Source organism: Mixophyes fleayi, chromosome 3, assembly GCF_038048845.1.
Source record: "Mixophyes fleayi isolate aMixFle1 chromosome 3, aMixFle1.hap1, whole genome shotgun sequence".
NCBI lineage: Eukaryota > Metazoa > Chordata > Amphibia > Anura > Limnodynastidae > Mixophyes > Mixophyes fleayi.
In genome coordinates this window covers 308914129-309058307 of record NC_134404.1, presented here as the reverse complement: position 1 = coordinate 309058307, position 144179 = coordinate 308914129, and the positions used below count along the sequence as shown (strand labels likewise).

General features: G+C 41.2%; 1 protein-coding gene across 4 annotated transcripts; it reads left to right on the top strand.

The window, feature by feature from the left end:
- The first annotated feature begins 47775 nt into the window (after positions 1-47775).
- Positions 47776-133282, top strand: LOC142144781 (serine palmitoyltransferase 3-like). 4 transcript variants are annotated; one of them, XM_075203960.1, is made up of 13 exons: positions 47776-47869; positions 101383-101498; positions 107907-108095; positions 109461-109615; positions 111942-112090; positions 115077-115201; positions 117095-117188; positions 119333-119438; positions 122667-122886; positions 125863-125989; positions 127979-128114; positions 129975-130104; positions 132970-133282. In XM_075203960.1, exons 3-13 carry the CDS (start codon positions 107982-107984, stop codon positions 133081-133083), a joined length of 1470 nt encoding a protein of 489 aa, XP_075060061.1. In that variant the 5' UTR covers positions 47776-47869; positions 101383-101498; positions 107907-107981; the 3' UTR covers positions 133084-133282. The 4 variants fall into 4 exon arrangements, with proteins under 4 accessions (XP_075060061.1, XP_075060062.1, XP_075060060.1 ...); XM_075203959.1 differs by lacking the exons at positions 47776-47869; positions 101383-101498 and adding exons at positions 102163-102373; positions 132250-132328 and having other exon boundaries at positions 132970-133060; XM_075203961.1 differs by lacking the exon at positions 101383-101498.
- The last annotated feature ends 10897 nt before the right edge of the window (positions 133283-144179 follow it).

The window sequence follows — 144179 nt, the reverse complement described above, 5'->3', positions numbered from 1 at the left end:
TCTCCATCACAATGTGTCCGTTCCATATCAAACTGTGCCCCTTCTACATCACACTGTGCCCCTTCTCCGTCATACTGAGCCCCTTCTGTATTGCACTGTGCTCTTCTCCATCACACTGTGCCCCTTATGTATCACACTGTGCTCTACTCCATCACACTGTGTCCCTTCTCCATCACACTGTGCCCCTTCTCGTCACACGGTGCCCCTTCTCCATCACACTGTGCCCCTTCTGTATTGCACTGTGCTCTTCTCCATCACACTGTGCCCCTTCTCCATCAAACTGTGCCCATTGCCCCCTTCTGTATCACACTGTGCCCCCTTTTGTATCACACTGTGCCCACTTCTGTACCATACTGTGCCCCCTTCTGTATCACACTGTGCCCCCTTCCCGGGCTGCCAAGAGGAATTCAGGGCCCCGGTACAATAAATTCATGGTGCCCCCCTCATAGTCGAGTATGGTAAAAAAAATTGCGGCGACGCAAAAATTTTCAGAGGTGTGGTCATGCATTTGGGGGTGCGGCAAATGCACCATTGGGGCGTGGCTAACACATCAAAATCACTTGGCTCTCAATTCACCCGAGCGTCACATATGTCCAAGCACTCCTGACTTTCAGGACATCTAGCACCAAAATGTAGTATAGAAAAAATGTAGTGTGTACACAAAGAGTTCAGTCTTGGCCTCCACCTTACATTGGGCACAACACTCACCAAAAATTGACATTGTCCCTACTAGAATCACAACATTTCACATACTGTCCTGCTCTCACCTGTTCTTCTCACTTTTACCACCTGTTGCTGCATGTTTCTCTAGTTGCGGCTTGTCTGGATCCTGGAATGCTGGGGGCCCTATTTGGAAAAAAAGAGCTACATTTAGATAATTCCAAACAACCCTGGCATTAAATCAATACCATCCACGATTAATAATTAGGCCTTCCTCCAGTTCCAATATTACAATAATGTGCCCCTTCATCATCACCATGCCTTATGATCACACTGCGCCCTCCATGCTGCTTTTGCCCCCTTCATCTGGCTCCCCTTCATCACACTATACTATGCTGCTCCCCCCCTTTTTCAATCCCACTGTGCCATGCCTCCCCCCTTTTTTACCCCACTGTGCCATGCTGTCCACCATTTTTTAACCCCACTGTGCCATGCTGACCCCTGTTTATTAACCCCACTGTGCCATGCTGCCCCATTTTTTTAACCCCTCTGTGCTCCCCCTCATTTTTTAACCCCTCTGACATGCTGCCCCCCCCCCCTGTTTTTTAACCCCTTTGTGCTCCCCCTCATTTTTTAACCCCTCTGACATGCTGCTTTTCCGTTTTTTAACCCCTCTGTGCTCCCCCTCATTTTTTAACCCCTTTGTCATGCTGCTTCCCTGTTTTTAACCCCTCTGACATGCTGCTTCCCCGTTTTTAACCCCTCTGACATGCTGCTTCCCCGTTTTTTAACCCTTCTATGCCCCCCTCATTTTTTAACCCCTCTGACATGCTGCTTTTCCGTTTTTTAACCCCTCTGTGCTCCCCCTCATTTTTTAACCCCTTTGTCATGCTGCTTCCCCGTTTTTAACCCCTCTGACATGCTGCTTCCCCGTTTTTAACCCCTCTGACATGCTGCTTCCCCGTTTTTTAACCCCTTCAAGCCCCCCTCATTTTTTAACCCCTCTGACATGCTGCTTTTCCATTTTTTAACCCCTTTGTGCCCCCCCTTCATTTTTTAACCCCTCTGTGCCCCCCTCATTTTCCTCCCTTCACTTACCTTTTCTCCTTTCTTGGTCTTCTCTGCTGCTCTGTGCTCCATTGCTCCAGACTGACTGAATGCTGGGCATGACATGATGACATCACACCCGGCATTCAGACAGTCTGAATAGAGCACAGAGCAGCAGAGAGGAGGGATGCCGGCTCCGCGATCAGGTGAGTATGTTTTTTCTTTTTTTAAACTTGCCTGCTCCCCCCCACCAACGACCGAGCATCTCCACCCCCCCCCCCCCCCGCCGCAAAAAAAAAAAAAGAAAAGAAAAGGAAAAAAAAAAGTTTTACATTTTTTTTTAGTCCATTGCACAGTGGCTCAAAAGAATCTTTTCAAACTGTGCAGTAGAAAATGTGCATTTTGCAAATGACTTCTAGGGAAGACAGGCATTTTGAGAATGCTTTCTCAAAATTATTAGAAAGAAGGGATATATTTGAGGCAACCTGTGGAGGCAGCTGTGTTGTGGGCTCAACCAATATTCATGAGACAGCAGTCTATAAATTCACGAAAGTACTTATACTCTCGTGAATATTGGTTCAGTTTTAAAAATAGCTGACTCCTATGTATGTAGACAATAGGCCCACTTTAATGCACTAAGCTGAAGCAACAAAACTAGTAACGCATGGAAATTAAAGTGAGCTGATTGGTTGCTATAGGCAACATCTCCACTTTTCCAAACCCGCAGTTTAGTAAATCTAGCCCACAATCTGGTATTGAGACTTTTTGAATGTAATGTTTGCATAATTAAGATTCAATGACATTATCCTCTTAGATCAAGCAGAATACTCACATTGCCCCCTATACCAGATGCTCAGTGGGCATGCATCTCATATCAAATGTCCATACTTCTAGAAGTGATGGGCACCAAGCTTGTCTAATCTCTGATCCAAAAAAATGCTAGACCAATGGTTGGCCATTCTTTTCTTAAAAGGAAAGAACGTTTTGGCCACATATACCATGCCACATGCACATTTAATGATATAGATAACTCTATTTAATATTGATTTTCAAGACTGTGGATGTGTCACGGTTCTTACGATGAGACTCGGCAGATGTAGCGACGCCAAGGGATTCGAACAGTTTAGCACTACTCCAACAGGGCGCGGAGTCTAACGAGGAGACGGTGTTCACCAGGAACCGCCGCAAAGCGGTATGGGCTTAGCTGCGTCTACCTCGCAGGTCGCGGTCCCTACTAGAGCACTGTACGGAAGTCCCAGAGAGACTACAGGCAGTAGTACCGTAGTAAGAGTGGTAAATATAATAAGTAATGGCAATGAAGATGATGCAGTTCAGGTGTAACTCTGCATACCACTATGTGGTGTTTAGGTTCAGGAGAATGAGCGTCAGCTCTGAAGACAAATGTAGAGAAGTTGTCTGGAGATAAGTGTCAGCTCTGCAGGCCACTATGTGGCGGAGAGTCCAGTAGAATGAGCGTCAGCTCTGTAGACCCCTATGTGGTGGAGAGTCCAGTATAATGAGCGTTAGCTCTGTAGACAAATGTAGAGAAGTTGTCTGGAGATAAGTGTCAGCTCTGCAGGCCACTATGTGGCGGAGAGTCCAGTAGAATGAGCGTTAGCTCTGTAGACCCCTATGTGGTGGAGAGTCCAGTATAATGAGCGTTAGCTCTGTAGACCACTATGTGGTATAAAGTTCAGTAGAATGAGCGTCAGCTCTGAAGACAAAAGTAGAGAAGATGTCCGGAGATGAGTGTCAGCTCTGCAGGCCACTATGTGGCGGAGAGTCCAGTAGAATGAGCGTTAGCTCTGCAGACCACTATGTGGTGGAGAGTCCAGTAGAATGAGCGTTAGCTCTGTAGACCACTATGTGGTGTAGAGTTCAGTAGAATGAGCGTCAGCTCTGCAGACAAATGTAGAGACGATGTCCGGAGATGAGCGTCAGCTCTGCAGACTAGGATGGAAGAAAATAGCTGGAAGATAACAGGAAGCCACTTCTATCACCAGGAGGTGACTCAACGAACAGGCACTGTAGGTAAGGAGGAAGTGCCTTTTAAACTAAGCGCCATTAGAATCCACCAATGAGAGGAGAACAGAGGTTTTAAAGAAGCCGTCAGGTCTGCGCATGCGCAGAGCCGAATCCAAGATGGCGCCGCCCAGGACGGAACGGAGCGCCAGAGCCAGGTAAGTCTGCTGGGTGTCGGGTGCGCTGCCCGCACACCCGGCGTGTGATAGGATGGTTAAAAAAAAAAAAAAAAACAATAAAATTTTCTATAATCATATTATTACAGATTGTGAATCCATCTGTCCTAATACAACCAGGCAAAGGTGTATAGGTCAAGATTTCCTTATGTTTAGCAACTGAGTAATTGCACACCAAATTATCCTTGAGATTATTAAGGCCTCTTTTATAACCAAATTATGCTATTTATTAATGTTCTCTCCTCACTATAACTTCCCTTTGGCCTGAATATAATCAGACAGACAGCATATCCACTCCTACTTTAATGTTGATTATTCACTAGTTAAGAACATTATAATTCAAGTGGTAATACTGTAACGCAGAAATTATGGAATACATTTACAACAGATGCAATGTAATGCAAACATGGAAAACATAACAAAAGTGGATAACTAAGGAGCAATCTTACCATCGATTCTGTGCTAAGGGGAGAAATATACTGCACCTCTTACTTCTTAGCATGTAATATCTAAAATGGAGACCTCCTGAAATTACCCATGGTGCACTGAAAACATTTAACAATTTAAGCTAATACCAGACTGGCCACTAGGTGGATTTTACTCAGAATACATGCATATGTAAATATAAAAATGCTGAAGGCATAACACTCCCTGCCTGGTATCAACTGATGCCACCACTTAATTCTCCGAAGGCAACAATAAGATCAGTTCAGATACTGGTCTAAAACACAACTTAGTCTCTCCGCGCTTGTAGATCTTGAACTCAACCTTACATACCTTTCCATCCTTGCTTGGAAATGTTTTAGTGACAAGACTCAAAGGCCACTCATTGCACTGTGATTGGTAATCTCTGGCGAGCACAACATCGCCAGGTTTTAAGTTAGGTTTAGCAACATGCCACTTGTTCCTCGGTTGCAAGGTAGTAATTTATTGTCTCTTCCACCTGTCCCAGAAGGTGTTTGCAAGACTTTGTACTTGCCTTCATTGACATTTATATAAGTCTTTGATGTTGAACTCTCCGAGAGGAGCATGGATAGTCACAGTTTTATGGGTAAGAAGAGTGGCAGGAGTAAGCAGTAATGGATCTTCTGGGTCATAAGAAACTGAAGTCTGAAGTGTAGCATTTTTTAGGACGCTGGGCCTGATTCATTAAGGATCTTAACTTGAGAAACTTCTTATTTCAGTCTCCTGGACAAAACCATGTTACAATGCAAGGGGTGCAAATTACTATTTTGTTTTGCACATAAGGTAAATACTGACTGTTTATTCATGTAGCACACAAATACTTGATAGCTTATTTATACACTGAAATTTAAAGTTGATATTTGTGTGCTACATGAAAAAACAGTGAGTATTTAACTTATGTGCAAAACAGAATACTAATTTGCACCCCTTCCATTGTAACATGGTTTTGTCCAGGAGACTGAAATAAGAAGTTTCTCAAGTTAAGATCCTTAATGAATCAGGCCCGCTGTCTTTAAGAATAGGTTTTCCACTGGTAATGCAGTCAATCTCTCTAGTATAGGCTTGACGTTGCACAACACGGATAATGAGGTTCTTGAATTGTTGTTTCTCAGTTACTATGTAAGTATTTTGACAGTGATGCCAACACTTACATCCATTTGCATTTACAGGTTGTTATGACTGCCTTTGTTTTGTATCTGGCAGCAGTACCTATAATCCATCAGAGGTGCTGCTGCTGTCCTGCTCCTGAACTCTGAAACATGCCTGAAGGAGTTAATCTCCTTGTCTGATGCTAATTAGAACTGCACCTGTTGCACTGCTTTAAGTACCTGCCTCTAGCTGTGCTCTGAGCAGTTCATCCATTTGTTCCTGGCTGCTGCTAACCTGCTCCTGTGCTATTTGGTATATACCTGCTGGACTGAACTTCTGTGTATGACCCCTGCCTGTACCTTGGACCTTGCCTGCTTGCCTGAGACCCCGAATCATTTGCCTGTACCTTGGACCACGCTGTTTTGCCTGTTGCCCTGACCTTTTGGACAGACTTCTGGACCTCGCCTATTTGCTTGATCTCTGCCTGGCTATTTGGATTTGTTTGTCTGGTCTCTATTTGATCCCTGGACTCTGTCTGCTTTCCTGGACAGCCTTGTGCCTTCTGGACTGGGGTAAACTTATTATACTTGTTCCTGCCATTTTACTATACAGTCTCTTTTGGAACCTGTTATCCGTGAATTTGAGTTATCTTTGTTAATATATTTACCTGAATAAAGACACTTTGCCTTACACTTCCGTTGCACTTTGTGAATGCACTGGGATTCATAACACAGGTGTAGCATTTTTAAATGACCGAACTATGTGGGTTAGGCAAGTAATAGCTCTGACAAGTGATTTCCGAGTTGAGAATCTTTGAAATCTGTGAGGCTCCAATTGACCATCTGAAATCGTAGTATGAATTGAAGCCACTTGTGTATGGATTTCGACATCTGAGTCTGCATCTATTAGCTCAAATGTGTTGCTTTCTGAAATGTTCCAATCTGCTTTGTAGAAGAATTCAGGTTCTGTGAGTCATGAAGTGTATTTAAGAAGACTGGCTGTGACAGCTCTTGTATCGTGGTCTGCAACATTGTGAACGGTAGATAAATAGTGTCACTGTTTTGAATTGGTGAATCTCCTAATCCATAACACTTGATTGCTGATGTAAACATGAAACCGTCTGGTCTCATTGTAAATGTAGCCTAACACTACTTTACTGTCTGTGTAGAATTCTGCTTCTTCAAGCTCAATAGGCAACTCAGATGCGATGAGCTCAGCCAATTCAACAGCTAATACCGCAGCACAAAGTTCCAGTCTGGGTGCAGTGTGCTTTCCTTGTGGTGCTAACATTACTTTGTCCATAATAAATCCAATATGACATTGTCCTTTTATGTCCACGGTTTTAAGTTATGCAACAGCTGCTATTGCTTTTTGTCAGGATGAGAGCATAAATCTGATATGATGAAGTAGAATATTAAATGCCAGGGTCCAAGCAGCATGACACAGTGTGAAGGGGGGTAAAAGCAGCATGGCAGTGTGAAGGGGGGTAAAAACACCATGGCACAGTGTGAAGGAAGTTAAAAGCAGCATTGCACAAAACACTTTCTTATAACATAATCTAGTTTTATTGTTCTTCTTTGAATATTAAATGCATGAAATATTAAACTACCTTTCCATATATCTTTTTATATACTTAAACGGTCATTAGGGAAGAGAACCGGTTGTTAATTTATTTGAATCCCACCACTGAGTAACCCGATTGTAAGCATCAGGTCCCTTTTAAATTGTGTCCGGCCAATCAAATGCTCTTATTATTTGATTAAAGGTGTTTTTTCTTTAATTGCATACATGAAAATGTTAGCATACAATGGCTCCATATGACTTACTGAGATCTATTATATCATAGCAGTGCCAAAACAATGCAGGCAATAAGATAATTCAACTTTGTCAAAATTCACTGTCAATATCAGTTTTTTTATATAATATAAATGTATTATATGTCTTTATTTAACTGTTGGCAATCTGCTGGTTTGGTATATACTGTATATCACTAACTAATTTCCCCCATCTGTTTTATACATTGTGCAGGGAGAATGATGGGGGAGGAAGATGGAGGGAGGGATAGCGCTTCTAAACCTCTAGACATGCCCATAACTCCTTCATGACCCAGCCACACTCTCAATGGTAGTGAGCAAATACATAGTGGAGGCATACATGATTTTTTACCAACAGGGATGGGGGGGGGGGAACCCTGAGTAGGTGCTTAGTTGAGGTTCCATATACATATACAGTATACAGTACTTAAAGTGTAAGTCTAGAAGTGGTAGTATGGAAATTTAGAAGTAGCAGTAGAAAAATGTAAGTGAATGGAATTTGTCAGTTTTACAATAAAGTTAATAGGAGAATTGGCGGTAAGGCTTATCCTCATTAGCCCACTTCGACCACTAGATATATATGGTTTAGGCAGGTATGGAATAAATGCTGCAAAATAAGAATTCAAAAATAAGCTTTCATAAATAGAAGTGTTAACAATTTATTTTTTATCAATTAACACAATGCAAAGTAAATGAACAGAAGATAAATCTAAATCAAATCAATATTTGGTGTGACCACCCTTTGTCTTCAAAACAGCATCAATGCCTCAATTCTTCTAGGTACACTTGCACACGGTTTTTGAAGGAACTCAGCAGGGAGGTTGTTCCAAACATCTTGGAGAACTAACCACATATCTTCTGTCAAGGTAGACTTGCTCCAATCTTCTGTCTCTTCATGTAATCCCAGACAGACTCAATGATGCAAAGATCAGTGCTCTGTGGGGGCCATATCATCACTTCCAGGTCTCCTTGTGACTCCTTCTCTTTATAATGAATATAGTTCTTAATGACATTGGCTGTATGTTTGGGGTCGTTGTCCTGCTGCAGAATTAATTTGGAGACAATCAGACGCCTCCCTGATAGTATTGCATGATGGATAAGTACCTACCTGTATTTCTCAGCATTGAGGGCACCATTAATCCTGACCCAATCCCAAATCCTAAACTCTATTTGCTGAAATTCAGCCCTGAACTTGCAAGGAACATCCACCATGCTTCACTGTTACCTGCAGACGCTTATTATTGTATCGCTCTTCTAAAACTGTGTGCAAGTGTACTTAGAAGAATTGAAGCATCATTTTTCAATATATCAGCTTGGAGACATGGAATGTGTGAAAAATGAGAGGAGACAGGCAAGGGAGACACAATACACAAAAGGTGGTGTTTTATGCATTAAAACTTTGGGAACTGTGATTAGCACCTTCCCCATCCATCCATAGGAACTTTACATGGCATAGTGCAGGCGCGGGCTGGGATGCTGCAGGCAGGGGGGCACACAGGCGGCCGCATCTCATTACAGGGGATGCGGCCGCGTCAATGATGACGCGGCCGCATCCTCTGTCATGAAAAAAATCAGAAGAAATTGCATCGGGGGGCGGCCGGCCGGCCTACCCCCCCCGGCCCTAAAAGCGCAAAATCTGAGCCCCCTCGCCCAGCCCGCCCCTGGCATAGTGTATAGTCAGTTTTGGTAGGTACCGTAGCAAACATATACAATATCGACTGGAAAATATATAAATTAAACAGATTTCATTCACACACGTAGAAACATTTGTAAGAGGATATTTCCAACAATAACTCCTAAACATTTCCGTAATCACACTTTTGTGAAGCCTGTTTATAGAAAATATACATTTGTGTGTATTTATATTATCCACTTCAGGAATGTGTTTTATTTATATTGTTTTTGCAGCATATTTCATCATCTTTTCAGTATTGTATTCAAGTCTCAGAGAAATGTTACCAGATACCGGTAAGAATAGACTACATGTTTGTTATATCTATTTCTTATTTTGTTTTTCTTTAAAAAACATTGTAATGCAAAAATGATTTATTTTTAACTAAGTGTTTGTTCTTCATGCTTAGTAACATGCCCACTAATGGTATTAGTCCCACTGGAGACCAGGTATAATTTTGCATTTTATCTTTTTCAGATCACTTAACATGACAGCTGTCAGTCATTTGTAAGTACAATTATACAGAGAGAGGAATAAGGGCTTCTAAGAAGAGTAATGTATCGCCTTTTTATGAAATCTGTTTTAAAGTAGGGTATATATTCCCCTTAATATTCAAAGAGCCACTGATCAATAAACAAGGGGTATCATGAATCACTCCAATAGTAAACTAGCTTAACAATTAGAAGCTCTAAATAAGGTTAGAATACAGGATGCATAAGATGCATTCAGAGGACAATTTTAGGAGGATTTCACACAGGCGATTTTCCTCTAGAGCTCTGTTGGACGCTGCTGCCAACAGTGGTTTATACCAGTGGACAAAACACTATTGGAAAATGCATCTCTATCAAAATCAATGGTATAGTATCTTGGCAGATGGGACATAGTCACTGATTTGCAGTTTTTTTGTTTTTTTTTTACTTTGCATTGGAAACTGCAAAATCACCCTCAGAATGCTTATATTTGAGAGGAAAAAAACCTCACTCATAAAGTGATCACGAGAATATACTTATATATTTTTTAGGCATCCCAGTGCCCATGAAACTACATATAGACAGAGCACTGCTTGTTAGGTGAAAGAGTTAAACAGTTGTTCACTATTATAGGCATTAGTAATATTACTTACCTAGAGCAGATTTAGACAAGGCAGGACAGGTGATGTCCTTTTACTCAAGAGGATTGGCCTTGTGGTTTAAAGCTAGTGGTATGTGATAAATGCCATATATGATTGGACAGGAGCAATGGTCATCCAATCAGATACCACATTAATACTACACCTCCAATACAAGTTCATTGACATCCTAGGATGGATTCATTCCACTACTGCCGACAAGCCTCTCCTCTGCTTGGTGTCAAATGCAGCATGTCCATGACTCAGACCAGGTAATGTGAGGTTCTAAGGTGGGGTAATAAGTGGGTACAACAGTCACTGAAGTGCTATATGGTGAAATAAAAGAGAGGTCTTCTCCAATAAGGAGAGTCATATGGAAAGATAGAATAACAGAAGGTGTGTTTAATGCCATTCCACTGATACATATTTCAAAACAATAGTATACATAAGATATAGTTAAAAACTAACAATACCTTTATACCAATGCCAAATATTTTGGGGGTGTATCCCTGTAGTAGATGAAACCAGGCTGTTGTTGTTTGAATAGATATAGAATAATAATACTTTATTATATTTTATGCTGACATTCTCCATCATTTGAAGTAGACATTCATCTTCCAAAGTGTATGTCCATCATAACAGAGCAAGCAATGCATGGCAATTTAATCTAAACTAATTACTGTACTTGTTCTTATATTTAAAATATTAATTGCTGTAATTAATGCATATTTCACCCTTCTAGTAAGCATGGTTATTAGCTAATCGCTCTATGATTTTTATGTCTTAGGTCCATTTATTATTAGTTCTCAGAAGAGACTGTACAAGAGCTAAGAAATTAGGTCAGTTCACACCTTCCCTTTGACAGGTCTGAGTGAACAGAGCTAAAAAATAATTGACATTTGACTAGCTTCTCTGAACTGTCAGAGGCATCAGTTATATTAAATACAACCCCCCACTGCTAAGAGCAACTAATTCTAGAGAAGTGTGATATCTGCTAGTATTGCTCATAGCACAGATGCTCATATTTTATTTACTTCTTCAGAAGTTTGTTAATGAAGAAAAAAGTGCGAGTCGAGAATAGAGATCATGTCATTCCAGAGCCTAGATGAATCAGAGTTGAATGAAGCACTGAAGGCTGTAGCTGTAAAACACATTTCCATTTTCACACCGTGATTCTGATGCTTTTGACAATGTGGGCTTTTAGAGGCTTTGAGGCGAAACGTGTGACGCTGATTGTCAGAAAACACCCCAGGGAATCAAAGCCGTTATTGTCTGATCTTCTCCCCTGCATAAGCAAACATCTGATAGTGGTTTAACCCCTGCAGATCAGCAGCAGGGTAGAGTGGGTTAATCAGTGCACTTTTTTAAACAATATGAAGTTTGTAAAAAGGCGCAGGTTAAACAGGCTAGCAGGGTTCAAGAAATAAAACACAGCAGACATAGTAAGTCTGCACTAGCAAAGAAAAATGGTCTACTCAGTAACGAATACATAACGCAAAAGGGGAATTCAGTTGACTGCGTTGTTTGTGAGAATAACGCGGCCTGCGCATTATTACCGTTAGTACGGTAATTTTAATGCAGACTTGCGAGCAAAAATCAGCATTGAAGTTACCGTACTAACGGTTATAATACAAACTATTACTGTAGTAATGTTAATAATGCACAAGCAGCGTTATTCTCACGAACAACACAGTCAATTGAATTCCCCCCAAAATGTATGGCTGACAAAAAGGGGAGTTTAATACAAATAGTATAATCAAATGCTTACGACCTCAGAGGAAGAGGAAAAAAGAACTAGACATACAATTCCTTTTGTATTAAATTCCTGCAGCAATGCCCTCTGCCCAGAAAAAGATCTGTGCCACTTGCAGCTGGTTCAGAATGCAACATCCAGGATGTCAACTAACCAGCCACGTTCCTGCCACATAACACCTGGGGGTATCAAGCTGAGAGTTTTCCAGCGGGTTTGAAAAGTAGAGATGTTGCCTATAGCAACCAATCAGATTCTAGCTATTATTTTGTAGAATGTACTAAATAAATGATAGCTAGAATCTGATTGGTTTTTCAAACCCGCCAGAAAACTCTCAGCTTGATACATTTACCCCTTGTTCTCCATTCCCTTCATTGGCTGCCTGTAAAATGGCAAATTAGCTTTTTCTTCTGTACAAAGGGGAGGGCTAGCAAATTTTAGCCTGGGGGTCAAGACTTGACTCAGCAGCCTGTTAGGAACATTTTAAAGGGGAATAAATGCATGTGGCCCAGTGACCCAGCCCAAGGTAGCAGACTATGGGACTAACACTTTTGATCATAGGAGGTGGTTGTTTTCCTGCCACAGAAGACATCCTGCCAGTAGTACCATTGAGGGACACCTCAGTTAGCATTACGAAAATGATTGATAACCATAAGTAATCGCTTGCTTTCAGCTGCACAGCATACGTAAATACAATCTCAAACATCTTACGTTCTGTCAAGGTATGAATCCTATTTATTTTATTTTAGTTATAGTGGCCCTTTAATGAGAGTAATGTTCATGTTTATTGTGAGCAGCATGGTGGCTCAGTGGTTAGCACTTCTGCCTCACAGCACTAGGGCCATGAATTTGATTCCCAAACATGGCATAAACTGGGTGGTGTTTGTATGTTCTCCCCGTGTTTGCGTGGGTTTCCTCCGGGTGCTCCAGTTTCCTCCCACATTCCAAAAACATATTAGTAGGTTAATTGGCCGCTATCAAATCAACCCAAGTCTGTCTGTGTGTGCATGTTAGGGAATTCAGACTGTAAGCTCCAATGGGGCAGGGACAGCGCTGCGGAATTAGTAGCGCTATATAAATAGATGATGATGATAATGTTTACGCACCTGAGCTTCCAAAATAGCATTTATATCTGGAAGTCAGGGTGGAATGGTTATCGGTGAATAGGGAGCAGAAAAAGGGCATGGATAGTTTCCCCCTGGACTAAGCAATTATAATTTGATGTTCCATCTGCTTCCATAGTTATTGTCACCAGGACCAACATTTATTTATTAATATACAGCAAAATATTAATTAGGGAACATTTCTATTTCTTATTAAACAGTGACTATTTATCACACTTTGCCCCACTGCCACAGATAAGGTGGAAGGTGACTTCTGCTTAACTCCTAATAAAATACCATGTTATTGTTACTTAAATGTTGCATGTATCTAAAAACCTGGTTATGGGTGCCATACTGACAATCAGTTTAACAGCCAAATACATTATAAATATCTATTACCAGCTATTACAATAATGTTGCCATTCAGCAAGTGAAGCATGAAATACAAAATTGCTTCTCCCCACAAAACACTTTCAATTTTGCATTCATTATGTTGAACAACATATGAGAACATGTTTATTTTTAGATCAGCTTGTATTTAATCCATACATTGTATTTGGTGTACTTATTAAATACATAGTGTTATGTTATCAACTATGATAGTTTTCCATTACTGTTACCTGTTTAATAATGTAAATTAGATTGTAGTATTAGAATGTAGTACTGGACCAACAATTTACAAAAAAGACATGGTTAGCTACTACTAATTATCACTAATGAGTTTTGTTTTTTATTGGGGGGGGTCCAATTCTATGAAATTCTTAACATATAAAAGACAATTGTTGTGTAATTATGACAAAATTATGCTGTGTGATTATATGTACAATTTTATTTCTGTTAACACATTTTTGAATATTTACACGTTCTTCAGTTTCTTAATAACACAGGAATGCTTTATCTTTCTATTTGTCAGTAACTATAACAATTTAACAATGTGGAATTAATATGCTTACTAGATTTGCAAGTATTATTTTAGCATTAAAGGGGTTGTCCACGTTTGGGCAACCCAACATTAATTTAACCTTTCCCCCTTACCAATATATAACAATTAGGCAGCCCCCCTCCAGAATCCCCCCTGTTTGTGAAGCTTGCCAGTCAGATAGCTTCACATTGCTTATTACGCTGCAGATTTCCTTATATTTTGCATATCACACAAAGTAGATGATTCGTGTTTAGACGTACGTCCATTTGTGTTGTGTATTTTGCGTGAAATAGCTCTGCGCATGCTCAGGTACGGACCCTACCTCAATGAACGCAATGCAATTCATCACCAAACACGAATGATACTTAGAGACAATAGGCGCTGTCCCTCAATACATGGACAGACCTAATACTGTAGAGCAGAGTAGCTATATCAGATGCAAAAAATCAAGAAACACTATTAAAATCGTTAATTCCGACATCAATGGAAATGCAATAATAATGGGTACTTCACAGTAAATTCACTCAAACCAAATGTGAACAAATGCCAAAGATCAATATAAAAAGGCAATGGCTGAATCTAGTCCCATATTCCACAATGTATATAGAGATCAATATTGTTCTGTTTGGGTGGTTCCTAGAAGTCTCGCTCCAAAATGCTCCCAACAGAGAAAGGAGAGAAAGGACAAGATAGTGTAACACACTCAATGGATAGTCTCACCTCCATGTGCACTAAAACACCTCATATGCACAAGTGTGATTGCTCTGTATTCTCACATGAGATTAGTGTCACAGGATCTTCTGCCCACTCCAAAAGATCACTTAGAAAATGGTTACAGCATTATATGGGAAAGTAGAAGACAGAATGGGAAGGAAGCAGATTTATAAGTTGTTTTATTAAAAATTATTAATAATGCATAGCAGTCAACTTTAAAATGAACTATTTTGTAAAAATATTATCATTTTAATATATATATATATATATATATATATATATATATATATATATATATATACAAAGTATAAAACAAAAAGCAGAAGCGCTTAACATAGTGTAATATGTAATATAAAATTGTGAATTTTTGTATAATGTAGTGAGTCACTGCGTACCGAACGATAATGACAAATCGGCTTATCTGATGTATAAAGTCAATTCCAGAAAAAGAAAATTTCTTTCAAGTTTTTTCAAGTTAGTAGACATCTGGATCCATATTGGAAACTGCAAAGCTCCACACAAATAGAAGTCAATAGTGTAATATGGCCTTCACAAGCAGGGCCCCCTTCAGAAAAAATCGGGCCCAGTACGGGCCCCCGTGCCACCCGGGCCCCCCCCCCCCATGAGCGCCCCCCCATGAGCAACACAGACTTACCTGGGGCCCGCCGCTGGTCTCCGCTATTCTGTCTTCAGCCTGGCTGTCACCGTGACAGCCAGGCACCAGGATCCGATCGCAGGGGTGGAGGAATCATTCCCCCTGCGATCATGTGATCTGTCACAGGCAGAGCACATGATCGCAGGGGGAATGAATCCTCCACCCCTGCGATCGGATCCTGGTGCCTGGCTGTCACGGTGACAGCCAGGCTGAAGACAGCATAACGGAGACCAGCGGCGGGCCCCAGGTAAGTCTGTGCTAAGCTGTTGTACCGGGCCCCATGGTGAGCCCGGGCCCGGTACAACAGTACCCCCCGTACCCCCCTGATGGCGGCCCTGTTCACAAGTATTAGATATAATCTCTATATCAATCTGCATCCCATTGTCACGGTTTGGTATTCTGGACTCTTCAATCCGCCCAACAGATGTTACCCCTAGCAGGGCGCGGAGTCTAACGGTCGAACGGTTTTTACCAGCGGTCACCGCAAGGTGACTTGGACTCAGCGGCGTTTGCCCGCAGGTCGTGGTCCCTACCACGGGTGTTAGACGGGGTCCCCGGGGAGTGATAGTAACAGGTGTAATGTAGGCACACTGGTAAAGTAGTAGTTCTACACCCAGAGGGCAAATAGACCACAGATGCAGGATAAAAGTACAATCAGCAATTTAATGATGACTGGATGATAAACAGGAGAGTTTCAGTATATTGACACTAGGAACGTAGTACAAGGTGAGCAGTGCCACCGGCAATATCGTATAAATGAATACAATAGAGATATAATCGATATATTCAAATGTGGCAATAGCATGAACAGTCCAGCAACAAAGCAAAGATGGTAATGCAGCAGGCATATGGAACTACAATAAGGCAGCACAACATCGGAGTTATAAGTAACAGTCCAGGCAGCAATGTAGTCACAGGAGATACAGCAAGGGTAAGATACCATGTTATGCCTTAATATGCTTAGATGAATAGGAACAGTTCAGCCAGCAGGAGGAGATAAGAACAAGCAGCTAGATGATACGACCTGTAATGCCACTGAGCCACAGAGGCAAATGTGGAGTAGATGAAGCTTGAGTAAAGCAATCCGGAGCGGTGACATGATAGGGTCAGATGTAACTTGAGCAGCACGACCCGTGTAGCAGCAGCACAAAGAAGACAAGTGTAGCTTAGGGAATCCAGCCCGTGGAACAGCAATACAACAGAGGCAGGGGCAGCTTGAGCGGTATAGCCCGTGGAACAGCAACACAGCGGAGACAGGTGTAGCTTGAGCAGTATAGCCCGTGGAACAGCAACACAGCGGAGACAGGTGCAGCTTGAGCAGTATAGCCTTTGAAACACCAACACAGTGGAGGCAGATGCAGCTCGAGCAGTATAGCCCTTGAAACAGCAACACACCAGAGTCAGGTGAAGCTTGAGCGGTATAGCCAGTGGAACAGCAACAAAGCGGAGACAGGTGCAGCTTGAGCAGTATAGCCAGTGGAACAGCAACACAGTGGAGACAGGTGCAGCTTGAGCAGTATAGCCCTTGAAACAGCAACACAGTGGAGACAGGTGCAGCTTGAACAGTATAGCCCTTGAAACAGCAACAAAGGAGAGGCAGGTAAAGCTTGAGCGGTATAGCCTGTGGAACAGCAACACAACGGAGACAGGTGCAGCTTGAGCAGTATAGCCCTTGAAACAGCAACACAGTGGAGACAGGTGCAGCTTAAACAGTATAGCCCTTGAAACAGCAACAAAGGAGAGGCAGGTGAAGCTTGAGCGGTATAGCCTGTGGAACAGCAACACATTGGAGACAGGTGCAGCTTGAGCAGTATAGCCAGTGGAACAGCAACACAGTGGAGACAGGTGCAGCTTGAGCAGTATAGCCAGTGGAACAGCAAACACAGCGGAGACAGTTGCAGCTTGAGCAGTATAGCCCTTGAAACAGCAACACAGCAGAGACAGGTGCAGCTTGAGCAGTATAGCCAGTGGAACAGCAACACAGTGGAGACAGTTGCAGCTTGAGCAGTATAACCCTTGAAGCAGCAACACAGCACAGGCACTGACGATCCAGGTGAGAGCACACAGAATAGGTAGGAACCTAATCAGACAGGTAACTTGATCATCAGGCGCAGAGGAAAGGGAGGAAGTGCCTTTTCGAGTTCAGAGCCAGAACCAGAAACCAATAGGAATCTTGCCAAAAGCAGACAGGTACTCAGTCTGCACATGTGCAGATCAGGACTAAAGGTTTGAGGTCTGCTTAATGAGGCACAGGTGAATGTCTTAGTCTCTGTTTATGGAAGCCGAATAAGTGCCGTGTGACACCCATATACGTCTATTTGGATCATTGTATGTCAATAAATAAAACCGCTAGTATAAAACAATATATTTTAATATAAAAAAAACTTCATAAATTTAAATGACTGTACATTAAAAAAAATGTATCAAAGCTTATCTGAAGTCCCATACAGCAATACAGCAATGTTGTCCCAGGTGGTATCCAAACTGTGCAGGAATAAGATTCCGCACCAACATGCCAGAGCTGTCCCAAGCAGGTAAGTGTTCCCCAAAGCGTTTCATCAACTTCCTCAGGTGGTATACTTAACAACCAGAAACTAGAAATTTATATAATCCACGAAGCAGGCATACCCGTCAATGCAGCATCACCAGCGATCTTAGTGCGGGCATCCGTATATGTGACTTCCACCCTTTTGTGTGATCACTTCCGCCTCCATCCGTAGCATTATTTCCACCCACATTTACAGATAGAATTTAATACAGTTCCAACATAAAACCTCTTCACATATCACATTCCTATCTTCTGGGCCATGCCAAGACTTTGATCTTACTTCTCTGAAGCCATTCCTTGGTTGACATGGATGTGTGCTTTGGATTGTTATTATCTTGTAAAGTGAAATTTCTCTTCATCTTCATTCTTCTGACAGAGGCCATCAGGTCTTGTGCCAAAATATTTTGATATTTGGAGCTATTTATTATGCCCTCTATCCTGACTAGCTGAAAAGAAGCAACCCCAAAGCTTAATGCTACCACCACCATGCTCCACAGTAGATATTATTTTCTCTGGCTGATGAGCTGTGTTGTCTTTGTGCCAAATGTATCTTTAAGATTTAAGGCCAAAAATTCATGTTGGGTCCCATGAGGCCATGAGACAATTTCCCAGATGGTTCGAGGTGATTGAATGTATATTATTTATTGTTTCAAAATTAAACGTGCAAAAAGGTCTGACATGATTTATCTATTTTACTAAAGCTTTTCAAGACAATGTAAAGCAGGTTAACAAGGTTCTATTTGAAAACATCAGCAGAATACAAGTTGTTAAGGATAACTGGGAGAGGTTTGACCATGACTTTGAGACGCCTTCCACTTGGATTTCAGGAAAAGAAAAGGAACAAAGTGACCTAGAATTATCCAAGACTTTACCGGAGCGTCAAGTCACAAGAGGTTAGTAATGTTCTTCAAAAGGTGCAACAGACCATGAAGGCTACCAACCAGCCTCTGCAGCAGTTGCAGGGGCCAGAAACTCAACCACATCAGGAAGCTGGAGGAGTTCCTGTCCTTGTCTATTGCTCTGCTGAAAGTGGTGCAGAGCAAGGGTGTTGGAGCAAAAAAGTGTTGAGTACACCCCGCCAGCCTCTAGTTCCGCAACGACGACCTCCAGTGGACTCTGGTAAGACTGTTTCAGGGGAAAAGGGTGCTGGGCGGTGGAATGAACTGAAATATACAGAGACTGTAGGCTCAGCACCTAAAGATTGGCCAGTTATGCTAAGAAGGTTCTGGCCTCGTAAGAACTATGGTAGAAATGTGGTTACCTGTTTTAGATGTGGTGGCTTAGGCCATATTGCTGTTAATTGGTCACGTGACTTTTAATTTGTGCAAGGTGATAAGTCTTATGTAAATCGCAGAATGTCTTTATATGCCCAGCTAGCCTGTAAACACACAGTACATTACATTCAAGTGTACGCAGTACACCGTAAAACGTAATCAATCATACATTTTAGTACAATACAAGGCATAAAGTACAAGATATGACATCCTACACTATACATCAGGTACTGCAGTAACCATGCAAATGTAAATGACATAACATATTTAAACAAACAATGGATTTGAGGGGGCGGTAGGTGAGAGGGGTAGGGTGCGGAGATCACAAGCCCGAAGCTTTATTGAGACAGACACAAATATAGGGAAGGGTGCATAAATTAAGACATTCAGCAAAACTTCAAACAGTAATGGGGGAATGGGTTGGAGGGGGTAAAGGTGGGAGAGACACAAGCCCAAGGGCTAGATTTACTAAGCTGCGGGTTTGAAAAAGTGGGGATGTTGCCTATGGCAACCAATCAGATTCTAGCTTTCATTTATTTAGTACCTTCTACAAAATGATAGCTAGAATCTGATTGGTTGCTATAGGCAACATCCCCACTTTTTCAAACCCGCAGCTTATTAAATCTAGCCCCAAGGCTTTATTGATGAAACAGACACATAGGGGGAGAAGGAGAAGAGGGAGACAAAAAAATAATCATCTTCCTCATGACTGTCAATGGTGTTATAGTTATGGTGTTGTACCTCCTACTGAAGTAGGAAATATTGTTGAACCTGTTAACTGTATGCCTCTTGGCAAAATAAGCAATGATGTTGTTACCTTAGAGCATTTAAAAGATCCCACCCTAAGAAGGTCAGAATGGACCTATCAGGAGAGGTTTATTAAGCCATGAAAAGCTAGGGCAGCTCTGGCAGCTACCCCAGTAGCCGCTATCTATGTGAGTCCAAAAGGAACTGTAGCCAGTGCCCGTCCATATCTTGAGTCGTTGGTGAGAAATGGAGGAGTGCGTAGGGCTTACGAGTGTTCCACCCGTGGGTTGAAACTGGGGAGGGGGATATGTGAAAGGGTCACTTGTTTGAATGGCAGGTAGATTGATTTGTATAGGAAGGAGATTCCAAAAGAGTGTTCGGCTTCAGGAAAAGCTGGTAAGGGTCCTTGGTGTTATGTATGGTGAGAGCAGGGTGGGTTCCAACATAAGGCCCAGTCCGTGTCTTTTGGTCTGCCAGTCTCTAAGCAGACTGATCAGGAGTTGCACCTGTGTGGTGCCTGTTAAAATACAGCTAGAATGTGCAATCAATCTCTCAGACCTGGGGAGGAGGTTAGTTGCCTCTTGAGAGACTCTGCTGTGGTGAGCAATAATACATGTTTGCTTTGTGTGGGACATAAGGTCCTTCACCCTCGTGAAATGTGTAATGAGTGCCAGACAGGCAACGTTTTTATTTATGGTTTGATTACTTTGATTATGCTAATAAAACTGGTTGAGGCCAATCAAAACGAAAAACCTGCATTCAAGTAAGTTATTGCTGCTGTTTGTGGCCAGGAGATGTTACCTATTCCCCTTACAAGTTCACAAGATATGTATATATATATATATATATATATATATATATATATATATAATCTCACCATCATCATCAGCTATTTATATAGCACTACTAATTCCACAGCGCTGTACAGAGAACTCACTCACATTGGTCCCTGCCCCATTGGAGCTTACAGTCTAAATTTCCTAACATACACACACACACACACACACACACAGACAGAGAGAGACTAGGGTCATTTTGGTGCAGCCAATTTACCTACCAGTATGTTTTTGAAATGTGGGAGGAAACCTGAGCACCCAGAGGAAACCCACGCAAGCATGGGGAGAACATACAAACTCCACACAGACAAGGCCACATTCGGGAATCGAACTCATGACCCCAGTGCTGTGAGGCAGAAGTGCTAACCACTCAGCCACCGTGCTGCCCATATATGTATAATTACATGCATATACATACATGTGTATACATATATACATATATATATCTGTCTGTCTATCTACTACCTCAATGAATTCCAGATTTTTTATTGTGTTGATCTTCTACTGAATTGTTGAATGCTAAATTCTGTGTATATTTACTGCTCTCTCTAAAGCAGAATGGGATGATGAATATAAATGATTTACTGTTGATGCTTTGCAACTGTTACAAAATAAAATGTGAATGATTCTCTGCCCTAACACTTCTATAACTTATTTTGCTGATTAATTAAATTAATAGGCGTCATTCCCGTCACGGACAGTGATACATTACATGTGTCAAAATCAGCACTAAACAATAATTTAAGGCATTAATCTAGGAACAGGAACATAAATATATCAGCTCTTCAATAGTTTCTCACCAGTTTATTTTCCCATTTAATTTGGCTAATCAAGACAAGTAAAATTTATTGCATATTTTAAATTTGTCTATGCGTTTCAGTTTTGTATTTAATTATTTTTAGTTTATGGTTGTAACAGTGTGATCACTAAATGATCAGATAGATGATGACAATGGGACAAACAACTTTGAATGCATCCAATGATTTAGTTATTAGATTATCCTGCCACAAGGAGCCAATCATCCCACTTAGGGCTAGATTACTAAACTGCGGGTTTGGAAAAGTGGAGATGTTGCCTATAGCAACCAATCAGATTCTATCTTTCATTTATTTAGTGCATTCTACAAAATGACAGCTAGAATATGATTGGTTGCTATAGGCAACATCTCCACTTTTTCAAACCCACAGTTTAGTAAATATACCCCTAAGTCTTTTTAGTCTATTTTGGCATGTGCAATTTGGTGACCAATCAGTCTGTTATCATTATGTGAGTAGACCTAACACTTGTATTGTGTGTAAAAATGATCAGATTAAAATAGATTGGATTATTTGAGGGCACGTCCATATATCTGGTCTGTAAGTGGTTGCTTTAAGCATGTGTATACACCTTGGCTAAATTGTCTGATTTAACATCCATATCCAATACTGCTGACACCTTTTACAGACACCCAAAAGATCCTGCCAATACTTTTTTCCTCCATCCCTGTTCCAACATACACTTTGATAAGAGAGCAGTATGCATAGCACTGGTGTCTCTCCAAAGAGATCAATGATATCTACGTGAACATCCATCTCTTCTCCGTTTACCTGTTCTAAACAGATTTAAATAACACTTGAGTGCACAAGCTTTAACCACACATTGATAAATCCACTAGAAAGAATGAAAATCACTGAGGAATGTGGCACAAAATCAGTGTTGGCAACTAGTTCCTAGTGAATTGATTGGCTACCTGTTATGATTCCTAGCATGAACTCCAGGGAAAATGGAACTGTTTGAATAAAAACAAAGTATGTTTATTTCAGCAGATACACATAGAAAACCAATTGGTGCAGAGAACCTGTGAACACCAACTCAGTATAAGCAATGGTGTGTTTCAAACATATGAAATAGCAAGGTTAGTCCATAATAACATCAGTTCCAGGATATTAATGGTTACAGTACAAGTATAAGGTATCAGGTCAACCAGGTTTGAGCCACTAATGAAGAGAGTGGTTAATGTTTTAGTCTATAGCAACACAGATTCAAGGTTGGGTGTAATACCAGTTGAGACCTGTGTGGAGATGGCGCTGGAGAGCAACACAGTACAAGCAGAGGCCAGGCCAAGCTGCAAATCTGGATGGTGGAACACAGTGAGCACAGGTTAAGTCCAATGAAGCAGACAGAAGACACCATGACCCTGAGGCTGGGAAGTGGAATCGCAGACAAAAGACAAAGTCAAATACCAGGCAAAGGGTCAATCCAGGCATGATATGGCTAGTCGGGGTCACAGTCAAAGGGTCAATCCAGGGGCAGCAATCAAGGATGGTCAGGTCACAGGAAGAGGTCAAACCATAGTAACAAAGTAGGTAATTCATAAGGATAATAGCCAATCAGCAGCAGCCAGGAACAAACAATAAACTGCAAGGAACACTGACTGAGGCAGTAATAAAAAGCAATAGAACAGGTGCAGGCACTAATCAGGGAAGGAGGTAACTCCTGCAGGTGAGGTGGAATATTCAAAAGGTGAAACAGCAGCACCACTGGTGGTAAAGAGCTACTGCAAGCCAAAAACCAACTAATGACAGTCCTAACACTACCTTTGTAAGAAAATTAGTTCATCCCCCAAAATGACTACATTCACTGTTCATAGACAATAGGAACACTTCAGTTTTCATGGAGAAGTAATACTAAATGTTGAAGAGTGGTATTGGCCCAGAGCCAGCATAATAATTGACAGCACAAATACATGAGAATCCTGGTTTGTTTGTAAATTTACAATACTAAGGACATTATTACGAGCAAATACCAATAGCTGGAACCACTGCCCCCTGTCAGTGAGTAGCTGTAATCACCAGTAAGCAGTTAAAAGAAAACTCCAGAGATGATGAAAACAAAAAGTGTGTTATACCCCATTCATACTGCACCAAAATCCCGGGTTTTTGCCGGGGCGAGCTCAAACGACCCGGGTCTTGGTGCAGTATGAATGGTACAAGTCAAAAATCCCGGGTCTAAAAACCCGGGTCTTCAACCCGGGATTTATCGAGGGGTAATTCCCGGGTCGGACCCGGGTTGCCTGCACTATGAATGGTGCAACCCGGGTTTTTCAACCAGGGTTGCACAGAAAACAAGCTGATTGGCTGTCTGCCTGTCTCTGGAGGATGATGTCATCGGTGGGAGCCCGTGGAAGATTCGAGAAGGAGTTTAGGAGAAATGGTGGATGGTGGAGTGCAGATCAAGCTGAAGCAGAATCACAGTTTGTTGGAGAAAACCAGTCACCTTTCAATGACATCACCATTTTTCAGCCAATGAAAACTGCTCTGGTGATGACTCCCACAAATTGCCAGGGCACAGACTTGTGCAGTATGAATGGGGTTAACCCGGGAAATTCCGTGTCCGAGGTGCAGTATGAATGGTGTTTCTGAGCTGGGACGCTCCGAGCCCCGGCAAAAACCCGGCTTGAAAAACCCGGGATATTGCCGGGGCGGCAGTATGAAAGCGGTATTAGAGGCACAGGACAGGAACATTAGAGACTCTCATGACAGATAGAGTAATTATTAAATGTACTACGACTGTTATTATTTTGTTATTAATTAAATGTATAAAATAAAATCATGAGAGACTTTGTCATATTATAGCTTTCACTTTTGTACCCTGAGATAAAACCAATAATGAATAGCATTGTAGCTCTACAATCAAGAAAATTCAGCCAGATAGACAATATAATGCAATTAAGTGGTTGCTGTATAATTGCATTACACTGTGGATGTTAAATTACATATACATATATAATCATATTAACTGTACAGCAATATCCTTACATGAATCATCAAAAAGCCATTTATGTAGGCTCCACAGATACATCTAGAGTTAATATCAATTTACCGATACTGATTAATGAGGCCAGTCAATCACAAACAAATGAAGAGAGTTGTTACCAGGAGCAACAATGGAAGTCTCTGAGAAGCTTCACTGTTGCTAATTTTTTTTCATACACACCTCCTGTAGTTTGTAAGTAAAGATTAATGTATGATCCTTTTCCCAAAACACTTTGGTTCCTGCCCAAGTGTTTCCAATACAATGTTGCTGACTGTTGTTACTTGCATATGTTGCGCAGAAACACATGTAATCAGTTTTAAACATATACTGCCACTATGGATTATGATAGAGCTTTTATTACACTGAAACTACCTTTGAAACTGATTGCAAGTCTCGACATGGTTTTCAATTCAAGTGTTTTTATGGAGTGGGATTGGTTATGGTCCATTTCGTAGGGTAAGAAACACCCCCTCGTTGTACTCCATTGTAGAAAATCTCAATAATCTTGTTTTTGCACCAAACGAGAAGCAGTCTATCTAACTCCTCCTACTGGGTGATAAAAAACACTGCTTTCTCGACCCTGCCGAATCAAGCACTGGTAGAAAACTAGGCACACCAGTGAAAATCGAGACACATGACGTCACAAACATTTTGTGTATTGTAAACGAATCTTAAGAGGGCTCTGCTGAAAAATGAAAAATGTTGAAGTAGGACACAAAAAATTGTATTTACAGTTTTATACTTGTTGCAGAATATGCTTTTGTTCCAAATCAATGTAAAGATACACCCATCATGGTACAGTATATTTTTAATATTGCATACTTATTATTCTTGTAAATATAGCAAAAAGATTTTCTTCTATAATACAAGCAAACCGTTAACCACACTAATGACTTAGAATACATAATTATATGAATGAATGGCAACACAGAAGAGCAGGTGAGTTTAGACAGATCTATAGAAAAAAGAGATACTGTTGAAATCACATCAACTTTATACTGAAAGAAATACATTAGCTGAACCCAGTGTGTAAAATATTATATCAGACATACAGATATATGCTGCAATTTATAGTTAAAGAACTGCACTTGGAAGTGAGATAGTCATATGGAGAGTTTGCTCAATTATGTCATGTTCCCACTTAGGGAGCTCAAATTTTTGAAGCAACTGTGACAGCATGAGAAAGGAGTGGGCGCAGAACGGATCTGTATGATCCGTGACCACATGCTGCATGCAGACTGCTCCTGGTCCTTACATTCCCAAATGGGTGGGTTTCGGGGGAACCAGCTACCCCCTCTAGGTGTGCGCCTGAGTCACGGTGGCACTCCGCCACGTTGTAACATCCGTAATGTTGGGTACCTTAGTACCCAGAAATATGCACATTGCGGCTAATTGAATTCCCCAGTGAGTGTCATGTATGAGCAAAAACTATAAGTCAGACTTCTCTAGGTGTATTTCTGATTACTAATAAGCTGCCCTGCAGTACAAATTAGATGGGAACTAAATGAGAACATCTTCAGTTACTTTTAAATGCATCTACATTTTTAGATTTAAGGCCTCATTTTGAGCACCACTTACCTCCAACCTCCAAACTTCCCCCTGCTCACATAGTTTCCAGGGTTTGCAAATGTTGCTTGTATATATTTTATATAACCCAACCTCATATAACAGTTTCCAATTGGAGCAGACTAGATGAGGTGCACACTAGAGGTCACATTTACTGACATTTAATAGAAAATATAGCAGAGTATAGGAGATAAAGTTATAAAGCAAATAAAAATGATGAATTTGAGGCTAGAGGTTGGAAGGATTATGTAACACAGTTAATGTCACTTTAAAAGATTAGCTTTCAGGCTATGACTCATGAACCACAAAATAAGTAAATGTTTTACTATAAAGTGAATGGGCCATTTTAAGGAAGATTAAATTGATAGCTTATTCAAAATATATCTGAGCGCTGTTTGGGAGATAAAGATATTTTGCGGTGTCATAAAGTTTAAACACCTCTGTCAAATTTCTGAATAGTACGTCTTAAAACGCCACTGAGACTCAGAGCAGAAATAAATCCGTTTCAGTACATTTAATCGAAACACAATGTATAAAGTTCAAGGGTTTATATCAAGTGTTATTGTTGTTCTGTTTAACTTTCTGTTACTTTCAATCTCAAATCTTGTGCAAGTCGCTGCTTACATAAACCACAGTCTCAAATCAAAGCAGGAATACTTGCAGGGCACAAATTTTGTTCCATGTCAGTATGCTGAGACATTAATGGAAGAGATTATTTATAACGGATAAGTGAAACAGTCATCCAAATGTACGTTTATGTTAGAGATGGTCACTGACCCCCGTGTTTTGGTTTTGTATTCGGTTTTGGATCTGGATTACCTTCGTGTTTTGGTTTTGGTTTTGGTTTTGCAAAACCGCCCTTGCGTGTTTTGGTTTTGATTTTGGTTTTGTTTTGCTATTTTTTAAAAAAATACATTTTTTTTGGTCTAAAATAACCTAATTTAGTGCTCCACCAGTTTCTTAGATAAGTGAGGTAATTCTAAAGCTAATAAATTATGTAAAACCGGTTTAATCCCCGGTAGGCCGTCCTTAATGCGAACACTTGTCTGCAAATTATACAGACAAACCTGGTTGTCTACCTCCTCCATCTTTGATTATTGGCAATGTAGCTATCGTCTTTGGGTGTATCTTACACCCTCCACTTGTAGTTGAATACTAAAAAAGCAGCCTGCACAGACTGTGGAACTAGAAAGTAAAATTAAATGGACCACGGTAGTTTTGGTGGCTATCTATGCCCCCCCCCCCCGCCCTCCACTTGTAGTTGAATATAAAAAAAGCAGCCTGCACAGACTGTGGAACTAGAAAGTAAAATTAAATGGACCACAGTAGTTTGGTGGCTATCTATGCCCCCCGTGCCCTCCACTTGTAGTTAAATATAAAAAAAGCAGCCTGCACAGACTGTGGAACTAGAAAGTAAAATTAAATGGACCACAGTAGTTTGGTGGCTATCTATGCTCCCCCCCCCCCCCGTGCCCTCCACTTGTAGTTGAATATAAAAAAAGCAGCCTGCACAGACTGTGGAACTAGAAATTCGAATATACAAAGAAATGGACAAAGGCAGTTTGGTATCTGTCTGCATCAGACCGCCCCCTCCCATCCACTTGTAGTAAAATAGAAAAAAAAGCAGCCTGCATAGACTGTAGAACTAGAAATTTAAATATACAAAGAAATGGACAAAGGCAGTTTGGTATCTGTCTGCATCATAATCATCAACATCCTCATTAGCGCCCTCGTCACCTCCACAAATCTCCCCCTCATCCTCTTCTATTTCCAAAGTGTCATCCTCACTTGGTGTATCACCGGCTACACTCGGGCTGTTCAGGCACACATCAGCAGAACTGCTGAAAGGGCCCTTCTTTATGGGTACACTAACAGAATGCTCACGATTAGACATCCCACTGTTGGATGGACTCTCCACAGGGATTGGTGTCATTTCTGATTCAGAGCAAACATTAACCTCTAATGCCTTACTGTGATCTTGCAGCTCGGCTTTGACGCGTTACAGTAGTTCTGCCACTAATAGCCAAAGGTGAAGGCATCATTCTCTCTTTGCCACTGCGTGTGTAGAATGGCATGTTGGCAATTTTGTTTTTATTGGCACTTAACTTTTGCTCAGTAACACTTCTTTTTCGCTTCAACACAGTAAAAATTTTTGGGGTTTTGGTTTTTTGGACTGATTTCGAAACACTGTGTAGTTTGACATCGCCTTGCCCAGATGACGTACTGGGAACACTAACATCAGGACTGGTGACAGAACCTGGTTGCTCATTCTGATCATATGTAGACTGCTTTAAATCCATTCTGAGCGCAAAGCACTTGTAGTGGTAAAAATTATTTGGTAAGATACTGCTGACAAATATGACTTTTGACAGCCAGAAATATTTATGCACAATTATGGGGGACACCCCAAAAGCACTGGGGAGTGCTAAAAATTATTTGGTAGATACTGCTGACAAATATGACTTTTGACAGCCAGAAATATTTATGCACAATTATGGGGGACACCCCAAAAGCACTGAGGTGTGCTAAAAATTATTTGGTAGATACTGCTGACAGATATGACTTTTGACAGCCAGAAATATTTATGCACAATTAGGGGGGACACCCCAAAAGCACTGGGGAGTGCTAAAAATGATTTGGTAGATACTGCTGACAGATATGACTTTTGACAGCCAGAAATAATTATGCACAATTAGGGGGGACACCCCAAAAGCACTGGGGAGTGCTAAAAATTAGTTGGTAGATACTGCTGACAGATAGTAATTTTGACAGCCAGAAATATTTATGGACAATTATGGGGGACACCCCAAAAGCACTGGGGAGTGCCAAATATTAAAAAAATAAAATAAACCTTTATCCTCCTCTCTTCTCTAGCGATTTTTGTTACAGCAATTGGAATAAGAATATTGTATTCTCTGTCCCTGCTCTAATCAGCCTGTGACTACACCCTGCTCTCTCCCTCTGTCAAATGGCGATGGATTGCTGTGGAGGCGTGTATTTATAATCTTGAAGTATTGCGAGAACCGAGCCACGAGATCCGACGATGTCACGATGACATTCGGCCTCGATTTGTATTCGGAGCGGGCTACTCAGCTCGGTACTCGGATACCGAAAGTTCGGGTGGGTTCGGTTCTCGGGGAACCGGACCCGCCTATCTCTAGTTTATGTGCAACTAAAATAATTGGACAAATACTCACTAGTTCCTAAATTATTACAGCCCACAATATTGATTTCTTCAGATGACAGGTGACAAGTACACTTTAGTTATTGCAAATTATCTTTTTAAGATGATATTCACTGGAGTTTATAGTCTTTTTATGGTATACTATGTGTGGCACTTTTGTTTTATGTTGTAGGATTTGTGCAATTGCAAATAAGTGCTATGACCAAGAAGCTGCCTACTGTATGTACATTATTGAATTATTTGTTCACTTGGTTGTTTAATAACCTTAACACTTGACCTGTTAACACCCATCACCTATATTGCTTAGTATAACTCTACATATGCATATATACTTTATATATTAGACAGTGATTCCAAATAGATCCAACTAAAAATGAAAATTAAAAATCGAGTATCGTAAAAATGTGTGTAAATATAAATACTACTAGTTAGAACCTGGATTACTCTGGTGGCTTCAGATTTGTACACACATGAGCTGGAAGGGTCCTCTCAACACTTACCAAACATGGAGTACTCCCCTCTATTCATTAGGTGTATATATATATATATATATATATATATATATATATATATATATATATATAGATAGATATATATATGTATATATATATAATATAAATGCTTAGTGGAGTGTGTTAGTCTGTCTGTGTGTGGAAAAAATAAAACCAAGCTGCAGCGCCACCTGCTGGGCGGAGTAATACACTGACCTACTAAATTCTTAGTGTGTGTGGGAAAAAAATTCAGAAAGGGCTGAAATTTGGTATACTAAGATGTTTTTAATTTGTTAATTTAATTTGTTAATTGTTAAAAGTGTTTATAAAGATTTAAAAAAAATATATATATATTTCTTGAAGGAGAAGTGACAGTTGGGAGTGGTTGGTGGTTGCCGGTGGTGACAGTGGGGAGTGGTTGGTGGTTGCCGGGGGCGACAGAGCGCGAGGAGTGTGATACTCAGGACCGCTGAGAGAGATCCCTGTGTCTGGATAGACATCTGGATAGATGTGGCGATGAAAATGAAGGATGAGGTGATGGAGAAAAATAATGAGGTGGTGACATGTGGACAAAACCACGCTAAAAAAGGGCGCTTGCGTCGGGAAGTAACGCTCTTCCCCTGAGGAGGCCTAGGCTATGGCCCAAATGCATGACAAGAACCTTTTTAACACCTTAAGTAGCTTGATTTGACTAGAATGCATGAGTATCATGCACGGGTTAACTTGTGTATATATATATATATATATATATATATATATAAAATCATATATATATATAGTCATTTATAAATAAAAAGTACTGAAATATTATGCAGTGCTTTACACTGCGGGGGATCAAGATACAAATGCCCTATGTACAAACACATGAAGCAGAAGGTGAAGATGGCCCTGACCGGATAAGATAAACAGTGTAGGGAACATTTAATACATAAAGTAGATAAATAACAGTGGTAATTGTTGGTGAGGGAAGTATTTGTGGCTACTGAAAGACAACAGCATAATCAGCAGCCAATATTAAACCAACTATTGGCGACTGGAATTTATGTGCATATGGTTTGTGCGGTACGGTTGGAATGAGTAGAGACAGTAGTCGGTGGAGACATGAAAGATGAACTACCGATGATAGATATTTGTCAGCTGCTGACAACCAGGTTATCCTTCTCTACTTTTATTAATCATCCTTCCTACTTGTTTTGGGTTTGGAAAATGCTTCCGCTTTCATGCTGCATAAGTCTTCGATTTAGGTGGTGGGTTAATGGAACTACTGCCTAGAGCAGTGGTTCCCAAACTTTTGCAATTCGCGGCACCCTTAGAGTCTCCATAATTTTTTCAAGGCACCCCTCCAAAATAATTACCGAGCAGTCCCGTTTTATAAGTAGTTGGGTCAAAAAAACTTAATAAGTATTTAGGTCAGGACAGAAATACTTATTTAGTTGTATGCAAAAATACTACACATAAATCTAAGGGGAAAAAACATTTGTATATATTTTTTTTCAATTATATTTCTGTGAAAGAATAATTTACAGCTCACACTGTGCCCCCTTCATCCACACCTCACTCTGTGCCCCCCTTCATCCACACCTTCCTCTGTGCCCTCCTTCCTCCACCTATCTCACTCTGTGCCCTCTTTCCTCCACATATCTCACTCTGTGCCCTCCTTCCTCTTCATTCATCTCACTCTGTGCCCTCCTTCCTCTCCATTCATCTCACTCTGTACCCTCCTTCCTCTCCATTCATCTCACTCTGTGCCCTCCTCTCTCTCCATTCATCTCACTCTGTGCCCTCCTTTCTCTCCATTCATCTCACTCTGTGCCCTCCTTCCACTACATTCATCTCACTCTGTGCCCTCCTGCCTCTCCATTTATCTCACTCTGTGCCCTCCTTCCTCTCCATTTATCTCACTCTATGCCCTCCTGCCTCTCCATTCATCTCACTCTGTGCCCTCCTTCCTCTCCATTCATCTGACTCTGTGCCCTCCTTCCTCTCCATTCATCTCACTCTGTGCCCTCCTTCCTCTCCATTCATCTCACTCTGTGCCCTCCTTCCTCTCCATTTATCTCACTCTGTGCCCTCCTTCCTCTCCATTCATCTCACTCTGTGCCCTCCTTCCTCTCCATTCATCTCACTCTGTGCCCTCCTTCCTCTCCATTCATCTCACTCTGTGCCCTTCTTCCACTACATTCATCTCACTCTGTGCCCTCCTGCCTCTCCATTTATCTCACTCTGTGCCCTCCTTCCTCTCCATTCATCTCACTCTGTGCCCTCCTGCCTCTCCATTCATCTCACTCTGTGCCCTCCTGCCTCTCCATTCATCTCACTCTGTGCCCTCCTTCCTCTCCATTCATCTCACTCTGTGCCCTCCTGCCTCTCCATTCATCTCACTCTGTGCCCTCCTTTCTCTCCATTCATCTCACTCTGTGCCCTCCTTCCTCTACATTCATCTCACTCTGTGCCCTCCTTCCACTACATTCATCTCACTCTGTGCCCTCCTGCCTCTCCATTTATCTCACTCTGTGCCCTCCTTCCTCTCCATTCATCTCACTCTGTGCCCTCCTGCCTCTCCATTCATCTCACTCTGTGCCCTCCTGCCTCTCCATTCATCTCACTCTGTGCCCTCCTTCCTCTCCATTCATCTCACTCTGTGCCCTCCTGCCTCTCCATTCATCTCACTCTGTGCCCTCCTGCCTCTACATTCATCTCATTCCGTGCCCTCCTGCCTCTCCATTCATCTCACTCTGTGCCCTCTTTCCTCTCCATTCATCTCACTCCGTGCCCTCCTGCCTCTCCATTCATCTCACTCTGTGCCCTCCTGACACTCCATTCATCTCACTCTGTGCCCTCCTGCCACTCCATTCATCCCTATGTGCGCTCTCTGCAATTCGGGGGCCAGGAAGAGGAAAAAAAACAACAAAAATATTCTTACCAATCCGAGGCGCCCAGGACCAAGTATCCACCTCTCTCCTGCCGATTGACACTGAATGTCGGGCGTGATGATGTCAAGCCCGACGTTTAATGAGAAGCCAGGAGGGAGGATGCTGGGTACAGAAGGAAAAGGGAGACTATTCAGATACAATTACAATCTTCTCATTTACCGCTTCATTAGCGACGACAGAGCAGCGGATCCCACGACGTAGCAGTTACATCGGCATTTGAAGATGCTATAATCCCATAGATGTAGAGATCTATTGGTCCTGTCAGTGATCTTGGGATTCAAACTCCCAACTGACTGACTGGAGCAGCTTTTGGTCCTTATATCATGATCATTACATCATAATGTCCTGGTCTCCATGGGAACTCTGTCACCTTCTATGATGTCATCATTGGCTCTAACCTCAGGTTACTAATAAGGGATGAAAATATAAGCCATAGATGGTGGAGAGTGTAAGCCTAAAAGATAAACATAAAATCACATTCATGACAGAGCTAGATCAGGTCTATGAATGGATGGGAGGTTTGTGCCCCCCATGACTTTTTCTTGATGTGTTGCCCCTTCCCCTAGATTGGTCTCAGAGATTCAAGGCCCAAATCTTAAATTTCCACCACCCTCCATATGTATAAATACTATAAATTATCTATTCTGCCTGTAGTAACAATGCTCTTGTTCCTCCACCCAAGTAAAATGATAATCTCAATCCTATTAAAATTACAGTTTTCAGCCTGTTAGAATTACAATCTCATCCTATTAGAATTACATTCTCCATCCTATTAGAATGACAGTCTCCGTCCTATTAGAATTACAATCTCATCCCATTAGAATTACAGTCTCCACCTTTTAAGAATTACAGTCTCATCTTATTACAATTACAGTCTCCACCCTATTCCATTTTAGAAGATTCAGCAAGTATACCCCTTGGCGGTTCTGTAGCTGATGCAAAGTAACATTGATAAGTTGTTCCCTTTTTTAGAAAGTTGATATACAAGGTGATACTTATATTTACTATTTTTTTGTGATGACTGATTCTGTTAAACTACCCACCAGGCGACACTTCCTGCAGTGTCTCACATTTGTGTAGTTCGGGGGTTCCATGGCAGAGAACTGTTAACTATAAGTATTATAATGTGAAGGACACTGTGTTTGTAGCATAAACCAAGATTGCAACAAAAACAAAGTGCATAGGGGAACGAGGTTAGGATTAGCTATTAAAGTTTCCAAATGATCCTTTTGTTGGCTGGAAGCTTAAGTGGGCCGCTCTAATATGTTTGATATAATTATAGATGAGAAAATGTTAATATCAGAATAATTATGTATCCTCAGCAGAATGGTGGCACATTGGTTAGCATTGCTGACTCAAAATGCTAAGGTAATGGGTTCAATTCCGACCTGGACCCTTTCTGTGCAGAATTTTTATGTTTGCGTGGGTGTCCTCCTGGTGCTCCAGTTTCCTTCCACATTCCAAAGACATACTGGTAGATTAATTGGTTTCTGACAAAATAAACCCTAGCGTGTTTCCGATTGCGATTGGTAAGGAATATAGAGTGTAAGCTCCACTGATGTGAATGATTACAAATCCTTTGCAAAACACTGTGTAATATGTATGCACTATATGGACAAAGTACTTTTCTAGCCCTTTAGTGTTACCTAGAACCTCGGGGCACAATTTGGGACAGTGTCCCATTATTTGGGGGTAACGTTACCCTGTGTTTATAATATATTCATGATGCAAGTGTGGCGTGCCTTGTAATAATGTATTAATGTATACACTCATGTTAATTCTAGCCTATACATGTGTGTGATTGCTCTGAATACTATGGGGCATGTTGTGGAAACTATGTGTGGTTTATCTTGTAGGGACTGTTGTGGCTGTTTACATTGTTATTGTTATGTTGCAAGGTGGATTATAGGTAATTATTGGAAGGGTCCTGGTCACATGACCTGAAAAGGCTGCAGTATCCCTCACCACTTAGACCGGAAGTCCCAATCAGCTGGAACATGAATCTCAGGGAAAAAGCATGTCAGGGGTTAACCTGGTAGTTGCCTAGCCCTTATCAGAACCCAGATCCTCAGTTAGCTTGAATAGGTCTCTATTGTTCTGGGTTCTGACCAGCTAGACAGCGCGGAGTCACAATAGCAGGGGGCCTGCGTGTGTGTGTGTGTGTATGTGTTTGAGAAAGGTCAGCCCTGTAAGACCCTTATGACAGCTGTCAATCGCTGAAGGGTGATATATCTGAGCCCACCCATGAGCTATTTCCTGGAATGTGACTGTTTTTAAAAGACAGCCCTGGGACAGGGGACTGGGAAACAATGTGCAGAAGTTGTTTTGTTGGAAAGTCCATGGTTGGAGTTTTTGGCTCCTGCTGAAATAGTACTCACTTTCTCAGCACATCATCTCGTGAGTCTGATAGCTTGGTCTGCCTGCTAGAGCAGGGGACTTTTGTATCGGATTCCTACCACACTGCTAGATTGAAGAAAATTAGGCCAAACATGGACTCAAGTATCTAGGAGTAAAGGTGACTGCAGTCCTCTGGACTAGAGGGTGTGTGTTAATCCCACTTGTCATTTGTTTAAAGTGTATTTTTATTCTTATGCATTGTTTAATAATAAAAGAATGTTGTACTTAATGACTGCTTTGCCTTAGTGGTTCATGAACCGTAGAAGGTACTGGGTATCCTGCCATGGTATAGTAATGCACCCCTCGGTGGCAAGCCAGCCAGAAGTGGGTATACATTGGATAAATAAACTTGGTATATTCCCAATTATATCTTCACACAGTTATTTGAAGTATAACTATTTCTATGATGTAGAGATTGGACACCTATACTGCATGTGAACAGATGCTCTGTAACCTCTTTACTTTGTTGTTTTGGGATGGATGAGGGTAAATGGCAGCTCTGGATGACCTTAAAATAATACAATCAATAGGATAGAAATCTTTATACATAGTAGTTGCTTCTCCCCTTCAATTTCTGTGATCTTGGAACTTCCACATCTGGGCCTTATATGTAATTGGACGTAAATTATTTTTCTTGCGTAAAATATGCATTTCCATAATGCGCATGTTCACCATAGATGATTACTTCAATGGGGAGGGCTGGCAGTGACCTAGCCCAAGGTAGTCCACTATGGGACCGGCCTGGGCGGAAGGTGCCCCCTTTCCCCCAGCCCAGACTGCCCCTGCTTACGTCCATATGCAGATTTGGGTGCATCTTCCAGTTACGACTCTTTAGACTCCTGTCTGGAATTTCTGTGCAGCTACTGGCGGTGTAATATGGTTGGAATAAGAAGATGCAGCAGAAGGCACAGAAACGAAACATGAACCATTCAATGTAGTAATCTAAAAACAGGACCCATAATTTTACCGTGTACCATAACTGAGCCTCCTTCCTCTGCTGCTTCTAGGGGAGGCTATAATTAGGTTTAATTTGAATTTAGCACTCTTGTTGGGTGGTATTTAATGGAATTAGACATTTTTCCTTAAGTGCGCGAGGAATTTAATTGTATACAGTGATTTAGTACAGGTATATTGGTTGCTACTCTGTGTTCAACAGTCTGTGAATTCTATTGTTCATTTTGGTATTTGGTTGTGTTGTTTTGTTATTGTTCACACCCATTAATTTGTACTTTAGCTCCGCTGGTCTATGTGGTTTTACTAGATAAGTCCCAACACAATCCTTATGTATTTGTTATGTATGTTATGCACAACATTTTATCTAAATACATATTACTGTTATTAATTAGCCAATGTTTCTAGGTGCGGGATTACCCATAGTATGACCAATGTAACTGCACTGTGGCCAAGAGGCTGAGAAATCACCAATCACATTACATTATGCTAAGCTACAGGTATGGGATCTATGATCCAACATACATGGGACTTTATGCTTTCTGAGTTAGGGTTTTACTATTTTTGAATCACATTATCTTACATCTACGGAAATAGAAATAGAAATGACTCCAGTCTTTCCAGTTACTATCCCTGGCTTTCCTTTCCTCATTACATTATTAGCCGTGCTCCTCACAGTAACTGAAGACACTTTTTGTGATTATGTCTGTGCGTATGAGATTATCACCAAATAGTAGCAATTATTTATACTCTTCCTTTCTGATTTTCAGAATGATCTAGTTAATGGTTTTCCAGGTAAAATATCTGTATTTATAATGATAACTAGGCCTCATGTGACCCTTCCTGCCATTCTTATCTCCATCTGATATTTCACAGAATCATCCACTTTTCCGGAATTCCTAACATGAGATCGCACCAAGGAGTATTGTGACATGGGGGCGGCTCATGTCCTGCTGATCCACTGATTGGTTATAAACAAACCTACTCCGTATATCAGCTGGCAGTCTGTATATGTGGTGTCCAGGGCCTCCAATACGATTCCAGGGCCCCATTGGGTGTGCATCTTATGGGCACCCCCTAGACTTGGCTTATAGGGGATGACCACGCAGATCAGTTGAAAAACCATTGGTTCTCTCAGTCACTCTCCTCCATCCACAATCTGACTCTGATGGGGCTGCAGATGAAACCAGAGTCCCTTCTGTCCCCACCTAATCGCCACCTCCCCTGGTGGACCTACATTGATCAATCAGTTACCTAGTTTCTAATGTGATATTTATGTGTAGCACCAGCACTAGGACCTGGTGGAGAACAGCAGAGAGAACATCTTTGTGACCTCCACAAAACCACCCTCGTCTATATGTAACCTGGTTGACCTCCGTTATATATGAACAGTGCCACAAATACTTTATTCTGATTACTTTATATGGTCACCATGTTAGATATTGGTTGGCCGATGACTGGCTGTGAGTATTATTCATACGCTGTTGTTAACATAGCTTCACAATTGTCCATTTAAGGCTTGTTTGTTATAATGTGTAGCCAACCCTTTATGATACATTCCATTTCCCCACCATCTTTCCTACCCCTGAAATTAAACCATAGTGGTTTACAAACGTATACCCATTGTCTGCGTATAGTGTTATGAAGTGCAGTCATCTGCGTCAATCCCTGGTATAAAGATCCTTGCCCTCCTTCCGCAAGTCACTGTGAGGACTCAGGTACAGGCACCGCACAAGGAGAGAGGGTGACAATTCCTTGTATACACTATTTATCAAAACCCCTCAGAGAACCAGTGGGTGCAGTTTATTTTAAGCAAGAATCACACAGAATTAATTTTGAAATATTTTTTTATTTAACAATATGCAGAGATGCAATTGAAATATTGCGGACGTTTTATTTATTAACCAACACTGCCAGCGCCCAGGCAACCCCAAATATCTAGGTGCAGTCAATTTAACCAATTCACCAGTATTTCTGTAATAATAGCCATTATTCTGCTCATGTTTGGGGCTCCCAGGGATCTGGTTTCAGAGTTACTGATCTATAGATCCAGAGGAAGGTGAAGAAAACCCCCGGAGACATTTAATTTTTCTCAGAGGGGAAAAAAATTCCTTCCTAACTCCACGTATGGCAATCGATTTTCATCCTGGATCACATGTATATAACTGCATATTGCTGTATATCCTTGTAGAGACAGCTTAAGTGGGAGGGAGCCCTGCTCGTAGGAGCTTACAATCTAATGAGATGAATCTTGCCCATGAGGGGTCACAGTTTGATTCATCTATACAGAAGGGGGAAGGGAGCCAGGGCTGCCATCAGGGTGGTACAGCCAGTACAGCTGTAAGGGGCCTCTCTGTTTGTCTGGGCCCCCTGGACTGTCTGGGCCTCTTAGTTTGACAGACCCGCCCCATTGCCCTAGCAATGCGGTGACGTCATCACTGTGATCAGGAGCTGCAACATTGCTTCAAGAGGGTAAATAAATCGGGCATTTATTATGATAGGGAAGGGGAGAGGGGAACATTTACTATGATTGGGTGGGGCAGAGGGACACATTTACTGTGCTTGGGGGGAGCAGGGAACATTTACTGTGATTGGGTTGGAGAGGGGAACATTTACTGTGATTGGGTTGGAGAGGGGAACATTACTGTGATTGGGGGGTAGAGGGGTACATTTACTGTGACTGAGGGGGAGGGAAACATTTACTGTGATTGTCAGGAGCAGGGAATATTTCTAGTGATGGGGGAGAGGGGAACATTTATGGAGGGGCGGTGGGGCAGGGGGGGCGGAGGGGCCCTGCCAGATTAATCAGTACTTGGCTCCACAGTTTCTGATGGCAGCCCTGCTCATAGGAGCTTACAATCTAATTAGATGAATCTTGCCCGCTAGGGCTTACACTGTGATTCCTCTATACAGGAGGGGAAGGGAGACTATTCAGATACAATTACAATCTTCTCATTTACCGCTTCATTAGCGACGACAGAGCAGCGGATCCCACGAAGTAGCAGTTACATCAGCATTTGAAGATGTGATAATCCCATAGATGTAGAGATCCATTGGTCCTGTCAATGATCTGGGGATTCAACCTCCCAACTGACTGACTGGAGCAGCTTCTGGTCCTTATATCATGATCATTATATCACAATGTCCTGGTCTCCATGGGAACTCTGTCACCTTCTATGATGTCATCATTGGCTCTGACCTCAGGTTACTAATAAGGGATGAAAATATAAACCAGAGATGGTGGAGAGTGTAAGACTAAAATATAAACATAAAATCACAATCATGACAGGGCTAGATCAGGGTTATGACTTGGCGGAAGGTTTGTGCCCCCCGTGACTTTTCCTTGATATCTTTCCCTAGATTGGTCTCAGAGATTCAAGGCCCAAATCTTAAATCTCCACCACCTTCCATATGTATGAATACTATAAATTATCTATTCTGGATGTACTAACAATGCTCTTGTTCCTCCACCCAAATAAAATGCCAGTGTCAATCCTATTAAAACTACAGTATCAATCCTACTAGTATTAAAGTCTCCATCCTGTTAGAATGACAGTCTCCATACTATTAGAATTACAGCCTCCATCTTATTAGAATGGCAGTCTCCTTCCTATAAGAACTACTATCTCCATCCTATTAGAATTACAGTTTCTACCTTATTAGAATTAGTCTCCATCATATTAGAATGACAGTCTCCACCCTATTAGTATTACATCCTCCATCCTATTACAATTCTAATAAGTCTATAAATTAAATGGAATTAATTTAGGAGAATCTATAATGGAAAAGGATTTGGGAGTGCTCGTAGACAGTAGACTTGGCAATAGTGCTCAATGTCAATCAGCAGCTGCAAGTTCAAATAAAGTATTGGCCTGCATAAAAAGGGGTATATATGCAAGGGAAGACCGTGTATTTTTGCCACTGTATAAATCGTTGGCAAGACCTCATCTTGAATATGCAGTACAGTCCTGGGCACCACTCTATAAAAAAGATAATTTGGAACTATAAAGGGTTCAGAGAAGGGAGGCAAAATTGATAACGGGTATGAAGTCATTAAGTTATGAGGAAAGGTTAGCCAGTTTAGGCATGTTTACTTTAGAGAAGAGGCGTCTAAGGGGAGATATGATTACTATGTACAAATACATTAAGGGTCAATACAGAGAACTTTCATGGGAACTTTTACCCCAAGGACTATACACAGGACACGCGGTCACCCCCTAAGATTAGAGGAGAGTGATTTTCACAACCAGCAAATGAAGGGGTTCTTTACAGTAAGGGCAGTCAAGATATGGAATTCATTGCCAGGGAAGGTTGTTATGGCAGATTCAATAGATATGTTTAAGAAAGAGTTAGACAATTTTTTTGCGGAAAAGTGTGTCCAGGAATATGACCGTTAACTACAGTGAAGGATAATAGGGATATAGTGTAAAAACAGGACTGCAATATTGGGTCTGGGGGGATTTTCACAATTGAAACAGATTGGCCGTTGCTTACTCTGGATCCATTTCAAATATAAGTGAGAGATCAAAGGAGATCCAAAAAAGGTTGAACTTGATGGACTGGTGCCTTTTTTCAGCCTCATCAACTATGTTACTATGTTACCAGAATGACAGTCTCCATCGTATAAGAACTACTGTCTCCATCCTTTTAGAATTACAGTTTCCACCTTATTAGAATTAGTCTCCACCTTATTAGAATTACAGTCTCCATCCTATCAGAACTACTGTCTCCATCCTATTAGGACTACAGTCTCCATCCTATGAGAATTAAAAGTCTCCATCCTATTAGAATTACAGTTTTCAGCCTGCTACAATTGCAGTCTCATCCTATTAGAATTACAGTCTCATCTTATTACAATTACAGTCTCCACCCTATTCAATTTTAGAAGATTCAGCAAATATACCCCTTGTTGGTTCTGTAGCTGATACAAAGTAACATTGATAAGTTGTTCCCTTTTTTAGCAGGTTGATATACAAGGTGATACTCATATTTACTATTTTTTTGTGATGACTGATTCTGTTAAACTGCCCACCAGGCGACACTTCCTGCAGTGTCGTACATTCATGTAGTCCGGAGGGGAGATCCAAACTGTTGGCAAGGATGATCTTATGTATTCAGGTATGATGGACAGGGTCAGCTGATGACTGCACAGGACACCTCACTTGGGCCCCATACTTAATACCATACTCCTCATCTTTTTCTTGTCTTTTTCCTATTTTTAGCAGAGCCTGAGATTTCCATTTTGGGATTATCCTGGGACTCCAGCATTTCTGTAGCTTAGCAGCCAGTGCTATGCACACAACACGGAGTGTGAGCTCTCTGCTTGCGGACTAGAGATGTTTGGAACCGATTATCAAAGGGGGAATAGATGAGGGAATGGGGGGCTGCCAGAGCTTGTTTGTGCTAGCCATACGTTGCTGTAGAGGGCTGGGTGGCTGTGTTTGATGGCAGAGATCTGCTAACTATAAGCAGGGTCGGTGCAAGGTCTGTAAGCACCCTAGGCAAAGTTTCAGCCAACCCCCCTCCCAATACTCTGGTTGTCTAAAATATATATAAATAAATATATTAGTATTTGGTTCAAGGTGAAGTGTAAAGTAAGTATCAACTCTTACCTTCTCCTGGCTGACAAGGCTGCAGTCCAGATGCACTGATGCTTTCAACACTGTCCAAGCTCCACTTCTGCCCGATGCCAAGTTACTGCAGTAACAGCTGTAATTTATTTAAAATTACTTGCTGATAGGCACAGAAATGAACCATTCACTGTAGATATCTTAAACAGGAAACATAATTGTCCTTTACCGTGTATCGTAACTGAGCCTCCTTCCTCTGCTGCTTCTAGAGGAGACTATAATTAGGTATAATTTGAATCTAGCACTCTTATTGGGTGGTATTTAATGGAATTAGGTATTTTTTCCTAAGTGCGCAAGGAATTTAATTTTGTACAGTGATTTAGTACAGCTATATTGGCTGCTACCGTGTGTTCAACAGTCTGTTAATCCTTTTGTTAATTTTGGTATTTGGTTGTGTTGTTTTGTTATTATTGATTCAGTGTTCACACCCATTAAATTATACTTTAGCTCTGCTGGTCTATGTGGTTTTAATAGAAAAGTCCCAACACAATACTTATGTATTTATGTATTTTGTGTACAAGGGGAGAGAGGGGAAATAAGAGCAGAGCTCCTCTCTGTATTACTCTCCACTCATGTAACGTTCATTTTCAAGAGTTTCCCTCCACAAGTATTATGCTCTCTGGATAAATAGACAGATAGAGGTAGTTTCACGCTGTTATATATTCTAAGTAGGGTAATAATATTGCATAAATAAACACAACTGGGCGCTAATTCGACCTATATAGTGAATACCAGCAGCTTTAGAATGGGCTCCAGTCCCATAAACAGATATACAAACAGCAGAGTAATAAAGCGCTAGGTATAACTCACATTGAACATTTATTAACAATATTATGCACAATTAAAAACACAATAGTTTATGGCCATAAACAACCCCACAGGTCAACATAAATGTATAAGCATACAATGCATAAATCTGTTGGCAACAGATGCATATAAGTAGATTATCGATAGAAATGACAGCGCTGGTGGATAGAAACAATCTTAACACATTATAAACACCTCCATGTTTTCAATATAGTGTGTAGAGGAGGTGATGTGTTAATTGCAGCATAAATGTTTAAGAGGGCAAGCACCTCACGATGTATATACGATCCTTTGATGTTTTATCGGCTCCAATCCAGCCAATTAGATGATATCATAAAGTTCAACAAAAGTTTTGCTGCTGCAAGATAGTGACAATTTACTGTGTGTAAAGAATTTCTTTGCTAATATGTTAGCGTGCTTCGCTAATCATATATAGATATTAACACCAATACATATGCATGCCTAAGTAGCTGTATTCAGGGAATCCATATGAAGTTCAAATCACACCTGTTTCAAAGCATGACTCTGTCTGTCATGCAGTAGAAAAAGACAGTGTAGCGTCCCGTAAAAATTGTATAAAATAAGCACAGTACCTTGCGGCGTTGTCTCTCTGTTAGGAGGAGTACCTTGTACTGGATGTTCAGCACAGACTTTTGCCGGCTTTCATAATCAGCATCTAGCTGATACTCCTTAACGATGTGATCCAAATAGATTAACTCACATGTAAATCTGTTGCATCCTCCTCCAAGCGCTACTGATCAAAAACCCCCGGGGTTGTTAAATGCCAAAGTTTGGAAAGCATATATTCTCCAAAGTATCAATAGTAAACTGCTTATAATATTGCACTGTAAGTAGAGATTTTCTGCTCGAGACAAACTAAATTTAGCGGTCAAACACCGCTGTCAGCTTAGCTACTTCCGGGTGTGACGTCACTTAACCTGACGTCAACGTGACGTACGTCATAAGTATTTATGTATTTGTTATGAATGTTGCTCACAACATTTTATCTAAATATATATTACTGTTATTAATTATCCAATGTTTCTAGGCGTGGGATTACCCATAGTATGACCAGTGTAACTACACTGTAGCCAAGAGGCTGAGAAATCACCAATCACCATTAGATTATGCTAAGTTACAGGTATGGGATCTATGATCCAACATACATGGGACTTTATGCTTTCTGAATTAGGGTTTTACTATTTTTGAATCACATTACCTTACATCTACAGATGTAAACAGAAGAGCTTCATTGCTAATTGTCATTGCTGAAATAAAAATAATAGGGCTGGTAGTCTTGGTCTAAATCTGCAGTCACATTATACTGTGTGATATAGCGCACACACAAACAGGAGAGCTCAATTGCTCCACTGCTGATTGTCATTGCTGAAATAGAAATAATAGGGCTGGCAGTCTTGATCTAAATCTGCAGTCACATTGTACTGTGCTATATAGGTCACACACAAACATAAGAGCTTCATTGCTAATTGTCATTGCTGAAATAGAAATAATAGGGCTGGCAGTCTTGGTCTAAATCTGCAGTCACATTATACTGTGCGATATAGCGCACACACAAACAGGAGAGCTCAATTGCTCCATTGCTAATTGTCATTGCTGAAATAAAAATAATACGGCTGGCAGTCTTGGTCTAAATCTGCAGTCACATTGTACTGTGCTATATAGCTCACACACAAACAGAAGAGCTTCATTGCTAATTGTCATTGCTGAAATAGAAATAATAGGGCTGGCAGTCTTGGTCTAAATCTGCAGTCACATTATACTGTGCGATATAGCGCACACACAAACAGGAGAGCTCAATTGCTCCATTGCTAATTGTCATTGCTGAAATAAAAATAATACGGCTGGCAGTCTTGGTCTAAATCTGCAGTCACATTGTACTGTGCTATATAGCTCACACACAAACAGAAGAGCTCCATTGCTAATTGTCATTGCTGAAATAGAAATAATAGTGCTAGCAGTCTTGGTCTAAATCTGCAGTCACATTATACTGTGCGATATAGCGCACACACAAACAGGAGAGCTCAATTGCTCCACTGCTAATTGTCATTGCTGAAATAAAAATAATAGGGCTGGCAGTCTTGGTCTAAATCTGCAGTCACATTGTACTGTGCTATATAGCTCACACACAAACAGAAGAGCTTCATTGCAAATGGTCATAGCTGAAATAGAAATAATAGGGCTGGCAGCCTTGGTCTAAAGCTGCAGTCACATTGTACTGTGTTATCAAAATGGATTCACAGCAGTACACAGCAGACCAGGAGCACCAAGCAGCTGCTGTCACAAGTCATGATGATTGTAATCCCTCTACGTCATCTGCTAAAGCCTATGTTAAAGTACATAGTGTTTTTAAGCCAGGGAAACAAAAATGTAAAAAAAACATCTGTTACCTTGGTCAAGAAAAAAAGACCTGTAATCCAGGCAAAGTTATCTGCAGAAAAGAAAAAAAAAATTGCCAACATGCCATTCTACACACGCAGTGGCAAGGAAAGAATGAGGCCTTCACCTTTCTCTCTGAGTGCTGCTTCTGCAACTGTCACTTAGGCATCTTCTTGTAAGGTCAGTCATGACCAAGCCAAGACCTTGTCATGCTGACTCAAAAAGTGGTGCCCAAATACTTTTACGTGTAAAAGTTGAGCTGGAAAAAAACAGCAAGGTATTAGAGGAAAATGTATGTTCAGATTCAAAAATGATACAAATCCCTGAGGAGAGTCTATCCATGAGTGCTATGTGTAAACCTGACCTTTCTGGTAGTGTACCCATAAAGAAGGCCCCTTTCAGCATGTATGTATATATATATATATATATATATATATATATATATATATATATATATATACACACACACACACTAAAAGGATCCTTAAATTTAAATACAGAAATGAGGATTGCTGAAGTATAAGATTAAAACAATAACAGAATAAGATAATGAATTAGATTTGGTTTAATAGAAACATCATGTCTGCTGAAACTGGAATGTATTGTATGTAAGCATTTTATGTACTTTATACTAGATCTCAAAGTTATCTGTAAAATATTTTGTACCTTTCTATCTGTTTTGTATGTTTACATAACTGAGAAAAAGACAAATGGATGATATGTTTATATAGATAATGCAGTATAGTGAAGTAAATGATAGGTTGATATTTATTTAGTGATTAAAACATAATGGTGAGCAATCGGACATGGAGGTCAATAGATGTGTAATACTTTGGTGGTATAAAACGTGGTCAAACAAAGGAATTGCGTAAGTTGCTCTTATGGATTTTCAGTTTGGATGCGTAAGCATAGCAACTGGGATTCCTTGCTTACAGTTGGCATGGTACAAGGCAAATGTTTAAAAAAGTTGTGTATAATAATGCCTCTAAAATTCACCTGAGATGTCACGGTTTCGTGTTATTCGACGTAACTAAAATAGTGAAAAAGTCGCAAATTTAGTTATTAATAAGATCAAAGGCATTGTATCATTATTTTGGTGAAACAAACAGGACCCTATAATGCTTTTTTGTCCACTGCCAAGATGGCCATTATTAATGTCTTTATCCCTCTGGAGACTCTTATATCCTACAGTAGAATGCCTAATATGGCCCATTCTGGCATGAGAAGCAAATAATTGTCAAATTCTTCTGTTGCAAATCTCCCCACACAGATCCAGAAGCTCCAAATGACCATGAGCAATGGTACAAATCAACCAAAGGTTCTTGGAATTTGGGTCAGTTCAAGTTATATGAGAGTCCAAAAAATGTAGCTTCTGTGGGGTGAGAGATATCCCCTATGAAAAATATTTAAAAACACCTCCACATATGTGGATGCAGAAAGTATTTTGGTTGAGGACCATAGTCTAACCGGGAAAAGGATCTCAACAATCTCTTTGCCTAATGCTGGGCATGTAAAAGGCTAGACCATTTGGGCCAATCATTTGAAACTTGTCTATAACTTGTAAATATCTAAAGGGTTTCTTTGAACTTGTATCTAGTAATTGACCCACTGATCTCAGATCTCTTGCTTCCCATTAAGGTGAAACATTGGGCTGTGTAGCCATTCAAAAAATCAGGGTTGCCTATGAATGGTAAATGTATAGATTTATGTGGATTCAACTTATATTTACACCTTAAAATATGCAAAATCTTGCAAACTGGCACAGAGAGGTGGTTTGAATTCCTGTGTTGTTCTTTAGAACAACGTGGGATGCGCATCATTTTTTTGCTCGCAGCTCTGTCATCGTTGAAATTACCATAGTAACAGTAATAGTGTGCCTGCATTGTTCTAAAGGACAACGCGGGGAATTGAATCCCCCCCTCCCCCCCAAGAGCGGGTTATCTAACATATAAGAAGGTATTTCCTGATCATGGACATGTAAAATAGCTGTAAGGTTTAGGTTTGTGAGAAAGTTTTTCTCTAGCCTAGTGTTTGCATATTCTGTAGCCAGTATCTTAGATATTTTAACTGTGCTGCGTTGCTATAGAGCACAATGTTTGGAGATTGATACCCCCATTTTTTTTTATTGCTGTAACTTAAACAAGCTAACTTGGGGACAGTTATGAGAAAGATTTTATTTGACCAGCTCAAATAGATAGATAGATAAATATGTACATATATAGATAAACATACTTTCACTTAGAATGTAAGCTGACTAATGAGCAGGGTCCTTCATACCCTTTTTACTAAACTGCGGCTTTGAAGAAGTGGAGATGTTGCCTGTAGCAACCAATCAGATTCTAGCTTTCATTTATTTAATGCATTCTAGAAAATGAAACCTAGAATATGATTGGTTGCTATAGACAACATCTCCACTTTTTCAAACCCGCTGTTTAGTAAATCTAGTCCTTTGTGTTCATGTCTGCATCTATTCTGTCTGCCCTGTATGTCCCTGTTTTATTTATGTTCTGTTTTCTCTACTGTACAGCACTGCGGAGCACTGTGGCGCCTTACAAATGTATGATAATAAAAGTAATAAATAAATAGATAAATAGATGGATATATCCTGCTTTGGAAAGGTCTACATATTACGTTGCCAGTGAAATCAACGAATGTTCAGTTCTAGAAATGGTTAGGCCCGGCGCTTCTATTAGGCAGCATTAGGCAGCTGCCTAGGGCACCGGGACCTGGAGGGCGCTGCAGACAAGCTTTTTTAAATGAAAAAAGGTTTACAATAGACTTTCTTTATTGTTTTGCAGTGGCCGGCAGCTTTTTCAATGTGCCGGCAGTGTCTCTCACGGACAGATTGTCAGATATGTCAGTCTGTGAGTGAGAGACACTGCCGACACATTGAAACAGCTGCCAGATGATGCAAAACAATGATCACACTGTCTGTCAGTGACAGTGTGTATAAAGTTATTTGTAGGACCCGCCCCCTGCCCTTCCAGGAGGATGTGCTCCGCTCCATTCCCCCTCTGAGAAGATGGTGAGGAGCGGCCATTGCTGAGCTGACAGAGTGAGTTCCCTGCATCTACTGCTGACTGCTGTGCTGACCATCCAGGAGGGAAGAAAAATAGGTAAGTAAATGTTATATGGTAAGTAAAAAATTTTTTTTCAAAATTAGGAATTAGGGTGCTCCATCCAGGAGCAAAAACTGAGGGAGTGTAGTGGGAAAGTAAAAGCTATTGGGGGGCATGAAAATTTATAATGATTATTTTTTGGTATTGTATGTTTTGTTTTTTTGTATTTATGTATTCTCCCCTGTCCCTCTCATCTACCCCCCCTGTGCCACCTTCTCCCCTGTCCCCCTTATCTACCCCTCGTGTCACCTTCTCACCTGTCCCTCTCATCCACCCCCCAATGCCACCTTCTCCCCTGTCCCTCTCATCTACCCCCCCACGTATCACCTTCTCCCCTGTCCCTCTCATCTACCCCCCCACGTATCACCTTCTCCCCTGTCCCTCTCATCTACCCCCCCCTGTGTTACCTTCTCCCCTGTCCCTCTCATCCACCCCCCCATGCCACCTTCTACCCTGTCCTCTCATCTACCCCCTTCTTGTGCCACCTTCTTCTCTGTCCCTCTCATCTACCCACCTCCTTATGCCGCCTTCTTCCCTGTCCCTCTCATCTACCCCCCATTATGCCACCTTCTTCCCTGTCCCTCTCATCTACCCCCACCTTGCGCAATCTTCTCCCCTGATATTCTCATCTAACCTCCTGCAAAATCTTCTCCCCTATTCCTCGTACTTGTCATCCTGCAGCCCGCTTCCAGCACTGGGTATATATGTGTTTAAAAGTCCAAATTTATATAGTGTATATCGTGTAATATACAGGAAATAGAAAATTTGTAATTTTCGTATTCATAAGATATGATTCCTATTTTTCTCCACAAAGTTAGCTTCTACTGCTGTACAAAAAATACAGGTGAGAGAAATTGGTATAGGTTACACCTGTATTTTTAAGGCTACCAGCTACACAGAAATACAAAAGAATGATGTTGCTAAAAATAGAAGTCATAGCTTAAATTATAATATATATTATTATATCAGCAAGTTACAGCTGTTACTGCAGTAACTTGCCAGCGGGCAGAAGTGGAGCTTGGACAGTGTTGAAAGCATCAGGCATCTGGACTGAAGCCTTTCCCATACCTGCCTACTCTCCCGGAATTCCCGGGAGGCTCCCGAATTTCGGGGAGTCCTCACGGACTCCCGGAAGATTAGGCAAAACTCACGAAATTTGGCGAAATTCACGGCAGTGAATGGAGGGGACGGGGCTTATTGGTGCAATTAAGCCCCGCCCCCTCCATTCAATGTCGTGAATTTCGGCTTTCCTATAGTGGGGGTTGGGGCTATGGTGACGCGAAATGTCACCACGCCCCCCTCCTAGCCCATGTCACATGACTTCTACCCCGGGGGAGAAATCTTAAAAGGGGGCATGTATGGCCTTGCCAGCCAGGAGAAGGTAAGAGTTGTTATTTACTTTACACTCCACCTTGAACCAACTACTGATATACTTATCTATATATATTTCAGACAGCCAGAGTATTGGGGGGTTGGCTACAACTTTGCCTAGGGTGCCTAGAGACCTTGCACCAGCCCTGACTACTGGGAGCCTGTAGATTCACCACCCATATTTTTAGACCCTTCTGTTATCTTTCATAGGACAAAACCAACTAATATATTTTTTAAATGCTTAATTAACCAATTCTATATCAGAAAATGAATCATCATTAATAGAATGTGCATTAGAACATGTAGAAATTTTGCTGCAAGAAAATATTCAATGTTTCTTGTATAAAATAAGAAAACATTAAGTAAAATCTAGTGTCAAGTATGAAACTGGATTTGAATAGTACAAGATATAATGACAATAGCATAATACAGCAGCAGCACCATCTAGTGTTATATAATTGTGGAATTCATTCGTTCTGCTTTCTTGAAATAAAATTTCAAGAGAGAACACATCCAACAAAATTCAAAGATTATTTGCAGCAGTAGCCTATGTCTCAACTGTACAATTATCCCCTTGTACAACTCAAAGAAATATACACTATTGACATTGTAATATAATATATTCTCATTATCATACCACACATACTTTAGGCTACAACCTTTGATACAGTGGCAGAACTACCATTGGTGCAGCAGGTGCAGTGCACCTGGGCCCATGAAGATAATGGGGCCCACTGCATGGCAGATGCAGAGGGCCAGGGGCCCCGGTTCCCTTCTCCCCGTCTCCCTGCACCGGGGCCCACAGCTCGCTAGTTCCAGCTTTGCTTTTGATAATATATCATAATATTATAATTGTCATATGATATGTTAACTGTTTCAAGATTCCTCACTTAGAAAGTGTCCAAATGACGATACTTTATATATTTTGCGTTCAATGCCCAGAAACAAACCATATGCCAGAGAACACAGGGTATGCATTTCATCTTCGAAAACAAATGAAAATTTAGACAGGCTACGATTTCAGATTTCAATGGCGTATGCATGTAGTCAGTGTACAGTAAGGGTGTGTCTAGCTGGAGCGCACACAGCAGCATCCAATTCAGGCTTTGGGCATCTCTAATTACTATTTACGTGTTTTTCAGTCATATCACTTGCCCCAATACAGGTCAGGTGTAAGTGCTGAGTGATAGTGATGATGGTCACGTATGCATGATACAACATCTGTTTGCAATCAAGAGCAACTGTAAAAATGCATTTTACGCACAGGAGACATTAATAACATTATGATGAATGTATGTCATGAGGGGGTGAACATTTTTTCATTAATGACTATATTATTAACATGTGATAATAATTGTATTTTTTTTCCTGTGTGCTCTCCTGGGATTTCATATTCCACATATGTATTGTATGAATCTAGTATTCAACAAGAGACATTGATTCAGATCCGCTTGTAGTTGAATACAGACGTGCATATGCACAATTTACACATGTTTTGCGTTCTTTGATGAATCAGGCACAATATGTTTGTTATGATGTCTTCTTTATTTACGACACATAATTCTTATATTAGTTATGAATTGTACAGTTTGTTTGGTTTCTTAATAAAATAATGAATGCTCTACGAGTATCCATATTACATGTTTACTGGCAATGACCACAAGAGGTCACTAGTTGCTCAGATTTCATTTTGTAAGTATAGCACAGTCTTATAACATTGGTACTACATCTTGCTTGAGTATCATAAAATAGAATTTTATCAATATATCAAGACAGCAATATGCAAGCATGCACTGCATTTTGTTTTGGTTGTTTGATCTAGTGGATACAAAAACAAAATCATGTAAAAGGTAGGGGGGATGTCTTACTGTTTTGAGTAAAAGTTTACACTTTTTAATGTGCAAATAAATGATTACATTACTAACACAAGATTGTGCAGTTTATCTTAGATAACACTCTGCCCCAGCAACTTCAGTCCGGGAAATCATGCCACCGCATGGTGAAGTAGTGACAGGCTCTATTTATTAAAATGTAGTGAAAATCGCTAATCGTCCTAATCTACCAATAAAATAAACAGCTGAGCTATACTCAGCTGTCTTGGCGGTACTTAGCTGGAGCCACTTACCACATTGCTGAACCAGTCTCATTGGATCTGCTCATACAGGACCCGGCTAGCTCATGCGCAGTGGTTTACCAACTAGTCAATTCATGCATGCACAGTGGTTCACTGGCTAGCCTGTTCCCACATCAGTAGACTTGGGCTTTCTGATACACATTAAAAAAAAAATTGTTAAAAATAGATTTCAATTTCAAAATAAATAAATAAATACTAGTTCTAAAGTATTCAGAAAGTAATAAAAGGCTTTATTTAAATAATAAATAATTCAATTTTATTCTGCAGTAACAGAATAAGTATTGCGGGGGTACTTATACCCTTGCGATCCTTGTTAAGTAGGCTTCCTCTTGCCTTGCACAGGGAAGCTTTCACTGGCAAGATTCAGCGAATATTAACACGATAAGGCTTCCGCCGGCTATAGTACTTCTATCCCCCTTAATAACCCCTTAATGTATAGGCCCTATAACACCAGCATTTGCTGGAGATGGGCCACTTTGCCATTTAAGAAATAGAGCCCTTTGTCCAATCACAGGCCCCATTTATGCCTTAAACAGATTATGAGAGTGGGAGGACATCAAGTAAATTTTTTTCCGTGTCCACTAAATTTATCCAATATCACAAATTTGATCACACTATTTAAATGCTAGAAATGCACCTGGATATGCACTTCCCATATAAAGTGTGCCTTGATGGGGTAAAACACATTACATTAAAAGTATAGGCCTCAAGGCCTTGTTTCCTTCACCGCTAAGAACATTTATTAAATAAGTGCTTTTGAGCTGCCTGTATATCAGGGAACACCCCGTAAGTGTGCCCTCTCCAACCTTTAAATCTTAGCTTTACAACAAAGTACACCAGTTTGATGAGCAAGATGGCAGCTCTTATAGAGAAGCTCCCATAGGCCAAGAGTTGTTGGGCTGAGTGAGGATATTCTTGTAAGAATAATAAAATGAGCTAAAGGCAGTGGTGGATTGTCCTATCAGGGGACTAAGGTTGCAGTGTACTGGAGCTACAAGTCCTGACATTTCCGGCTGGATCATAGTGGTATAATAGCCGATCATGCCTGCTACAGAGGTGATAAGGGGTGACGGCACAAACCAATAAGAAGCTGCTTGTCAGGAATTGAATTTTGCACCGGTGCAAAACTAGCAATCTTCAGGCCTCGTCCTATATTTTTAATGGGTTCCAGGCCACACAGAAGAATTGGCAGCTTCACCATGTGTATGTATCAGATTTGTGGGAGATTAATACTGTCTCTTAGGAGAGTGATGTTATTGCTTTACTCGAGCCTGTTAATCACTAACCTGTCATGAAGCTGGTAAAATACAAAACCTAGTTATCTGATTTAATTGATATCCTGGAAATGTTTGTTTCCCTGTTTTTAGAAGTCAGCATGTAGAATCTTAACTACCTCCTAAATTAGGCCACACCCCTGATCATACATACAAAGCCCCAACCTGAAAATACTGCATCCATTCCTAAACATATCATACTGCCTATCCAGTATGCCATGTCCATTTAAGCACCCGAAATTGTGACTGTCCTATGAAAATTGCCAAGTGGGTGTTATGGCCACCAGTGCATCATAAACTTGTAGAACTAGTGGAAGAGGTCTTCACCTATAGCAGCCACCTTTCCTATAGAGACTGGTTACGCTCACAGGTACTCAGATGTCCCCAGGTCTTATACTCAGTGTAGTACAAGTTTATGGTCACACAGCAGCACACAGGAGTGGGAGGTAATAACACAGAGTTAGGGACAGGCCAGAGGTCTGCAGTCCGAAACTTAGTTGATAATGTCTGACTGGCCTAAACTGAGAACAGGCGGGAAGGTCAGATACAAGCAGGGTCAGGGCCACAAGCAATAATTCAAGTCCAGTAAACAGGCTGTCACGGGCACTAGGAGTCTTTACCCAGGGATCACCAGATGGTAGGCTTACCAGAGCAATGTAGATGGTAATCGAATACTCTGGTAGCTAGGTGATCACGGAACATGAAATGATGGCCGATGAGATGCTCAGGAAAGTCTATGACTAGCAACACTGGTAATAATGAGGTAATAATACACAAGGAACTGTATGGACAAGGACACGTGAATATAGTCAGTGGTCTGCGATAGCAAGTTGTACCACTGCTATAGTGAGGAGGAATGTCCAACAGAAACAAGGAGGTGGTGAGAGTCAGCGGTCTGCGGGTAGCAAGTTGTACCGCTGTCTGAGTGAAGGAATGGAATCCAAGTGGAGGTATCCAGGTAGTCAGTGGTCTGCGGTAGCAAGTTGTACCACTGCTATGTGAGAGGAGGATGGAACAGGTGATACCGGAAACAGGGATCAGTGGTCTGACATCAGCAAGTTGTACCACTGAATATATATGTGAGGAGGTGCACGGGGGAAGACTGCAACACAGGATATACACAGGCACCTTATACACGATCACAGTAATATGCACAATATAGATATATATATATATAAATGACTGAGCAGGTCTGCAATCTAGAAAGTCTCTTGAAGTAGTCCAGCACAATGATAACACAGTCAATGATGGCAATAGACTCAGCGGATAGCAGACTCCAGAGAGAACCAAACACAGTCCAGCAAGATATGCAATACACAGCACAGTCAATGAGAAGTATGCATACCGTGGTTCAGCAGTAGCAGTCAGATGGGATAGCAGCGGTACCTGAGCGGCTAGAGGCCGACTGGATAGAAAGTCCCTGGACAGGTGACGCAGAGGTCTAGCAGGTGCAGCGCACAGGTGAGTAGACCAACAGGGACACGAATCCACAGGAGTCAGCAACACGTGGAACTGGACTCATAGGAGACCCAGGAGAATGGAGATGATCCAGCAGAGGGTAGTAGATGAGATACAAATCCAATGCTGACAGGAGGGTAGAGACCAGTGGAACACGTGAAGGCGTGGAGAGTGGATCAGCAGGAGATGGACGATAGCGCTGACCACAGCAGCAGGGCTCAGCGGCACACGGAGGTAACCAGTAGCAACCACAGGAACCAACAGCGATGGGAAACAGGAGTGCAGCGCAGGGCAGGAGCTGTAGATCACGAAGTGTAGCAGATGGTCATGAAAGCGGCAGTCTCGAGGAAGTCACAGCAAAGATGAGATGAGACTGTAGTGCACGGAGGCAGCGGATAGTAATCAGCTGGCAGTCACGATGTTGGACACAGGCGAGTTGCAAGCAGGAGACTGTAGTGCACGGAGGCAGCGGATAGTAGCAGCTGGCAGTCACGATGATGAACACAGGCGAGTTGCAAGCAGGAGACTGTAGTGCACGGAGGCAGCGGATAGTAGTCAGCTGGCAGTCACGATGATGAACACAGGCGAGTTGCAAGCAGGAGACTGTAGTGCACGGAGGCAGCGGATAGTATTCAGCTGGCAGTCACGATGATGAACACAGGCGAGCTGCAAGCAGGAGACTGTAGTGCACGGAGGCAGCGGATAGTAATCAGCAAACAGACTTGATGAGAAGCAGGTGAGTGAAGTAAAAGCTGGAGTGCACGGAGGCAGCGGATAGCAATGAGCAAACAGTCACATAGATGTAAAATAACGTAGAAGTGGTTTAGAAGACTGTAGTGCACGGAGGCAGCGGATAGGAATCAGCAAACAGTCATGATGATACAGTTGATGGTAGAAGTGGTATGGAACCACAGTAGTAGAAGTGGTTTGGAAACCACAAGAATCAGCAGCGCTGAATACACGAGTAATACAGGAACACCTTCAGAGACTCATGAAGAATGAGACTCCAAGATCAGGCAACGTGGTGTTGACCACAGGTGCTTAATATAGGGAGTGTTGCCTGATCTGCCAATTGAGTTAAAGGGGTATACACTGAAGTATAGAAAAGGGCTGCGCATGCGCAGACCCTCAGGATGGTGGACGGCCACGGTTCCTAAATGTCCGGGAAGAGGCACTCACGGTCCGGTGAGTGACAGTACCCCCCCTTTTAAAGGTGGGCACAGAACGCCTGGAACCGGGCTTGTCTGGATTTTTGGAGTAAAACTTCTTCAAAAGGGCAGGAGCATTAAGATCTTCAGCTTTGATCCAAGAGCGCTCCTCAGGACCAAAGCCCTTCCAATGAACGAGGAAGTGGAGGACTCCTCGCGAAATTTTTGCATCTAGTACCTCGGTAATCTCAAAATCCTCCTCCTGATGAACTTGAACTGGCTGCGGAGCTGAGGGAGGAGTTGAGAAACGGTTGATAATAAGAGGTTTGAGCAAGGATACATGGAAGGCATTAGAAATCCGAAGACTCTTAGGAAGAAGGAGTTTCACACATACTGGATTGATAACTTGAATGATCCTATATGGACCAATAAAACGAGGGGCGAATTTCATGGATGGAACCTTCAAACGAATATTTTTTGTGGATAACCAGACACGATCTCCAATTTTTAGTGGTGGAATAGCCCGCCTCTTCTTATCAGCGAAAGATTTATATTTGACAGATGTCTTCTTTAAACAGGTTCTGACCTGAGACCAGATATTTTTAAAAGTCTGACAAACAGTTTCCACCGCAGGAACTTGGGTGGGCGGGAGGGCAGGAAATTCCGGAAAAGACGGATGGTGACCGTAGACCACAAAAAATGGAGTTTTGGATGATGACTCATGGTACATGTTGTTATGGGCGAACTCAGCCCAAGGGAGTAACTCTACCCAGTTGTCTTGATTGGCTGATGAAAATATCCTTATAAAAGTCTCAAGATCTTGATTGACACGTTCGGTTTGTCCATTGGATTGCGGATGGTAAGAAGATGAGAGTGCTAATCGTATGCCCAAGGTTTTACAAAGGGCTCGCCAGAATCTGGACACGAATTGTACTCCTCTATCAGACACAATCTCAGATGGACATCCATGGATACGGAAGATCTCTTTAATGAAATGTTCAGCCAGAATAGACGAGGAAGGCAAACCAGACAGAGGGATGAAATGAGCCATCTTCGAAAATCTGTCCACTACCACCCAAATAGTGTTATGGTTCTTACTAGGTGGTAAGTCAGTAACGAAATCCATACTAATATGGGTCCATGGTTTGGACGGAATGGGTAGTGGTCGCAGCAACCCTGCTGGGGTTCTGCGAGAGGATTTGAATTGCGAACATAATTCACAGGAAGCAATGAACTCTTTGACGTCTCTCCTCATTGAAGGCCACCAGTAACTTCGAGAGAGGATCTCAAAAGTCTTGTGTTCACCGGCGTGTCCAGAAAAGCGAGAGGCATGGAACCACGAAAGGATTTTCCTCCTTAGTATAGGAGGCACAAGGGTCTTCCCAAATGGTAGCGTTCTGGTGGATGAAGCAGCCAGTGAGATACATTTGGGGTCTAGAATGGTATGGTTGGAAACCTCTTCTATATCAGAGGACGTAACAAAGGCTCTAGATAAGGCATCAGCTTTTTTGTTCTTGGCAGCTGGTTTGAAGGTAATTATTAATTCAAAACGGGAAAAGAAAAGAGACCATCTTGCTTGACGAGGGTTCAAGCATTGGGCAGACTGGAGATATGACAAGTTCTTATGATCCGTGAAGATCGTCACCGGATGACGAGCTCCCTCCAACAAGTATCTCCATTCCTCTAGTGCGACTTTGATAGCCAGTAATTCCTTGTCCCCGATGGTATAATTTTTCTCTGCGGGTAGGAGACCCCGAGAATAGAAGGCACAAGGGTGGAATTTTTGCTGTTCCGAGCGTTGGGAGAGAATAGCTCCTAAGCCCACATTAGAGGCATCTACTTCTAGGAAGAAGGGGAGTGTCACATCAGGCTGTCGAAGGATTGGAGCCGAAGAGAAGGACTCTTTTAATGTTTGAAAGGCTTGAATAGCCTCAGTTGACCATTGCTTAGGATTAGCCCCTTTTCGAGTCAGGGCCACAATAGGAGATGCAATGGAAGAAAAGTCTTGAATGAAGCGTCTATAGTAATTGGCAAAACCTAAAAAACGCTGGATCGCACGAAGAGTAGTTGGCTGGGGCCAATGTAGTACAGCATTTACTTTGTCAGGATCCATCTTCAGGCCAACTCCGGAAACTATATACCCCAAGAATGGAATCTGGGGTAATTCGAATGAACATTTTTCTAATTTACAGAACAATGAATTTTTCCGTAGCCTGGAGAGGACTTCTGCCACATGTTGGTGGTGAGAGGGCAGGTCCTGTGAAAAAATCAATATGTCGTCCAGGTAGACGACGACACATACATATAATAAGTCCCGAAAAATCTCATTGATGAAGCCCTGAAAAACAGCGGGGGCATTACATAGCCCGAAAGGCATTACCAGATATTCGTAATGCCCGTCTCTGGTGTTAAACGCTGTCTTCCATTCGTCACCGGAACGAATTCTGATTAAATTGTAGGCACCACGAAGATCCAACTTAGTAAAAATACGGGCTCCCTTGATGCGGTCAAATAGCTCAGTGATCAACGGAATGGGATACCGATTCTTAATAGTAATGGCATTGAGTCCACGAAAATCTATACAAGGGCGTAATGATCCATCCTTCTTTTTGACAAAGAAGAACCCAGCTCCAGCGGGCGAGGTGGAAGGTCGGATGAACCCACGCTGGAGGTTCTCCCGTATATATTCAGATGTAACTTGAGTTTCAGGTAACGAGAGTGGATAGACCCGGCCCCTGGGAGGAGTCTTGCCAGGAAGAAGGTCAATCGGACAATCCCAAGAACGATGAGGAGGAAGACGTTCAGACTGAGCTTTATCAAAAACATCGGTAAATGAAGCATATTGAGGAGGGAGTCCTGGTGAAATAGCTGAGATGGAAGCTTGCTGTACCTTGAGAGGAATGACTTGGGAAAGGCAATGATGGTGACATTCAGACCCCCAAGACGTGACTTGAGGGGTGCGCCAGTCAATCTGGGGAGAGTGACACTGAAGCCATGGAAGGCCTAGGACAATCGGACTTGTCGTAACAGGAAGAATTAAAAACGATATCTCTTCATGATGCAGAGCACCAATCTGAAGGGTTACTGGAGACGTACTCTGGGTGATGAGACCGTTGATGAGACGTGATCCATCGATAGCCGTCACAGTAATGGGAGTTTTTAAGGTAATCACTGGTAGAGACCATTGATTTACTAACGATTTGGAAATAAAATTTCCTGCTGCTCCGGAATCAATCAATGCCTGTGACTCAAAGGTTTTGGTAGCAAAGGAAATAGTCACATCAAAAGCGCAGACTTTAGATTTCATAGACGATGGAGAGGACTCCAGGGACCCTAACTTCACCTCTCCAGAACTAGTTAGGGCCTGGCATTTCCCGATCTCTTAGGGCAGGAGCTGAGGACATGAGTGGAATCAGCACAATAGATACAGAGTCTATTCTTGACTCTTCGTTTCCTCTCCTCAGAAGATAACTTGGAACGTCCTATCTCCATGGGAATCACAGCGGGTGACACTGGACGAAATTGAGGGTTAGAGCGAAGAGGTGCTTTAGCAGAAGTCGTTTTCTCAGCCTCTCTTTCACGAAATCTCATATCAACACGATGGCATAGAGAGATCAAATCTTCAAGTGACGAAGGAAGCTCTTGGGTAGTCAGTGCATCTTTAATTTTATCGGAAAGCCCCTGCCAGAAGGCGGCAACTAGGGCTTCAGTGTTCCACTGAAGTTCAGAGGCTAAGATCCTAAATTGAATGATGTACTGGCCTACAGTATGAGATCCTTGTCGCAGACGGAGGATGCTGGAAGCAGCGGAGGTCACACGACCTGGTTCATCGAACACACTTCGGAATGTAGAAATGAATTTGGCACTATCTTGTAATATTGGATCGTTCCTCTCCCACAGAGGAGAGGCCCAAGCCAGGGCTTGTCCTGAAAACAAAGAGATAAGATAGGCCACTCTGGAACGATGGGTAGAAAAATTTTGAGGTTGGAGCTCAAAATGGACTGAACATTGGTTAAGGAAACCCCTACAAGTTTTGGGGTCTCCATCGTACTTTGACGGAGTAGGCAGGTGAAGCGTGGAAGCTGTAGACACCTGGGATGGCAATAGGGAAACGGAGGAAAGCACAGGAGCTTCAGTAGTAGCTGTCACAGTCTGTCCAGATGTTCCTTGGGAGATTAATGACTGATAACACTGAAGTAGCAGCTGTTGGCGGGCATCCTGTTGCTCCACACGGCTAACCAGATGTTGCAGCATCTCTTTGGCGGTAGGTTCCACATCTGGGTCTGTCATGGCCTGATCTTACTGTCACGGGCACTAGGAGTCTTTACCCAGGGATCACCAGATGGTAGGCTTACCAGAGCAATGTAGATGGTAATCGAATACTCTGGTAGCTAGGTGATCACGGAACATGAAATGATGGCCGATGAGATGCTCAGGAAAGTCTATGACTAGCAACACTGGTAATAATGAGGTAATAATACACAAGGAACTGTATGGACAAGGACACGTGAATATAGTCAGTGGTCTGCGATAGCAAGTTGTACCACTGCTATAGTGAGGAGGAATGTCCAACAGAAACAAGGAGGTGGTGAGAGTCAGCGGTCTGCGGGTAGCAAGTTGTACCGCTGTCTGAGTGAAGGAATGGAATCCAAGTGGAGGTATCCAGGTAGTCAGTGGTCTGCGGTAGCAAGTTGTACCACTGCTATGTGAGAGGAGGATGGAACAGGTGATACCGGAAACAGGGATCAGTGGTCTGACATCAGCAAGTTGTACCACTGAATATATATGTGAGGAGGTGCACGGGGGAAGACTGCAACACAGGATATACACAGGCACCTTATACACGATCACAGTAATATGCACAATATAGATATATATATATATAAATGACTGAGCAGGTCTGCAATCTAGAAAGTCTCTTGAAGTAGTCCAGCACAATGATAACACAGTCAATGATGGCAATAGACTCAGCGGATAGCAGACTCCAGAGAGAACCAAACACAGTCCAGCAAGATATGCAATACACAGCACAGTCAATGAGAAGTATGCATACCGTGGTTCAGCAGTAGCAGTCAGATGGGATAGCAGCGGTACCTGAGCGGCTAGAGGCCGACTGGATAGAAAGTCCCTGGACAGGTGACGCAGAGGTCTAGCAGGTGCAGCGCACAGGTGAGTAGACCAACAGGGACACGAATCCACAGGAGTCAGCAACACGTGGAACTGGACTCATAGGAGACCCAGGAGAATGGAGATGATCCAGCAGAGGGTAGTAGATGAGATACAAATCCAATGCTGACAGGAGGGTAGAGACCAGTGGAACACGTGAAGGCGTGGAGAGTGGATCAGCAGGAGATGGACGATAGCGCTGACCACAGCAGCAGGGCTCAGCGGCACACGGAGGTAACCAGTAGCAACCACAGGAACCAACAGCGATGGGAAACAGGAGTGCAGCGCAGGGCAGGAGCTGTAGATCACGAAGTGTAGCAGATGGTCATGAAAGCGGCAGTCTCGAGGAAGTCACAGCAAAGATGAGATGAGACTGTAGTGCACGGAGGCAGCGGATAGTAATCAGCTGGCAGTCACGATGTTGGACACAGGCGAGTTGCAAGCAGGAGACTGTAGTGCACGGAGGCAGCGGATAGTAGCAGCTGGCAGTCACGATGATGAACACAGGCGAGTTGCAAGCAGGAGACTGTAGTGCACGGAGGCAGCGGATAGTAGTCAGCTGGCAGTCACGATGATGAACACAGGCGAGTTGCAAGCAGGAGACTGTAGTGCACGGAGGCAGCGGATAGTATTCAGCTGGCAGTCACGATGATGAACACAGGCGAGCTGCAAGCAGGAGACTGTAGTGCACGGAGGCAGCGGATAGTAATCAGCAAACAGACTTGATGAGAAGCAGGTGAGTGAAGTAAAAGCTGGAGTGCACGGAGGCAGCGGATAGCAATGAGCAAACAGTCACATAGATGTAAAATAACGTAGAAGTGGTTTAGAAGACTGTAGTGCACGGAGGCAGCGGATAGGAATCAGCAAACAGTCATGATGATACAGTTGATGGTAGAAGTGGTATGGAACCACAGTAGTAGAAGTGGTTTGGAAACCACAAGAATCAGCAGCGCTGAATACACGAGTAATACAGGAACACCTTCAGAGACTCATGAGGAATGAGACTCCAAGATCAGGCAACGTGGTGTTGACCACAGGTGCTTAATATAGGGAGTGTTGCCTGATCTGCCAATTGAGTTAAAGGGGTATACACTGAAGTATAGAAAAGGGCTGCGCATGCGCAGACCCTCAGGATGGTGGACGGCCACGGTTCCTAAATGTCCGGGAAGAGGCACTCACGGTCCGGTGAGTGACACAGGCAGATAGTGAGGGCAAAAAGCAGTGATTCAAATCCAGGTAACAGGCAGAAGGTCAAGGTAACAAGCGACAATTCAGGTCCAGATAACAGGCAGAGGGTCAGGGCAACAAGCAGATATCAAGATCCAGGAGACAGGCAGAGGTCATACACAGAAATCAATCCAAAAGGCTTTCACCAAATACAGCACAGGAGCAGGTCAGCTAACTGGAAACAGGACGCTATAACGGGCAGGGAGGCTAAGCACAGAGACTGACCAATGGGGCACGGAGAAATCCAGCTTGGGGCAATCAGCCTCAGGGGCTGACTAATTAATGATGAAATCCCTAACTAGTTGCGCACGCACTTGGCTTCCCCTAATGCCGGGACGTGGCGCTACAGACCAGAGTGTCCCGATCGCTGCCTAGGCAACGGTCGGCCGAAAACAGGAAGTGACGTACCGGTCATCATGGAGACGGCCGGGGCGCATCCTGTGGGCATGGAGAGTCGTGACGGCTTGAGATACCGCCGCAGCTCACTGTCACAGTGTGCAGATTTATATTAATATGAATAAACAGATGGAGTGCATATGCTTCAGATAAATGGCATGCTCCGGATTTAGAATATGCAGAGCTAGCTCTAACAATTCTCATAGCTTTGTATCTCAGTGCCACAAGAACAGAGGCACCTACTGCAATCTACGCACTTGGAAAAGGCTGCCATATAAGGTAATTTGTCTAAATGAACTCTACATGTACAAGGCTAACAAATCCAAATATGCCTCTACTGAATACTAAAGCATATATGAGCAGGTGCTAATTTCTATTATGTGTAGCATTGTGATGAGGGCTATGTAAAACACATGTAAACACGTCTAACTGGCTGGGGCACTTTATATGGTAACTCTGTAGCTGACTGAGCTTCTGTTAGGTGAGAGAGAGTAGGACAACAAATTAGTTCCACAGTGTCTCCCTCTAAAGAGGCCTCTGGAGTCTCACAGCAGTGCTTCCTTTTCAGAAATACCTTTACACCCAATATATAAACATAGTAACTTAACAGCATAAGCAATGGCAACTAGCATAAAGCGAAGTCCAACTATATAACAAAAATAAGCAAACACAACACCACTACACAATCTTTATTGATACCAATAGAGAGAAGACATAAGCTTGAATTGCATTAAGATAGTCCATTTCAGGAGGAAAATGAACTCCACTGCTTTTACAATGTATAAATGTCCTGGAACACCTCAGGAATATAGACTGTCTTCCAAGAAGCCTGTGGAAGCTTACAAATAGTGTTCTGAAGGAAGTAGTCAATCTTACCTTCAGCTCTACTTATCACATGCCCCTACCTCAGAATATTTAAAATTCTATAATCGGGACGCAACCAATCCGGAAGATTGGTGAAGTTGTCACATGACGTGAGGGATGTCCCAATTGTTGTGACCATGCCCTAGGAAGTATCTCACCTCCCCTTCCCATAAAAAGACCTTGAATTGCCATACATGCCAAAGACACCCATCTCTGGGGGAACCTCCCAACTTAGTACCATCAGTGGAATAGAGGGACAGTCTTCTCCACATGCCAAAGAAATTATATATATATATATATATATATATATATATATATATATATATATATATCAATATCTTCTACAAGATTATCAGCAACCAGCCATGATTACTGAATACGTTTCTGAAAATAAATGCATTGTAATTGCAATTCTGTGGACTTCACTTACAAGTATATTTTGGTTTTTGCATCTGTGCTCATTGGTGGTCTGTTTAGTGCTCATCAAAGTGTACCCTACCTTCCACGCTCAGGATATCCTCCATGAACTAGAAGTGTGCCTAGCTGTGTGGAAAAGCAGAAAAATATGAAGAGGTGCAGAGTGCAAAATAAAAACAAACCAAGAGGCATTGTGGACATTCTTATAATTGCACCAGGCTGCAGGGCTCAATGCATGGTATGCCTACAGAGCATGTCCCGTCAGACTGGAATCGTGGACCCTGTGCCTCCTCGATACTATGTACACCCCACCCATCATGGATTCAAACACCTGAAGATGGGCCACAATCTCATTCAACATCTTATTAATTGAGAATGTCCCTGTATCACAGACGAGGCACCAATCTGGTGTTGCATCCTCCAGAGCAGCTGGACATGGGAGGGGCTGATAACTGTACAGATAACCCCAGTGCATACTCCATATTGCTTGCCCTTTCTGTTGCAGCAGTGGCTGATTCTAGCGCCACCAGGAGCTTTGTTAGCAGTGAGACAGGGTCAGTGGGATCCTTGCGCCTAGATACATGTGGCTAGCTACATCTACTCAAAAAGGCAGATGTGCCACCTCCTCTTAGTCATTGCCACCCCCTACATCCTCGAGCTCTCAGTCCCACTCCATTAGGTGGCTAATTTGTCTCCTTTGTATCGCCGCTATCATATCATATTCCACAGTTCCTCAAGGCTTCTCTTTTCAACGCACCTATTTGCCTACTGTCCCATAATGTCCGGGAGACTTTCTATTAGGGAAGACCTCCTAGTCACATGGAAGAGCAAGAATTTCTGCCAGAGTGCACCTACCTGCCCTAAGGTAACCATTTCAGCAAACTCCTAGTGCCTCATGTAGAGATGAACACATCTGTGTCCAAAATGTTCATGAGAAATGTGCGCCGCGATAATGGCACATTTTACTGGGTTTATTCTGAGTTGCAAGTATCTTAATTTAGGTGCAATTCAGCATAGTGTGTTCAATGCGTCTGCATGGCGATGTGTTTAATTATTTAAGAGTATTTTAATGCAGCCGGAAGAATAAAACATAAACAGAAAATATTATAATAAAATTTATCACAGTTCTAATGTAATGCCCTCTGATTTATAATGGATATATAACAATGATACTGCACATCTGTTGGTGGTGCACTTTGCAGAACTTGATGTTATTCACTATACTTGTTATATCGAAGTGAATTATGGTAATATACATCTCAGTAATATCTTATTCCAGCTCCCAATCTTATCCAGTTATACCCAAGTGTATCAGAAAGAAGATTTCTGGCATGTAATGTCAGTCATTTAACCTTGGGGCTAAATCTGTGCTTTGATCCAATTGAATCCGGACTCCAACTGTATGCACGCTTAATTGGTATGACAGCACCTCAGTCTCTTAATGACTCTTATCTTAGTCTTAACTACACCTTATATTGTTTTCAATATTAATATAATGGTGAGGGTCAATGTTAGGACCCTTCCGTTATCTTGTATGTAGCTGCTGTTCTGCCCTTGAGCATTCCACCTTGCCTGCAGGAGTTAATCTCCTTCCATGATTAGTGCCGGCACCTGCTCCACTGCTTTATATCCCTGCCTTAGTCAGTGTTCCTTGCAGTTCATTGTTTGTTTCTGGCTGCTTCTTCTGGTCTACTATCCTTGTGAATACCTGCTCCAGTTTGTTACTTTGGTTTGACCTCTGCCTGTGGTCTGACCATCCTTGATTGTAGCCTGGATTGACCCTTACATGTGCTCACTGTGTTCCAGCATCCAGATTTGCAGCTTGATCTGGCCTCTGCTTGTATGGTGTTGCTCTCCAGTGCCATCTCCACACAGGCAACAACTGGCATTACATCCAACCTTGAATCAGTGTTGCTATAGACTGCTTCTGTGACTCAAACATGGTTGACCTGTTACCTTGTACTGCGGTTAACCCTTCATATATTGGAACTGTTGTTGATATGAACTTACTTGCAATTTCTGATGTCTGCAACATATTGCTTGACCTGAGATGCTGTTTACAGATTCCCTGCTTCCTTGTATATTTGCATTAGTAAACATACTTTGTTTTATTCAAAAACTTCTTCCTCAACCTGAGTTCCTGCTAGGGATCATAGCAGTCAACAATACTCTGAATGTTTTGTCAGGGATGTCAGAAATTAAATCACAAATGGAACCTGAGATCTAAGAAAAGTGTAGAATTCTTTATTACACCTGGAAACATGCAAACATTGAAAATGGTTCAGAGTCTGTTGGCTAGAGTGGTGTAAATTATGGGTAACAGAGTGTCAGGAACTTGGGATAGTACACGGGTAGCAGAGAGTCAGAAAGTCAGGTTTGCACTCAGTAGCAGGGTATCAGAAACTCATGATTGCACATGAGTAGCAGAGTGTCAGAATCTCAGGATAATACACTGGTAGCAAGGTGTCAGGAATGCAGGATTTCACATGGGTAGCAGAGAGTTACGGACACAGAATTGTACTTAGGTAGCAGGGTGTGAGGAATTCACAATTTCACATGGGTAGCAGAGTATTAGGGAAACAGGATTGTACTCCGGTAACAGGGTGTCAGGAATTCACAATTCAACATGGGTAACAGGAGCTCAGGATAGCACACAGTAGCAGTGTGTCAGGAACTCAAGAATGCACTCAGGTAGCAAAGCATCAGGAGCACACGGATAGCAGGACCAGCAACCCAGGGTTGCAGAAACAAAATAGCAGGACCAGTATCTCAGAATAGCAGAAATAGGGTAGCAGAGACTCAGAGTTTCAGGATCAGGTGCTCAGGATGGCGGGATCAGGGTCAGGACCGAATCAGAGGAACAACAGAATTGTGACAGCTTGAGCTCACAAATGATCTGACCCTGATTGTGGGTCATAGCAGAATTTTAAAGGCCAGGCAACAGGTGCAGTTCGTTAACTGTTGGGAAATGCATCAGTGGTTGATTAACTGTTGCATTGAGGAAACAGCAGAAATCCAGAATACAGAAGCACCTCTGGTCGGAATATGATATTACACCTACAAAGTCCACATTCAACAGGGACCAGAGCTTCAAACCCTGACAGCACCCCTCACTTTCCATAGCAAATTTTAGGCATCATAATGCAGCATTTTAGTCCTCAGGCCTAAAGACTAGGTCAGCTAGAAGTTAGACAGCTGAAAATTGATACAGACCTTGGGCAGGGCAGTGATCTCTGAGTCCTTAGGTGAGGCAGTCATCTCTGAGACCTCGGGCATGGCATTTTTCTCAGTGACCTTGGGCATGGCAATCTTCTTAGAGACCTCAGATAGGGAAGTTATCTCAAATCTCTGGCAAGACAGTTGTCTCAGTGATCTCAGGCAGGGCAGCAGGGATAGGAGACTCTTCAACACCTGTAAATGCGCCTCTACTTCTAAATACTGACATGTCCTCACAAAAGAGGCTTGATCCCTTGTACCATGAATTGTAGTTCTCGATCTAGAGTCTCAAGATCTAGAGTCTCCCTCTGGAATCATGGCTTCACATACTTGTGACACTGTGCTGGTATATAGGCAGCAATAATTTTGTGGAGCACTCGCTCTTCTCCTTCCCTTGTTGCTGCCACAGAGAGTGTAATGGCAGCTCTGCAAATGCATTTATGCTCTGCCATCGCATCAGTCTGGAACAGATAAGGCAGTGGGGGTTACAGAGCCTTTACTTGCTGAGACATATGTTGACTAAGGGAGGCCCCGCTAAAACAGGTTCTCACCATATAGTCACCCACTAGCAGTGATCTCCACCAAGTAGTTATCCACTACACCAGATCAAGTGCTGCGCCTTATATTGCAGAACAGTGTAGAAACAGGATTACCTGTGCCAGAGTGAGATTATTGTAATGAGAGAAAGGGGTGGAGGTGGGGTGGAGGTGGCTTAATATTATGGATGTTCCTTGCCATGCTGAGAGATACACATTTTCCACTTCATAATAGACTTCAGTTTTGCACAAGCTCAGAGTTGGCGGTCTTCATGTCTTGTCCTATACTTATTAAGGGACCTGTTTTGCACCTCTATGTTGGATCTCAGCAGAGATGCTCATTTCCAGATGCAAGCTGGGCAATATAGTAAAAAGATTTACGCAACTGACACATGTAATAAAGGCAGCTGAAATGTCCCCTCACTGTAATGATTAATTAATGAATAACCAAGCCATAAATGAGGCTAAACTGAGCAGTAATTTAAGTGAAATAGGAGAATAACAAACTAAAGGGCGTTAGTGATCAAAAGACACAGCCATAATCTACACAGCAGCTCTAACCAATAGGGGATCTGGACTGGTGCACTGGAACCAGATAGAGATAAATACAAGTTGTTTTAATGGATATATCAATTTAGAAATACAAGATAAAAATTTAAAATTCAAAAATTTAATGTTAGAAAGAGGTCATAATACTGGTATAAAATTATCACAAACAAATATATATATATATAGGGATATAAAGTCCATCCAATGTTACTTGTTATTAGATGTAAAGGGATAGTTCTTCAAACAATTTCAATATAGATGAAGACATAGGTCTTGTTGGATATTTGTTAATAAGGTCAAGTAGTTTGATCTACATAGTCCTGAAAAATGTCTGGTGATATTTACACCCAAATATCTGATTGAGTGAGGGTGCCACTGGAAAGTGTAGGATGTTTGGAGAGCTTTTCGGTTGGTGCGTGGGATATGAAGTGATAGCGCTTCGGATTTGGAGTCATTGATTCTATAGCAGGATAGCTTGCCAAAGTGTGGTCATTCTAACATTAGGCTCGGGAGAGAAACGACCGGGTTTGTCAGTGTTAATAAGACATCGTCTGCGAAGAGGGAAATTTTGTAATGGTCAGATCCCAAGGAGATGCCTGTTGTATCTGGGTTAAGGCATATTTTGGCTGCCAAGGGTTCAATGCATAAGGCAAACAAGAGTGGGGATAACGGACATCCTTGTCTCATGCCGCTGTGTAATTGGATGTGACTGGAGACCTGGCCGTTGGTCATGACCCGCAAGGTGGGGTTAGTGTATAGGGCTGTATATATAATTTCCCAGAGCGCTCCAAAAATATCACAGCAGCCCAGATTTCATCAATAGGATAACCACCCTCCTAGAAACCAACAATACACAAAAGAGATGAAACAATAGGCGCTATATAAGAGTCTTATAAATAATCCCAAATAAACTTCAAAAGTCCATAAAATAGACGAATAAATAAAATTTTCCTTCTGATTCCTCTTCTCCTCTCCTTTTACTTTTCCATTCTCTTCAAATAGGAATACCAGTAGGGAGAAAAAGAACACAATAATGGTGAAGTATGTCTAAATAGGGTTATATAGAGCCCAAAGCATATAACCTCACCAAGTGGGGGGAAAAAGGAGAACACCCCAATTCTTATAAGTGTATTTGTAGCATAAATAAAATCAATCACCAGAGGTTCCTACTAGAAATGGGCGGGCTCGGTTCCCCGAGATCCGAACCCACCCGAACTTCGACTATCCGAGTACCGAGCCGAGCAGGCTCGGTACTCTCCCGTCCATTCGGAATAAAAATCGTAGCAAAACATCATTGTGACGTAGTCGGATCTCGGGGCTCGGTTCTCGCGATATTTGAAATGCATAAATACCCGCCTACACAGCAATCCATCGCCATTTGACAGAGGGAGAGAGCAGGGTTAGGTCACAGGCTGTATTAGAGCAGGGACAGAGCAATAATTGTACACCTTATTCTTTGTATTATTATTTCAATTCTAATCTATTCAATTCTATTATTATTACCAATTCTATTAGCAATTGTTAGAGCAGGAAGAGAGGAGGATAGAAGAGGCATTCTTTTCAATATTTTGCACTACAAGTGCTTTGGGGTGTACCATATTCCCCAGTGTGAAACAGTAATTTTTCTGGCTGCCAAAAGTCATATTTAGCAGCAGTATCTATACAATATTTTGCACGTCAAGTGCTTTGGCCTCATTAAAATGGATTCAAAGCAGTCCACATATGAGCAGGATCAGCAAGCAGGTGCTGGCACCCGTCCTGATGATAGTGTTCCCAGTACGTCATCTGGTAAAGCCTATGTAAAAGTACATAGTCTTTTTAAGTCAGGGAAAAAACCACAAAAAAAAAATGTAACCGTGTTGAAGAGAAAAAGAGCTGTAACTCATGAAAAGTTAAATGGCGAGAAAAATAAAATTGCCAACATTCCATTCTACACACGCAGTGGCAAAGAAAGAATGATGCCTTCGCCTTTCTCTTTTACTGCCAGATCAAAAAATGTTATTGAGCCTTCTTCTTGTACGGTCACTCGTGACCAAGCAAGACCAACTAAAGTCTAAAAGTGTTGCACAACTACTGTTACGCAGGAAAGCCGAGCTGCAAGAAAACAGTAAGGCATTAGAGGATAATGTATGCTCTGAATCAGAAATGACACCAATCCCTGTGGAGAGTCCATCCACCAGTGGTATGTCTAATCGTGAGCATTCTGTTTGTGTACCCATAAAGAAGGGTCCTTTCAGCAGTTCTGCTGATGTGTACCTGAACAGCCCAAGTATAGCCGGTGATACAACAATTGAGGATGCCACTTTGGAATTAGAAGAGGATCAGGGGGAGATTTGTGTAGGCGACGATGGCGCTAATGATGATGTTGATGAGGATGATGCAGACAGATACCAAATTGCCTTTCTCAATTTCTATTTATATTCTAGATTCTATAATGGCTGAATAGTTTTCTATTTTACTCCTAGTGGAGAGGGGGTCTGATGCAGACAGATACCAAACTGCCTTTGTCCATTTCTTTTTATATTCTACAGTCTATAGCGGCTGAATTTTTTTACTATTTTCTACAAGTGGAGGGAGGCCTAGAGAGACAGAAACTAAACTGCCTTTGTCCATTTCTTTATATATTTAACTATAAGTGTATGGTGTAATATACCACCAAAGTAGATGGCTGCATTGCCAATATGCATAGATGGAGAGGAAGACAATCTGGTTTGTGTGTAGAATTAATGACGGCCTACCAGGAATTAAACTGTTTTTTTCATAATTTATTAGCTTTACAATTACATTTCTTATTCAAGAAACAGGTAGAGCACTAAATTCGGTTATTTTATGCCCAAAAAAATAGATTTTTAAACAAAATTGCAAAACAAAACCAAAACATGCAAGGTAACCCAGATCCAAAACCAAAACCAAAACACGGGGGTCAGGTAGCGTCTCTAGTTCCAACACACCCCCTTATGGTAATATGCTTACATCAAGCTTGAACAATGAAGGTATAATCATAATCCTTATTAAACGAATTTTCACACCAAAATACTTGAATCTTCTCTTGTATCCTTTTTCTTGGATCATATACACTCAAAAGAGAAGAATTCGATCTAGGTGCATTACTTTAAAACATTTTATTAAAATTATAAAACAATAAGATATGCCCCAACCAGTTGGTACAGGAGATATAGCATACAAAAAAAACACACAGGCTTTAGAACACCTAGATTGAATTCTTCTCTTTTGAGTGTATATGTTACACAATTTAAAATTATTTAAAAAAATTCTGTTCTGCTAGAGTTGGATAAATTTTTGTGCCCGGTTATAAACAAAGGTAGTAATATTATTTTTAGGAGATCACGCAATTTAAAGGATAAGCTAGCACCTAGTTTTTTCAAAAATGTTGTCTCTAGACCCTAGGTGCCCTCTTTATCTAACATTGGGAATTAGCTGTGTAATAAACTGTGTGTTTTTTTCCGCTGTGGGAGATTAAGATGTATTATGTGTAATTATACTGAACATAGATGTACATCTTTTACCTCATTTGCAACAGGTGAGAAGTTTTCCATTGATGCTGATATGGATTGTCAGTCTTCTTGTGTGATCTACAGTATGTGATTAACTGTGAATGCAGCATTCAATATGTCGGCTGCACAATACGAAATCTAAATGTTCGGTTCTTAGAACACCGCAGGAACATTGTGAAAAGGGTTAACAAACACAGCCTTTCACACCACATTGATACATGCCCATTGGGACATTTGATGAATGTGAAGATAAGAGCAATTGAACAAATAAAAATCACCAAAAGAGGTGGTGATAGATATAACCTCCTTTGCAGACGAGATGCATACTGGATCTTCAGATTAAAAACACTGTTATCTACTGGTCTTAATGACATGATAGAAGTTACCAATATTTGAACAATCAGTCATAAGAATTATGTTTTTGGTAGTCTGACATATATATATATATATATATATATATATATTTATCCGCCATACATCTGGGTTTTGCATTATGTCTAGGAACTTTCCCTTTACATCTAATAACAAGTCACATTGGATGGACTTTATATCACCATATGATCATCATCATCAACAACATTTATTTATATAGCGGCAGCAAATTCCTTAGCGCTTTACAATTGGATATACCATATATATTTGTCTGTGATATTTTTATGCCAGTATTATCAGCTCTTTCTAATATTCAATTGTTAATTTTTATCTTGTGTTTCTAAATTGAAATTTTTATTAAAACAACTTGTATTATCTCTATCTGGTTCTAGTGCTCCACCATTTTTTGTGTTCTTTTTAGGTGAAATGTACTTTATTGAAATGGGTTGTTCTAAAGTGATAGACGGTTTAACCTTGATGCAACGTCAAAGTTTAAAAGTTGATGTAATATTTACAAACTTTACAACTTGATGTAACACTTACACTTTTGTACAGTGTACCTATGGACATATTGGTTGTTCAGGCATCTCCCAAGGTTAGGTTTGCACCTTGATGTGCACTGGGCAGACTACCAGTGCAACATGAAGACATTTGCTCTACACATCTAATGTGTTTCATAAATGAGCTCCAGGATATTCACAGCAGACTGGGGGTAAAATTTATCAAGCTGCAGGTTTGAAAAAGTAGAGATGTTGTCTATAGCAACCAATCAGATTCTAGCTGTCATTTTGTAGAATGTACTAAATAAATGATAACTAGAATCTGATTGGTTGCTATAGGCAACATCTCCACTTTTTCAAACCCACAGTTTAGTAAATATACCCCTGTGAGTTTGGGTACTGTGACAGAAGTCACTTTTATGTTGCCTTTTTTTGATGCCACTAGATTCCAGCAGTATTTTCACAGAATTTCCCTACTTCAGCCGGATTCACCTTGACTACCTTATGATAATGTTGTAAAGGCAGCCACTCAATGCTCCTGGTACTGGAAGAATTGGGCACGTTCTTAGTCCTCGGTAGTCCTGCCGGACAGGAATAGCAATTCCCAGTCTCAGATTCTTCTTGGAACTCAACCAGCACCAAGTTTTTATACCTCCAGGATTCCCAACCCTCCCAGGAAAAGTTATCAACCGCTTATTATTCAGGTTATTAGTAGTTCATTGCACAATAACTTTACTTAGGCTTGATTTCCCAGTGGAGTGAAAATAGTCTGCATGTAAGACTGGTATTTGATCACCCGGTTAAAGAGGCACTTTACGATGATGTTCTAAATAGGATAAAAACATTACAGTCTGACACAGGCCACTATTTTTTACAGAATCGAATATAGCGGCAATTATTTGGAATACACTGTGTTTTTTGCCATTGTTGCAAGGCATAAATTGCATATATTAAATGTTATCTAGCTTTATAGAGCATCTCCTGATAATTAAGTAACAGACTGAAGGTCACAGCTGGCCATGTGACTGAAGCTCTCACATAACAAGATAGTCATTACCTTTTATTCTGCCCTATTATGTTTCAGATAATCTCTTGCATCATCGCCTGATCTGTCAATGGTTTATCCAGCAAAGAAATGTCAAATGTGTGTGTAAAATCATTATCTGTAACTAGACTTTAGTTGCTCTGTAACAGGTAAAACAGTCAGCTATCCCTGCTGTGCACAGTACTGTAATGATTTACCATGTAAAATGAACAGAGGAAGGAAGGGGATGTGAACTGGAACACCTCTGCAGTGAGCTCAATAAAAACACCAATCATGACAGTAAATCAGTAAGTGTCATGTAGTTTCCCAGGTATCCTGTGTGTAAGTTACATAGATAGTGATCTAGAGATAGCTGTATCTATAGATAATGTGAACCATACAGTCATGGGCACAAAACTGATAAAAACCTTTAAGATTATTTTAATTTTAGGAGGTAAATGTATCAAGCTGCAATTTTCCGTTGGGTTTGAAAACTTATCATTTATCATTGAAAAGTTATCATTTATTTAGTACATTCTACGAAATGACAGCTAGAATCTAATTGGTTGCTATAGGCAACATCTCCGCTTTTCAAACCCACCCGAAAATCGCAGCTTGATAAATTTACCCCTGGCTCTATGACAAAAGAACATAAATAAAACATATAAGGCCAGATTCATTAAGGAACGCATATCCATATCTAAGTGCCATATTTCACGTAAAATTGCTTTTCACATGCTCAGAAACGGACTATACACCAGTAAAAGCAAGTGCATGCTATTTATCTTCATACAGAAATGATACTTCTGACTACCTACGATGTCAAGGGCAGAACGGGAAAGGGAAGGGTTGTATGCACGTAGGCAATGTACAGTAAGGATGTGCCTAGGTCAAACACACGCACATTAATCCAATTCTAGTTTTGAGCACCTCTCAGGTATATGATTTTTAGCCACAAGTGGTGATTGATAGCGATGACGGTCACATATGTATGCCACAACATGTGTTTGCAATTAAGAGCAACTGTAAAAATAAATTTTATGTACAATAGACATTCAGAACATCCTAATAAATGTATTTAATGTAAAATAATAGATAACAAAAACCTTTTTCAGTGTATGTTTATTAATGATTATATGTGTTAATGTATTTTTTGTTTAATCTGTGCATTCTGGTGGGACTTTATATTGCACATATGCATCATCATCAGCAGCTATTTATATATACTCACATCAGTCCCTGCCGCATTGGAGCTTACTGTCTAAATTCCCTAACATATACAAACACACAGACTAGGGTCAATTTAATAGCAGCCAATTAACCTACTAGTATGTTTTTGGAGTGTGGGAGGTAACCAACGTAAACATGGGGAAAACAGGCCATGGTCAGGAATCGAACTCATGACCCCAGTGCTGTGAGGCAGAAGTTCTAACCACTGAGCCACCGTGCTTCCCACGCATTGGCCTGCTGTGTATTGTGTCAGGGGGTACAGTTAATACAGCTGTGAGAGGCCGGACATACCCCTCCGTCTGTCCGGGCCCCATGGTTTGCTCCGGCCCCTTAGTCTAACCACCTGTCTGCCTTCTTGAAAAAGTCTAAACTGAGACCAAACGCATACCTTTTTGATCCAGATAGACTTCCGTACGCGGAAGTTGGGTGCGTTGTACAGTGGAAGGCATGGGTCTCTTTCTCAAACAGACAACCACAAATTCTTTCTAGCTGAAAACAGGCTTCCAAGTTAAGTTCCTTAGATTTAGGTAGTGGTTTAGCCACAGAAGTATTTTCTGAGATTGACCTGTTTCCAGCACAGTAATTTAGTATATTTAAATATACATCTAATTCTTTACATCTATAATTTGTATATATCCTATTACTTAATATGAATGAATAAGTAATTAAATATTGAACCCCCTCCCCCCTCCAATTTCTGATGATATCACACCCTGGAGTCGAATCAATATGATTATTTAAGTTCTACTCCATAAGATATTCAAATTTGTCCTGGTTCAATTCCCACTAACATCATTATATTTATCACTGAGGGATGTCAACTAGAGGAAATCATTTAGTCTAGAAAGTTGTTCTGAAACAACAGGATGAAGTTCTATATCTATATTCTTCATAGCAAATGGATGAAATAATTGCCTTCCTGAAATGAACTGTCCTAAAGCAACGTGACCAAGTACTGTATTTATCATCTTCTGGACACTGGATGAACATTAATCGTCTTTCAAGAACACGGGACACAAAATTGTAACTATCAAGTCTTGCATCTTGGAAACCCTACAGATATTCATACTTTAGAAAAGGTGGGGCATTTCCCTTGTCTCTTACGGTTTGAATAATATTTTTGAATATTGGATACTACTTGGACATTTCAACATTATCCTTTTCAAACACTAACTGAGACTGTGCCTTTGACTATTGGTGGAGCACCTGATTAGGAACACCTGATTAACACTTACTTAATATTTAACCAATACTTGAAATTCTTATTAACTCCTTTCAAGCAGATGATTGCATGTCATTTGTACATGTTTAGCTTTTATTGATAAGTAAAACTGTCTCTGTTTTTTTTTTTGAGTGTGTGTTTTCTGAATTTCAGATCTTTGTGTATGCAAAAACATTCAGTATAACTACCACACATTGTGTCTACATATGAGCACAGGTTTTATTCTATTATATTCGTGATTTATCCAAGGAGGGATACCTTGGCAACCTTGATGCTCTTGTAGACAATTCTACAATTCAATTGTAGACTTTTATAGGTATGAGCGTGTTAACCTTACTTTTCTATGTACTGTTATGAAAAAGGGCATGTATGTGAGGGGGGCCGGATTTAAGCCCTGCCGGATTAATTAGTACTGGGCCCCACAGATTTTGATGGCAGCCCTGATTGTGTCTGTCTGCATACAGCAATGAACTAAGATTTAATGTGCAGATTGTAATTGCATTGCTTTGTTGATGCCTTTTGACTCAAGTCTCACAATAGTGTGCTTTGCAATACCATGACTGACCACTTGATGAACTCTTCCCTCATATTGCGAAATTACATACTGGGTGTCAGGCGCCGCTCGGCGGCCGCCCGCCCGTCCATACAAGAACGTCTGGTTGCCTAGCAACCAGACGCGTCATTTCCCCTTCCTCCCGGCCGGCCAGCCCAGACCCAGAAGCGTCTCCGTTGCTAGGCAACGGGACGCTGCAGATAGAGAGCGCTACGGCGCTGCCCTATGACTAGCGCTACGGCGCTACAGCTATTACAGCACCACTAGTGCTGAGGGCATTGGTTAGCAGCCCTATTTAAGTGCCTCTGACCTCACCTCCTGTGCCAGAGTTTCAGGTCCTTTCCTGTCCTCCAGCGTTCCAGTGTTCCTGTGTCTATCTGTTTCCTGACCCTTGCCTTCCTCCAGTTTATTGCCGTTTGCCTGTGACCATTGTGACCCGGATTGCCTTGACTACCCCTTTGGATCTCCCTTTGTACCTCGCTGTCAGAACGTTATCGACCCGGCTTGACTCACACCCCGTTTGGATTCTCCTTGTGTACCTGCATTACCCGCATCATTGCTGAACCCGCCTGTCTGATATCCCTCTCGTGCTTCGCTATCTGACTCGTGGAAGGACCGCGACCTGCGTGTTTCCTGCAGCCAAGTCCATACCTCCTTGCGGGGGTCCCTGGTGAACACCAGGGGCACGTTAGACTCCGCGCCTTCCTCCGAGTAGTGCCAACGATAGCAGGTACGCTATACTAGTCGTGACAGTAAACTCTGGCGATGACTACCGAAGGAACGGGGGAACCCTCAGCCCGGGACCTTCTCATTCATTTGGCTCAGCGAGTAGAACAGCAAGAAGCAGCCCAAGCACATCTCCTACAATGTGTTCAAGGTATCGCTACACGCTTCGATGCCTTACAAGGCTCCCTGCCTGCTGCTCCTGCCATTACCACCGCCCCAGGGGCGTCCGCCAGTGTGGTTACGGTATCCACTGCAACTTCTGGCATGCGTATCCCCACACCTGAAAAATACGATGGAGATCCCAAGAAATGCAGGGGTTTCTTGAACCAGTGCTCCATCCAGTTTGAGTGCAATGCAGGAGCATTTCCTTCAGAGCGAACGAAGGTGGCGTTTATGATCTCCCTCCTGAGTGGTCAAGCACTAGCCTGGGCTTCGCCTTTGTGGGAAAATGGAGACCCTCTTCTTAATAACACCGGCTCCTTTATTGAAGCTTTCAGGAGAGTCTTCGATGACCCTGGGAGAGTAGCCTCTGCGGCCACCAGCTTGCTGAACCTGCGTCAAGGCAACTTATCTGTTGGGCAATATGCCATCCAGTTCCGGACCTTAGCGTCAGAGCTGAAATGGAACAACGAGGCGCTGGTCGCAACTTTTTGGCAAGGTCTAATCGACCGTATTAAGGACGAACTAATTTCTCGGGATCTCCCCTCTGATCTTGATACCCTAATTGCGCTATGCATTAAAGTAGACCTACGTTATCAAGAACGCACCCAGGAACGTCCTGTCTCTAAGCGAGTGGTTCCTCGTCTGGCTCCTCAATTTCAAAACCCAGTTTTGCCTATGGATGAACCCATGCAAGTAGGACGGTCTCGTTTATCCCCAGAAGAAAGAGAGAGGCGCTTCAGGCAGCGTCTCTGCCTTTACTGTGGCGATTCCGGACATGTTCTCAAGGTCTGTCCTAAGAAACCGGGAAACCCGTCCTCCTAAACGGTAGCAGGGAGGCCGGTTTAGGAGTATCCACAGTTGCTCCCTACTCAAAAAACACCCCTGAGCTTCTTATGGCAGTCACCCTGAGCACCCCTAGAGGTCCCTTCTCCACCACGGCCTTTGTGGATTCTGGCTCCTCCGGGAACTTCATTTCTGCCACTCTCATTGCTGGGCTTCAAATTCCAACTCTCCCCTTGCCTCAACCATTATCGTTAACAGCAGTAGATGGGAACCGTGTCAGCAGTGGCTCCATCTCCTACATCACGTCACCTATTCGGTTAATGGTTGGAGCCCTCCATAGCGAGATGATTCAGTTGTTGGTGTTGCCAAAATCCATCAATCCCATTATCTTGGGGCTTCCATGGCTACGAAGACACTCTCCGCAGATGGATTGGGACCGAGCTCAGGTTACTCGTTGGGGTACAGAATGTCATCATAGATGTCTACCTAGTGTTCTGCCTCCTGATTCCCAAGTTGTTGCTCAGTCCACGGTTACGGAAGTTAGCCTTCCAGCTGCATACACCGACTTCCAAGATGTATTCAGTAAAACGGAGGCCGAGTTATTACCTCCCCATCGGCCCTGGGATTGCTCCATTACTTTGCTTCCCGATCAACCTATACCCAAGGGGCGAACGTATCCCCTTTCTCGCCCAGAGACCCTGGCAATGTCCCAATATATCAAGGAGAATCTGGAACGTGGTTTTATTCGCAAGTCTACCTCTCCTGCTGGGGCTGGATTCTTCTTTGTCAAAAAAAAAGACGGGTCCCTGCGCCCATGCATTGACTATAGACCCCTGAATCGTATTACCATCAAGAATCGGTACCCGTTACCCCTTATCTCTGACCTATTTGACAGAATCAGCGGGGCTCAAGTGTTTACTAAATTAGACCTACGAGGGGCCTACAACCTCATTCGTATAAAGAAGGGTGACGAGTGGAAGACCGCCTTCAATACGAGGGATGGGCATTTTGAATACCTGGTAATGCCCTTCGGTCTTTGCAATGCCCCCGCCATCTTCCAGAATTTCGTTAACGACATCTTTCAAGATCTATTGTACACCTCCGTAGTCGTTTATCTAGACGACATCCTAGTGTTTTCTAAAGACTTGAGTTCTCATCAAGAACAAGTGAGGGAGGTCTTACGAAGACTGCGCAAATATCATCTTTATTGCAAATTGGAAAAATGTGTTTTTGAAGTTCTCCAAGTGTCCTTCCTTGGGTTCATTGTGTCCGGCTCCGGGTTACAGATGGATCCCACCAAGGTGTCATCCATCTTGAATTGGCCTCAACCGCAGAGTCTTAAAAGTATCCAAAGATTCATTGGATTCGCCAATTATTATCGACAGTTCATCCAAGATTTCTCGTCCATCATTGCTCCAATTACAGCATTAACTAGGAGATCTGCCAATCCTAAGATATGGTCTCCAGAAGCGGTTTCTGCCTTCACTATTCTGAAGAAAGCCTTTTCCTCTGCCTCTGTGCTCTCTCAGCCGGATCAACAGCGACCTTTCTTTGTGGAGGTGGACGCCTCTTCAATAGGCATTGGAGCCGTGTTATTCCAAAAGACACCTTCAGGTACCCACTCTCCATGCGGGTTCTTCTCCAGACGATTTCTTCCCAACGAAATTAATTACGGAATCGGAGACAAGGAGCTTCTCGCTATTAAAGCAGCCTTGGAGGAATGGCGGCACCTATTAGAGGGAGCCCTATATCCAGTTACCATCTTTACAGACCACCGAAATTTGACATTCATTCGGGAAGCTCGCTGTCTGAATCCTCGGCAGGCCCGCTGGGCATCATTCTTTGCTCGCTTCAACATGATTCTTACCTTCTGTCCAGGTGCTAAGAATGGGCGGGCAGACGCTCTATCTCGTTCTTTTGATGATACAGACCGCCTGAACCCATCAATTCCTCATTGCATTATTGACCCTTCGAACATCATTGCTATTACCAATACGGTGAAGGATGTTCCGCCCACAGGACGATCATTTGTGGAACCACAATTACGACTCAAGGTGTTGCGTTGGGCCCATTCGTCCCGTATCGCGGGTCACGCGGGCATAAAGAAGACCACATTCCTTCTCTGCCGTCGGTTCTGGTGGCCTACCATACGCGCTGATATACGGGACTTTATTGCAGCATGTACCATTTGTGCCCAACACAAAACTTCCAGGAAGGTCCCTGCTGGGTTGCTCCAGCCCCTACCTACGCCGGATGCTCCCTGGGAGAGTATAGCCATGGATTTTATTACTGACCTTCCCTGCAGTTCTGGATTCAATACTATCTGGGTTGTCATTGACCGATTTTCTAAAATGGTGCATTTTATTCCTCTTTCAGGTCTACCTTCAGCCAGTCACTTAGCCGACACATTTATCAAGGAGATCTTCAGACTTCATGGCTGCCCTAAGGAAATTATCTCTGACAGGGGAGTGCAATTCATCTCCCGGTTCTGGAGGGCTTTCTGTAAAAAACTGGGTACGGAGTTAAAATTCTCATCGGGATATCACCCCCAGACCAATGGTCAGACCGAGCGGATCAACCAGGATTTAGAGACTTTTCTCCGTTGCTTTACCGCTGATAATCAAAGCAGATGGTCGCAATTCCTTCCCTGGGCAGAATTCTCACACAATCACCATGTCCATGAATCTACCGGGTTTTCTCCATTCTTTATTGTGACCGGGATGCATCCTATTATCCCAGATCCATTTCCCAATTCTTCCTCCTCTGTTCCAGCGGTGGACTCACTTTATCGAGAATTCTCTATCATTTGGGCCACAACCAAAGCAGCTCTACAAAAGGCATCACAGCACCATAAGATCTTTGCAGATCGCCACCGTAGGGCTACTCCCCTATTGAAGGTAGGGGATCAAGTATGGCTTTCCACTAAAGACTTAAAACTCAAAGTACCATCTATGAAAATGGCTCCACGTTTTATTGGTCCTTACATCATCTCACAAGTTATTAATCCAGTGTGTGTTAAACTAAAGCTACCGGCTTCTTTACGATGTCATAATACTTTTCACGTGTCCCTACTCCGGCCATTGGTGCTTAACAGGTTCTTTGTACCTCCATCTCGACCTCCTCCGGTCCAAACCTCCTCTGGAACAGAGTTTGAGATCAGCCGGATCCTGGATGTCCGCATTCGCTACGGGCAACAACAGTTCCTTGTGCACTGGAAGGGATTTGGCCCGGAAGAAAGATCTTGGGTGGATAAACCGGACCTTCACGCTCCTCAATTACTTAAGAGATTCCTCCAAACAAGGGGAGAAGGAGGAGGGCATACTGTCAGGCGCCGCTCGGCGGCCGCCCGCCCGTCCATACAAGAACGTCTGGTTGCCTAGCAACCAGACGCGTCATTTCCCCTTCCTCCCGGCTGGCCAGCCCAGACCCAGAAGCGTCTCCGTTGCTAGGCAACGGGACGCTGCAGATAGAGAGCGCTACGGCGCTGCCCTATGACTAGCGCTACGGCGCTACAGCTATTACAGCACCACTAGTGCTGAGGGCATTGGTTAGCAGCCCTATTTAAGTGCCTCTGACCTCACCTCCTGTGCCAGAGTTTCAGGTCCTTTCCTGTCCTCCAGCGTTCCAGTGTTCCTGTGTCTATCTGTTTCCTGACCCTTGCCTTCCTCCAGTTTATTGCCGTTTGCCTGTGACCATTGTGACCCGGATTGCCTTGACTACCCCTTTGGATCTCCCTTTGTACCTCGCTGTCAGAACGTTATCGACCCGGCTTGACTCACACCCCGTTTGGATTCTCCTTGTGTACCTGCATTACCCGCATCATTGCTGAACCCGCCTGTCTGATATCCCTCTCGTGCTTCGCTATCTGACTCGTGGAACGACCGCGACCTGCGTGTTTCCTGCAGCCAAGTCCATACCTCCTTGCGGGGGTCCCTGGTGAACACCAGGGGCACGTTAGACTCCGCGCCTTCCTCCGAGTAGTGCCAACGATAGCAGGTACGCTATACTAGTCGTGACACTGGGTAGATGCAGTACTTTACTCTGCCCATACCCTGAGCCAAAAAATATTGTCCTGCCATCAAATGATAATGGATGAACATGCATTCCAGCTTTCCAACATATGTGGCTCAACCTGTTTGTGTCATCAAGCACTGGTGTTCAAATGAACTACCATTACAGTAGCTTAGTACAGTATATGTGTTACGGTTCAGATGTCTTAGTCAGTATTTACACAGGCTTACCTAGGGCGCGGAGTCTAACGGCCTTCCGGTCTTCACCAAGAACCACCGCAAGGTAGGATGAATTTTGCTGCCGAAGAACCGCAGGTCGCGGCCCCCAAGTTAGCCTACTGACGTAAGGGAGAAGGCTTTAAGTGATAGATAGTCAAACAGGCAATATGACAAGGTGACGCAAATACAGGCACTAACCGTGAATTCCAGGGTCTGGAGGTCCGAAGCGGAAGCCGGCTTGATGCACGGTTTCAGTTGTATGCCTTAGGAGATGAATCCAGAGAAGTAGAAACACAGCCGGGTCGGTACACAGGAGGTCATCAGCTATACGGTGCCAGAGGGAAATCCAGAGAGTAGTCAAGAACACAGCCGAGTCGGTACACGGGATGGTCAGTCCAATTCGCGGTGCCAGGGATAAAGCCAAAGAGTAGTCAGGTCACAGCCAGGTTGGTACACAGGAGTCTAAGGAAATATAGGAGTACACGGGGAGCAGGATCACAGGAGTCAGGTACACAGGGAAAGGTAGCCAGGAACAGGAAACACATTGGTTTTGACACAGATAGCGTGTCAGAGCAGAGTAGATATAGAGTTTTGAATTCCCCGCCCAGGAGTCACATGACCTGACGCTGGGGGAACCCGGAAAAGCGGGGGTGAGATCAGAGGAAGGCGCTGAACCGCCGGAGAGGACACAGCTGCCAGACATCGCCGACAGCGCAGCGGAGCGGGGAACAGGTAAGTTCATGACAATATGTACATAAAGTATGTATATGTAAATTTACTAAAGTGCAGTTTGAGTAAACCAAGCAGTTGTCTAAAGGTAAAACTTAGCATTGCATGAAAGAAAATTGCAAGGTCTCAAGCTCCATATACATTTTGGAGACCTTCCTGGGATACAAAGCAGCCCATATATCTAGAGACAATGGACCAAACCACATGGCAAACCACCTCTGAATTGTAAGGGAAAAAAACGTGGTTGTGACAGGCGAGAGAGCTCAAACCACATGTCACTAACAGACCAGCTTACTTCAGCATGGGGCTCGGTCCTCAAGAGGAGAGGCCCAAATAAATGATGGCCACACTCCCCTCACTTAGAGAGTGATGGTCCAATTCTAAATACACAAAGAAAGGATTATAAATAATTAGAGATGAGCGCACTCGGATTTATGAAATCCGAGACCACCCGAACGTTGCCGATCCGAGTCGGATCCGAGACAGATCCGGGTATTGGCGCCAAATTCAAATCTGAAACTGAGGCTCTGACTCATAATCCCGTTGTCGGATCTCGCGATACTCAGATCCTATAAATTCCCCGCTAGTCGCCGCCATCTTCACTCGGGCATTGATCAGGGTAGAGGGAGGGTGTGTTAGGTGGTCCTCTGTCCTGCTATATCTCGTGCTGTTCAGTTCAGTGCTGTGCTGTGCTGTGCTCAGTCCAGTGGTGCTGTGTCCTGTGCTCTGTCCTTCTGAGGTCAGTGGTGCTGCTGGGTCCTGTGCTGTGTCCTGTTCAGTCCAGTGGTGCTGTGTCCTGTGCTCTGTGCTTCTAAGGGCATAGTTATTTCCCCAATATTCCCCTGTGTTTAAAAAAATAAAAAAAAGTTATTTAAAAAAATACCAAAAACTAATTTAAGTTTTCTTTAATTACCACAAAATTTGCACAACCAATCCTGCAGTATAAGCCCATTGGTACTGCAATATTACCAAGTTCACACATTCAGCAGTAAAAGTCCAGTGGTACTGCAATATTACAAAGTTCACACATTCTGCAGTATCAGTCCAGTGGTGCTGTGTCCTGTGCTCTGTACTGCTGAGTTCCGTAGTGCTGCTGGGTCCTGTGCTGTGTCCTGTTCAGTCCAGTGGTGCTGTGTCCTGTGCTCTGTGCTTCTAAGGGCATAGTTATTTCCCCATTATTCCCAAGTTTTTAAAAAATAAAAAAAAAGTTATAAAAAAAATAAAAATAAAAATTTAAAAAAAAAAATAATTATAACCAAATTTGCAAAACCAATCCAGCAGTATAAGCCCATTGGTACTGCAATATTACCAAGTTCACACATTCAGCAGTAAAAGTCCAGTGGTACTGCAATATTACAAAGTTCACACATTCTGCAGTATCAGTCCAGTGGTGCTGTGTCCTGTGCTCTGTCCTGCTGAGTTCAGTAGTGCTGCTGGGTCCTGTGCTGTGTCCTGTTCAGTCCAGTGGTGCTGTGTCCTGTGCTCTGTGCTTCTAAGGGCATAGTTATTTCCCCATTATTCCCAAGTTTTTAAAAAATAAAAAAAAAGTTATAAAAAAAATTAAAATTAAAAATTAAAAAAAAAAAGTAATTATAACCAAATTTGCAAAACCAATCCAGCAGTATAAGTCCATTGGTACTGCAATATTACCAAGTTCACACATTCTGCAGTATCTTGTGCTACATATAATGGAGACCAAAAATTTGGAGGATAAAGTAGGGAAAGATCAAGACCCACTTCCTCCTAATGCTGAAGCTGCTGCCACTAGTCATGACATAGATGATGAAATGCCATCAACGTCGTCTTCCAAGCCCGATGCCCAATCTCGTAGTACTGGGCATGTAAAATCCAAAAAGCCCAAGTTAAGAAAAAGTAGCAAAAAGAGAAACTTAAATTCATCTGAGGAGAAACGTAAAGTTGCCAATATGCCATTTACGACATGGAGTGGCAAGGAACGGCTTAGGCCCTGGCCCGTGTTCATGACTAGTGGTTCAGCTTCACCCACGGATCTTATCCCTCCTCCTCCTCCCCCCCTACAAAAAATTGAAGAGAGTTATGCTGTCAGCAACAAAACAACAAACAACTCTGCCTTCTAAAGAGAAATTATCACAAATCCTCAAGGCGAGTCCAAGGGTGTTGGTGGTTGTCAAGCCTGACCTTCCCATCGCTGTACGGGAAGAGGTGGCTCGGGAGGAGCCTATTGATGATGTAGCTGGCGCTGTGGAGGAACTTGATGATGAGGATGGTGATGTGGTTATTGTAAATGAGGCACCAGGGGGGGGAAACAGCTGATGTCCATGGGATGAAAAAGCCCATCGTCATGCCTGGTCAGAAGACCAAAAAATGCACCTCTTCGGTCTGGAGTTATTTTTATCCAAATCCAGACAACCAATGTATGGCCATATGTAGCTTATGTAAAGCTCAAATAAGCAGGGGTAAGGATCTAGCCCACCTAGGAACATCCTCCCTTATACGTCACCTGAATAACCTTCATAGTTCAGTGGTTAGTTCAGGAACTGGGGCTAGGACCCTCATCGGTACAGGGACACCTAAATCCCGTGGTCCAGTTGGATACACACCAGCAACACCCTCCTCGTCAACTTCCTCCACAATCTCCATCAGATTCAGTCCTGCAGCCCAAGTCAGCAGCCAGACTGAGTCCTCCTCAATACGGGATTCATCCGAGGAATCCTGCAGCGGTACGCCTACTACTGCCACTGCTGCTGTTGCTGCTGTTAGTCGGTCATCTTCCCAGAGGGGAAGTCGTAAGACCGCTAAGTCTTTCACAAAACAATTGACCGTCCAACAGTCGTTTGCCATGACCATAAAATACAATAGTAGTCACCCTATTGCAAAGCGTATAACTGCGGCTGTAACTGCAATGTTGGTGTTAGACGTGCGCCCGGTGTCCGCCATCAGTGGAGTGGGATTTAGAGGGTTGATGGAGGTATTGTGTCCCCGGTACCAAATCCCATCGAGATTCCACTTCACTAGGCAGGCGATACCAAAAATGTACAGAGAAACACGATCAAGTGTCCTCAGTGCTCTAAAAAATGCAGTTGTACCCACTGTCCACTTAACCACGGACATGTGGACAAGTGGTTCTGGGCAAACGAAGGACTATATGACTGTGACAGCCCACTGGGTAGATGCATCCCCTTCCGCAGCAACAGCAACAGCTGCATCAGTAGCAGCATCTACAAAATGGCTGCTCGTGCAAAGGCAGGCAACATTGTGTATTACAGGCTTTAATAAGAGGCACAATGCTGACAACATATTAGAGAAACTGAGGGAAATTATCTCCCAGTGGCTTACCCCACTTAGACTCTCATGGGGATTTGTGGTGTCAGACAATGCCAGTAACATTGTGCGGGCATTAAATATGGGCAATCTCCAGCGCGTCCCATGTTTTGCCCACACCATTAATTTGGTGGTGCAGCATTACCTCAAGAGTGACAGGGGTGTGCAGGAGATGCTTGCGGTGGCGCGCAAAATTGTTGGACACTTTCGGCATTCAGCCAGTGCCTACCGCAGACTAGAGGCACATCAAAAAAGGCTGAACCTGCCCTGCCATCACCTCAAACAAGAGGTTGTGACGCGCTGGAACTCCACCCTCTATATGCTGCAGAGGATGGAGGAGCAGCAAAAGGCCATTCAGGCCTACACAGCCACCTACGACATAGGCAAAGGAGTGGGGATGCGTCTCAGTCAAGCACAGTGGAGACTGATTTCCGTGTTGTGCAAGGTTCTGCAGCCATTTGAACTTGCCACACGAGAAGTCAGTTCCGACACTGCCAGCTTGAGTCAGGTCATTCCCCTGATCAGGCTGTTGCAGAAGCAGCTGGAGAAAGTGAGGGAGGAGCTGGTAAGCCATTGCGATTACACCAAGCATGTAGCTCTTGTGGATGTAGCCCTTCATACACTTTGCCAGGATCCGAGGGTGGTCACTCTTTTAAAGTCAGAGGAATACATTCTGGCCACCGTGCTCGATCCTCGGTTTAAAGCGTATGTTGTGTCTCTGTTTCCGGCGGACACAAGTCTACAGCGGTGCAAAGACCTGCTGGTCAGGAGATTGTCCTCTGAAGAGGACTGTGACATGCCAACAGCTCTACCCTCATTTTCTTCCACATCTATGGCTGCGAGGAAAAAGCTCAGTTTTCCCAAAAGAGGCGCTGGCGGGGATGCTGATAACATCTGGTCCGGACTGAAGGACCTGCCAACCATTGCAGACATGTCTACTCTCGCTGCATTGGATGCTGTCACAATAGAAAAAATTGTGGTTGATTACTTTGCTGACACCATCCAAGTAGACATGTCAGACAGTCCATATTGTTACTGGCAGGAAAAAAAGGCAGTTTGGAAGCCCCTGTACAAACTGGCTCTATTTTACCTGAGTTGTCCCCCCTCCAGTGTGTACTTGGAAAGAGTTTTTAGTGCAGCGGGGAACCTGGTCAGTGAGCGGCGAAGAAGGTTGCTTCCTCATAACGTTGAAAAAATGATGTTTATAAAAATGAATAATCAATTCCTCAATGAAGTACAGCACTGCCCTCCAGATAGTACAGAGGGACCTGTGGTTGTGGAGTCCAGCGGGGACGAATTGATAATGTGTGATGAGGAGGAAGTACACACTGTAGGAGGAGAGGAATCAGAGGTTGAGGATGAGGACGACATCTTGCCTCAGTAGTGCCTGTTTAGTCTGTACAGGGAGAGATGAATAGCTTTTTTGGTGTGGGGGCCCAAACAAACCAATCATTTCAGCCAAAGTTGTTTGGTAGGCCCTGTCGCTGAAATGATTGGTTTGTTAAAGTGTGCATGTCCTATTTCAACAACATAAGGGTGGGTGTGAGGGCCCAAGGACAATTCCATCTTGGAACTTTTTTTTTTGCATTATATGACCAATCAACAGTCGTTTGCCATGTTCAAAAAGTAAAACCAAATTTAAACAAATTCAAGAAATTAAACCAAAAGTAAAATGCCCTGTCATAATTTAAAACAAGAGGTATTGACGTGCTCTAAAACTACTGTATTGTTGTTTATATTTTATAAACACTACACTTGAAAGCTTGAGTCTTTCAATGAAAAAGTAACTGTCCATTGCACGAATATTTGCAACAGGGACAATTTTAGGGTTAAGAAAGTCAACTAATAACACTTCGACGCTGTCTGTCTTTATAAACACTACACTTGGAAGTTGGAGGAGGTATTGTGGCCCCGGCACCAAATTTACTACCGGGGCCACTCCACTGTGCAGTCCATATTTAGGTGTATCAGATATTAAACAACGGTGACAGTTGATGCCCAATTTTTTAATTATATTGTTGGAGCTGTAAAAAATTGTGTTCCGGGCACACCACACTACGCAGTCCATACCCTTTTTTGGTGGAATTCTGACCCGTGGAGGGTTTTTTAATTATATTGTGGCCTCGGTACCAAATTGTGTACCGGGGCCACCACACTACGCAGTCAAGATAGATAGATGCGTATCATAGATAAAGTACATTCAGTGTTGTGGGGCAAATTGAAAAATATTCAAAATGCACTGACATTATCAAAAACAAGAGGTTTTCACACGCTGAAACTCCAACATGTATATGATGGAGAGGATGGAGGAGCAGCCGTATGTGCAGTGTAATGCAGACCTGTTGAAGGTTTTTTATATATTTTATTGTGGTGCCCAGTGCCCACTACTCTACGCAGTCCAGATACTACTTTTGGGTGTAATTCAGACCTGTTGAAGGTTTTCTATATATTTTTTATAGCAGTGCCCAGTGCCCACTACTCTACGCAGTCCAGATACTACTTTTGGGTGTAATTCAGACCTGTTGAAGGTTTTCTATATATTTTATTATGGTGCCCAGTGCCCACTACTCTACGCAGTCCAGATACTATTTTTGGGTGTAATTCAGACCTGTTGAAGGTTTTCTATATATTATATTGTGGTGGCCAGTGGCCAGTCCTCTACGCAGTCCAGATACTATTTTTGGGTGTAATGCAGACCTGTTGAAGGTTTTCTATATATTATATTGTGGTGGCCAGTGGCCAGTCCTCTACGCAGTCCAGATACTATTTTTGGGTGTAATTCAGACCTGTTGAAGGTTTTCTATATATTATATTGTGGTGGCCAGTGGCCAGTCCTCTACGCAGTCCAGATACTATTTTTGGGTGTAATTCAGACCAGTTGATGGGTTTTTAATTGTATTGTGAGGAACACTCCTCTACGCAGTCCAGAAAGATACCTCGTTGCAACGTTTTGTACTTAAAAAAAAAAAAAATTATTGTGAGGTGTTCAGAATAGCCTTTAAATTAGTGGAAATTATTGTTATTGAATGTTATTGAGGTTAATAATAGCGTAGGAGTGAAAATAAGCCCAAAAACTTGATTTTTACACTTTTTAGTTTTTCTTAAAAAAAAATCCGAATCCAAAACCTTAAATCCGAACCAAAACGTTTTGGCAGGTGTTTTGCAAAACAAATCCGAACCCAAAACATCGAGAAAATCCGGATCCAAAACACAAAACACGAGACCTCAAAAGTCGCCGGTGCACATCCCTATAAATAATACACTATAAGGTACCAAGCTGTTGTCACTGCAGTGTCTAAATGTCTAACTATAAACTCACACTATCAGAATGTGCTATACTGATATCTAAAATAAATACTCATATCATTTTACACTCAATAATCATTTAGTATTATTACAAACTAAACAATTTATATTGAAATATTAGTATATATATATATATATATATGGCAAAATTCCCACTCTGGAATTGGTTTGATCAATAAAATATATTTATTAGCTGACTAGTTTTGGGTCCTTCCTGCAACCCCTGGCTGTTGTTATCAGCGTAAAAATGTCCTAATATAGTGCAATCTCTTGTGGCACTACTAGTGCCAGCATGCACTGACAACTCATGATTGTTATTGAATGCTGGCACTTGCAGAACTACAAACACCATCATGCAAATTTGCAGAAGTGCATACTTGCACTTGTAGTTCCAAAAAACAACCCCATGGAATCAATGGACAATGCCCGAGGAGCACGCAACTCACAATTAATTCAGCTCTGTTGAGCCCAGCAAGTTGATAGCCAGACAGCCAATCAGAAGTGGGCTCTTATACTACTCAGCCAATCACAGCATGAGCCCAGTGTTAGTCCGCATTGGATCACTAATCTCTAAGTGAGGGGGCCCGAAAACACTATCCCTAGAGGACCGAAAACATTATCCCTGTAGGATTTACCATGTACAATGAACAGAAGAAGGAAGGGGATATGAACTGGAACACCTAAGCAGTGAGCACAATAAAAATACCAAACGACAATAAATCAGTAAGTGTCATGTAGTTTCCCAGGTGTCCTGTGTGTAAGTTACATAGATAGTGATCTAGAGATAGCTATACATCAGGGGTGGGCAAACCTGTTTTTAGGATTTCTGTCTGTAGAAACAGGTGGGATAATTACTGACCCAGCCAAATAGATTAACTCAGCTGTACATGATTAAAGAAATCCTAAAAACATGAACTGGATATGGCCCTTGAGGACAGGTTTGCCCACCCCTGCTATACATCATAGGCACAAAACTGATAAAAAACCTTCAAGATTATTTTAACTTTACAAAAGAACATAAATAAAACATATAAGGCCTGATTCATTAAGGAACGTAATTTATGAAGGCAACTTCGGTCCTGTTATTTGAGAATATCTTGAAAAACTTTCCTTGTAAGTGAGGATGAAATGGCTGAATTGCGTTCTAGACTGTTCGCATTTACAGAACATTTATATGTAATTTATTTTTCTTCTGTAACCATGCCTCTTGTGCTACTTATGACAGGAGTTGAGCCTGCCAGTCTTTGGTATTTCCTCTTAGCTTTGAATTTTTGCCACCAACTGAAGGACTCCCTGGTGGTAATTGTTAATTGAATGGCATGATCCAGAGATATTTTTCTATGATCCCACTGAGTGTGTAAGTATAACCAGAGATTACGCATGTGCCACCTTGCCCAGGGGAGAATTCATATAGTGGAGGAATGCATTCCTATAAGACGTAGGCTCCATTGTATTGTCATCTGAATTTGAACTTGTAGCTGATAAGCCAAGCACTGGATCTTGATGGATCTCTCCTTTAGCAAACATATTTTATTTTGAAAAACGTTTATTTGGACGCCCAGAAATTTGTTTTCTGCTGTGATGACACAAGATGACTCTTTGCCTTGTTTATAATCCAGCTACATTCCTGCATAAAGGACATTATCTAAGCTATACTGGATCGGAGAATGTATCCTGATTTCCCTGTCACTAGGATATCATCCTAGTAGCGCTAGAGAGTGATGCCATGTTTCCGTAATTCTACTACCAGTATAATTAATATCTTGGAGAAAGTTCTAAGGGATGTTGCCAGACCAAAACGAAGACAAATGAACTGGAAGTTCTGTCCCAGGACAGAGAACCTGAGGAATCTCTGGTGATGAATTGCAACAGGGATATGGAAGTAAGAATCCTTAAGATCTATGGATGCAATAAAATGCCCTTCACTTATAGCAGTGAGAATGAATTTAAAAAATTTTACAAATGTTTTTAATGGACAAACTAATGGAGTCTACTTAAAATTTTGAACTGAACAGAAAGCCTCAGAGGATTTTCTGACAAGAAAGAGCCTAGAATAAAAGCATGTGCCCATTTGGGCTGGAGGAACATGATTGATTATACAATCTTCCTGTAATGTTTCCATACTGATATGTACATCTCACAACTGCTCTGAAGCTTAAGGAGTTCTGGATCTGACAACAAACTTTCCCCTGGGAAATAGATGAAAACTTGCAAACTGTTCTGAAAATGGCCATAACCCATTGATGTTGAATAGTATGTGTTACTTTTCTGCATACTCTGTGATGCTGCCGACCACAGATATTAGTGGGGACTGGTTGAATAGTCATTGCAAGGTCTTTTGACATGATCTCCCTTTTTTAAACCGGAGCACCTAAAAGGGTAGTCTGGATGCAGTGGTACCACCTTGTCTGGTGTATTGCCTCCCAGGCTTATAACTTCTTACATTTTTTACGAATTGGCGAGATGAGAAGGAAGGGAAACACTTCACCTTTTGATCCTGCAGCCGACGGTTACATTTACCCCCAGAAAACTTGTCTATGGTATCTAACTCTGCCTTGCAAAGCAAATCTATTCCTCTCTGCATAATTTTAAAGTTTTTCAGCAAATATTATCTACTAATATTTTCCTGAACATATGTATGAAGAGTGCTCTAGCCTGAATTCAATGCAATTCAATATAATTCCAGAAGAAATATGAAGCTTTGGTGGCACCCATCACTGCCTTAACCCGTAAGTCTGCGAATGCCAAAATATGGTCTGTAGAAGCCACCCAAGCCTTTGCTACCTTAAAATCCCTCTTTTCCTCAGCACCCATCCTCCAACAACCTGACTGTTCTCGCCCGTTCATTCTAGAGGTGGACGCATCCTCCATAGGGACAAGAGCAGTACTCTCTCAACGAGACTCTACCGGTAAACTACGTCCGTGCGGATTCTTTTCCCGTAGCCTTCTACCTGCTGACTACGGTATAGGTGACAAGGAGCTCCTGGCCATCAAATTGGCTCTTTTTGAATGGAGGCATCTTCTAGAGGGAGCCCAGTTTCCCATCACCATCTATACTGATCACAAGAACTTGCTATATCTACGTACTGCACGCTGCCTAAATCCTCGACAAGCAAGATGGTCCTTATTTTTCTCCCGATTTGACTTCAACATTTCCTTCCGTTCTGGATCTAAAAATATCAAGGCAGATGCTCTATCTCGCTCATTTGATCCTGCGGAACCCTTGGAGGAGAATAAATTTATTCTGGACCCTAGTCGAATACTGGCAGCAACTCATATCAAAAAAAGCTGACCTCCAGGCAAGACCTTCATTTCTGCCCCTCTTCGCATCAAACTCCTACGATGAGCTCATCGTTCCCTCTTCTCAGGTCATGCTGGCATTCGCAAAACTTGGGCCCTGTTATCTCGCAACTACTGGTGGCCTTCCATACGGGAAGATGTAAGGAGGTTTGTGTCTTCGTGTTCCATATGTGCCCAACACACATTATGGTCATTTACTTCAATTACCAGTTCCTGAATACCCGTGGTCGCAAATCTCCATGGATTTTATCACGGACCTACCCCCCTCCAAGTCTTGTACTGTGGTCCTAGTGGTCACAGACCGCTTTTCTAAAACTGCCCACTTCATTCCACTGAGAGGTCTTCCATCTACCTCCTCGTTGGCTGATATTTTCATCAAAGAGATATTCCGCCTTCATGGTTGTCGTCATCACATTGTCTCCGATCGAGGATCTCAGTTTATATCCAAATTCTGGAGATCCTTTTGTCACAAATCTGGGATCAAGCTTGATTTTTCCTCTGCATATCACCCCCAGTCTAATGGCCTCACAGAGAGAACCAACCAGGACTTGGAGAAATTCTAAAGGATATTCATTTCTGCCAATCAAGACTACTGGGTGGACCTCCTTCCATGGGCTGAGTTCGCCCATAATAACCATTTCCACGAGGCTCTCTCTAATTCTCCTTTTTTCGTTCTCTATGGCTGTCATCCTAGATTACCCACCTTTTCCCAAATTTCTGCTTCTGAAGTCCCAGCAGTGGACTTATTATTTCGTAACTTCTCGCATATCTGGGAACAATCCAAATCAAGTCTCAGAAAAGCCATCTCTCGTTCTAAGGAGGCCTATGATAAAAAGAGAGGAGCCGATTCTAATTTCTCCATCGGGGATAAAGTTTGGCTATCTACACAGAACATTAGTTTAAAGGTTCCTAGCAAGAAATTTGCCCCCAGGTTCATTGGTCCATTTACCATCTCGGAGATCATCAATCCAGTAGCTTTCAGACTAAGCTTACCACGTTCTCTACGTATTCCAGATGTTTTTCATGTGTCATTGCTGAAACCAGTGGTTACTAACACGTTTTCCACCCCTTCTAGGAATACTCCTCCTGTTATTATTCAGAATCAGGGTGAATATAAAGTAAAACAAATCCTGGACTCCCGTAAAAACAGAGGTGGCGTACAATTCCTAGTAGACTGGAAAGGATATGGTCCCAAGGAACGCTCCTGGGTAAGAGCAGTCGACCTTCATGCCCCCGTCTACTCAAACGCTTTCATAAAAAATTTCCCTGTAAACCTGTGTAGGTGTCCGGAGTCCACCTTTAAGGTAGGGGTACTGTCACAATACTTATCTCTCCGCGTTCCCCCGCCGCTCCGTCGGACCCGGAAGCCGCACTTCCGGGTTCGGCGGTCATGTGACCGCTACCTAGGGCGGTCATGTGACCGCTACCTAGGGCGGTCACATGATCGCTACCTAGGGCGGGGAATTCAAATGGGACACTGTATAAAAACATAGCTCTGACACTTGGTGAGTGTCAGAGCAACTTACCAGTTCCTGGCTCCTGATTCCTGTGTCCTCCTTGTTCCTGCTTCCTGTGTGTTGACCTCCAGTGTACCGACCCGGCTAGCTGACCACGCATCTGTTCTGGTGACCCGTGTACCGACCCAGTTTGATTGACTCTGCGATTGCCTCCTGATTCTGTCTGCATTGCCTGCCTGTGTACCGACCCGGTCTGTCCGACTATTCTCATTTTGCTCCTACTCCGCTGTACTACATCTTGGGGCAAACCTGAGGACCGCGACCTGCGACTCCTGGCAGCAAAGCCTATCCCGCCTTGCGGCGGTTCTTGGTGAATACCGAGGAGATCGTTAGACTCCGCACCTCAGGTAAGCCAGCGTTAATCAAGACTAGTAGTGTATCCAGTAAATCCATTACAGTGTGATACGATTCCTTATAAAATAATGTGTGTGTTGAAATATATGTATTCAGATATATGATTTCTTATATGTATGCACAGATATCTTAAATAGAAAAATACAGTTATAAGCAACTCAAGTTTGGTGACAAGAATGTGATAAGATCTTTGTTACAGGAACAAGCCTGAAAGGTGATAACATCTACCCCTGCATTCAAGATGCGAGATCAGACATATCACAAGATGTTACACCCATAAGATGTTCTAACTGTTCCAACCACAACTGGAAGGTGTTTCCTCACAGAAGTGATAAACAATTCAATATAAGGACATGATATATGTTAAGTGCTTTTTTGCAATAATCACCAGACTTTTTTGCTTTGTGACCTGACTATAAAATGCTCTTTGATTAAAGACGCATCAGCTCAGTTTATTTTGACCTCAATTGCGTATGTCATGATTTCTGGACTCCTGATCGATCAGTATGGAACACATGATATCTGAAGGTAGTTGGTTTCAAGGACAAGAATTGCATTAACATTACATTGCTGGAAGTGTTTGCAATAACCATGATGAGGAGGATAATAATGAAAAAAAAAACAACACCGAGTCTCTTTGTAATTAAGACTATAAATCTCAAGTTGAAAAAGAAGATTCAATGACTGAAGAGCTCTTTGAATGAGTCAAAAGATAGGTAAAATGTTAAAAAAAAGTACATCACATTCAGTTGATCGTTTATATATACCGTATATACTCGAGTATAAGCCGAGTTTTTCAGCACATTTTTTGTGCTGGAAAAGCCCCCCCTCGGCTTATACTCGAGTGAAGCTCCAGGACCACAATGAAAAGAACCAACCAATAACATCTGATTAGATGCCCACTTCCGGATATCGTCACATGCGTTCCACTGTGGAACGCACGCCATGCTGAGTGAGACCATACGGTTTACAGCCTCTGTGCAACGTCGGGGACTAGTGGAACTTCACCGCTTTTTTTTTTTGTTTGATCCATGTTCACGCAGACCGTTACGTGGAAATGATTATTTCAACCAGGTCTGAATGATGAAGCCGCGGCATATGGATAACGCGACATTCACCTTCCAGCTCTCATATCTGGGGACTGACGGTAATATTCTGTTTACACTTATCATACTTGTATTTGAAGAATCAATTTGCATTCAGCTCCGGAGCTAAGATCATCATCAGCATTTAAGGAACATATCAGCTAAATGTTTTTTGTGTGGCCACATCGGTAATATCTTTTACTCTGGATTATGTCTATTGGAGTGTTTGCATGACTATTGCAGTCATTCACAACAACCCGTGTTTATGACTAGTTTCAATTTTTTGTGGCTTCAGATTTGTAACGTTTATTATCCATGTGACTTATATCTAGTGGTATTCTGCAGCTTTTTATTGTTTTACTGGCCAGTGATAGCTCTGTTATTGTCATAATATATTTTATCAATAAATTGTTTTTATTTATACAACGGATCATTCTATGTTGATGGGGTGCACTCATTGTCAGCGCTGATATTTGTGCTTGTTCATTTTATGATCCATCTATGCACCGATACAATATGTTAATTAGCCTATATGTTTTATTTTTAATTAATGTAATTTTATTGGTATCTATTTTTATTTTTGAAATTTACCAGTAGCTGCTGCATTTCCCACTCTAGGCTTATACTCGAGTCAATAAATTTTTCCAGGTTTTTGTGGTAAAATTAGGTGCCTCGGCTTATATTCGGGTCGACTTATACTCGAGTATATACGGTATATCACATTCAGGCTTGCTGATAATTTCTCTGGTTATGACCCTATATGTTAATGTGACAAACGCTTATACAAGATAACTGTTGCCAGCTTTAAGGAATGGGATTGGTACTGATGCATGCTGTATACATTTATGTGCAATATAAGGTTTACTTGTTCCTAAGTCTTAAAGAGTATGCATTTACTGTGTCTCTAGCTTCAATTTGTATTATTCATAGAAGGTAGAACATGCTCCGTCAGTTCAAGAATGCACAAATGCATAGGATAAACATGTTTCTATTATTAGGACTTAGATTGAAAAGCAAAAAAAAATTCCCAAACACAAAAAAAAAATTAAACAAAAGTGTCATACACACAAAAAACATACACACAAAAAAGGTCAAACTATATGGATCTGTAGGTTTTTTTCTGCCATTAAATTCTATGGTTCTATGTTATGGTTCTATGACTCATGATTTAATGATTAATGATTTAATAAGAAGACCAATAAACAAGTACAATTTTTACATGTTCAAAATGTTATTGATAGCACATTTAGCTGTAAACTGTACCTTTGGTACCCTTGGCTGAGCAATGTGCATTTATGACATTGATGATGAAATATGGTAGTTATAAGAAGGTTATTGTGACACTGTATTATAAAGTGTGATATAAAAGTAGTATTATTCACTTGATCTTTTAATAAAACTAATGTTTTATTATATGGAGACTGTATACAGCTATATGATATAAATAGAAAAACATACACAGCAGAGGAAGCTAACAAGTCATTTTGGGCCTGATTCATTAAGGAAAGTTAAACAAAAAAATTAGTAAGTTTTCTTATTCAAGTTTTCTAGACAAAACCATGTTGCAATGCAAGGGGTGCAAATTAGTTTATTATTTTGCACATAAGGAATATACAGGCCCGGGGCTCCCATTAGGCAATGGTAGGCAATTGGCTAGGGCGCTGGGCTCTGGTGGGCACTACAGAAGTTAGGTGCACTTAGTAATGCTGTGCGGCGACTGCTAAGCATACCTTCCACGGCCGCCGGACAGCTTCAGATAGATCCACAGGGAGGGGGGGAGGGACTATTGATCGCCACCACCACCCTCAGCTCCAACAGCCAATGTGGTGCACCGTACCTCCGTCTCATCCCCTCCACTCCCCCTCCTCTCTCCTCCCCCTCCCCGACTGACTGTCGGGCATGACACTCAAATAGAGCCATCCCATATCCCTCCTGCAGATGGGTTTTTCTCCAGGTAAAACAAATCCACGTCATCCAATTACCACCATGCAGGATTCTCAAGTATACACAGGTGAACCAATGAAATATCTCTGGGTAAAGGTGTATTGAAATGTGTCTAATGTATTACTGTGTCATACTCAAAGCTTTTGTTATTCCATGTGATAGCCCTAGAGTTATAATAGGTAATAGGGGTATTCATGTTATTGATAATAGATGTATAATGTATGAGTAGTGGTAACAAATCACATACTTTTGATTAGCCACAAACCAGTGTGACTAGGTAGAACGAATTGAATAGAATAAGAGTTGGAACTTGATTGAAGTGACTGATAGCTTAGGCCACTAGTCCTTCCCCGCTGCCAGAGATCACTCCTGGGCTGCCTCTTAACCTGTCGATTTTTGAAATGTTCTTGACCCCTCTTGGGATGAATTTGTAACTGAGAGACTAGTTTAGACCTTGAGAGGGAAGGTAAACAGTGAGACAGCAACCGAGAATGTTCAAAACACTGTTTCCTGAAAAGTCACACTAACTGTCAGTATGTTGGATCGGGAAAGTAAGTTGTGGAACAGTAATTTCTTAGGCTCAGGTTATTTGACAGACAGGTACCAGGTGTAGGCTACCAGCATCACGGTTTCAAGGGTAGCAGAGAAACACTGGTGCCCATTCCACCCACTGCAGAGGAGCCAACACTCAGAGAATGTCCAAGGGCACTCATGAATCTGCTCTGGAAGGCTTCGAATGCAGTTAGTAGCACCTGAGCCAAAGGCTAAGACAGCTGTCCATCATGAAGTTGTAGTTTTTCCTGTTTTGTGTTTCTCTCATTTCATTCTCTTCTCAGGACGGTCAATTCTTTTAATTATGAGCAGGTGACAGAGGCTGGTTCAGGTAATGATAATGAGGTATTGGGGATGAAGGAGAAGTTAGTAGCATAGTCGGTCCAGCCAATTACTCTATTCAATTCAGGGGTAAAGGAAACTTTGGAAACCTTGGAGCTTGGAGAAAGTGCGAGGGGCTATAGTAGCATTACGTCCGTAAGTACGTTGACCACATAGTTAAAAAAGAGGTACACCCAGCGATGCCAGTACAGTAATATTCGGACTTGAGCAGGCATCCTTGAGAATGATTATCATTCTTGGGTGGGTAAGGTTTTAGACCAAACATAGTGCTGGGCGTGCTCTCACGTGCCTCAGTGATTATATCAAGAAGGATTAGTTCTCTTTCCACTAAATATTCTTGAGATACCCGAATTATGGGTGGGAGGTCACTAGGGGAAAAGTACAACACCTAGGTCCCTTAGTCTGGAGTCTCCCAATATTTTGCAAGCCGACCACTGTTTCACGTACAAAGAAAACTGAGTATTGGGAGACTGGGGAGAATGAACAGCCAATAGCCCGCCGACAAGTGTTGATGAAAAGAACTGATGACATTATTAGAAGTGTGTATATTAACGCAAGCTAAAGGAGATTGTATATGACATTATTGATAGACATAGGATGATGCTATTGATGAACATGAAGTGTTTAAATGTATTCTGAGCTTAAAGACATGCGTTGGACAGATGAACCTGTTAAACTTGAAGAACTGTAGTAGAGTATTCTGTATAGCTGATACCTGTTCTATTGTACTTTGTACCTTTCCAAATAATGTATTAAGTGTTTTATTGCACCCTTGAAGGGCATACAAAAGGTTATCTCCAAGCTCCAGAAGTGTACGGTCTATAGTAAAGGAAGAAATCATTTTGAGGATTAAGACTCTCTCTACTGATAACTTGTTTGATCTACAAACAGCGTGGTCATACCCCAAGGGGGATTTGCATTACATAGCAATGAAACGTGGTACTGAGATCCTGCATATAACATCTTTAAGGTGATAGTTTATTATACTATCAAAGGGTGGAACTGTCATAGTCGTATAATTGGATGAACGAAAGTATACTGGTTGATATTGTTTAATTGGTCGATTGCACTCAATATGCCACGCTACACGTGGCATATTGCGATCGCACGGTAAAATACGCACGTACACACTCGCATTACTACATTTAGTTATTTATGTAATTCATATTCATATTGGTTCTGTTACACAGTCATTTATGAGCAGATAGTATTTAGTTTATTATTAGTTTATATAATATGATTATATGTATACTTCAGTGTTATTTAAGGTTCAGGTTATAAGAAAGGTGTCATGTTTAGTATCATATTAAACCCCTTTTCACCAGCAGCTGTCCGGTGCATTCGGCGAGGAGATCGCACATTGCATACTCTAGTTATTGATGTTAGGGAATAAACCTTTAATATGATACTGACCATAAAATGCTAACAGACTAATTGTAACTGGAGAGTCAGGCGGGAAGAACAGAGCTCATCCCCTGGAAAGATGACCCCCACTTTTGGATTCCTTAGATTGAACCAGCCTATGACCTGTTTACCCTGGACCCATCTGATGTCTGGACCTATAGAAGCAAGCCACGTCATCTCTATTGTTCACTCTGTAACACTGACTGTATATATAATCATAGCTGCACCCCCACCAGTCTCAGTCTACTCTGACCACAGTATTCTAAACAGATATACTGTGCACTGGGGCCCGTGGTTATGCAGCGTAGCGCAGCGGTATGTATGTATCTTTTGGTATTGACTGTACTGTACTGTATCATAATATAATCATGTATTGAACTGTTAAACTTTACATCTGCTAAAATAAATCACTTTGTGCGTTAGAAACACAATACAATCGCTTGGGCAATGCTTATTTGAAAACGATAGAATTACTTTAATACATTGTAACATGGTTTTGTCCAGAAGACTGAAATAAGATCCCTCTTCATTTAAGATCCTTAATGAATCAGGCCCTAAGAGCTTTAAACGTGTCAGGGCCCATTTATTTAATTTACATAAATCCAGCCAGGCAAATCAATCATGATTTGAAAATACAATTTCTTACTTTGTAAGACTGAGATTCACTTATAGGGCCTGATTCACTAAGGCACACATACTGAGCGCAATATGCATTTGTTTTAAAATGCACGTAATTTGGGTATACATAGGTCCGAGTTCAACAAGGAGCAGATGTGTATGGTGATGAATATCTGCTCTAATATCTGCTCTGCTCTACTAGACCAGACACTGCAGGATACATCCAATACATATGTGACATATAAAATCACAAAATAACGAACTGGATTAAAAACTATTCAATGATTGTCACCTGTTAATAATATAAGCTATAATTAGTGGGGTTTTTTTGTTCATTTGTTCATGAAATACATTTATTAGGATGTTATGAATGTCTACTGTACATAAATAGATTTTTACAGTTGCTCATGATTGCAAACACATGTTCTAGCATGTATACACGGCCATCATCACCAGTAATCAACACTTAGACTAGACCTGTAGCTGGTGCAAGAGATACTCTTTTTAGAAGCCTAATGCATTAAATAATTTCTAATTGCCTATTACTACTTCTGTAACCTTAATTAAAAATGAAAAGTAAAAATATAAATACAATTCTTTTGGCTACCTGTTCATGATATGAAATAGTCCAAGGAAAACTTGAACAAAATGTGGGGTAGTAGCATGGCATAGACTGAAGCAATCTGTGGATCCTGATATTGTGAAACCACAAGTCCCAGTGTGCTGGGACTAGTAGTTCTATGAGAGCTGGAGAATAAAGGTTGCCTTTGTTGTATACAGCACTTCTTGGCTTTCCAATGCCCATGATACCTAAAAAAGTAGGGTTGAATAAACATTCACACCATTTCTATAGATACATTTTAATTCAAGAATATACACCCCCCCCCCCCCAACCTCATTACTTGTTCAAAAAATGTTTACTAATAAAAAATAAAAAAAGTCCAATGAAAAAAATATATTCTTTTTTCGTGTTCTTGATCTGAATAGATTGCCCATTGTGCTTCTGTGACACTCAAGCCTAAGGGTAATAAAAATGAATCCTGGAAAAGAGAAAGAAAAAAAAGAAGCAAAACGGCAGAAAACACCCCCATTCACTATTGTAGGTTGGTATTAAATACATTACATTGGAATTTTCCTTGTCTCCCAGTCTGAATGGTTGGAGCAACCAACCAATTAGAAGTGTAGAAACGTTTCAAGCTATTTTCCATGTACTGTGTCTGATTGGCTGGTCGGTTCAAACATTTAGATGGACAGTCTAGGAAACTGTTTCATTCATTAAGTAACTGCATATTCAATTACCATGTGAATTTTGGCCTCTGTATACTGGATGTAATTCTCAGGATCTGTTACTGTTTTCTATGTGTAGGTAAACTCACACCACCATGCTGTAAATAATTTAATCTTTTTGAGAGATAAGCAGCCACAGCAGCGATAACATATAAAGATATACTAGACACTTTTTTTATTCAAATGGACTTGTAGATGTAAGAAAGCAATAGCTGTAATAGTGGAGTGTTAAATACTAAAAGTTTTGGAAGTCTGGTGATAGAGTCCCTTTAATATCTTTAATATTAACTGGCTACTCTTTGATAGAATACTTAGTGTCTGTCTTGCTATTATGGTTCCAGAGTCCAATTTCCTTATGACTGGGCTGCCAGCCAGGTTAATATTTCTAAACAGCAGAACCTGCAGTTGCAGAGATCAGGGAACACAATCTGTCCCATGCTGATTTAGCTACAGATGGCAGCTGCACTTGTTATGCAATTCATGAGCATTAAGCAGCAATTTTAAGGCACACAGTTGCATGCTGGGTTTAGCTGACTCCGCCTTCTGATCTAATGGCCAGAGCATGGCCAGTGGATGGAGGCAGTGGTAAGCAGCTGCAGAGGCTGAGAGGATGACCAGGCTGCTAACACAAGGAGAATCTGGCCTTTCTCAGAACACCACCATCAACACAGATCACCAGCACATTGTGAAGGTAAGAAGCCACTGCTTTCAAGCTGAGCAGTGAATGATTGTCAGCTCAGCGGGTGTTCTCTTGCACCTGCACTAAATCCTAATCGTTTTTTTTAATTCTTTTGTTTTTATTCTGTGGGTATTATGATCAGCCAAATTAACAATGTCTATGTTTTAATATTAAGTATTATAATGATCTAAGGAATCAAAGTTTATTTCTCTAAACCGGATATGCTGTTCAAAATAGACTGGGTTAGGGGCAAAAACGTAAAATGTTCATATTATATATATATATATATATATATATATATATATATTACAAATACAGTATATAAAGCAAACATTATATATGCTTCCTGAAAAAGCCTCTAATATTACCTGCACAAAGTAGATCTATCCAGTACTAAAAATTGCCATCCTTCAAAGTTTAAACTGTAACTCTTGTTTAGAGCAGTTATCCTGTGCGCCTAACTATGGGAGTGGTCCATGTATAATAATGACATAGACTTTTTCAAGTATTAGAAATGAATGAAATCAATGAATCGGGTATGGAAGTCACTTATAGACTCCTGCATATAGCATGAATAATTAGGTGGAGGACTTTCTACATAATTGTCTGTTGAATTATCTCGGTCTGACACAAATGTTTTATAAGTTACATTAAAAAATGTAGCATGTGAACAGTAGGGCAACCGCAGCTGTCTGTCTATGTTATCTAAAGTAAAATGAAGTGGTGATCCATTAGGTGTGACAGGGAGGCAAAGGGCAGTAAGATCCTAAACTCACGGTGTGCTCTTTTGCCCTCCGCTGTCTCTCAGACACAGAGTAGCAGCTTACTACAGATACAGCTTTGCAGCTCTACGGGCCTCCCTTAAACTTCCATCTGTTCAGCCAGTGTCTTATCAGTATCACAGCACAATAAAATAATAATCACACAACTCCCACTGCTCAAGATATATATATCCTGTGTTGTCAGATGTTGTCTGGTCAGATAATTATATAAATGTAATATTGACACAACTTCTCAATTATAGTGAGGAAGTTTTATATATAGAGACACTTTTTCAGCTTCTATGTGGAATTTATGAAAATCCAATTATTTAGAATTAAAATGATCTACTTACTTCAAGCTCTGGACCCCTTTTTAAAAGTTCAGAATGGGTATTGAATTAGAATATAGACAATTCCTCTGCTGTCATCCATCCTACTCCTCGTTTGTCTCTTGTTTCCACTAGCAGCATCTTGTTCTTCCATCCTAGACAGCAGCATTGCCAAAGCACAATGCACTAGGGAGAGTAGAGAAGCCGACGATAGAATGTAAAGTCATCTCATCGCTGCTTGATATGTCTTCCCTGTAATGTGATCATCGTGACCATGTGATCATCTGTGCATGTCACTTGGTGTGTGTGTGTGTGTGTGTGTGTGTGTGTATAACAAGGGAACATACCTGGTGGTCAGTCCAAAACATATAGATAAAAATGTGTTTTATTAAGGGTACATTTGCAATTTCCTGTTCTACTGTGACCCATGTACTATGATATTAAATTGGCAGAATAAACAAAGTAAATATTGACCTTATCAACAATATATTCTAATCAACTCATATACAAAGTCTCACAATGGCATAAACAGGTAATTCACATTCAACTATTTATTACTTGAATAAGCAAAAAATGTGTCATGAACAATATGGCTCACATACAAAAACAATACTAAAACTTTGAGCAGTTTTGGACCCCTTTCCTGGACAGTCCTAATGCTGCATCGTGGTCTGGTCTGTCCTAATGCAGCACCATTGTCTGGACAGTCCTAATGCTGCATCCTTGTCTGGTCTGTTCTGATGCAGCACCATTGTCTGGACAGTCCTAAATGTGACACCATTGTCTGGACAGTCCTAAATGTGACACCATTGTCTGGACTGACCTAAATGTGACCCAATTGTCTGGACTGTCCTAAATGTGACCCAATTGTCTGGACTGTCCTAAATGTGACCCAATTGTCTGGACTGTCCTAAATGCGGCACCATTGTCTGGACTGTCCTAAATGCGGCACCATTGTCTGGACTGTCCTGATGCGGCACCATTGTCTGGACTGTCCTGATGCGGCACCATTGTCTGGACTGTCCTGATGCGGCACCATTGTCTGGACTGTCCTGATGCGGCACCATTGTCTGGACTGCAGCACCATTGTCTGGACAGTCCTGATGCGGCACCATTGTCTGGAATGCGGCACCATTGTCTGGACAGTCCTAATGCGGCACCATTGTCTGGACTATCCTGATGAAGCACCATTGTCTGGACTGTCCTGATGCGGCACCATTGTCTGGACTGTCCTGATGCGGCACCATTGTCTGGAATGCAGCACCATTGTCTGGACTGTCCTGATGCAGCACCATTGTCTGGACTGTCCTGATGCAGCACCATTGTCTGAACTGTCCTGATGCAGCACCATTGTCTGGACTGTCCTGATGCAGCACCATTGTCTAAAATACAGCACCATTGTCTAGAAGTCCTGATGCAGCATTATTGTCTTTACCATCCTGATGTAGCACTATTGTCTGGACGGTCCCAATGTAGCAGCATTGTCTGAACAGTCTTAATGTAGCAGCATTGAGGATTAATTTCCATGCAGAAGTAATATACAAAATATACAATGATGATATTAATATTGTTTTTATATTACATATACTGGTTACATTGTAAATATTGATTGTGGAATTTACCAGTATCACAAATGTATAATTTGATATATATTTTAATTAAAAATAAAGTATAACAAAACATGTGTTATATGCTTTTTTAAATGTAATTTTACTACATTTTGTTTAAACAAACAAACAAACCCCCACCGAGAATAAACATATCTATCAAGGGACAAAAGAAAATGTAAGACAAGTTTAGTAATCACAGATAAGAGATTGCTCCTGATTGGCTCCCTGGCCATTAAGTAGACGGACTCACCGGAGATTAACTCAATTTGTTTTTGGTTCTCCTTGTTAGCAGTCTGTTTCAATCATTGTTTTTTCTTTTAATTTTCCATTGATTTACGTTGGGTCAAGAAAAAAGATTTAGGTAAGTATTTATTGAAGACACAACATTTCATAACAAATTATAGGGGCCATATTAATATGTACAGTACAGTAGCATTATTAATTTAGTTGATGGAGCTATATTATTTAATTAAATACTACTGGAGTGCAATACTATTACTTTTATTCGTAGTGTATATTTGTGGCTCTACAAGTGCTAGTATGCACTTTGGCCCAAGTGCATGCTGGCCTTTTATTTCTACATAAGGTTCTAGGCGAAATGAGAAGGTTGGATTTTTTTGAAGATGTGTTAGCTGTCATTGATTGAGAAAGTGTGTCTTTTTGTGGAGTTGTAAAAGGGAGAGAATGACTGAGAAATTCTGGTGAGAGTAAGGGTGAAAGATCAATTGAGTTTATGCTGAGATATATTTGAATTTGAATAGTATTGTGCAAATATTAAGAGGAATTGAGAAGCGGAGCAAGGCGGCATTTATTGTGGATGTTATGTAAATTAAATTTGAATAAAAGTTCTGAAAGAACTGATGGTCTTCTGTGTGTCACAGTGACATGATCTGATAAAAAAGTATGTTATAAATATTTAAATGATATACAAATGGTGGATTTTAAAGAAAAAAAGCCTATGACCAAGAGCTTGTAAGTAATATTGATATGTAGAGAGCGAAAGAGTTTTTTGCAGAAGAAAATGGATATGAATGGGATGACAAATAGAGAAATCTTGTATGAATGGTGGTGGTACAAGAAGAGAAACTTGGTAAGATTAGATGAAGTCCTGGGGGTAAATTTATCAAGCTGCGGGTTTGAAAAAGTGGAGATGTCACCTATAGATTCTAGCTGTCATTCTGTAGAATGTACTAAATAAATGATAACTAGAATCTGGAACTGGTTGAGTTGAGGTCATGTGCAAAGATAAAAACAATGTAAGAAATCTTTTTTTTTTTTTGTTTAGGGAAGAAGATATAAAAGTGAAGAACGTGTTAGGACGGTGCACGAAAAGTGATATATATGTTATTTATGGGATAAGAAAGGAGGGATCAATGATGCGGAATGGCTGTGGATGGTAAAAGTGAAAGTGGTGGTAGTGGAAGCATTTCAGTTAAGTTTTATAGCTATTTTGATTGACGATAGGTTTTTGGTGTCTAGGCTGCAAAGATTGGAGGTAAGTTGTGAATACTTCTATGAAGATCAGAGTGATTAGATTAGATTATCGTCCCACTAAAATGATTATTATAGGAGTTGCATAGCTGTAATGCAATGATCTACTAACCACAGGACATAACAATACACCATAGCGGATCCTTTAAGTGTGTGTTATAGAGGGCTTGGTTCTTGTATCAGTGGGATACATTCTGGGCCTGGACTTTCGATTCTAAATAGCCCTAGAACTGACTAAAGAGTTCACTTTCAAATATTATAGTGTGTGTTTTTTTTGCAATGGTATTTCACTCTTGGTATGTTCCCACTCAAATAGATCTATATCTGTGTTACATAGTCAGTGCTTGACTTACATCCCTGAGGCATGTTGTCTATAAGACAGGTGCCTCTTCTGCTGATCACTTGTCCTTCCCTTACTAAACGTACTGAATAGTGTGTTGATGGCTTTGCCAGCCTAATGATAATAAAATACAATGTAATGATGCGGATGAGATAGATTTGACAGGCATTCCAGTAAGAGCCCCGGTCACTGCTGCTTTGGGAGAGAACAAAGAAGGAAATTACGAAGTTAAATATGTTTTTGATAACTTGACAATTTATGTATTAAGATACCAGTGTGATTTTATGAAATAATAAGGCTACATTTTAAAATAAACTTTGTTATTATCTATTCATTCCTTTCTTCCAAACTGGAATGGACCACCAACCAAAGAGAGAAAATAACTAAAAAAATAGTTGGACCTGAGTCATTAAGGAGAGTAAAGCATAAAAAAAGGAGTAACTTTTGCACCTGGGCAAAACCATGTTGCATTGGAGGGGGAGGTACTTTTAAAATGTGGGGACAGATTTATAGTTGGAATAGGGCATGTCCGAGATCAACTTTAAATTTCAGTGTAAAAATAAAGCTATCAATCATTTGTGTGCTACATGACAAAACAGCCAGTATTTTCCTTACATGCAAAATAATAAAGTAATTTGCATTGTTACATGGTTTGTCCAGGAGAAAATGTACTCATTTTTTTTGCCTTACTCTCCTAATGACTCAGGCCCATTATGTTTTACTTGGATGGGTCATAAATTCAAATAGTTTGCCAATAAATGGCCTAGAACAAAAAAGAGCAGTGGATGAAGAAAATATTAATTATTTTATTGTGTGCAATTTCCTATAAGAGGAGTCAAGCATTAAAGCCAGAAACTGATGATCTGCTCCTCTACTTTAAATGGTAGTAAGTTGCCTTGCTAAAGTCAATGGGAGGCATTGGTCAGAAATATCTAGGTGCATCATATATGGTTTGCTCAATAACACTGTAAATTAGATGATTACCTATACTGTACTCTTGTCCTGTTTCTGCAGAATGGATCAGCCAATGGCAGCCTGCACAAGAGCGAGTTCAAAGAGTCCTTTGAAGAAGCTCCATTGTACATTCCCATGCTTACCTACCTTGGTTATGGAATTCTCATCTTATTCGGATATTTGCGTGATTTCATGCGAGCATGCAGGCTGGAAAAATGTCACATGGCCGAGGAAAGGAGAGAGCAAAGAGTAAGGACATCATAGATTTGTGTATTCTAACTTCCTTTCAGTTTTGGCTTTTGTAGTGGCACTAAGTTCAAATAAAATCAAAATTAAATTACATTTTGTTTTCCAAAACCTTATTTAATAATTAAACTGTGCAAGCATACAATAATTAATTTATTTTTAATACATTTTCTTTATAATGTTCTGGTAACATTACTATTGCATATTAGGAAATTAATCAGCATAAATCAGTGATGAACAGAACAAAGGAAACATAAAATGAAAAATAAAATCATAAAGCAAATAGTAAAATAAATGTAATAATATTCAAACTGTGCCAGCAGAGTTCTAAATAAGCCAGCTAGGATAAAAAGGTGTGGAAGAGGAGGGGTTTGCAGAGACTATTTTGTTATGTGTCTTGAAGAAAAGCTAAAACGTCAGGTGTTGAATGTGGTTGATTGTAGTTATGACTAGCTCCTATAGGTAAACAGTTTAAATGTCGCAGCTGTTCCAATTGGGATATGAGTCACTTTGCCACAACAAACAGAATTATAACAAATGTACAAAGGAACAGAACTGTGCTCAGACTAATGTGACAGGAAAAAAAAATCATTAAAAGTATTGGCAATAAAAACATATAAACGTATTTATATGTCATTATATACATGAATTAAATATAATAAGACAAAAACACCAAGTACTCTTAAGCCTCCAGTTAGTTATATTTAATCCAAGATAACCACTTGGAATACCATCAATATAAGAATTGGGAGCTAATCTCTCCCAGCCTGCCAAAGATCACAACATATGCTAACGACTTTTTGGCCACCTTGTAGATAAGAATTATGTAAAAGATTGTTGGTTGTACGGTGCATGACTTGGTCATCTTTATGATTGTGTTCACATCTCAAGTAAAGAGATTCACAAAACTGACATCTACAATCTTACAGCGCAACATCAATGAGTGTGCCTCAGGGGCTGGCTGGCTTGGGGGGGCAGGGGGACATCTGCCCCCCATGTCATTCCCATATTGGGCTACCTTTGTCAGTGACACTGGGCCACCTAAATCTTTTTTCCTTAAAATGTTCCTTATAGTCTCCTGAGCCAAGTCTTGACCCCGGGCTAAAATTTGTCAACCAGCCCCTGGTGTGCCTGTTTTCTGGTGCCAGTCTCCTCTTAACATATGCCCCAGCCAATGTCTTTTAAAGTTCTTTAGATAAATATACTATGAATTGGACAATGTTAGAATGTACTATTTTTTGCCTTCTTTTACACATAAATATAAATTACACACAAATTATAATAGTAATATATCTTTGTGAACGTTTGAGAAAATCTGATGTACAAAAGTTAATTACAATATTAACCCATTATTTTTGTTTAATGAAGGACTTTGTGCCCCTCTACCAAGACTTTGAAAATTTTTACACAAGAAATATTTACATGCGACTCCGTGATAACTTTAACCGACCCATTTGCAGCGTGCCAGGCCCTCAGTTTGACCTCATGGAGCGATTGACAGATGACTACAACTGGACTTACAGGTGATCTATTCCGCCATTGCTACATTTGTCTCTTAATAGTGGGGCTCATGTAGAGGTGGACACACATGCACTCACAAAACGAAAAGAATCATGCTCATGTTTAGTAGGATGTATTTCAAGATGCTTCCAGCTCATAAGCAGTATCTGTGTGAGGCATACATCAAGCATATAAATGTGTATACTTACATCCCATTATAGCGTAAAGAAAGTCACATTACTCTATGAATACACAATATAATAATGCAATAAAATGTCATATACACGAGAGAATATTGTCTTGAGTTATTAATAAATGTGAAAGTCATATTTGTAATATAAATATAATATAATTTAAGTAAATACAAACACAGATAGAAAATACAAATGCAAGTACAAATTAAATTAAAATTACATAAATTAAAAAAAAATAATTTAGTTAAATTAAATAGCATCTGTTGTTTTTCCATTTTATTTCATGCAGTAGTCCAAATGGAAATGTCAGTTATGTCATGTGAATAAACAGCCACGATTTGATATAATATAGGTCTTCATCTACCTCCCCTCTCTGGCAAGCCCTTCACTGGCTTGACAGAGAAGGGAGGTAGATGGAGTTGTGGCTCCCCCTCTGCTTCATAATCCTCTTCAAACTCTTCAACCTCACTTTTAAAACTCTCTCTAATCCCACTGCTCCATATCTCTCAACCTCATCTCCACTCATACTCCTTCACGCCCATTGTGGTCATACAACGACCGTCACCTTACCTCCCATCTGATCACCACCTCTCATTCCCGCATTCAAGACTTCTCCCGTGCTGCCCCCCTTCTCTGGAATGATCTCCCCCATTCTATCAGGCTTTCACTTAGCCTGTCAAACTTCAAACGTTCCCTTAAAACCCACCTGTTCAGGTTAGCCTACCCTTCCTTCACCTAACCCTGCCCTTCTCCATCTCTCTTCTCTCTCACTCTAAGTAAACTTTCTATTCCTTGCTCCTCTTTCTTACTCTCTGCTCCTCTCCCCTTAGTGTTCTTGTCTCTCACCACCTCGTGCCACTCTGTGTCTCCTGTCAGTCTCCCCCTCACCTTAAGATTGAAAGCTCCCTCGAGCAGAACACTCTTTCCTCGTGTCCTCCTCCTCTTGTTTTCCTTTGCCTTTTAGTCCTCCGCCCCTTCTTTCCATTTTATCTCTTGACTCCTGCCGCCATCTTTCCTCTTCTCCAGTACCTCCTCTTCTCCATCTCTGCCCTGATCCTGTAAGTGTTGCCCACTCTACTGGGCACAGGGCACAGGCACATCCCTTTATTCACTCCCCCACCTCTCTCCTTCCCTTCCTATCTGTACATTGGAATTCACTTTTACCTCTTTGCCCAGTACACTTCTCTCTGCTAAATTGGTACTTGTTTATACATATTGCTCTCTATATTTATTACACTTTGCTTTCCGCACCTTGCTTTGTACTACCTTGTATGCCATGTTTTGTATGACATGTTTTGTCACCCTGTACTGTTTCGCCAAGCTCTATGTACGGCGCTGCGGATCATTTATCAAAAGATAATAATAATAATATATCTACAATGGTAATGATTTACGTACTATCAACTGGACGGTCAATACTCAATCAGCCAATCTCATTAATGAAATCAATTATATAGAACATTATCACTGATCACTGACATCACACAATATCCCCTATGAAATAAACTATACTATCTCTCCTCCATGTAACAGAAACAAGGTTCTCAAGCTCACAGCAGCCCCTGTGCTAGCCAAACTGACTACCATGATTATGGAGATTCCCACAGTAAGGGTCCCACCAATCGAAAGTGATAAACCCCTCAGCTACTCAGTGCTGACCATATTGCTTTTATTACTGGGTATCACTAGGAGGTTAAGCACTCAGTGCTCTTGCACTTTAAAAGCTCAGGGGCTCTTCCTAGCCACTCTGTCATTAGGGTAAAAGTGGGAGCCTCAATAGGTAGCAACTATGGCACTTTTCTAGAGTCCCTGTGTGTTAAGCGAGGGTATCATGTGACCTGTGTACAATAACTAAGCACAAGTACAAATAACCTTTCCAATTCCAACTTTTGCACAATTAGCAGAAAGTGCTATAATTTATGGTGTTATTATCTTTAGAATAACCACCACTTAATATAATCTGCCCCCCACCCTCACATCTACCAGAGTACCAAAAATCCCCCCCCCCTCCCTCCCGTAATACCCTTACATAAAACCTGAAGTTGTATTACAGGTTTTTTTTGATAGGTTATAATAAAGGGAGTGGGTTATCAGAATGTGGGACACCCGCTTTAAATTGAATGGCGTTATAAGGCATGTTATTGTCTAATTTTAGGTACACTGGAAAGATAATTGAGAATGTGATAAATATGGGATCATATAACTATCTGGGGTTTGCAGAGAATGATGAAGAGTCACTGGGCACAGTGAGGAATATATTGGAAAGTTATGGGGCTGGCGTATGCAGCACCAGACAAGAAATGGGTAAGAACACCTCAGTTGCCATGGTAACTGTCCTCTCAGAATTCTACATTATATACTGATTACAGCTTTACCTTTGTAGAGTGGATACAATCAAAGTAAACCATTTAGCACTAAAACATAAATTGCAAGATAAACACTATTGTGTAACTCGTGTCATGTTACATTCAATGTAGTAATATTCTTCTTTATATCCTAGGTTAGTTTCACTTTACATCATGTCTAATGGTTTCAAAAAATTCCCTTAAACGGTAGAAAAACCAGTTTTGCAATAGATAATGGCTTATTCCTGTAACACAACCTCATTGACCTGGAATTCACCAATGCACATGATTGACATATCTAATAGACTAGTGAGGTGTTTTGTTTTATTGTTAGCCAGTGTTTTTATAAAAGCCTAAGATTTTACATAGAGATGTACTATTTGCAAGGGGTACCCAGATTATACATTATACTTTTAAAAAAAAAAAATTATACAAAAGTTTAATCATTCCTGAGAGTTTACAATAAGCTGGTATTTTTACTAATATAAAAAAACAAAAACAAAGATACAGTTTAATAGTTTGTTAAATGTAATTGTAAAAGTTTGTGTCTTGTTAGAAAAAACTAGAACGTTGTTGTTTATTATTTTGTTGTGTATTGTTTCTCTTCTACAGCCTTGAAATCTTGTACAACTTCCAACTATAATCAGCTAACACAAGTATCACACTTAGGGTTAGATTTACTAAAATGCGGGTTTGAAAAAGTAGAGATGTTGCCAATAGCAACCAATCAAAATCTAGCAGTCATTTATTTAGTGCACTCTACAAAATGACAGCTAGAATCTGATTGGTTGCTATAGGCAACATCTCCACTTTTTCAAACCCGCAGTTTAGTAAATCTAGCCCTTAGACTGCTTGTGTTGTTTTCATTTTCAAAATGACTTTAAATTAATATGTTGCAATCTGTGAAGTGTGTTTAGTTACCTATGAACAGCAATAGCAACAGTGCCAACTGTAGAGGTGCCGAGGTGCCCATAGACCAACAAGAAACTTCTGTGAGCTTCAAAAAGTCAATTGTGTTGCAGAATGTATCACACTTATAATATTCCTCAACCACCTTCTTAACCTCACTAGATTACCCTATTGCCACCCTTTACACAATTCACACAAGACAACAACCCTCTAACAAATATTGCTGTGTGACTGATTCACATAGCATACTAATTCCTTTGGTTTATTTTAGGTTTGGTTTTTTACCTTTGCATTCTAGCTGGACCAAAATGCAATGTGTAGACTTAACCTCATGTATCTATTGCCCCGAGGATTGTAAGCTCGCGAGAAGGGCCGCCTTACATCTTTGTCAGTTTTACCCATTTTGTTTATTACTGTGTTTGTTCCCAATTGTGAAGCGCTACGGAATTTGCTGACGCTATATAAATTGATGATGATGATGATGGTAAACATTGCAACAAAAACAATAAAAATGACGTTGCCTACCAAGCACTCTTGTAGTGAATATGGAAGGAGAGCTCAACATGAATTTATGTGTCAGATGGAATCTCCAGCTGGTCATAATCAAGCATATAGTTATTTCTCTGGCAGCAAAAATTAAATTGCAATATACTGCACATCTTTTTACCACTCGGAACATATGCATTTAAAATGTGTAGTCTGCAATTTTTATTTGGTTGTGTGACCTAAACATACTTCAGTTTGGATAATTTTAAGTTACAGCAAATGCATCCCAACCACAACAGCAGAAATTGTTACAAATAACATTACATAGTATAAATATTGCCTGCGCTACTGGCTACCGTTTCATTACTGTTCCATAAGTAGAGCTGGTAGCCAACTAATTGTGGAAATTGAATAAAAATAGTATTTCTATATTGTAAGTAGTGTATGAAGTTGGGCATTGTAAAATAAATAGTTACCTCCGTTTTACCTCTAAACATAAGAATTTATTTATTTCCATATTCCCACGTATTATGTTCCAGGCCAGTGTCTGGGGCAGTTTACTGTCAGATGTGCCGACTGCTATAACGTTCTTGCAGAACATGTACAATTGTCATTTAAACTTCTACACCTCATAAATTCACACCTGGAGAAATAGGTGAAAGGTAACAGCGTAGATTTGTCATGTACTATTTCCGTATTACCCATCTAATATTTCCCCTTTAGGTGATCGTTCTCATATTTCACACAGTTTGCATGTTTTGCAGAATGTGTCATTCAGTAGTGGAATAACCTGAAGAAGAAAGCAGACCTCTCAAAAGCATTTCCTGAAATATGAACTGCTGATTCGAGTACTAGAGTACTTACAAACATATGTGCATAGCGCAGGAACTGTCAGCTCACTAGATCAGACACTCAGCACTTATAGTAATTCCCCCATGGCTGAACAGTCAATAGCTAAAAAGTAAACATATCCAAATTAAAATGGGTGGGTGGTCTTTATGTGTTCTACATGTGTGAAACAGAAAATGTTTGATCATAATAACACGCCAACTTTAACCTTTTCTTTTATCTGACCTTTTCTCTTAGCCCTTATTAAATCCCCCAATAAACTCATCACCCTACATTGTCTTGCTAGGCATCCCATGTGTTGCAGTTTTACAGATGTTATTAGCCAATGGAAATGCTTTTAATGCTTGCTGATGTACATAGAGTGATGCGTTGAGATAGAATATATATATAATAAAGTATTACATATAAATATATAGATAGATTTACTGCATTTGACACCCAAAAGGAAGCAAATGGCGACAATTATACATAGAGCAATTACTTTCCAAGGAGTGTACTGGTTTCCTGTTTTATAATGACTGGAACCTAGGTTATTATTTCTCAGTAACAGAAATAAAGCTGCAACATCATATAACTCTATAAACAACAATCAAACCATCCAGCCCAACTACTTATATAAACTGCATAATATATTGTAATGAACCATGTACTTTTTATGCATGTGCTTGGAATTGTCTACTAAGTGCAGCATTGTTTCCCAGGACACTTGGATAAACACCGAGAGCTGGAGGATTTGGTTGCAGAGTTTCTCAATGTAGAAGCAGCAATGGTGTTTTCCATGGGATTCGCCACAAACTCGACAAGCATCCCAGCACTGGTTGGCAAGGTACATTTTGGTTTGGTGTATTAAAAAAATGTTATTTGTTGTTCAAAAACCAAAGAAAATAGTTGCTAGATGCCTATATAATGGTGTAATTAAGTGGAATGAACAATATAAAGGGATAAACAATACTTTTCAATCAACTTCCATTCAATGGAGATACAAAGCATAAAAGCCCCGAATAGTAAAAATAACCAGGGAATATGGAGGAATACAATCAAATACATATTACCTTATTCTAAGACTCAGACCATAAAAACAAATATAAAAGTTTGTGCATAGCTTCCCTAATATTATAAGCTGTAGCAAGTTTTGTTTGCTATAACAATGTATGACTATTATTCATTTAGAACATTTATTGTGAGTATATTTGTTTTAAGTGTCTCTCACTATCTTCAGGGATTAAATTCCAAATTTAGCCCATTGTGTTACCTCTGCAACTGCTTCTGGGTGTTCCCACAATTCATTAAAGCTAAATTAATGTATTTGCTATGTTTTATAGTAAACTGCAATTGTGCATGTGGTCTTGGTTATCAGAATAACTCTATTTGACATAAGATTGCTTCCAGTGATATAAACTGACATGTTAAGTAAGTAAAGCACCCTGTTTGTCTCAGTCAGTTAGCTACATAATCTGTGCAAAAGGGATACCTTGGAAACCCTAGCTAGCACTGTACGCTATAGCTTTATTATTACAATTAAAATAAAAGAGCAGAGGCGTGGCTTATCATTTAATGATTATTGCTCACTGCGCTATCAACCAGTATGAGAATGACGCAGGCCAGGATTTCTGGAAAGGTGAAAAGGCCAACTATAACTACTCCTAACAATGTACATCATGGTCCTCATATTTTGGATTGTTAGCAGTCGCTGTTGTACTTTGCATTGAGAACATTTCAGAATTTGACTGATATCAGACAGCAAGTGGGTGTGGCCTTTTCTTGAGACAGACGCATTGATTATACAAGGACAATAATAATCTCTTGCAATAAAACCCTAAAGAAGAGCAATTCAAACCTGTGCTGTAGCTGCAAGTCAGTCAACTCAGTATTGGTTTAACTATTACTAAACTATAGATTGATCAGTTTGGACCTCATTTATACTTGGGAGTAAAAGAAGGTAGAATGGGCAACTTTACAAATTGATAAAACCTTGTTGTGCTGTTGGGATGGGCAATTTTAAAGTGCTAACATATTTAGAGTTGGGTAGCCATTGAATCAGGGGAGGGCTGGCACATTTGAGCCCGGGGAGGGGCAAGACTTGACTCAGTAGCCTATTAGGAACATTTTAAAGGAACAAAAATGCAGGTGGCCCATTATGGGACCGGCCTGGGGGGCAGATGGCCCCCTGTGTTGGCCAGTACAGGGCTGGTTTTCATGTATAGTAGAAACTAGCCCAGGCTGGGGATGGGTTGAGGATTTGAGGTGCGGGTACGCTTTTTTTTTTTTTTTTTTTTTTTTTTTTTTTATATAAAGTGCACTGTGCATGGGGAAACTTTTTTTATCATTATTAACTGTGCTTTAATGATTGGCAGTCCTTTAAGAACTATGGTGGAGGGGGAGAGGTCAAGTTATTACTGCAGGTCTAGCGTGCATAGAAAATAATGGTATCACACCAGTGTTTCAGAGAATATTACTGATCACTGCTGCTTTGTTGATGGGAATAGGTTTCTAGGGGATGTAAATCACTTTCTAAATATCTGGTGAACCTAAAGTTCCAGAATTGGGTGAATCATTTTGCATATCCTTAGCACAGACTAAACTTCTCTGTTAAACATGTAACAGTACAGTATACCTTGGAATAGTTTGTTTTGCTATGCTGGGTGCTGAAAGCATTTTCAGATTTTGACGTTCTGACTTTAGGATCTCTGGCTGACTTTAACTTATTTTATCTTTGCAGGGTTGTCTTATTTTAAGTGATGAGTTGAACCATACATCTCTAGTTCTTGGTGCTAGACTTTCAGGAGCTACAATTCGAGTTTTCCAACACAACAGTAAGTGTCAGGGTAAGGACAGTAACTGAGGAGACCTCAGAGCACTTGTTGCTATACAGTGCTGTGTGATCTGCATGGAGAGCATCTACATAGACACATAAAATATGTATGGCACAACATGATGTATAACAGTCCAATGTTAGCTATTTATGCGCATCTATAATATTATATGTAAAGGTAGGATTTAGGAATTTACCATTTCAGATTAAAAAATGTGCATATTAATTAAAAAATGCACAGCAACCAATTCACATGATCTTTAAGCATATATAGAAAACAGGTTTAGGTTAAATTCACATCTTTTTCTACACGTGTGAATAAGCCCTAGCTTTGGTAAGTAGCTCTTTCTGCCTGATGGGCCTATGCTCTGCATACCAGACATCAGAATGTGGTATATAATGGGCTTTGCAATAGGGCTCGGTAGTGTGTTCTACTGGACTGTTCAACAAACAGGCTCTGCATTGTATATTGGTCAGATGGGAATTACATTTTTCCCAAAAGTTTATTTGTATAAAACCACATACAAAGCCACCCTGCTACCTGCATTTTTTTTTTCTTTAAAATGCTCCTAATAGCCCACTGAGCTGAGTCTCGCCCCCCCGTCCCCCGTCCCCCCTCGGGGGTTAAACTTTGCCTACTGTACTGAATTTACACATGAAGCCCTCGACCTACATCTCCAAGCGGTAGTCGGAGAAAGTATAAGATACAATGAATCCAAAATACAGGCGTAAATAGTGCATATAAGCAGTTGAACAAATTTTATCAAACTGTGATTTTTCAATGAAGCAAATAGACTTCTGTCCAGCTCTAAATCAAGCTACATGCAAAAAGGGCACCTAGTGCATTTACAGTGAAGTTCTCTGTTTAAGAATGAGCTGCAAATCTATGTTCTCACTGCAAAAAGCTGGATTTTTATACGTTATCAAAGGTGGCGGAGATCTGGCTTCAGCCAGGCAGGATTTGCCATTAATAAAATTGCCCATTTAATACCCATGGGACAAAAATCATTGAAAAGCGTTGATTTTACAAAAAAAGATACTTGATCAATAATGCCCTCAGTGTCCTATAGCCACTCTCATGATTAATTTAGGAAACAAATGAGAGTGAGCAATACTTTTAGTAAAAAAAAACTTCCAAAAATAATAGTAGGCAGGACATTGAAGTGACATTTTTACCCTTTCCACCATGTGCATTTTCAGCTAAAAGCTGTCGATTTGACGGGGGGGTTCTTATTAGCAGAATGGGGACTTCCACTTATGTATACACTACTGTAGGTGGACAAATAGGCTTTAGAGGTTAAGTTTAAGTATGCAAATCTACATCTAAGGGAAACTGCTTGCCTTTGGCAGCTCATTGACAATAAACCCTGTAGCATCATTCATTCCAAGTCCAAGAGAAAAATGTAAAATTTCCGCCCACCTTTTAAAGGTTAATAGTGTGCTAAATAGAAGCTGTGGGGACTCATTTGCAAATATGACCCCTATTCGATTCGTATGCATTTATGTACACTGCCTAGCACAGTCTATATAGGTCCTCTCCTGCATCTTTTTGTTTGAAGTACAGTGTTATCAAGATGTTTTTTGGACTTTGTACACACAGGTACCAGTAAGGTTTAGTATTATATTACCAGCCACACTATATAATATTTAATTAGTAAAATTAGCTAAATAAGCATATCTACAACTATGTGTCTAAACCTTCTTTACAGCATCAATCTCATTTGTCACCTTTCAGTCATCTTATCAACCTGGGTAGGAGGCGGAGAATATGAATATTTTCTGTTGTAAGAAGGTTTTTACTGTATGATGTGCAGCTAAGAGCTTGTAGACCACCATACGCCTAATATCAGTATTTCTAAACAAACAAGGCCTGATGCTAAACTGGACATATGCCTGTTTTCATATATTAACATCCGCAAATTTGAGTTGCACGTATCTACACTTGCATCTCTTTACGATTGGGGTGGCAGGACAGCGGGGGGAGGGGTGGTTTAACGTAGGCGTAGCACTTTAAGGGCATGTGACGAGGTATTGTTAGGACTTACACTGACCCCTTCCCCTACAAACAAGGTAATAAGATGGGTAGACCAGATGGACTGTTTGGCTCTATTCTGCTGTTAAATTGTTTCCTGGTCTGTTTTTTAGATATGCAGAACCTGGAGAAGTTATTGCGGGATGCTGTGGTCAGTGGTCAGCCACGCAGCCCCAGGCCCTGGAAGAAAATCCTTATCCTTGTTGAAGGAATCTACAGGTAAATTGATCAATTTAAGGCTCGTCCGCGTTAGTGGATTCTGTAGTTCCATGTTAATAGTTACTTGAGAAAACCACCAGAGAAACTGACATAACTGAGATCTATTCATCTCTAATCTGTTCCATCTCTGCTGTTCACACTGAAAAATGGCGTAGTTGTCAATGTGAGCAACAAAGGTGACACGGCATCGAGGTCAATGGATCTTTATCACACTCTTCACCTATGGTTTCTTGTGGATGTGCCCTTAATAAGAAAATCTATTTGTTTTTCATTTTCACCTCATCTCTAGCACTGCCACAATTTTCCAGAGAAACGCATTCAAAATATTTACTTTATAAAGTGCACAGTACCAAAGTTGTGTGATAAATTGTACAGGCTGAGATGACACATGTAATAGTTCGACTTGTTTACCTGCACAAGAAGCTTATTCAATGGAGATCTTTGTCTGTCATCAATCAATGTTTATTTATTTATACAAACTCCACACAGATAGGTTTGCTGTTCTGTCTATGCAAAAGCTGTTGAAAGGGTTTTTCACCTTCAAATGACAGTGCTGGGGTTATGAGCTCAATTACAACCAGTGACCTCACTGGTGGAGTTTTTTTACTCTCCCCGTGTTTGTGTGGGTTTCCTCTGGGTGCTTCGGTTTCTTCCCACAGTTTAAAAACATACTGGTAGGTAAATTGGCTTTCGACAAAATGGATCCTAGTGCGTGTGTCTGCTTTTGTCTGTGGTAGGGACTTTCAATTCTCAGCTCTAATAGGGCAGAGACTGATGCGAATGACTATGCATTCTCTGTACAGTGCTGAGTAATATTATTGGCGCCAGTGGTCAAATAGGACATTTAGAAGTGGCGGCATGAAAAATGTAATGTGAATGGAATTTAATAGGTTTACAATAAAGGCGGTAGGAGAAGTGATGGTATGGCATACAGCCATATACACACCCCAATAAGACCACTGATTGGGGCTATATAAATAAGTGATAATAAATAAATAAAAAAATATTAATTTATTGGCTTGTGCATGCCCTCCTGCAACTTATACTTTATATATTGTACTGTTTTTTTCTGCTTTATGGTGTTATTTGTAATCAGGACCTTTATATTATCTAGTCAGACTTGCCCTTTAATATGACACAGATCTGTTCTATGGTTGGTTTGTGTTTCCATTGGAAATAAAAATAAATAACTCCACCCAATGATAAAAATGATCTGACATCAGAAAGATGAAACAATGTATATAAAAGTTGCAGAAGTGAATGCACAGACAAATAAAAAGTCTGAAAGTGGAAACCTGAGGTGGCAATTGTACATGACAACCTGACATTTGATGTGGAATTATAATAGAAATGAAAATTGATTCACGCAAGGGGCTCATGCCTAATTGTCCAATATTATTGGATATAATATTGGATATAATATTAGATGTAATATGTAGATTAATACACCTATGGGTAAGTGTATTAGGTAGCGATTCTAGCAAATGGACGATATTCTGCGATTTTGCCAGCATAATTTAAAATGGCGATGGGTTTGAAGGCAAGTTTTGCCTTTAAACCCCTTGCCACTTTAAATTCTGCCGGTAAAGTTGCCGAATATCGCTATTTGCGAGAATCGCTACTTCATACAGTTACCCCCTAGACTTTATTATATCATGTTGCTTCTCTGCCTGGGAAGAAATCTTCGGCATGACTCATTATTTTCTTATTACTTGCTGATGATTTTTGTTGTTATTAAACATGTGAGAAAGTTTATATTGAGCGTGTTCTATGCATGACCTGAGATCAGATTGAATTTGGACTTGGGATTATTGATGGTAGAGGAATATAATGTATTTGAGCTATAACAAATACGATCGGGAGTTGTACACGTCTCGCGTACAAGCTCAGAAAGTATTTCTTGTCAACTTAGCCATTTATTTACCCTGCAGTACCATTGCATACCTTTCCAATCCACCTGTAGACAATACGTGTGCTGCATGGAAAAACTTTGTTTTCAAAACTTTATATATATATATATATCTCTGATTCTGAGTTACGCTGGCATGTCAGGTATACATTTTCCTGTCTGTGGATGCTTAAACTGTAGTAAAATAACAGTATTTCAATTACATTACCATCCGAACTGTACAGTATTATTATATTAGTAAAATGGTTTCCCTGGGCCTGATACATTAAGGATCTTAACGTAAGAAACTTCTTATTTCAGTCTCCTGGACAAAACCATGTTACAATACAAGGGGTGCAAATTAGTATTCTGTTTTGCACAGAAGTTAAATACTGACTGTTTTTTCATGTAGCACACAAATATCAACTTTAAATTTCAGTGTACAAATAAGCTATCAAGTATTTGTGTGTTACATGAAAAACAGTCAGTATTTAACTTATGTGCAAAACAGAATACTAATTTGCACCCCTTGTATTGTAACATGGTTTTGTCCAGGAGACTGAAATAAGAAGTTTCTTAAGTTAAGATCCTTATTGAATCAGGCCCCTTGTTCATATATCTTGGTTCAAAAAATAAATAAAATAAACATTTTAACCACAAAATAAACTATTTAGAGGTTGTCAGTACAAAACAAATTGAACATGGGCCTGATCCATTAGGGAACTTAGGCAAGAATTTAAGTAAGTTTTCTTACTTAAGTTTTTGGGACAAAACCATTTTGCAATGCAAGGCATGCAAATTAGTTTATTATTTTGCACATAAGTTAAATACTGGCTGTTATTACATATAGCACACAAATACTTGTTAGCGTATTTGTACACTGAAATTTAAAGTTGATATAAAACCTTTAATTAGAATGTTCTTAATGTCTACTGAACATAAAATACATTTTTACAGTTGTTTGTGACTGTAGACACATGTTATAGAATTTGAGATGCACAAAGCTGGATTTGGACATCGCTATGCGCCCTTACTGTACAGTGACTACAGCAAAACACTCGTTCCCCGCCCCTTTACTCCTCGAAGTCGTAGGCTGTAGTAAGTGTGCCGTGCGTTTGAAGATGCAGCGGACAGGGCTCCATTCACAGACATGTCCCAGTTCTGGGCATGCACTGAGCGAATTTGCGTACAACGTGCTCAAAATCGGCAGATACGTGCCTTGATGAATCGGGCCCATTAAAGTCATTTTTCTTTACAACATGATAAATACTTTTGATGATACTGAGGAGTTGGAGGGAAGTTATCATATGCTGACCATGTTGTACCTATCCATTTTGCAGCATGGAAGGGTCTATTGTTCGTCTTCCGGACATAGTGGAATTAAAGAAGAAGTACAAAGCTTTCTTATACGTGGATGAAGCGCACAGTATTGGCGCAGTCGGAGCTTCAGGACGAGGTGTGGTGGAATATTTTGGGATAGATCCTGCAGAGATTGATGTGATGATGGGAACTTTCACCAAAAGCTTTGGTGCCGTGGGAGGATATATCGCTGGAAAAAGGGTAATGGGTTAATTGACTGACAGACATGATTTCAGAGAAGTAATTTAAAAATCTGAAATAGTTTTCAGTTCTAATGTAAATGGCTGTAAGTACATTTCTTGGTAAGAATTCAATAGAGCACATAGTTCCCATTTGGGTTCAGGGATTTTCCCTGTCATTTTTAATCCTCTTTAGGATTACATTTCACCCATAAGCATATCCTTGACCTTGAGTAAAAAGAAAAACTTCCTGCTAATTATAGAAGTGGACTTTTCCTATTCTTAGAAACAGCAAAACACCTTCTAGATTTATAGTACTATTAAAAAACTATAATAACTGGTTAGTTATTAGAATATTAAAATACATACTTTATTTCTGAAAACCTATTAACAAAGCAGGGGCGGATCTAGAAAAATGCTGTACCCGGGGCGATTTAGGGGGGGGGGGGCGATTTAGGGGGGGGATTAAGGCCCCACCCCTTTCTAACATCTTAGGCTGCCGACGGCTGCACAGTATGTGCAGGTCCGTCCAGCCGTGACAGGCAGGGACAGTGTGCTGCCCGGCTGCTCTGATTGTGTTTTAAACACAGTCAGAGCAGCCGGGCAGCACACTGTCCCTGCGTGTCACGGCTGGACGGACCTGCACATACTGTGCAGCCGTCGGCAGCAAGTGTCTGCTAGGGGGGATCCGCCACTGTAACAAAGTACCATAAAATTGCACATGGATAATAAACATATATTGTAGGCATACAACATTTATAGAGATCTCTAAATAGCTGCTTATACACCGATCAGCTACAACATTAAAACCACCTGCCTAATATTGCCTAACTTGTGCCACCAAAACAGCTCTGATCCGTAGATGCATGGACTCCACAATACCTCAGAAGGTGGTCTGTGGTATCAGGCACCAAGCCATTAGCAGCAGTCCTGTAAGTTGTGAGGTAGAATTTCCATGTCTTGCACTTGTTTTTCGAGTGCATTCCGCAGATGCCTGATTTGATGGAGGCCATGTCAACAACTTGAACTATTTGTCATGTTCCTCAAACCATTCCTGAACAATGTTTGCAGTGTGGTAGGACGCATTATCTTACTGAAAGAGTCCACCGCCATCAGGGAATACCGTTGCCATGAAGGGGTTTACTTGGTCTGCAACAATTTATAGGTCAAAGTAACATCCACATGAATGTCAGAACCCAAGGTTTCCCAAGAGAGCATTGCCTAGAGCATCACACTGCCTCCGCCGGCTTGCCTTCTTCCCATAATACATCTGGGTGCCATCTCTTCCCAAGGTAAACAACGCACACGCATCCAAAAATCAGCATGATGTAAAAGAAAATGTGATTCATCAGACCAGACCACCTTATTTCATTGCTTCATGGTCCAGTTCTGGCGTTGACATGCCCATTGTAGCCGCGTTCGGGGGTGGACAGGGTCTGCGGCTACGCAGCAAGCTGCGATGCACTATGTGGTCTGACACCTTTCTATCATAGCCAGCATTAAGTTTTTCAGCAATTTTTACTATAGTGGCTCTTCTGTGGGCTTCAACCAGACGGGCCAACCTTCGCGTGCATCAATGAGCTTTGGACGCCCATGACACTGTTGATGGTTCACTGGTTGTGCTTCCTTGGACCTCTATTGGCCCACTATTGGTAGGTACTAACCACTGCATACTGGGAACACCCCACAAGACCTGCCATTTTGAAGATGTTCTAACCCAGTTGTCTAGGAATCACAATGTTTCTTGTTAAAGTCTCTCAGATCCTTACACTTGCCCATTTTTCCTACTTCCAACACATCAACTTGAAGATCTGACTGTTCACTTGCTGCCTAATATATCCCACCCCTGGATAGTTGCCATTGTAACGAGATAATCAAGGTTATTCACTTAACTTATCAGTGGTTCTAATTTTGTGGCTGATCGATGTAGTTCCAATAATTTTAGGTGTTGTAAAATGCTTGAAAATATAATCAAAGAAACACAGAATGGGGAAAAAAAAACTGTCCAACATAAAAAGCTTCTAAAATCAACCTTAAATCCCAGTTTTCTTTGTCCAGGGCTGTAAGAGGAATAGAGGGGCACTGGGAAAATGTATATGGAGCAGGCCATGGGGCTCCTGCTGAGTATGGAGCCTTTTACTAGATGATAGTGCAACTCTGAAGTCAAATGTAAATGTACAGACTAAAATGATTTATTCAATAGTCTCCTGTAGCAGATTAAGACAGATTTAACAAAGAAACAGAAAATCTATGTGAAAATATAATTAACTTTGCTGTTATCAGTTAGCACAATTCAGAAACAACAATTTTAGAAGCTGCATAAGTTTGCTACATATCCTAGCATTTATATTTTGTTTATGAATTAAAGGCCAGTTGTTGTCCTAGGGGCAGGGCCCTCTTAAGAACCTCTTGGGCCCCCGGGCACAGCAGTGCACCGGGGCCCCTATATATACAAAAAAAAATAAAATGATTATATATATATATGGGCCCTGCAGCCCAGGGGGGCCCTCCGGAGGCAGGAAAAAAAAAAAACCCTGCAAAAAAAGAAGAAAATACTTACCGTGCTGTCAGCTGGCGATCCGGCTCCCTCCCTGGTCTCCTCCTCCATCGCGCTCCGCAATGGATGTCGGGCGGGCGTGATGACATCACGCCTGACATGCACTGCGAGCGCGACAGAGGAGGAGACCAGGGAGGGAGCCGGATCGCCAGCTGACAGCACGGTAAGTATTCTTCTTTTTTTGCAGGGTTTTTGGGTTTTTTTTCTGCCTCCGGAGGGCCCCCCTGGGCTGCAGGGCCCCCGGGCACCTGCCCAGCGTGCCCATTGGGAAAGACGGCCCTGCCTAGGGGGCCACATCATAAATCTGGCCCTGCATTTAGGAAGGATTTTCTGAAAAGTTTTTAGATTATAGGTAAACTATTTTTTTTTTGTATTTTTATCAAGTATAAGTGTAATGTCTGTAAGGTCTGTGTTGTAAATAGAATGAAATTTCATCTCCAGGATCTTGTGAACTACTTAAGAACTCATTCACACAGTGCACTTTATGCAGCATCTATGCCTCCATCTGTGGCAGAACAGATCATCAGGGTGATGAAGTGCATTATGGGACACGATGGGACATTAACTGGTAAGATTCCTTGTATCCCTCCGGGCTACTGAGGCTTTACAGATAATAAGAGATGAAATGTTTTGCAATGTATTATACGGTCTTTGTAAAATCTTTGCCTTTGATGTTAAGACAAGCAAACCGAGGAACAATTTTTGTTTACACCAGAAAATTAGACTGATGGCGTCAGATATACCGAGGACAAGAGAGGGAGGTTTGTCCTATTTCGTACTGTGTTGGGCTGTGTCGTTGTTGGGTTGGTGGCTTTAGGTATTATTATTATTATCATAGATTGTACGGCACCACAGTGCTTTGAAGTGCCAAACAGTAGGGAAAACAGGACATAAAAGGCAGACAGAATAAATGTAGACAAGAAAGCAAAGAGTATGGAGGACCCTGCTGATTAGAGAGTTTACATTCTAAGTGGAAGAGGGCACAGCTGAAACAAGAGGAGTGAGTGTGGCACAAAGTGAAGATTGGGACAGCTGTGAGGGTGTATCATTGTGAATTGTATCATCAGGGATAATGTAAGCTTTAAAAATGAGATGGGTTTTTAGAGAACGTCTAAAGATTTGAAAGCTGTGGAAAAGCCTGATTGAGCATGTTAGGAAATTCCATAAGTGGGGAGCAGAATGGGAGAAGTCTTATGGCAGTCATGAGAGGTGGTTACCAGAGATGAGACAAGGTGCAGGTCAGAGGTAGATCTAAGAGGGAGGGAGGGAGAGTATTTTAATATGAGATTTGAGATGTATGAAGGGGTGTTGCTGTTGAGGGCTTTGTAGGTAAGGGTGAGTAATTTGAATTGGATTCTTGAGGACAGAGGCAGCCAGTATAGGGATTTGCAAAGTGGTGTAGTAGATGTGGAGCGGTGGGAGAGGAAGATCAGTCTTGCAGAAGCATTTAGGATGGATTGAAGTGTGGATAAATGGGTATCAGGAATGCCAGATAGAAAGAGATTGCAATAGTCAAGACGGGAGATGATGAGAGTCTGGATGTGAGTAATAAAGCAGAGGGTGGAGTCACGTAAGACAGCAAGGCAGCAGGCTTGGAAGACTGAGGAATTTGTGGTGTTATTAATAGTGAGGGAGATTTGAGGGAAGGTGGTGATTCTGGCAGGAGGGAAGATAATAAGCTCTGTATTGAATATGTTGAGCTTTAAGTAGCATTAAGACATCCATATGGAGATAGCCAAAAGACAGTTGGGTACACAAGATAGTATAGAAGGGAAGAGGTCAGGGGAAGAGATAGATTTGGGTGTCATCAGCTTAAACGTGGTACTGGACGCCAAATGCAGGCTGAGATACAAGTTCCTTACTCCATCATTAGTGCATATCCTCATCTCTATATACTTGCTCCTCTTCTGTGCTTTTAGTTACTGACTCGGTATGTCTGTTTCTAACCCTGAATTGTATGACCACACCCTCTGGATATCTGACCTTCATCTAGATCTGAATACAGAATTAGATGTATGCCATTTTACTGTGCATGTGTAGTACAGAAAACTGCATTTGACATTCAACTCTACATGTGCCCCACAGTGTCCATCTAAGACCACTCTGCCTCCATCTGTCAAAATCTAATGGCGTTTTTCTCCATTTAAATTATTTCTTGTGCATCCTGGCTCCATCTCTCAATCACTACAGAAACTATTCAAGTACAGCAGCAACTTTATGGACAAAATTCTTTCATTTTCTTTTCTATTGAAATGGTCAAATGTACAAGCGGTCTGAACAAGTGTTTAGTAAGTTTGAACCATGTGACCTTGAGGAAATGTTCATCACCATTATCATCATCATCAGCAGCAGCTGTTTATATAGCGCCACTAATCCCACAGCGCTGTACAGAGAACTCACTCACATCAGTCCCTGCCCCCTTGGAGCTTACAGTCTAAATTCCTTAAAATTCACACACACAGACCGAGAGAGACTAAAGCTAATTAAATAGCAGCCAATTAACCTACTAGTATGTTTTTCGATATACTGCTTTTTTACTTGACTATATGTGTTCTAGGTCTGAAAAGAGTACATCAGCTTGCAGAGAACACCAGATACTTCAGGCAGAGATTGCGTGACTTGAATTTAATTATTTATGGTAATGAAGATTCCCCTGTTGTCCCTGTGCTCATGTACATGCCAAGTAAAGTAGGGTAAGTATTTAAAATCATTTGTGCCAGTTCACAAATCTTACCATTCTGTATTTATCCATTTTCTAACCCTTACAACTAGGAAGAAAGTATCATGATAAATTGTCAATTGTGGTGGTTTTTGAGCAGTGCTGCGTCAAGACTCTGTTCATCTCTTTATAATTTATGGGTCACAATTAATTGTGCACTACCTCCGATCACATTGTAAAGTCTCTATTAAAACTATGATGTTAGCATCGTTATCACTCTGATGAAGTGCTGGTTACATACTAAACTATTTCCTGAATCCCGTAAACAATTCCACTAGGCCATGGAGCTATCAGATGTCGGGTGTTATCATTATAGCGTAGTCAGGAATTAATAAAATATAAAAATATAGATGAGCACTCCCACTGAGATGAGCACCTAAAAAGATATTATGTGTAAGTAAAGAAGGGGTTAAGCTTTATTGAAACCTGCTTAATACCTGTTTCATGTCAGCAGGTATTGTTTATATTTCAGAGACCTGAAACCTAATTTCAGGACTCTGCTAAAAAAACAACTAGTTAAGGTTTATGACACCCTCCAGATGGTACGCATAGGGACAAATATTGTCTTAGTCATATTTTACATGTGTATGTGAATAAATAATGTTCTGCTTATTAGACTGATCATTATATTTCTATGATGTTCTGGAGAAAAGAATTTTCATTTATAAGAATGCCTATATAGATATGTGTGTGCATTGTAGAGGTCAAAAATGAGGGTTGTAAAAATAAAACAAAATCAGAGAACTCACATGCTTTCATGGAATGTGTTGAGGGGAAAAGTGGAAAGATGGACATAACCTTATTAAAGGATTGATCCCCTGAGACTGACAGTTTCCTTAATTTTCATTACCAGAGGTGGACTAGCGAGCTGTGGGCTTCGGTTCCCTCCTCCCCGCTTTCCTGCAACAATTGTGACTTTTTTTTTGTCATATTAACTTATTTTTTAAAATGTTCTATCTTTGTGTTCTTACAAAAATAATGTGCCAGATTAGCTTGGTTGCTATAATTACTACAAAATTAAATTCAGGCAATTGTTTGATTAAGTGTCTGATTAATTTCATTTGGGTTTGTGCTGTGAGATAAGTCAGGGGAGTGACCAAAGACTTCCTGAAAGTATTAGCTTTGAAACCAAATCTTGGTGGTGGCAGATCTGACCAGCTAAAAAATGAGTATAAGAAGCATTTGGGTGATTTAAATATTTTTTAGACAGATTAAGTGGTTTTGTATTGATTAACCCTTTCACACCCACAGGTCATGCAGGCTCAGGTGGCTGCTGTATGTGACACTACGGGGTAAATGTATCAAGCTGAGTTTTCTGGCGGGTTTGAAAAACCAATCCGATTCTAGCTACCATTTATTTAGTACAGTCTACAAAATGAAAGTTAGAATCTGAATGGTTGCTATAGGCAACATCTGCACTTTTCAAACCCGCCAGAAAACTCTCAGCTTAATACATTTACCCCCAAGTATCAGATACACTGCAAAACATACAATTAAGTAAGAGATTCAACATTAAAAACAAACCTAAATAGTATATTAAACATGGGAAAGGGTATTTTAGCTCTACTTTAAACCCTTATACATTGAGGTGGCTTTGTTGCTGCCTTTAGCTCTCTCCAGTTCAACAGTGAGAATAAATTAGATTAGTTGCTGATTTTGTCCATTAAAGTGAATGGGAAGTAGCTTGTGTGTTGCGCAACATCATGTTCATTAAAGTCTTCTCCAGCCGTATCACTGGATTTACTGATGAGCCTTCAAAATAAATGATACTTGTTTTGCTCATTGTAAATCTCTGTGAAAATGTAAAATTTTGGTTTCTTCTTTTTATTCATAGGGCGTTTGCACGACATATGCTGGAGAAGAAAATTGGTGTTGTCATTGTCGGTTTCCCAGCAACTCCTATTGCCGAGGCCAGAGTGAGATTTTGCATTTCAGCAAAACACACAAAGGAAATGTTGGACAGAGTATGTTCCTCCATTCACTTGTCTCAGTTTTATGGTTTTATATTTAACTGTTTTACAGTTGCTGCACATAGTTTGTAACAGAAACTGAAGACACACAAAGGGTAACATTAGTCTAACATATTACTAAGCAAAATCGCATGTAATCTCTGGACAAGCCTGCTCTAGGAGTATGGAATAATAATTAAAAAGTCATCTATTGATGGCATTTAACTATCTCCCAGTTCTTCTCATTTGCCTCATAGGAGGTAGTGGATGATGATTTGCCGACCAGGGGTCAACCTGAGAAAACTCCTACCTAACTATGAGGAGTTTGTATGTTCTCCCTGTGTTTGCGTGGGTTTCCTCCGGGTGCTCCGGTTTCCTCCCACACTCCAAAAACATACTGGTAGGCTAATTGGCTGCTAACAAATTGACCCTAGTATGTCTGTCTGTGTGTTTGTCCATCTGTCTGTCCATCTCTGTCTGTCTGTCTCAGTCTGTGTGTGTGTGTGTGTGTGTTAGGGAATTTAGACTGTAAGCCTCAATGGGGCAGGGACTGATGTGTTGTGAGATCTCTGTACAGCGCTGCGGAATTAGTGGAGCTATATAAATAAATGGTAATCATCATCAGCATTTATTTATATAGTGCCACTAATTCCACAGCGCTGTACAACTCACTCACATCAGTCCCTGCCCCATTTTAGCTTACATTCTAAATTCCCTAACATACACACACAGACAGACAGAGAGGGAGAGACTATGGTTAATTTGATAGCAGCCAATTAACCTACCAGTATGTTTTTGGAGTGTGGGAGGAAACCAGACCACCCGGAGGAAACCCAAGCAAATACCGGGAGAACATACAAACTCCACACAGATAAGGCCATGGTCGGGAATTGAACTCATGACCCCAGTGCTGTGAGGCAGAAGTGCTAACCACTTAGCCACAGTTTGGTAAGATAATAATAATAATAATAATATTATTAATTATTATTATTATTATAATAATAATAACTTGCCAAACACAACATGAAAAAAATCAATGTGGCACATACTTGTTGGGAAATGTGTTTATGATGAGGGTGTGTATTTAAAGGCGAGGCAATAGTTGGCAAGAGGTGAATTTGATCACAGTGAAATAGCAGGAAGCAAAAAATAAATAAACGCAATACAATGTAATAAAGTCTATTGCAGTTTGTGAATCTGAAGCAGATAGCCTTCAACAGCAGCTAATATGCTTTCAAGCTTACATTCACAGTCCCTAGCTAGGATATTCAATAAGTAAATGTATTGCTAACACACGCATAATCCTGGTGTAACACTATATCTAATAATGTATATATGGTAATGTTGCAGACAGTCTGTCAGTGTTGGCTTTCAGGAACTTGTTGTTATTCATAAATAACAGAATACTATAACTCAGTATTTCATCCATTGATATCCAGGTGATTGCTGGAGTTATACTTCAAGGCAATATGTTAGTTCACATGCTATTGTTATGCGGCTATACCTGGAAACTCAATCTGCTCCTTCCTCCATTGACAGTCCTGCAATAAGCATAGAAATGGAGCAATGAATAGGAAGTTGATGGGTGACTGTTATGGAAACCCAGGGAGCTAAGTCTCGTCTTAAACAACAAAATTTTTTATTTTTTAAAAAAGGTAATGAAAAGGGTAAAATGCCTCACGGTAGTTCTGGAGCTTCAATCCTAATTTTCACAAAGAGTCACCCACATAGTGAATACCTGTGCTTGCTCTGTCATTAAAAGGCTGCTCCATCAGTCCACTCGTGTTGCTGTTGCAAATTAAAAATTGTAAGCTTTTCATGCACTTAGAACATATATTACTCGACCCTTGAGAACAGTACACATGTCCTCTAATAGTAAGTAACAAATTAATCAATTAAAATAAATTAAAAAAACTGACTATTTTGTAATGCTAGAAATCCAACTCATATGGAGGTATGCTGGATCTTCAGTTTGTTATAACTATAAATACCACAAAACAATATCAGCATTGAATCCACCACTGTGTATATTGGCACCAATATAAACAAGTCTGGCAGACAAGTGATTGCAAAATACTGTTGTCAATTGGCCAATATTACAGTGACTGTTCTTGTGAAGTGAGAGGAGAAAAATGTAATTTATACTTAATATTCCTGCAGGACATAGTGATAGTGATTGTGGCAAGACAAAATGATTTTGGAATGAATAAGGCAGCTAAAAGAGGCAAAGGTCTGAAAGGTGAATAAATAGGAAATAATATCGATACTGTGTATGCAAATGTGGGAGGGAAGATAAAAGAGGGAAAAGCACAATTTTGAGGATTCACTATGACTAGTAAATAGATGCTCCTCATTCTGAAGGCTCCCCAATATCAAAGAGAAAGTGAGGACATTTATGCAATATGAAATTAGCTCTATTCCCACAAAAGCTATCCATTACTTTTCTTAGGGGACCATATAAAACGTTATGCCATCTTATTACCATTAATCATTTTATTCATTTGGAAGTCTGAATTCTGGTGAGATAATCATGCGCAGATAAACTTTTCAGTTGGGAAACACTGCAATATCTATCTTAATAAGCAACCTGTACATCAGGGGAGGGCTGGAAAATTTTAGCCCAGGGGGCAAAACTTGACTCAGCAGCCTATTTTAAAGGGAAAAAATGCAGTTGGCCCAGTGACCAAGCCCAAGGTAGCCCACTATGGGACTGACCCGGGGGGCAAATGACCCCCTGCCCCCCTGCCCACCCTGCCTCTGCTGTACCTGAACCTACAAATTCCTATAAGAGGTGTTTCTGCTTTGATAGCCCATATTTCCAGCCCACAACTGCTTGCACCTCATGTTTACATAGAAACTTACTGTATATATGCTTTTCAGGTCTTGGATGAACTTGATAAGATGGGTGACATTCTGCACGTAAAGCATTCAAGACACTCCAGAACAGATCGTCTAGTGATTTATGATAAAACAAATGTTGAACTTGATGCTTGAATCTAGTATCCCACATGCTAGATTTCTTTACAATCACCGTTGTCGTGAAACTCCCTGACTTTGGATAATTTCCACATTCAGCTCTTCATTACGGTCTGATATAATCTACAGTTCGTGGATATTTCAATTTTATTGTCTGGACTGTCACAATGTAACATTTTGTAAAGTTTATAAATTTTAATGCTTTATTTTTAAACAATATTCTGTTCAGTTGTTTTTTTTCCCTGGAACTGAATATAGTGTGAGAGTGAAAGGAGGAGGCAAATTATTTATAAGACTAAAGTTTGTATACAGCAAACGTTGTTTCAGTAACCATTTGTTTGGATAATGTAACAGCAGTTGAATATTAGTGTTTGGTTTATAACACTATATGAAGTATAATTATACTTGCCAACTCTCCCTGAATGACAGGGAGACTCCCTGAAATAGGGGTGATCTCCGTCACTCCCTGAAGAGTCTGGCATTCTCCCTGATGCTGAGCCAGTACAAGACGTGATTGGCTTCGCCATCTGTGGCATGATGACACAGTTCGGAAATTGTGTCCTATGTCCATGTATGGAAGCCTATGGAGGTCTCCATGAAAATGGAGACCTCCATAGGCTCCAAGATTTAATCAAAGACTGACAGGTAAGACAACATGACTTCAGTAATGGAGACAGAAAGGTAAAAGATACTTCAGTCTCTAGAGATTCATTAGCTGCTTTTCTTTAACGCATAGTTGTCTCCCGGAATGCCTGGGAGACTCGCATTTCTGGGAGACCTCCCGGGGTCCCGGGAGAGCAGGGCAACCTCCCAGTTCTCGCCCCAGCAATAGACAAGTGGTGGGGCGGAGCTTAATGATGCAAATATCGCGTCATCGGGCCAGTCCAACCCTGCAGAGTGAGGGGGGCAGAGCCTAACACACACAGACAGAGGGAAGGGGGCTGAGGCTGACACACGCACACAAAGAGGGAGGGGGGCAGAGGCTGACTTTTGGACAAGTTCTACCCCTATGAAGTCTGTGAATTGGGAGCTATGAACTGTCACACACAGAGATGAGGTGAGCCTGAGGGCAGAGAGACTGTTCCAGGGGACGGTAGGAGAGAGAGAGGCTCACAGACTTAGTGCACATGCGGGGATCCTGAGTCTCTGATGTCCAGCCTTTATAGAGCATGGGATCCCCGACAATCTGCAGCCTGCTGTCACAGAGGCAAGTAGCAGGCTACTGCTGCGCCCCTCTTGGCCTTGCGCCCTGGGCGACGGCACCGCCTGCACCTGCCTAGTTACGACTCTGAGCATGACCTATAAGGAAAAGTGTGGAAAGCACATGGGTAATTAACAAAACTATATAAGAATGTTGTATGAAGATGGTGTGTTAAATATGTTATTGGGCACATACTATCTCCTCTTTTAACAGATATCTATGTCATATACACTCCCCTGCAATGAAATGAAAACATGATTGAGGTAACCTAGCATGTAATACAGAGACCATTTTTGTTTGCCAGAAATCAGAACCATAATCAGTGGCGGTTCAGTTAGCTTCATTCAACCTTTTAGCTCGCAATTCTAAGAAGCACCATTCACCACTAAAAAATTGGGGAGGTACAGGATTTGGGTACCAGTGAGGATCTACTCCACTTACCTGAGATGTCAATACACAACACGCTTAACTACATTCAAAAGACTTTTGAAAGCAAAACAATTCATGTCTGCTCCCAAAATCTAAGCAGATATCTTTAATCATGCAATATTAGAATAATGATAATGCAGTGGGTGTTACGCACATACGTATCGTTTGCAATAAAGATTCTCAGATGCGATTGCTGTGGTTCCAAAGCACAAAGGTATTATTTGCAAAGTATTACAAGGCAAGGTTTGACATGCATATGCTTGTGCTGTTATCACTAACACAAACTTCTATCAGAACACTCTGGTTTCCAAAACCAAGGGTGAACAATTTATACACTGTACAGTTGTAAAAAGCAGCGACATCCAAAAGATACAAAGTTACAGTATTTAGGTCGACAATCATAGGTAGATGCATCATGATCTCTCAGGAACTCAACGTGCCATTGGTTGATTCCTCATTGTTCCTTGAAGTAGCCAGGTGTCCTTCCTGAGGCTCCCACCTCTAGACCTTTATAAACCGTTCTTTCTTGACATCTATGAACTTGCTATTTGGTGTATGAAAAGTGATATTATTTATAACTAGCTTTCGCGATGTGCGAACGCTACATAAATAATATTCGGAAACGTTCTCATGGAATTGCAAACAGAATTATACCAAACTCTGTGTAATAAAAGCTATGGAAACATTGATTAGCCTCTTCACCACTTAATATTTTATAGCAAAAGATAGAAAATATGTAATACTTAATCAAATACTTAACTAAATGTTGTTGCAATAATAATTACATTGTGTATTAATAACATCACAACTGATTGCAGTATACAGAAATTATTGATTACCACCTTCGTCCAATTATAAAATTTCAACATGGGTTTGATGCTGTGGCTTACAGGCTCCATGTTATGAGCCCTGCAAATTCAGCAAACAAAAATATGCTGCGGTAGACACATAAAAAAGCCTCACTCTCCTCAATATAAATAACTGGCTTCTAGTTGGATAAAAACATACACCTTGGACATTTAATGGCAAGAAAAGTCATTTTAGTCAGAAATGGTAGAGCCATCATGTTTCCACCTGAAACCGTGCTTAATCAGTGAGTGGTTTGACCCCAATTTGAATATTCTTAGTTCTAGGCATTTATGTGTCTGTAGTGGCACACTGTTGTTGGATTCCACCCATGGTGGTGGAATGCAATGGCTGGACATTCATTTGGTTGATATTCAGAAAGTTGACAACATTAGGATGATCATTCAAATGTAGCCAGTTTTATTATGTCAACAATTCACAAGGTCAACAGTATTGTTAGGTCAACAATTCGAATGTAGAGAGTATTAGGTGGTTGACAATTCAAATGTATACATTATTATAGGGTTAGTGTTATTGGGTTATGGTTAGGTTTAGTGGTTTAGGGATAGGGTTAGGGATATTATTGTTGACCTAATAATACTGTCTCCATTTCAATTGTCGACCTAACATGACTGTCAATGCCATTATTGTCAACTTTCCAACCCTGTCTTTATTATGGTGTCGACCATAAAAATATTGATCATGTAACTGTTGAACGTATGTATCACACCCATCTCCTCCCATATGTAATGTTTTTTCACCAGTTGCTCTCTAACAAATTCCTCCTCTAATTGCTAAAATTGTTGGTTAAAGATCTGAGTTGGGCTGCATTGAATATATGTATTTATATTTTGCAAAGTGCTATATGAAAGCCAAACAGTTTTATTAACACCTTTCAAAGATTTATCCCTGTTTTAAATCTAATGCAGTTAACAATGGCCCCAACACATTTTGGCCATGCTAACTTAGTACCAGTGTTTCTATATCTGCTGAATTAACCACTGTGCTCAACTCCCGCAAAAGTACCTGCTACCCCAAAAAGCATTTCCTGAGAAATAGGCCAAACATCTTGTGCATATTTCCTACACAAAGAAAGCCATTTTGAAACATTGCAAATGTTCACTGTTAAACATATTACCAAGGATCTACTTGTAGCAGTTTTACAACCTACTTCTTGTTTGAATACAGTCGGAGTACATACAGTACCAGTATCTGCGCAACTATACAAATCTGGTTTTCTGGTCAGCACCTGTTACTCTACAGATTTCTAACAGATCAGTTCTCATCAGTAAATCATGACCTGGTAGTATTGCATGCTATGTAAATTGTTTTATTTACAGATGAATTACAAAAGGTAATAAAGAAAATCAAATATGGCAACACCCTAATCGTAGCTAACAATAACTCTATGTATCAGACAATGTGGCATTGATTGTCCAGATTGAACAGTAACAAATAGTCTGTAACCCCTCCTACCTCTTCCTAGTAGATGGTTTCTGGATCCAAGCCTCATTCTTATTTTCCTGGATCCACTTAGTAACACACCTGTAGTCTGTGGTTACCTCTCACAGACAGAACCTGCTGATGATTTCTGTTTACCAGTCACAGTCTCTCACACATCCATAGTAAAAGCCTCTGACTTTTCTACACATCTCTTTCCCCAGCAGAACGAAGAGGGTGACACACAAGCTGCAGAAAGCACACATTACTTAGAAAGAGCATTGGGTAGAGTTACTAAAATGCGGGTTCTAAAAAATGGAGATGTTGCCTATAGCAACAAATCAGAGTCTAGCTATCATTTTGTGGAATGTACTAAATAAATGATAACTAGAATTTGTTTAGTTGCTATAGGCAACATCTCCACTTTTTCAAACCCTCAGTTTAGTAAATATACTCCCATGTGTATTTACTCTGAACAGCTCCAACTTCTGTCTAAGCTATTGCCTAATAACCATTACCTTTTCTCTAAGTTGTCAGCAGCTTTTCATGTCTTCAACTTGGTAGGTTACGGAACAGTGATTTTCCTTTGTTGAGTGGACTAAGGATTTTCTCTTATCGGCTTGTATCTAAACCTTCTTGCCTTCAGTACCTTCTAATATTTCTGGTCTTTTAGATCATTTTCTCAACAATCACTAGACTTACTATCACTGGCACCTGTGCCACCTCAGGCCAGATTTTCCTTCTTGAGGGGGAATGTGCTGCCATTCCTCTCTCTGGTTGGGAAGTTTCTAGCAGTATAACACTAGATATAGGGTTTTGGTGCAGCATTCCATTCTACGATGGCAGCCTCTCCTCTACTGTCTTTGATACACCTACTTGTTCCCAAAAGATTTCCGCAATTCAAGGGATATGGCAACTTTGGGTCTGCTGCCGCTACCACTTCGATCTTTTGTCCTGACAACTGGCAGAACCAAAGGATCATAAATATTTCAGTGGTGCCAAGTACTTTTGATATTAATTTCCAAGCTGTACATGATGAAAGTGTTGTTGATACGAAGGAAGTTCATTGCCAGAACCCACCAAAGTTCCTATAACTTTCTCGCCCTCCAACACTTATATCCATAGCCGGATTAAGGGGGGGGCACAGATGGCACGTGCCCCAGGCCCCCCTCTCTCCGAGGGCCCCCTGCCGCCGCGCGCATAACTTCTACTGATTTTTTGAAAAAAAAATTTAACTTTTTTTTTTTAATGGCGGGGGGGGGGGGTTCGGGGCTCCCTTCGTTGGTGGGGGGAGCCGGGTAGTAAAAAAAAAAAAAAAAAAGATACACTACTCACCTCACGGCGGCGCTGGCGTTCCTCCTCCTCCCTCCTCTCTGCACTGTTGATACTGAATGACAGGCGTGACGTCATCAAGTCACGCCTGTCCTTCAGTGAGGAGCAGCGCGGAGAGGACCAGGAAAGAAAAAAGAAGACAGAAGAGAGGAGAAGAATGAATCTAACAGAAAGGTAAGTAAAAAAAAAAGGGAATAACGCAGAAAGGCACTATGGAGGAAAAAGGAAAGAAGAGAGGCACAGTATGGAGTAAAAAGGACAGAAGAGAGGCACAGTATGGAGGTAAAAGGAAAGAAGAGAGGCACAGTATGGAGGTAAAAGGAAAGAAGAGAGGCACAGTATGGAGGTAAAAGGAAAGAAGAGAGGCACAGTATGGAGGTAAAAGGGGGAGAAGAGAGGCACAGTATGGAGGTAAAAGGGGGAGAAGAGAGGCACAGTATGAAGGTAAAAGGGGGAGAAGAGAGGCACAGTATGGAGGTAAAAGGAAAGAAGAGAGGCACAGTATGGAGGTAAAAGGGGAGAAGAGAGGCACAGTATGGAGGTAAAAGGGGGAGAAGAGAGGCACCGTAAGGAGGAAAGAGGGGGAGAAGAGCGACAGTATGGAGGAAAAAGGGGGAGAAGAGAGGCACAGTATGGAGGAAAAAGGGGGAGAAGAGAGGCACAGTATGGAGGAAAAAGGGGGAGAAGAAAGGCACAGTATGGAGGAAAAAGGGGGAGAAGAGAGGCACACTATGGAGGAAAAAGGGGGAGAAGAGAGGCACAGTAAGGAAAAAGGGGGAGAGGCACAGCATGAGAAAAAAGGGGGAGAAAGGCACAGTATAAGAAAAAAGGGTGAGAGACACAGCATGAGGAAAAGGGGGGAGGGAGACACAATAGTGGGGACAATTAATTTAAGATAGGGTGGTTTGGGGAGAATGAGGTCCCTTTATTAAATGTGCCTATGAATTATTTAATGGCAGTGACGGTTGCGGGAAATAGGTATATTTCTGAAATGTAAATACTATTAATTTATTGCTGGGGCTGTTTGTAGGGAGGGAAATATGTTTATTTATTAAATGTGAATACTATTATTTTAATGCTGGGGCTGGAGGAAGGCCTAATTATTAATCATGGGTGGTACTGATTTAACGCCGGGGGTGGCTGTAATTTTCTAAATGTACCCATTTTTTTTTACAAATAGGGCCCCTAACATTCCAGGATCCAGACAAGCCGCAACTAAAGAAACCTGCAGCACAGGTGGTGAAAGTGAGAAGAACAGGTAGGAGAGAGCAGCAAAGTCTGTGAAATGTTGTGATTCTAGTGGGACAATCCCAATTTTTGGTGACCGTTCAATGGTGTACACAACAATGCAGTTTTTTTGTCTGTAGGAGGGTGGCCTGGCCATGCCCAGTGATGCATTATCAATGGTATTTTAATTTGCGGTATAATTGCTAGTTTTAATGTGCATTATAAATTTTATTTTTAAAGTGCGGTATCATTGCTAGGTTTAGCGTGCGGTATCATTGCTAGTTTTAGTGTACATTATCAATGATATTTTTAATGTGTGATATCATTGCTAGTTTTAATGTGTGGTGTCAATACCCATTTTAATGTGGTGTTTTGATGATTGTTTTAATGTACAGTATTTTAGTTTGTGGAAGCAATGATTTTTCTTATGCAGACAACCTAAGCGAGCCCTCTGGGAGAGCTGTAAGTGTCATACTGTGGGCTGTAGGTGATGTAATGCAGGATGTGTCACTATGCCCTTAATTTTAGATCTTAGGGGCCCCCCTGTCTTAAGTGCCCCGGGCCCCCCGAAGCCTTAATCCAGCTCTGCTTATATCCAGAAGAGATTTTTCAGCTCCTGTACTCATTGTTAAATAGCTGGGACATGACTTCATTAGCTGGGCCATCCTGCAATTGCAGGACTGGATACTGCATTCAAATGTAACCAAGACCACTAATTTAAAATAAAATGGGCCCTTCTTGCTTCCTTCCCATGTTTTCTCCCATCATACCACAGTCTGTCTGAGCTGCCTCTAACAAAATACATGTTTATCTCTTTTACTTTTGGACAGGAGTTGGACTTACAAAGGTAAAGAGTATCTTTATACTCTGCATTGCACTAAACCTCTCAACTCCTGCTATAAACCCACCTTAATATCACCAAAGCTCACCTTGACCTACCCAGTACCGTGTAAACTGGTTCATAACTATAATTTTGATTAAAGATGGTACAATACACTTGCTATCTCTGTATTCGTCCTAGGACATCTGATTTTTAAATCACATCTTCCCTTGCATTATTTAGACCACACTTAGTCTATTTCATTGCTTAAATAACAAGCAACCATCATGGGTTCAATAGTTACTGTATCAAGGCTGTATTAAACCCACAATGCAGATATATACTGTATGTATAAAATAATACCCTTTACTATACAACAGTGTTACAAATTATATCTTCAACAGCTTAATGTTACACATCAAATGTATAAAAATATAGCACAATAATATAGCTGATACAATATCTGTGTGTAGGTACATTAACATCCATTACTGATCTCTCCCTGAGTCTACACGTGATTCCTATCACCATGGGTAGATGTACAATTAGCATGTTCCATTTTAACTCCCATGCTACTAAATATTCATGTACCTATCAGTCCCTTATATTGCATCATAAATCAGCATTAATTTAGCAATAACATAAAGACATGATATAGCACAATCACATAACAATCTAGTGCAAAAATATAAAAATATAGCACATCAATCTCTTAGCATTAAAATATAGCCCAGCTGTCTATTCACTGCAAATCTTCACATAAATCAGTGCTCTGCAACCGGCGTGCCACGAGACGTTGTTAAGTGTGCCGCCATCCCTCGCTTCTCCGCCGTCCGCCGGACCAAAAATAATATTTTTTTTTTAATCAACTGATAGTCCGTCGGACCATCAGTTGATTAAAATAGAAAATTTTCTCTGGTCCACGGAGAGGAGCCATATACGACTGAAGAGAACTTGAAGAAAAGAATACAAAAGGGAAGAAAGAATGCAATAGAATGGTAAGTCAGTGAAGGGGAGCATCATAAAAGGGCGCATAAAGCAATAAAGGGGAGACACAAAGGTAGGGGAGAAAAAGTATTATAAATGGGCGCATCAAGCAATAAAGGGCTGACACAAAGGAAGGGAAGAAAAAATATCATAAAGGGGCACAGCAAGCAATAAAGGGGAGACACAAAGCAAAGGGAGCAGAAACAAAAATAAGGGGTGCAGCAAGCAATAAAGGAGAGACACAAAGGAAGGGGAGAAAAAGCATCATAAATGGACGCAACAATAAAGAGGAGACAGAGAGAAAAAGCACCATAAAGGGGCGCAGCGGTAAAGAGCAGACACAAAGGAGTGAAAATGGATTATAAAGGGAATAGCATGAAAAGGGAGACACAAAGGGGATAAAAACAGCATGTTGGGTGTAGTGTGATGATGAAGGGGGCACAGTGTGGTAATGAAGGGGCACCGTGTGGTGATGAAGAGGCACAGTGTACTGAAATGCTATTAGCTGTGTGTTAGGCTGACGGTCTGATCCCCAACTCACAGAACAAGATGGCGGAGGTCTTCACCTATACAGCCGCCTTTCCCTTAAAGCTTTATATGCTCACCGGTACTCAGATGCCCCCAGGACTTAACTCCAGGCGTAGTGTGAGTTGGTAATATAGTCCCATAGCGGCAGGCCAGGAGGCTGAACAGAAGGCAGCGGATAGTCAGACGGTAGCCGAGGTCAAGGGTCACAGGCAAGCAGAGTAGTCAATAAACACGCAAAAGGTCAGGGTCACAGGCAAAGTAGCGGAGTCCAAGGTACAGGCCAAAGGGTCAGGGTCACGGGCAAACAGGCAGAGTCCAAAGTCCAGGCAGAAGGTCACAACAGGAAATCCAACAGGCAGAGTATCCACAGGATACGATCCAACAAACAGACAGGACAGGAGCAGGTCAGCAAACTGGGTCAGTAAGCGCTATAACCGACAGGGAGGCTAAGCCCTCCTTGCCTTAAATACTCAGACCAGCCAATCAGGGCTCAACCCTGTAATCATACACATCCCAGGTTTAATTAACTAATTGCCATATTAATCAGCCCACAGGCTGGGGAGGAATCAGCGCATGTGCCCGGCTGCACTATTTGCCGGGGCGTGCTGTATGGAGTACTTGGCGTCCGGCCATTGCCTTGGCAACGGTCGGAATAACTGCAGGAAATGACGTCCCGGTTGACAAGGAGACGGCCGAGGCGCCAGGCGGAGTTAGAGCTGATTCGCGGTGGTGCCAGTGGCCGCCGCAGCTCCTAACACTGTGATGTTAAATTTATCACATAAAAAATAACTATGAAATGTAATTTCTGTGTATGCACTTTGTAATTCCTGCTTGGTTTGTATATTTTTGCTTTTGATGTGCCGTGGAATCCTGGGAAAGGCTTAGGTGTGCCGAGGGTGAGAAAAGGTTAAGGAGCACTGCCATAGATCATTCCCAATGTTTTCACTTTTATAATAATCCTGGTCCCATATTATTACCTTGATCCCATAATATTACTAGACCCATAATACTACTGTTGTGCCACAATAACATTATTGTTATACCAGTATATCAGATTGCCCAATATAGTACATGATGCTCCCATGTATCACATGTTTATATATATTTATAAGTTTGAATGTTAGACGGCTCTTATGTAGAAAATCCTTTTAGTCATGTTGAAAAGGTATTGGCTCACGTCAAAGCATATGTCTGGTTATTTGTCTTCGGCAAATACCTGTTGTGGTCTATCTGCCATAATTGCTTAGGGCTTGTTCTTTACCATTGACCACTTTCTTCTGTACATGCATCGTTAAATCACTGCTTCATACTGTCATGCTAATGGAAGGATTTATCTTCTCCAATACTTTTTCTCCAATTTGGTAACCTTGTTATATGTCATTTAATGAATATCTATCTAACTGTCAGTGTAGTTTACCAAACTGTCTTCCTTATTGTCTAGGATTGCCACTTATTTAGTCCCGCATACTGACTTGACTTCCCATGGCCTTGTAGTTGCATGTTTGTTTATTTACCTTTTATTTTACTTTTTAGTGATATGGATATACATACACAAGAAGGAACACAGCTTGATGAGTATTGTCTCATTATCCACTTTGTTGAAACAGATTTTGGCAGGATTTCCTCAGTCTTTCATTTGGTACTCCTGGGGTGGACTGGTTCAGGGAGCAGAGCCACATTTGCCTCTCATGTCCACCATTGGGTGCCGCCTGGCTCCCTGTGGTCGCACAGTGCATAGTCATGTCTGGTGATAGGATAGGAAACACAATCAGAGCAGCCAGGGAGTATGATCTGTCTGCTTCTCAGCTGCCAGACACAACTATGCTGTGTGCAGCTGTATAGTTACTATGTATGACAGGCTTCTGTCATACCCAGTATATTGCTGCTAGCACTATCATTGATTTGAGGCACCACAAGAGGGATAAATAAAAACTCATTTGTGTTGCTCCCAGAGATCTGGGGTTTGCCTTTAATCACCAAAAGAGATTAGGGTGAGGGGTATGCATTATAATACCACCAGATATCTGGGGTCTGTTTTGTAAACCTTCCCGAAATCTGGGGCCTGCTTTCTGCCCTAATCTATGTTTGCACTCTATGAAGTCATCCATATTAACTAAGTGCAATAGTGTTGCCACTTATTATACTTTATTACTTGTATGTTAAACTATAATCCTGTGTATGGAGACTGAATTGAGACAGAACCAATCATCTAATGACCAAGCCGAACTTTCACCCCATAACAGTATCAGCAACATCTGAGCCAGAACGTATGTCTTCAACCAGGAGAGTGTTATTACCAGGATT

Excerpts from the sequence above, each read along its gene's own strand:
- LOC142144781 (XM_075203957.1), top strand. The coding sequence starts at position 102,293 with ATGACCAGGCTGCTAACACAAGGAGAATCTGGCCTTTCTCAGAACACC. Across the intron at positions 112,091-115,076 it reads CAGCACCAGACAAGAAATGG|GACACTTGGATAAACACCGA; the intron begins GTAAGAACACCT and ends ATTGTTTCCCAG. Across the intron at positions 130,105-132,969 it reads CAAAGGAAATGTTGGACAGA|GTCTTGGATGAACTTGATAA; the intron begins GTATGTTCCTCC and ends TATGCTTTTCAG.